Below are 140,468 nucleotides of genomic sequence, written 5' to 3'. Positions count from 1 at the left end.
CATGCCATCATTCACAAAGCCCCTGCATTCTTCCTGCTCCTCGCCCTCTCCCACCTTTCTCTCTCTCTCTCTCTCCTTTCTCTAAAATTCAATAAATAAAACTTTTTAAAAATTCACTCTCAAAGGGAGAACTAAGCACCATCTCTTCAATAGAGGAGTACCAAAGAATTCATGGACATATTTTTACTTAGAACACGAATATATTACAAGCTAACATTCTTTAATAATTTTCTGATGAAAGATGATATGAAACTTAGTATACCTTGTACTAAGCCACAGGCAGTGAAATTAAGACTCCTGCTCTGTGTCCTGGGCAGCAAGGGGCCCCAAGCTTTGACTCGTCTTCCTCACCATGGTCTAAAACCCCCTCTAGTGGCTGGAACTGGCTGGGGCCAGAAGTACCATTTGAGTGAGGTGCCCTGAGTCTGAACCTGGACCCAAGTAGGCCTTGATCCCCACTTTTCCTTTATAGAGATGTTTTATCTTACTTTCTACCCTATGGTACTTATACCTATGTGGCTGACCCAGGGCTGCGTGGCCAGCTTCAGGGGATGTGGCCTAGCAAATGGATCACTTTTGTTAGCTAGCGTGGCTTTCTTTCACAGAAGCTCATGAGGCTGGGCCATCAGTATGGTGGTGACGTGCTGATTTTTAGTGACTCCCATTCATGTCTTTTCCAGGCCATGTTCAAAGCCCTGGGTCCAAACAACCCACTGCCAACCCTTGGGCTTGAGCTGCATTCGTAGGCCCATGTATCAGTTCTCACATGGCAGTATTCCAACTGTAGGGCCACCTCCAGTCTAGAACCCCAAGTGGCAGCAAAGGCAAGTGCCTTGGTGGGTCCCGTTGTCACTGGCACCCAGGGCAAGTCATTCCCTCCACAGGCTCTTCACCAGGTCTCAGGGAGTCTCCAGGCCTTGCCTACTCTCCTCTAAGGATTTTTTTTTCAGAGACAGAGAGTCAGAGAGAGGGATAGATAGGGACAGACAGACAGGAATGGAGAGAGATGAGAAGCATCAATCATCAGTTTTTCGTTGCGACACCTTAGTTGTTCATTGATTGGTTTCTCATATGTGCCTTGACCGTGGGGCTACAGCAGACCGAGTGACCCCTTGCTCGAGCCAGCGACCTTGGGTCCAAGCTGGTGAGCTTTTGCTCAAACCAGATGAGCCTGCTGCACTCAAGTTGGCGAACTCGGGGTCTTGAACCTGGGTCCTTCCTCATCCCAGTCCGACACTCTATCCACTGCGCCACCACCTGGTCAGGCTGTACACATTTTCTTGCCTAATCTGCATGAAGTTTGCTTTTGTGGTCTTTTATCAACAAAGCACCATAACAATTTCTGAAGAAGTCACTGGAAGCCAGTATTTACGGGCAGTGTCACAAGTAAGACCTAATCAGCATTATATAAATGGAATTAGGGACCTAGCGGCAAGATCTATACCATATTTCCCTATGTATAAGATGCTCCCATATATGACACACCTTAATTTTTTTTAATTAATTAATTAATTTATTTATTTTAGAGAGGAGAGGAAGAGACAGAGAGAGAGAGAGGAGAGACAGAGAGAGAAGGGGGGGAGGAGAAGGAAGCATCAACTCCCATATGTGCCTTGACCAGGCAAGCCCAGGGTTTTGAACCAGCGACCTCAGCATTTCCAGGTTGACGCTTTATCCCACTGCGCCACCACAGGTCAGGCGACACACCTTAATTTTGAGGCCTAAAGTTTGAAAAAAAAATGTATTACATAAAGTTATTGGACTCAAGTTTTATTCATCGTAAAATGCATACAGCTCCTCATCACTGTCAAAACTCCCATTCATTAGCTTGTCCTCATCTGTGTCTGATGATGAATCACTGTCTTCAACAATGAGCGCAAAAACAAGCGCAAAAAAGCGGGAAATGCAAGTAAAAAGTCTACAACTAGTGTATAAGACACACCCAGTTTTTAGACCTAAAATTTTTCCAAAAAAGTGCTTCTTATACATGAGGAAATACGGTATTTTCCCAGTACAGATGGGTTCTAAAGAGGCATTGTAACAATGGTGTTGCTGCCTTCTTGTGGTGGGAGATGAAATTACCCAGGAATGTCACATTTGACAATAAAGAACATAACCTGACCTGTGGTGGCGCAGTGGATAAATCGTCAACCTGAAAAGCTGAGGTCGCTGGTTCAAAACCCTGGCTTGCCTGGTCAAAGCACATATGGGAGTTGATGCTTCCAGCTCCTCTCCCCTTCTCCCTCTCTCTCTCTCTCTCTGTCTCATTCTCTCTCCTCTCTAAAATAAATAAATAAAATCATATATATAAAGACCATAAGGAGATGGCCCTGGCCAGAAGTTCAGTTGGTTGGAGCATCAACCTGCCGTGCCAAGGCTGCGGGTTTGATCCCCGGTGAGGGAACATACAAGAGTCAACGAATGAAGGCATGAATGGGTGGAGCAACAAATTGATGTTTCTCTCTTCTTTCTCTCTCTAAAATCAATACATTAAAAAAGTAAAAAGAAAAAGAACATAAGGAGAATATTCCTGGACCTGAACAGGAAGAAATGGAGCCTGGACACTACAAGGAGGATTCTTCAGGTGCATTAATTGGACAATGCACGAATAAGGAGGTATTTCTTCTCTGCTCTTTGTTCTAAATCTGCATCAATAAATTACAATAGCTCACATGGACCCATGATTTTATTTATTTATTTATTTATTTTAATTTAATTTAATTTATTCATTTTAGAGAGGAGAGAGAAAGGGAGAGAGACAGAGAGAGAAGGTGGGGAGGAGCAGAAAGCATCAACTCCCATATGTGCCTTGACCAGGCAAGCTCAGGGTTTCGAACCGGCGACTTCAGCATTTCCAGGTCGACGCTTTATCCACTGCGCCACCACAGGTCAGGCAGACCCATGATTTTATAATACACTTCATTCATACTGTTTATATAGATACAGGTCCTGCAAAAAAAATAGTCTAGGGCTTCACACACCTTAGGGGCAGTGTGGTCCCCCATGATCCCCTGCCTGTAGTGTTCATGCCCTTGTGTAATCCTGTCCCCTTGAGTGTGACCTGGATTTACTGACTCACTTATAACAAATAGCCTATGGTAGAAATGATGGGATATCATCTTTGAGGTTAGTTCATAAAAAGACTGAAGCTTCCATCTCAGGTGCATGCACTCTCACGTGGTGGTTCTCTCTCTCTCTTATTCCCTCCCTCAATTGGAGCCCAGCCAATATGTAAAATTTGGGTTATCCTGTTGAAAAAGCCACATAGTGCCTGACCTGTGGTGGCACAGTGGATAAAACATCAACCTGGAATGCTGAGGTCGCCGGTTCAAAACCCTAGGCTTGCCTGGTCAGGGCACATATGGGAGTTGATGCTTCCTGCTCCTCCCCCTGTTCTAGCTCTTTCCTTTTTCTCTCTCTCTGTCTTTCCTCTCTCTTTCTAATAAAAATGAATAAGTAAATAAAAATCTAAAAAAAATTCTTTAAAAAAGAAAAGGCCTGCCCTGGCTGGTTGGCTCAGCGGTAGAGCGTCGGCCTGGCGTGCGGGGGACCCGGGTTCGATTCCCGGCCAGGGCACATAGGAGAAGCGCCCATTTGCTTCTCCACCCCCCCTCTCCTTCCTCTCTGTCTCTCTCTTCCCCTCCCGCAGCGAGGCTCCATTGGAGCAGAGATGGCCCGGGCGCTGGGGATGGCTCCTTAGCCTCTGCCCCAGGCTCTAGAGTGGCTCTGGTCGCGGCAGAGTGGCGCCCCAGAGGGGCAGAGCATCGCCCCCTGGTGGGCAGAGCGTCGCCCCCTGGTGGGCATGCCGGGTGGATCCCGGTCGGGCGCATGCGGGAGTCTGTCTGACTGTCTCTCCCCGTTTCCAGCTTCAGAAAAAAAAAAAAGAAAAAAAGAAAAGGCCACATGGGAGAGGCGCTGAAGAATGAGCAGGCACCTGGAGGAGAAATGAAGCGCTCCAGTCAGCACCAAGCACCAGCCACGTGAGTGGGCCTTCTTGGCAGTGGACACTGCAGCCCCAGATACAACCTCCTGACAAACCCTGGGCCACAGCTATCCATCTCAGCAGCACCCAGACTCCAGACCAACGGAAGCTGTGAGATAATAAAGGCTTGTGTTTTTAAGCTGTTCCAAAAAAATTTTTTTTATACAAAATGTCTGTAAAGCCAATATTTAAGCCTATTTTTAAAGAAGTCAGTGAATACTACATCTGTTCTATAAAAGTGGGGAGCCTGACCAGGCGGTGGCGCAATGGATAGAGCGTCGGACTGGGATGTGGAGGACCGAGGTTCCAGACCCTGAGGTCGCCAGCTTGAGCGCGGGCTCATCTGGTTTGAGCAAAGCTCACCAGCTTGTACCCAGGGTTGCTGGCTTGAGCAAGGGGTTACTCAGTCTGCTGTAGCCCCACGGTCAAGGCACACATGAGAAAGCAATCAATGAACAACTAAGGTGTCCCAAAGAAAAACTAATGATTGATGCTTCTCATTTCTCTCTGTTTCTGTCTGTCCCTACTGTCCCTATCTATCCTTCTCTCTGACTCTCTTTGTCTGTAAAAAAAAACAAAAAAACAAAAAAGATCATGCCTTAAAAAAAAAAGTGGGTGAATAATTTTTTTTTTTTAGTGAGAGTGGGGAGGGGACAAACAGGCAGAAAGGGAGAGAGATGAGAATCATCAGCTCTTCGTTGTGGCTCCTTAGTTGTTCATAGATTGCTTTCTCATATGTGTCTTGACCTAGGGGCTCCAACTGAGTGATCCCTTGCTCAAGCCAGTAATGTTGGGCTCAAGCCAGGGACCTTGGGCTTCAAGCCAGTCACCTTTGGGCTCAAGTTAGCGACCATGAGATCATATTTATGATCCCACGCTCAAGCCAGCAACCCCATGCTCAAGCTGGTGAGCCCGTGCTCAAGCCAGTGACCTCAGGGCTTCGAACCTGTGTCCTCAGTATCCCATGTTGACACTCTATCCACTGTGCCACTGCCTGGTCAGGTGAATAATTTTTTTTTTTACAGAGACAGAGAGAGTCAGAGAGGGATAGACAGGGACAGACAGACAGGAACGAAGAGATGAGAAGCATCAATCATCAGTTTTTTGTTGCGCGTTGCAACACCTTAATTGTTCATTGATTGCTTTCTCATACATGCCTTGACCGTGAGCCTTCAGCAGACCAAGTAACCCCTTGCTCGAGCCAGCGACCTTGGGCTCAAGCTGGTGAGCTTTTGCTCAAACCAGATGAGCCCTCGCTCAAGCTTGCGACCTTGGGGTTTCAAACCTGGGTCTTCTGCATCCCAGTCTGACGCTCTATCCACTGTGCCACTGCCCGGTCAAGCTGAATAAATTTTTTGTGAAGGCCCTAGCCAGTAGGTTAAGTGGTAAAGTGTCGCCCCAGCATGTGGATGTCCCAGTTTTGATTCTTGGTCAGGACACACAGGAGAAGTGCCTATCTGCTTCTCCACCCCTCCCCCTCTCACTTCTCTCTCTCTCTCTCTCTCTTTCTCTTGCAGCCATGGCTCAATTGAATCAAGTTGGTCCTGGGCGCTAAGGATGGCTCCATGGCCTCCTTCTCAGGCATTAAGAAAGACCTCGGTTGCTGAGCAACAGAACAGCAACTGAGATGGGTAGAGCATCGCCCCTTAGTGGGCTTGCCAGGTGGATCCTGGTTGAGGCATATGTGGGAGTCTGTCTCTGCCTCATCTCCTCTCACTGAATAAATATAAATTAAAAACTAACTAAATAAAATTATTTTGAGGGGTGGGGGGTAGGCAGGAAGAATCAACTCATAGTAATTGCTTCCTGTATATGCCTTGACCAGGTAAACCCAGCATTTTGAACTGGCAACCTCAGTGTTTCAGGTCATGCTTTATCCACTGTGCCACCACAGGTCAGGCAAATATTTTATGAAGAAAAAATCTTGAAATATAATATATAATAATCTGAAGACATAGTATACATAATATTCCAGAATATTAAGTAAGGGGTTCAGTAAATCTGGAGTAGGTTCTAAACATCTGTATTTTGTCTTTATTCTTTTTTTTTTATTTTAGCAAGAGAGACAGATAGAAGGACAGGTAGACAGAAAGGGAGAGAGATGAGAAGCATCAGTTCATCATTGTGGCACCTTAGTTGTTCATTGATTGCTTTCTCATATAAGCCTTGACTGGGGGGGGGACTCCAGCCGACCCAGTGACCCCTTGCTCAAGCCAGAGACCTTGGGTTTTGAGCCAGCAACCTTTGGGCTCAAACCAGAGACCATGGGGTCATGTTCATGATTCCATGCTCAAGCCGGCAACTCCACCCTCAAGCTGGTGACCCTGTGCTCAAGCTGGTGAGCCCACACTCAAGCTGGATGAGCCTGCAATCAAGCCAGTGACCTTGGGGTTTTGAACCTGGGTCCTATGCATTCTAGGCTGACACTCTATCCACTGTGTTACTGCCTGGTCAGACTGTTTTTATTATTATTTTTCCACCAAATGGTCAGGTCATAAACCAAAACCCCAATCATTGCCTCCATCAATGGACAATAACTTGACTATAAAAAACATTGAACACACAGTTGGACAGGCAGTGTGGCCTGGCCATCTATTTTTCCTTTATTTGATCCATGTCAGGGGCAGGGTGATATGCAGTAAAAAAATTTTTCCTGCACTCTGGTTATTGACTGCTGCTGGAATAACCATTCTGAAACTCCACACTAATCTCTTTGCACTTCTCAAGAACCCACTGTGGCTCCCTCACTCTTGTTACCATGTGAATACCGCTAATTATTTCCTCAGCTTCCACTCCAGCCCAGCATGTCTGAATATGCATTACCAGTGGTCCTCAACCTTTTCTGGGCCACGGACCAGTTTAATGTCAGAAAATATTTTCACGGACCAGCCTTTAGGGTGGGACGGATAAATGTATCACATGACCGAGACAAGCATCAAGAGTGAGTCTTGGGCCCTGGCCGATTGGCTCAGTGGTAGAGCGTCGGCCTGGCGTGCAGGAGTCCCGGGTTCGATTCCCGGCCAGGGCACACAGGAGAAGCACCCATCTGCTTCTCCACCTCTCCCCCTCTCCTTCCTCTCTGTCTCTCTCTTCCACTCCCGCAGCCAAGGCTCCATTGGAGCAAAGTTGGCCCGGGTGCTGGGGATGGCTCTATGGCCTCTGCCTCAGGCACTAGAATGGCTCTGGTTGCAACAGAGCAACGCCCTGGATGGGCAGAGCATCGCCCCCTGGTGGGCATGCCAGGTGGATCCCGGTTGGGTGATGCAGGAGTCTGTCTGACTGCCTCCCTGTTTCCAACTTCAGAAAAAAAAAAAAAAAAAGAGTGAGTCTTAGCCTGACCAGGCGGTGGCGCAGTAGATAGAGCATTGGACTGGGATATGGAAGGACCCAGGTTCGAGACCCCGAGGTTGCCAGCTTGAGCGCAGGCTCATCTGGCTTCAACAACAACAATAACAAAAAAGCTCACCAGCTTGGACCTAAGGTCGCTGGCTCGAGCAAGGGGTTACTCAGTCTGCTGAAGGCCCACGGTCAAGGCACCTATGAAAAAGCAATCAATGAACAACTAAGGTGTTGCAATGAAAAACTGATGATTGATGCTTCTTATCTCTCTCCGTTCCTGTCTGTCCCTATCTATTCCTCTCTCTGACTCTCTCTCTGTCCCTGTAAAAGTAAATAAATAAATAAATAAATAAACTTACCAGGAAAAAAAAAAAAGAGTGAGTCTTAGACGGATGTAACAGAGGGAATCTGGTCATTTTTTAAAAATAAAACATCGGGCCTGACCTGTGGTGGCACAGTGGATAAAGCGTCGACCTGGAAATGCTGAGGTCGCCGGTTCGAAACCTTGGGCTTGCCTGGTCAAGGCACATATGGGAGTTGATGCTTTCAGCTCCTCTCCCCTTCTCTCTTTGTCTCTCTCCTCTCTCTCTCTCTCTCTCTCTCCTCTCTAAAAATGAATAAATAAAATAAAATAAAAAATAAAACATTGTTCAGGCCCTGGCTGGATGGCTCAGTGGTAGAGCGTTGGCCTGGCGTGCGGAAGTCCCGGGTTCATTCCCGGCCAGGACACACAGGAGAAGCGCCCATTTGCTTATCCATCCCTCCCCCTATCTTCCTCTCTGTCTCTCTCTTCCCCTCCCGCAGCTGAGGCTCCATTGGAGCAAAAGATGGCCCGGGCTCTGGGGATGGTTCCTTGGCCTCTGCCTCAGGTGCTAGAGTGGCTCTAGTACAGAGCGACGCCCCGGGTGGGCAGAACATCGCCCCCTGGTGGGCGTGCTGGGTGGATCCCAGTCGGGCGCATGCGGGAGTCTGTCTGCCTCCCCGTTTCCAGCTTCAGAAAAATACAAAAAACAAAACAAAAAAAATAAAAAAAATAAACATCATTCAGACTTAAATATAAATAAAACAAAAATAATGTAAGTTTTTTATTCTTTCTCTGCAGACCGGTACCAAATGGCCCACGGACCGGTACCGGTCTGCGGCCTGGGGGTTGGGGACCACTGCATTAGGCCATGGCGCTTCCTGTGTGTCAATCAATCATCACAAGCAAGGCCAGGAGACTTCTGTTCTGAGTACGTGTCACTGGATGGATTTTAGGGATCACTAGGAAGATCAGTTTCCTGAGGGCAGAAGTTTTGTCTTTTTTGTTCACTGTTATATCCTGACACAGCGCCTGGCACACTGTAAAAACTCAGTCAATATCTGTCAGAAGAATAAATGAAATGACTCCTGAATCCTCAACTGAGTCTGGAGGAAACTGAGGCACAGTGTGGTGAGGTGACTGGCTCAGGACCATGGGTGGAGTAATGGAGGAACCAAGATTTTACCTGGATCCTCAGTTACTTACCAAGCGGTATATCCATTTCCTTTCACAGCCCTTTTCTCATGCCTTTCCTGGCACCAACCACACCCCTGTCCAGGAAGCACTTGCTGGGCAGATGTCAACTTCACATGAGGGGCTTCAGCTTTGGAGAGCCACCTCCCCTGAGGTTACGCCTTGCCTGGGCTAGCCCACATGCTGACTGAGCTGTACAAAGCTGGACATTTCTCCCCAACAGGGCCGTGCTCTGACTGGCAGTGCTTGCTCCACAGCTGACTGCTGCATTGCCAAGACCTTGTGGGGCCTTCATCCTAGTTCAACTGTCCCACACTTGGGGTAACACAGACTGCGGTGTGAGCCCCCATGAGGAATTGACACAATAGGAGCATTAATTGTGAAATAAGTAATAGAGGCTCAGATTCAAGGTCAGGACTGAGGGTCCTCAAGGTTGGAATGGAGCAAAAGGGCACTGATCGCAAGGAACAGAATCCTAAAATTCAAGGTCAGATCAGAAAACCATAGCTGATAGAATATCACACAGAGGCCTTGGTTTGAGAATTGACACTGGTGGGGTAATAATTAACAAAGGCCCAGCTTCAAGCTCAGACCAGAAAGCCTCTTTATTTTTACATTGATGAGAGAGAATGAGAGAGAGAAGAGAGAGAGAGAGAGAGAGAGAGAGAGAAAGGGGAAGGGAGAGAGAAGCATCAACTCGTCCCACTTAGTTGTTCCATTTAGTTGTGCACTCATTGGTTGCTTCTTGTATGTGCCCTGACCAGGGGTTAAACCCATGACCTTGGCTCACAGGGAAGATGCTCAAACCAACTTAGCTACACAGCCAGGGCAGAAAGGTTCTTGAAGTAAACACACAAATTCAAAGTTATATAAAGGACATAGAACAGTCAGTGGAGACCTGAATTTGAAATTTGAGGCAAGACTAGAGTGGCATTCATGGTGGAATGGTCAAGAGTTTCAGATCTGAGGATAAACCAGAGACACAGTGATGATCAACAAATTAAAAGTGGCCCAAATTTGACCAGGAAGATTGCCGTATTTCCCCACGTATAAGACGCACCTTAATTTGGGGGCATGAAATTTGAAAAATGATGTATTACATAAAGTTATTGAACTCGTTTTTTTTTTTTAACTCAAGTTATTCATCATAAAATTCATACAACTTATCACTGTCAAAACTTCCATCCGGCCCTGGCCGGTTGGCTCAGTGGTAGAGCGTTGGCCTGGCATGCGGAAGTCCCGGGTTCGATTCCCGGCCAGGGCACACAGGAGAAGCACCCATCTGCTTCTCCACCCCTCCCACTCTCTTTCCTCTCGGTCTCTCTCTTCCCCTCCCGCAGCCAAGGCTCCATTGGAGCAAAGATGGCCTGGGCGCTGGGGATGGCTCTATGGCCTCTGCCTCAGGCACTAGAATGGCTCTGGTCTCAACAGAGTGACGCCCCAGATAGGCAGAGCATCGCCCCCTGGTGGGCGTGCCGGGTGGATCTCGGTTGGGTGCATGCGGGAGTCTGTCTGACTGACTCCCCGTTTCCAGCTTCAGAAAAATACAAAAAAACAAAACAAAACAAAAAAAACTTCCATCCATTAGCTTGTCCTCAGCTGTGTATGATGACAAATCATTGTCTTCATATATTGCCTCGTCCTCACTTCCATCTATGGCATTTGAAATGACACAACCACTGTATAAGACACACTGAGTTTTTAGACCCCAAATCTTTCGAGAAAGGGTGCATCTTATACATTGGGGAACACAGTATTTTTTATTATATGCTCATTATTTATTTCCCTTTAGGTTGTAAATCAAGAAAAGGTATCATGGCCCTGGCCAGTTTGCTCAGTGGTAGAGCTTCAGCCCTGCGTGTAGATGTCCCAGATTCAATTCTCGGTCAGGGCACACAGGAGAAGTGCCCATCTGTTTCTACACCTATCTCTCTCTCTTTTCACCTCCCGCAGCCATGGCTCAATTGACTCGTGCTATTTAGCCTCAGGCACTGAGGATGGCTCCATGGCCTCTGCCTCAGGCGCTAAAAAAATGGCTCCGGGCCTGACCTATGGTGGCGCAGTGGATAAAGCGTCGATCTGGAAATGCTGAGGTCGCCAGTTCGAAACCCTGGGCTTGCCTGGTCAAGGCACATATGGGAGTTGATGCTTCCAGCTCCTCCCCCCGTCTCTCTCTCCTCTCTCTCCCTCTCTCTCTTTCTCCTCTCTAAAATGAATAAATAAATAAAAAAAAATGGCTCCGGTTGCAATGAGTAACAGCCCCAGGTGGGCAGAGCAGCGCCCCCTGGGGGCTTGCTGCGTAAATCCTGGTCAGGCACATGCAGGAGTCTGTCTTTTTTGTCTCCCCTCCTCTCGCTGAAAAATATAAATAAATAAATAAATACATAGATAGATAAATGAAAGGTATCATGATGATTTTAAAGCAGAATGTCAACTCTGCCACTTCAGAATTCCACAATGAGGAAAACCCCAAAGTTGTGCGTAACAACATACGTAATCAGCCACCTTGAATCCAGATTTAATCAAGAACATGAAGAGTGTGAAGAGTGAGAGAAAGATAAGGCTCTCCCAAATAACCTTGCCCATCCACTGACCTTTCTTAAACTCCAGCATCTTTTTGGTATTGCATAATGTGCCAAGTTAACAGAGCAGGCCCGGACTGCTGTCCTTGGAAAGGTCTTCTTCAAGGCTGGCCCCTGGCTGGCATCTGGAAAGATTTCAGAAAGGTTCTCACCACTCTCTGTTCATACAAACACTGTGGTTTATGCTGAATATGTGCTTCCCTCCTGGGGGTCTGGAAGCTGTGTATGTGCCAGGAAGGGGATGCCTAGGTGACCAACCACCAATGGAAACCCTGCATGCTGAGGTTCTAATGAGCTTCCCTGGTTGGCAATGTTTTGCACGTGTTGCCACAACCCAGGACTGAATGAATTAAGTGTGTCTTGTGCAACTCCACTGGGAGAGGACCCCTGGAAGCTTGTGCTTGATCTCCCCTGAACTTTACACGATGGACCTTTTCCCCTCGCTGATTCTATTTTGTTTTTAAATTTATTCATTTAGAGAGCAGATAGAGAGAAGGGGGAGGAGCAGGAAGCATCAACTCCCCCATGTGCCTTGACCAGGCAAACCCAGGGTTTCAAACCCACAACCTCAGCATTCCAGGTCCATGCTTTATCCACTCCGCCACCACAGGTCAGGCCCCCTTGCTGATTTTTAAAATTGATTTTATTTAGTGACTTTAGAGGAGAGAAAGAGAGAAGGGGGGAGGAGTGAGAAGCAGTTGCTTTTCATATGTGCCTTGATCCAGCAAGCCCAGGGTTTCAAACTGGTGACCTCAGTGTTCCAGGTCAATGCTTTATCCACTGCGCCACCACAGGTGAGGCTCCTCTTGCTGATTGATCTCAGTGTCATTTTTGCTGGAAAAAATTATCACCGTGTATATGCTGAGACTGGAGTCCTTTAGTAAATCACTGAGTCTGGGTGATCTTGAGGACCTTCAACACACATACATACATGACCTTGATCATGAACAGTCCAGCTCTCTGATGCCCCCATCTCATCACCATTTACCTTAAGGTCTCTCAGATGGAAGTATATTAAGTTCTCACTTAAAGTTGTTGATTGGTTTTATACTTCAAGCGAAATGACATATAACAAAACCAATACCAGAGGCTAATTGATATAAACAAGAGTAAGTTCCTAGGGCATCTCATCGACATTATAACAAAATGACATTGAACAACATTATTCAAGGACCTGCTGTACCAGGTAGAAATGTTTGTGGCTGCAAGTAACCATACAAGTAACAGTGGCTTGAACAAACAGGAAGTTATTTCCCTCCCTTAACATGACTGCTGGTGTTAGTTCAGCAGCTCAACTACGCTGGGCCAGACTGGAGTATCTGTGATTCTGTGGACTGACCCCGAGGTCTCAAGATGGTAGTTGTAAGGTATTTCTCCCCGCCAAGGAATAAGGAAGGGGCCGGAGCCATGAAGTGTGGAATGATAAAAGGCTTTATTGAGTACAGAGCGCATCCTGCCTGACAAAGTTCCCTGGTCTCAGGGACGTGGAGGCCAGGGAAGTTACATGGGGTGACCCGTGTGGGAGATATTTAAAGGGTCCCGTCTAGGGTGGTCGAGCTAATATAACATGGTGAAATGTCACTGGTTGGCAGACGGTCGCTTTTTTCCAAAGGGCTCCTGGGAAGTTTCTTTTGGAGTGCCTGGATGTGGGCAGGCAGTTCTAGCCAAAGTTCCTGGGTCTCACGTGACCGTCCCCCATTGCTGACCACCCCACATTCCGATCTTTTGTGTTAATTAGGGGCACCACTTATTCGTCTGGCTACTTCCTGCTGATTAGGGGTGTCACGGGGAGAGGGAGATTGGAAGGTGGTGGCTTTGAGGGGTGTCAGGAGGAACATCTGTTTGGCCATGACTGGAGAAACTTCGCAGATGTGGTCCTGTAAGGATTTTTTTGTTTGTTTGTTTGTTTGTTTTTTAATTGTATTTTTCTGAAGCTGGAAACGGGGAGAGACAGTCAGACAGACTCCCGCATGCGCCCGACCGGGATCCACCTGGCACGCCCACCAGGGGCGACGCTCTGCCCACCAGGGGGCGTCACTCTGCCGCGACCAGAGCCACTCTAGCGCCTGGGGCAGAGGCCAAGGAGCCATCCCCAGCGCCCGGGCCATCTCTGCTCCAATGGAGCCTTGGCTGCGGGAGGGGAAGAGAGAGACAGAGAGGAAGGAGGGGGGGTGGAGAAGCAAATGGGCGCTTCTCCTATGTGCCCTGGCCGGGAATCAAACCCGGGTCCCCCGCAACCAGGCCGACGCTCTACCACTGAGCCAACTGGCCAGGGCCAGGATTTTTTTTTTTAAAAAGGAGTAATAGAGGGATCTGCAGGGTCCAGTCTTTTGGTGAGCTGGAAATGGGTGTGCCCAGTGGTTCCAAACTGCCAGCGATCCTGCATGAGGGTAAGCTTGAGGTGAGAGACATGGTTAGAAAGGAGGATAGCATTGATTATGGGGGAGTCCTTGGTATTGAGGAATGGTAGGAGTAAGTGTGAAGATGCTGTCAGCTGGATAGTGGCTCCGAGACTGTGTAGAATGTCTCGACCCAGAAGGGGTACAGGGCACGATGGCATAAGTAAGAACGAGTGCGGAAAGGGGATTCCGTCCAAACTGTATGTCAGGGGTGGCGTGCGAAGGGGAAAAGAAGGGGTTCCATCCATTCCATAACTAAGACCTGTGAGGGAATTAGAGTCTAGAGTGTGGTGGCAAAACAGAGAAGGCAGCTCCCATGTCCACAAGAAATGAGATGGACTTACTCATTTCTGCAGTATTACCCTGAGGTTTGGTGAGGATGATGAGGGTCTCCGAGTCCAGGGCGTCAGTCCCAGGAGTTCAAGCTATGGGCCCAATGGGCTGGCTTGTCCTCCACGTAGAGACATTGAAAATGAGTCTGCTGCCCAAAAGAGCAATCACTCCGCCAGTGACCAGGCTGCTTGCAATTAGGGTAGGGCTCAGTGGGCAGCCCCGGGCAGGGGCCCTGCCGGGACCAGTGACCCTGCTTGCCACACTTAAAGCAAGCTGCTGGTGGGGATCTTTTTTGTGGCTTGGACTTGAGTCGAGCACTTCCTGTGCCTTGCCCCTGTTGTTCTGCCGGCCTCAGGGTTGCCACAAGAGCCTGGGTTTGGAGTGTTACCTTCTGCTGCATGTGGGCCCAGTGATCAGCCTTGGTCTGTTCCTACTAGCCATGACCATTAAAAACTTTAAATGCCATGTTCACAGGCCCTGGATAGGGGTTTGGGGGTTAGAATAAGAGGAGGTGGGTTCCTGGGGAGCCTGGCACCCAGATCCAGCCAGAAACACTGGAGCCAGAGGCAGGACAAGGCCAGAACTTCCTGTAAGAAAATTGGGGTTGGGCATTCTGCAAACCCATGTAAGAGCCAATAGCAGGCTGAGAATGGCCTGATGGAAGAGGGGCTTAAGAACTCAGTGGAGAATGGAGGGGCCCCTAGCCAGCAGGGGAGGGAGAAAGAGAGAATGGTATTTGAAGGTGAATTAGAAACAGGATCCAGCAAAGGGAGGGGAGGGGGCTCTTGGAGGGAAGAGACCCTAGCAAAAGAGGTCCGCAGAGGGACCAGAGAAGGGTCTCGATAGAGGGGTGCCCCCAGGGGTCAGGCAGGACGGGGAGAGAGTTGGGGGTCGGGCAAAGGAGGAAAGATTTGGAGTTGAGGGTTTAGGTGAAGTTTCTCTGGCTGGAAAAAGGGCCTGCACTGTGTAGCAGGCAGCATAGAGATTAGGACAGGAGCATGAATAACTAGAAGCCCTGAATGTAAGGGATCTCTAACCAGTTCCCAGCTTTTTTGGCGATAGTTTATTTTATTTTATTTTATTTTATTTTTTTCTTTACAGGGACAGAGAGAGAGTCAGAGAGAGGGATAGATAGGGACAGACAGACAGGAACATAGAGAAATGAAAAGCATCAATCATCAGTTTTTTGTTGCAGTACTTTAATTGTTCATTGATTGCTTTCTCATATGTGCCTTGACTGGGGGCATTCAGCAGACCGAGTAACCCCTTGCTTGAGCCAGCAACCTTGGGTCTAAGCTGGTGAGCATTTTTTATTTTGCTCAAGCCAGATGAGTCCACGCTCAAGCTGGCGACCTCGGGGTCTCGAATCTGGGTCCTCGGCATCCCAGTCCAACGCTCTATCCACTGCGCAACCGCCTGGTCAGGCGACGATAGTTAAATTGGTGAGGGTGTTAAAACTGAAAGTTCCAGGCCCTGGCCGGTTGGCTCAGTGATAGAGTGTCAGCCTGGCGTGCGGAAGTCCCGGGTTTGATTTCCGGCCAGGGCACATAGGAGAAGCGCCCATCTGCTTCTCCACCCCTCCCCCTCTCCTTCCTCTCTGTCTCTCTCTTCCCCTCCCGCAGCCAAGGCTCCATTGGAGCAAGGTTGGCCCGGGCGCTGAGGATGGCTCCGTGGCCTCTGTCTCAGGCACTAAAATGGCCCTGGTTGCAACAAAGCAACACCCCTGGTGGGCAGAGCTTCGCCCCTGGTGGGCGTGTCGGGTGGATCCCGGTCAGGCGCATGCAGGAGTCTGTCTGACTGCCTCTCCGTTTCCAACTTCAGAAAATTACAAAAACAAAAAAACCCAAAAACAAAAGTCCCTTCAGGAGGTTACCTGGGCCGATTATCCAGTGGGTTCTGTGGCCTGGCCACACAGGAGAAGAACAGATTCTTCTTCTTTAGGGAGGGAGAGATTTCAGATAAGGCAACTCCAGAAGTGTTTTTGGATTAGGTTTAGATTCCTGTGCCCCCACGGCCATGCTCAGTTTTTGGAGTGGTCAGAGTTGAGTATTGGTGTCCCGCAACTCAATCTCTGGCCACCGGACGGTTAAGTAAAGTGGGTGTGCTCGGGATGTCTCCACGGGCACACGGGCACACACGCACTCGGGACGGAAAGAGGTCCTTAACGCAGCTACGGTTTCGGACAGGGAGTCTCGGTGGAAAGAACTGAGGGGAGGTTGGAGGCAGGGGACTTACCACACTATGTGCCAAAGTGGGTGGAAGGTCGGAGGTCCTGGTTCTCTCTCGGAGGGGAAGGGAAGAGGAGCGGTTGAAGGGAAGACTTCAACTCCTCAGGGGTTTCGGCACGAAATGTATTTTTCCCCGCCGAGGAAGAAGGAAAGCACCGGAGCCACAAAGTGTGGAATAATAAAAGGCTTTATTGAGTACAGAGCACATCTCACTCAACGAGGATCCCTGGTCTCAGGGACATGGAGGCCAGGGAAGTCGCATGGGGTGACCCGCGTGGGAGATATTTAAAGGGTCTCATCTAGGGTGGTCGAGCTAATATGACATGATGAAATCTCACTGGCTGGCAGACAGTAGCTTTTCTCCAAAGGGATCCTGGAAAGTTTCTTTTGGAGCGCCTAGATGTGGGCAGGCGGTTCCAGCCAAAGTTCCTGGGTCTGGTGTCTCATGTGACCGTCCCCCATTGCTGACCACTGCACAGTAGTCACACTTCCCACTGATGCAGCTGGACATGGCAGCCTAGGGAGGGAGAGGGAAGGGAGCAGCTGGACTGAGAGCTTCTTTGCATTTCTGGCAACTTTGACATTTCTTGGTGACTCAGGTCACTGACCAGGGATTTTGGTTATCTATCCCCCCATCTTTACCCCAAGCTTTCTATCCTCACTCAGGGTCCCCCTCAAACATTGAACATCACATGGTGGGCTCTGGGCAGTTCCAGGTCCTGACTTTGGGCCCTGGGTGGGCACAGCAGGAACTATGGGAGGTTTGGGTTTCCTCTGGGGGTGGAGAGAAGCCACTAGCTCGGCCTTAGGGTACATAGTTGCTCCTGCACTGATGCGTACTCCAAGTCTTCAACACTTCTGCCTGCTGGTGAGCAACCACCCAATGCACAGACAGGGGTGGGGCCCAGGCAGCGGCTGCCCTGGGGTTTAGGGGAGCCTGGGCCTCCTGAGGCAGCAGAGCCCTGCAGACTCGGGGTGAAACCCCATGGCAGAAACCAACATTTGCCACCTCATCTCCTCCATTGCCCCCACCCTCGTGCAGGTCCCCAAGGTGGTTGCTTCAACTACTACAGGGTCTCCCGACTGGCCCTCCTGCTTCCACCCTTGTCCCCAAGTCTGTTCTCTTCAGAGCACCCAGAGGGATCCTCTTACATACAAGTTGGATCACGCTCCTCCTCTGCTCAAAACAGTCCAGCCCATCACTCAGAAAAAAAGCCCAAGTTCTCACTGTGGCCCACAGGGCCTTCTAGGATCAGGCCTGGCCAACCTCACCACCTCCCACACCAGCCCCTACAACCACGCTCTGGCATGCTCCAGCCTCGGCGCCTTCACACTGCCTTTTCTCTGTCTGGAACGCTGTTCTCCCCCCTCCCACCCCCAGACACGAAGGCTCCCTCTCTCACTCCATTCAGGTCTTTGTTGAAATTTGTCAGGGAGGTCTTCCCTGATCACAGCCCCCATAAAAGCCCCACTTCCCACTCCTGCAAGTCTTATTTCCTGTCCTTGCTTTATTTTCCCTCACAAAACTCATTTTTTAGCTGACCTATTATGTTATCCACCTGCTTCCACGAGAAACTGAGCCCCAGGGCAGGGACTTCTGTCATTGCAGGTCACAGCTATAGCCCCAGGGCCTAGAACAGTTTCTGGCACACAGAAGATACTCAGTAATGTCTGTGCAATGCATGACTGTGAAACACGTACAGTGGTGTCTATGACAGAGCAGACGGTCAATAAATGGTTGTTGAGTGAAGGAATAAATCAACACACACATACATGAATGAATAAGCGCACCCTATCCCATCTTGGGTCCTAGAACTGCCCTCTTCCCTATCCCACCCCCACAGCCCTGGGAGCCAGCCATCGGCACAAGCACAGGAACTTTATTTACAAACACAAGGCTGGAGCGTGGGCCAGGTGGAAGGGTGGACACGCAGGGCTGGGAGGCTCCTACTTCTGTTCCCGCCTCCAGACGATGACCATGCCGCTAGCGTCACTGGAAGCCAGCAGGCTCTCATCGCAGTTGAAGCTGACGTCCAGCACAGGGGCGCTGTGGCCCTGCAGCTTGTTGACTGCAGCCTTGGCTGCCCGCTCCACATCAAAGAAGTGGACGCACATGTCCTCGCTGCCTGTCACTGCCCAGGTGAGAAGGAGAGGCCATCAGGAGGTGTTGCAGGAGGTGGTGGGTGACCCAGATGTTAAGGGAGTCCTGTCTAAGGTGTGAGGTCCCAGTGTGCCTGGAGGGGAGAGTCTGGGGGGGCCAATCCCTAGATGGGAGGGTAACTAGCTGTCTTGGTTCTGTGTCTAGAGAATGAGGTCTCAGAGCTCTTTTGGAGGTCTGTGTCTCATGTTGGGAGGTTTGTTGGCTGGACGGGGCTCTGTGTTCAAAGTGGAATGCTGTTGGGGTGTGAGAAGCCTCAAGGCCCAGGAAGTCAGGGCATCAAGATGTCATGATGTCTGAGCCAGATCAACGCAGCCCCGGTGCCTGCCTTTCCCGGCCAGCAGATGCCGTGACCTATGGGACTCACCCACACAGGCCCCCTGGCGGAAGGACATAAGGGGGCAGAAGATGCTGCGCACAGGGTGTGAGCTCTGCTCAATAGGAAAGCTTCTCTTCAGCTGCAGGGTCCCCTCATTGTCCACCACCCTGAGGGAAGAATGACAGCCAGTCAGGGCGCAGCCTCAGCTCCAAGGGAATGAAATGCATGGTGTCCTAGTCTGTGTCCCCACCCTTGCGCCCAAGTTCTTGTCAAGGTCCATGAAATGCAGTTTTAAGACTTCATAAACCTGTAGTCCAGTGACAGTTTGGACACTATCTGGTGACATAAATGAGGAGCCTCTGCTGTGTAAGTCCCTCGTTTCTCTCCCTAGGGCCCTCTAAGAGCTCTGGCGTTCACACGGGCCCACAGAGAAGAAACGGCTGACCAAACTACGGCACCCTGAACAACACGGCCATCCACAGGAATAAACCGAACATGGCCGTCCGCAGGAATAAACCGGAGCTCTGCAGCTGACCTGCGGCGTGTCCACAGGCACTGTCTGCTGAGAAAAGCGAGATGTGGAAGAGGATGTAGAAGAAACCCACTGCTATAAAACGGTGACCCGCCCTCAAAAATGTGTGGCAGTGTGCACGCCAAGGACTATGGGAGACGGACAAAGTGTGGGACAGCACATACGAAGTTGTTAACATGCTTGACAGTGGCAGGGGTGGCCAACCGAGGGGGCAGGAAGGAGGAAGAGAGAAGGCGGAGGATGGGGGACAGGGGCACAAAACTGAGGAGTATGCTTAAATTAAAAGTTATAAGTGTGCTCTCCACTCTTATTCAACGTGGTGCTAGAAGTTCTAGCCAGAGCAATCAGACAAGACAAAGAAATAAAAGGCATCCATATCGGAAAAGAAGAAGTAAAGCTATCACTTTTTGCTGATGATATGATCTTATACATCGAAAATCCGAAGGACTCCACAAAAAGATTATTAGAAACAATAAACCAATACAGTAAGGTCGCAGGATACAAAATTAACATACAAAAGTCCATAGCCTTTCTATATGCCAACAATGAAATATTAGAAAACGAACTCAAAAAAATAATCCCCTTCACGATTGCAACAAAAAAAATAAAATACCTAGGAATAAACATAACAAAGAACGTAAAGGACCTATATAATGAAAATTACAAAGCATTGTTAAGGGAAATCGAAAAAGATACAATGAGATGGAAAAATATTCCTTGTTCTTGGATAGGAAGAATAAATATAATCAAAATGGCCATATTACCCAAAGCAATATACAAATTTAATGCAATTCCCATCAAAATCCCTATGAGATTTTTTAAAGAAATGGAACAAAAAATCATCAGATTTATATGGAACTATAAAAAAACCCGAATAGCCAAAACAATCCTAAGGAAAAAGAATGAAGCTGGGGGCATTACAATACCTGACTTTAAACTATATTATAGGGCCACGATAATCAAAACAGCATGGTATTGGCAGAAAAATAGACACTCAGACCAATGGAACAGAATAGAAAGCCCAGAAATAAAACCACATATATATGGTCAAATAATCTTTGATAAAGGGGCCAACAACACACAATGGAGAAAAGAAAGCCTCTTCAACAAATGGTGTTGGGAAAACTGGAAAGCCACATGCAAAAGAATGAAACTCGACTACAGCCTGTCCCCCTGTACTAAAATTAATTCAAAATGGATCAAAGACCTAAATATAAGACCTGAAACAATAAAGTACATAGAAGAAGACATAGGTACTAAAATCATGGACCTGGGTTTTAAAGAACATTTTATGAACTTGACTCCAATGGCAAGAGAAGTGAAGGCAAAGATAAATGAATGGGACTACATCAGAATTAAAAGTTTTTGCTCAGCAAGAGAAACTGATATCAAAATAAACAGACAGCCAACTATATGGGAACTGATATTTTCAAACGACAGCTCAGATAAGGGCCTAATATCCAAAATTTACAAAGAACTCATAAAACTCAACAACAAACAAACAAACAATCCAATAAAAAATGGGAAGAGGACATGAACAGACACTTCTCCCAGGAAGAGATACAAATGGCCAACAGATATATGAAAAGATGCTCAGCTTCATTAGTTATTAGAGAAATGCAAATCAAAACTACAATGAGATACCACCTCACTCCTGTTAGATTAGCTATTATCAACAAGACGGGTAATAGCAAATGTTGGAGAGGCTGTGGAGAAAAAGGAACCCTCATTCACTGTTGGTGGGACTGTAAAGTAGTACAACCATTATGGAGGAAAGTATGGTGGTTCCTCAAAAAACTGCAAATAGAACTACCTTATGACCCAGCAATCCCTCTACTGGGTATATACCCCAAAACCTCAGAAACATTGATACGTGAAGACACATGTAGCCCCATGTTCATTGCAGCACTGTTCACAGTGGCCAAGACATGGAAACAACCAAAAAGCCCTTCAATAGAAGACTGGATAAAGAAGATGTGGTACATATACACTATGGAATACTACTCAGCCATAAGAAATGATGACATCAGATCATTTACAGCAAAATGGTGGGATCTTGATAACATTATAAGGAGTGAAATAAGTAAATCAGAAAAAAACAAGAACTACATGATTCCATACATTGGTGGAACATAAAAATGAGACTAAGAGACATGGACAAGAGTGTGGTGGTTACCAAGGGTGGGGGGGGAGGGAGGACATGGGAGGGAGGGAGGGAGAGAGTTAGGGGGAGGGGGAGGGGCACAGAGAACTAGATAGAGGGTGACGGAGGACAATCTGACTTTGGGCGAGGGGTTTGCAACATAATTTGATGACAAAATAACCTAGACATGTTTTCTTTGAATATATGTACCCTGATTTATTAATGTCATCCCATTACCATTAATAAAAATTTATAAAAAAAAAAAAAAAAAAAAAAAGTTATAAGTGTGGCCCTGGCCGGTTGGCTCAGCGGTAGAGCGTCGGCCTGGCGTGCGGGGGACCCGGGTTCGATTCCCGGCCAGGGCACACAGGAGAAGCGCCCATTTGCTTCTCCACCCCTCCCCCTCTCCTTCCTCTCTGTCTCTCTCTTCCCCTCCCGCAGCCAAGGCTCCATTGGAGCAAGGATGGCCCGGGTGCTGGGGATGGCTCCTTGGCCTCTGCCCCAGGCGCTAGAGTGGCTCTGGTCGCGGCAGAGCGACCTCCCCCCCCCCAGGGGCAGAGCATCGCCCCCTGGTGGGCAGAGCGTCACCCCTGGTGGGCGTGCCGGGTGGATCCCGGTCGGGCGCATGCAGGAGTCTGTCTGACTGTCTCTCCCCGTTTCCAGCTTCAGAAAAATACAAAAAAAAAAAAAAAAGTTATAAGTGTGCGTGTGTAATTTCCTTTTAAAAGGAGAAGAAAAAGAAAAGAGTAAAATGGCAAGCATCCTGTCAGGCAGTGGTTTTCAGACCTGGCTGGATAGCATTTGGGGAACTTTCAGACATATCAAAGCCCAGTCTGCACCTGAGTTTCTGAAATGCCCAGCCTGGAGAGGGGCCTGGCCATGACTTTGGGATTCCTTCTGGGTATTTGTGTTCAGCCCAGGCTGAGAACTGCATTTGGGTACATGACATATGTGAGCAGGGAGAGTCAAGTCGCTGGCTCAAAAAAAAAAAAAAGAAAAAGAAAAAGAAAAAGCAAGCCTGACTGGTGATGGCACAGTGGATAGAGCCTTGACCGGGATGCTGAATTCCTCAGTTGGAAACCCCGAGGTTGCCTGACCTGTGGTGGCACAGTGGATAAAGTGTGGACCTGGAAATGCTGAGGTCGCCGGTTCGAAACCCTGGGCTTGCCTGGTCAAGGCACATATGGGAGTTGATGCTTCCAGCTCCTCCCCCCTTCTCTCTCCCTCTCTCTCTCTCTTTGTCTCTCCCTCTCCTCTCTAAAATGAATAAATTTAAAAAAAATTAAAAAAAAAAAGAAATCCCGAGGTCGCCAGCTAGAGCATGGGCTTGCCAGCTTGAGTGCAGGGTCACTGGCTTGAACATGGGATCGCTGACAGGATCCCAAGGTCACTGGGTTGAGCCCAAAAGTCACTGGCTTGAGCAAGGGGTCACTAACTTGGCTTGAGCCCCCTGGTCAAGGCACATATGAGAAGCAATCAATGAACAACTAAAGTGAAGCAACTATGAGTTGATGCTTCTTGTCTCTTACTCCCTCTCTTTCTCTAAAAATGAAATAAAACTTTCAAAAAAAAAAAGGAAACAGGTCACTGCTCTAAGCCCCCTAGCCCATTTAAAATATTTTTAGCCTGACCATGCGGTAGTGGCACAGTGAAGAGAGCGTTGGACTGGGATGCGGAGGACCCAGGATCGAACCCCCGGGGTCACCGGGTTGGGCACGGGTTCCCCTGGTTTGAGCAAGGCTCACCAGCTTGAGCCCAAGGTCGCTGGCTTGAGCAAGGAGTCACTCCATCTGCTGTAGCCCCCCAGTCAAGGCACATATGAGAAAGCAATCAGTGAACAACTAAGGAGCCACAACGAAGAACTTCTCATCTCTCTCCCTTCCTGTCTGTCCCTCTCTTTGTCTCTGTCTGTCACAAAAACAAAAAACCCAAACAAGCTGATTTTAGAGAGAGGAAGGGAGAGAGAGACAGAAACATCGATCTGTTTCTCTATAGGGATCAAACCAGCAAGCTCTGTTTGGGATAACTCTAACCACCTGACCTATCCAGCCAGGATGTGATTCTAGTCCATTTATGCCTCAGTTTGCTCATCTTTTATTTTTCTAACATTAAAAAAAATTTTTTTCCATTGATTTGAAAGACAGAGAAAGAGGTGTGTGTGTGTGTGAGAGAGAGAGAGAGAGAGAGAGAGAGAGAAAGAAGAATCAACTCATTGTTCCTAAGTGGATCTCATTGTTCCTGAGTGCATTCATGGTTGCTTCACATATGTGCCCTGTTGGGATCAACTACCTCAGCGCACAGGGACAATGCTCTATCCACTTAGCCACCTGGCCAGGGCTCAATTTGCTCATCTTTTTTTTTTGTATTTTTCTGAAGTGAGAAGTGGGGAGGCAGAGCCTCCCACATGCATCTGACAAGGATCCACCCAGCATGCCCACCAGGGGGCGATGCTCTGCCCATCTGAGGCACTGCTCTGTTGCAACGGGAACCATTCTAGCACCTGAGGAAGAAGCCATGGCACCATCCTCAGCGCCCGGGCCAACTTTGCTCCAATGGAGCCTTGGCTGCGGGAGGGGAAGAGAGAGACAGAGAGGAAGGAGAGGGGGAGGGGTGGAGAAGCCGATGGGCGCTTCTGCTGTGTGCCCTGGCCGGGAATCAAACCCGGGACTTCCGCACGCCAGGCCAATGCTCTACCACTGAGCCAACCGGCCAGGGCCTGCTCATCTTTAAAATAGACATGAGGGGGGTGAACACACAATACAGTGTACAGCGATGTGTTATAGAATTGAGCATCTGAAACGTGTATAATTGTTAACCAGTGTCACCCCAATAAATTCAATTAAGAATTTTTTTTTTTACAGAGAGAGAGAGAGAGTCAGAGAGAGGGATAGACAGGAACAGAGAGAGATGAAAAGCATCAATCATCAGTTTTTTGTTGTGACACCTTAGTTGTTCATTGATTGCTTTCTCATATGTGCCTTGACCGTGGGCCTTCAGCAGACCGAGTAACCCTTTGCTCAAGCCAGCGACCTTGGGTCCAAGCTGGTGAGCTTTTGCTCAAACCAGATGAGCCCGCGCTCAAGCTGGCAACCTCAGGATCTCAAACCTGGTTCCCCAGGCCGACGCTCCATCCACTGCGCCACCGCCTGGTCAGGCTCAATTAAGAATTTAAATAAATAAAACAGAGATGATAACAGCACCTACCTCACAGTGTTGTTATAAAAATTCAATGAGGTGATATGTATGAGGGGTTTTGAACGGGACCTGCCCCAGCAACTAGTACCTAAGTGCTAGCTACTATTACTAGTGCTATTATATTGAGGTTATCATTATATTATGACGATGAGGAAGAGGAGGAGGAGAAAGGGGAGGAGACTAGGCTTCTCTAGGCAGTGAAATTAACTAGACGAAGGAGACAGACCTCCCTTCCCAGTCTGATGGAAGCGGCAGGCCCTACATCTCCAGGAGGCTGAATAGCAGGTCCCACCTGTAGAGCAGCAGCTTGTTGAGGCAAGCGTTTATGAGCAGTGAGGGGTCCCGGGCCTCACGGCTGACCCAGGAGCGGGCAGAGATGCTAGTCACAGGGCTACCCTCATGCACCACCAGACGTTTAGCTTTGGTCAGCTTCCCTGCAACAATGGAAGGGAGAAGAGGCAACAATACAGGTGAGGGTGGTGTACCAGGAGGGCAGGAATAAGAGCTCTCCGATGCAGGCCTGGGGCCTGCCTACCTGTGGCCATGTCGAAGAGGAAGGAGAAAACACTGCCTCGGTCATCACCCGCCCAGAGCAGCCGGCCAGGGGCATCAAAGGACAGAGCGAGGACGCGGCCTGTCAGCTTGCTGGAGCCACCCTTCACTTTCTTGCCCGTGGAGATGTTCACAACATGCACATTGTGCTTGGCATTCCCCACCTGTGGGTGAGACCCGCACACCATCATCCTGCTCCCAGCCCAGCCAGTCCCTTCTTCAGTCTGACCACAGTGGGGCTGCTATTAATGGGACCTGCTTCTCTCTACTGGAATCTAATCACAGTGGGCCCATGACAGATAGACTAGAGGTGACCCAGGCCTGTAGCCCTCCTGAGCTAGACCTTCTTGCAATCTGCCAGAGTAGACAGCTGCTGCAGGGACTATAGGGGTTGCAGACCCACAGTGTTGCCCCTTGGCCAGTGCCCCCGTGCTCAGCCAAGCACTGGGCCATCCTAGGCCCATGAGAATAGCTCATCTGTTCCCTGGCTGGTCCTTCTTGGAGCCTCTCTTACAGTGGGGCTGCTGCTGCTGCTACAAAAGGATTCCAGAGCCCAGCCTCACTTGACCAGTCCCCCGTGTGCTCCCTGCTCAGGGCTAGGTCAGACTTTTCTTTTCCTTCCCCCACCGCCTGTCCTCTCTGACTTTCTATCCTGGGGATGGACCACAGAGGAGCTTCCACTGAGATGAGATGAAGTTTCTGACTGGTAATCCTGCCCCCCAGCCAATGGCCCCTGCAGTTGGAAAACGGTAGGACTACTGCTGATGGGACCAAAGGGGTGGCAGACCCATGATCCTATGCCCTGACTAGTCACTCCTGAGGTCTACCCCAGTGAGGCTATCCCAAACCAAGAACTGCACGTCCCCGTTCTGACTTGTTTTCCTCTGAGTCTGACCACCAGGGGGCTGTGCCAATGGGCTAGAGGACTCCCCTTCCCATACTGATGCCCTAGAACAGCCCTCCTGGCCTTCCCCGCCATTGGTGAGTGCGCGCCCTGGAGCCTGACCACAGTGAGGTTGTTGTTGACTGGCTGGAAGGTGCAGCAGAGCAATTCAGCACCATCAGGGTCAGGGATCTCCCGGATGCAGCGGCCGTCCTCGGAGGCCCAGATGCGCATGGTAGCATCGAGTGAGGTGGACACGAGGATGTCATTGGAGAGGGACCAGGCGAAATCAGAGACCCCGCGGGTGTGGCCCCGGAGCACACGGAGCACGGTGGGTGGTGCAGGTACCAGCTGGCACAGTGAGATGCTGCCATCGAGTGAGCAGCAGGCCAGGCGGTGCCGATCATCATTGGCGAAGCGCACTCTTGGGACTGCAATGCCAAGGAGCCATGGTGGAAGTCGGCACACTCACCAGGTACTTTTGTTTACAAAAGGTTCTGACATGTGAGTCAAGGGGAGGAACCCACTGTACCAGGCACAGTGGCATCAGCAAAGGGCTTTCCTTGACTGAGAAAGGGAGTTAGAACCCCAGAAAGCCTTATACCAAAAGCTCCCTACATCTTAGTAGGCGCTTTATGGACTGCAAGGCTTCTGCAATGTGAAAAGGCCTTCACATCTAAGAAAGCACTTTACAATTACTAAGATCTTAGCAGTTTGCAAGACACTCTGCCCTTTTCAAGGGGCTTGCTCTGTTGTAAAAGTGTTAAATTTCTTCAAGTGACTCACAACCTCAGAAGCCTTCTGCAAAGGGCTCTTTTAAGCTGCTGAGTCCCTTTACAGTAGACAAAATACCCAAGGCTTTGCAGACCACTTTGTGGAGGGCTTTTAGGTTTATGAAAGATTTTACAGATGGCAAATCCTCCTTTGGAGATGGGCTAGAGACCATATTCCAGGAAAGGATACACACTGGGTGGCTGTCACAATTTGGGCAGATTTGTGGTGATGGGATCTGTCACCTACTGGCTCACCTGCCTCATCCACGTGCTGGTCAAAAACATGGTACATGCCCGCAAAGGCGTAGTTCTCACTCAGCGATGTGTCTCCAGCCATGGCTCGACTTGCTTCTGCTACTGATGTGGGCACCACACTGCCTGGGGGCCTGGGTCCCAAAAGGAATAGGAGGTGAGAAGAGGTAGGTACTGGCATTCAGCCTGCCATTGCCCCATGGCTCCTGTCCTTCTCACAAACCCTCAGCCCTGAGCTGCCCCTGATACATACCTGTCCTCATAGACGGCACGGTTCATCTGTGCCTGCAACTGGTAGGAGCCTCTGCTGACAGAACGGCGGTGTCCTCGGGCCCCCAGGGCCCGAGAATCATCCTCAAAGTCCTATAAACAGAGGGTCAGGGTGGGTGCATCTTGAAAACAGCCCTTAAGAACCTATGAGGTATGGCCTACTTGTGGTGGTGCAGTGGATAAAGTGTTGACCTGGAATGTTGAGGTCGCCAGTTTGAAACCTTGGGCTTTCCCGGTCAAGGCACATACAACAAGTAATCAATGAACAACTAAAGTGAAGCAACTGTGAATTGCTATTTCTCACTCACCCCACCCCATAAAATCAATAAATGAAATCTGAAAAAAAAAAAAAAAAAAAAGAGGCCCTAGCTGGTTGGCTCAACGAATAGAGCATCAGCCGGGTGTGCAGATGTCCCAAGTTCAATCCCTGGTCAGGGCACACATGAGAAGTGACCATCTGCTTCTCTTTCCCTCCCTTTCCTCCTTCTTTCTCTCTTCTCCTCTTGCAGCCAGTGGCTTGATTGGTTCAAGCGTTGGCCCCAAGTGCTGAGGATAGCTTAGCTGATTTGAGTATCAGCCCCAGACAGGGGTTGCAGGATGGATCCTGATTGGGACACATGTGGGTGTCTGTCTCTTTATCTCCCTTCCTCTCACATAGAAAAAAACCTATGAAGTTTGAAGCCTTCAAAATATACCTAGAACCAGATCCCTTCTCACCCCATTCAGTGCCCCGAGCATCACTAGAACTGTGGTGGCCTATGTAATAGCTACCCTGCTCCCACCCTTACTCCGCTCAGAGATACTCAATAAATGTTCTTCGAACAAAGAATGAACACCTCCCAGAAAACCACTCAGCTCAATTCTCACCTCAGAGAGGCCTTCCCTCATCATCCCCATCAGAAATAGCTTCCCCTCGCCCCCCCACAGCAGTCCTGCTTTATCCCTCGTTTGCTTTATTTTTGCATCTTAGCACAACTCACTATAAGCCACGGTAATTACTGACATGCTTATCTGGTTTGCTATGTTTATTTACCTATTTATCCTGTTTACTGCCTACTTATCAACCTGTTTATCTTGTTCATTGACTGTTTATTGACTTATCTTATATATTATCTCTTTTTGCTCTCTACTCATCCTAAGAGCCTGGAACAGTGCCTTGCACATAGCAGGCGCTTGACAAGTCAAGCCTGTTGAGCATATATATATATATATATATATATATTTATTTATTTATTTATTTTTTTTATATTTTTCTGAAGCTGGAAACGGGGAGAGACAGTCAGACAGACTCCCGCATGCGCCCGACCGGGATCCACCCAGCACGCCCACCAGGGGGCGATGCTCTGCCCCTCCGGGGCGTTGCTCTGTTGTGACCAGAGGCACTCTAGCGCCTGGGGCAGAGGCCAAGGAGCCATCCCCAGCGCCCGGGCCATCTTTGCTCCAATGGAGCCTTGGCTGCGGGAGGGGAAGAGAGAGACAGAGAGGAAGGAGAGGGGGAGGGGTGGAGAAGCAGATGGGCGCTTCTCCTGTGTGCCCTGGCCGGGAATCGAACCTGGGTCCCCTGCACGCCAGGCCGATGCTCTACCACTGAGCCAACCGGCCAGGGCCTATATGGAGGCAGGTGGTATGCATGGCAAGCGGGGTGAGGGAGCTCACCTCCATGCGGTCAAGGGTAGTGCGGCTGCTGCGGACAATGCTGTTGCTATAGGCACGGGCACTACCTGGCTCGGAGAGAGGCCCGTAGCGCTGACCCAACAGCTGCCCACGCAGCCTCAAGTACTGTCGACGCAGTGCTGGGGGGTGCCCAGCCTTGGCATTCTCTCGCAGTAGCTGGCTGCGCCTTCGAATATACTGTGTCCGAAACTGTGGGAACGTTGGTGTGCGGTACGCGTTGTACCTGCGATGGAAGGAGGCAGGCGAACAACAGGCACAGGATAGAAGGAATCAATCAATTCAGGGGATAGGGAAGGAGAATGAAGTGAGTGGCAGGGATATGCACTAAGATGGAGTCAGTGTGGGGACTATGGAGGCAATCTGCAGCTTTGCTGAAGTTGGTATGGGGTGACTGAGTCAGTGTAGTAGGGATCAGTCTGATAATGGTGTGGGGGTTAGTGTGAAGTAATGGCAGGGGTCCGTATGGGATAGTGATGGTGTAAGAGTGGGTAAATGGTGGTAAGAGAAGTCTGGCAGGCAATGGTGGGAGACAGGATATCACCAGCTTGAGCTCCCTCACCTCCACACAACCCACATGTTCTAATAACACAATCTCTGTGCATGCCCACATTTAACTGCATTTTTCCCAGCATACTCTTTATGACCCTCTCGGGTCAGCCCTTCCCACTGAGGGCAAACCCCCACACCCTGATACTACGCAAGCTCACTTCCGGTATGCCCACACAGCCACATAAAGCAAGTTCTACGTCCAGCCTCACTTATCACCATTGCGCATGCACCAGAGTAGCTTCCACTCCCACGGGGCCCGACCCCATTCCTCACCTCGCGTCTACTGCTAAGACCTGCTGCCACACCGCGGCCATTACCCGGCCTCCTCTTCCGCCTTGTCCGCCTGCGGGCGCCTGCAGAACAAGGGCCTGGAATGTCAACGTCTCAAGTGAAGGGGTCTAATTCCGCCCCTTCTGGCAGGCGATCGTTGCCATAGATACTGAGTCCCTCTACGTGTATATGTTGTGAAATCCCACCCAGCTGTTAGCATGGTCAACACCCCAGCCCTGCCCTGGCAGCTCCGAGAAGAATCAAAGCAGCGATTCGGGCCTCACCCTGCCCGTCCCCGGTCGCCATAGCAACGCTCCTCCCCAGCCTAGCAATCCTTCTTGGCCTTCCCCACCCATCTTGCCCCCACTACCCCCGCCTTCCCTTTCCGGATCCAAGAACAGGGCCCGGGATCAGGGACCACCTCCGGGGCTGCCTCCGGCTCTTGAGGCCCCCGGGGCGGCCCTGAGACCAATGTCGCCCTTTTCTTCTGTGTCTGTTCTCGGAATCTCAGGCCCCCAAGCAAGATGGCCGCCTGCTGCCAGGAAGAGCAGCCAAGTATAGAGCGAATGGATAGGAATCTTCCCCCACAGCGTGGGAGAATCACGCAGGCGCACTAAGGGACAGTAACTTCCGGCACAGGAGCGGAGGCTCCGCCCCTTTAGTTCAATCCGCGTTCAGTCCGTAATGACACTTTTTGTATGCGCAAGAATAATGTCCAATGGCCACAGGGGCAGGGTCAAGTATGCGAATCACTCACTAAAAGTCAAGAGATACGACTTTCAGAAAAAGAAACACGATTTTCTTTTAAACGGCTTTTTTGCAGCACAATGTTGGTCATGCAAGATTTGAAGCATAGTATAAAACAGTCACACATACAGAGGCCCCTACAAATTCTGACCGATGAGCCTCGGGACAACTCCGGGATGGGAAGAATCCATTCTGTGGGGAGGGAGGGGTGGCTTTGGGTTTGCTGCTCCCAGGAAACGGTTTGGGCTTGCGTCTTTAAATAATTAGGCACTACAATCCCAGTAGCCTATCTGGATCACCTTGATTTCAACTTCAACAGGAAGCTCCATCTCTACTTATCTTAACACGGTAGCTTCCTATTGGATCTCAACATCAACTGATACAATTATCAAAACTTATTTTTTACGTTATTTTTATCACAGATACTAAAATCTGAAAAATATTCTAAAGCCACATGAAACGAGGAGACACATCCAAAAACGTATTGTCCTTTTTGTGTGTGCCCTAACAAAAATAGATTATACTGTATTGCATTGACTTGGCAACTCCCTTGCCTTGTAACTAAGCTATCGGTGTCTTTCCAGGATATGAAATGCCGTTTTATTTCTTCAATGATGAAGAATAAACGATTTCACTGCACGAATGTGTAACTTCTAACATTCATTTGACAGTGTGCTGAGCACTGTTCAAAGTGGTTTATATGTATTAATTCATTTAACCCTAATAACTGAATGTTGTGGGTCCTATTACTATCTCTATTTTACAGATGATGAAATCTGAAGCCCAGGGAGTTTAAGGGTGACATTTTTATTGAAATGATCCTCTATTTGTGACCAGCACTAGGCTTTTTCCATGTTCATTTTGCCATAAAGGGTGCTGTGATCAATGCCTTTCCCATTCACCTTGACCCTCCCTGGACAGAGAGCCTGCCCCTTTATCCCACTGCTCACCAGAAATATGGTGGGGAGAAATCATAGGAAAGTCAGAGATGCCAGGGAGATTTACTGTCTCACTGACAGAAATAATTCTTTTTTTTTTTTTTTGTATTTTTTCTGAAGCTGGAAACGGGGAGAGACAGTCAGACAGACTCCCACATGTGCCCGACTGGGATCCACCTGGCACGCCCACCAGGGGGCGATGCTCTGCCCATCCGGGGCGTAGCTCTGTTGTGACCAGAGCCATTCTAGCGCCTGAGTCAGAGGCCATGGAGCCATCCCCAGCGCCCGGACCATCTTTGCTCCAATGGAGCCTTGGTTGCAGGAGGGGAAGAGAGAGACAGAGAGGAAGGAGGGGGGGGTGGAGAAGCAGATGGGCGCTTCTCCTGTATGCCCTGGCCGGGAATTGAACCCGGGACTTCTGCACACCAGGCCGACGCTCTACCACTGAGCCAACTGGCCAGGCCCCAGAAATGATTCTTTTGTTGTTATTTTTACAATATTCATGTTAAAATTTCAAAAATTATTTTTTTCAAATTATAAGCGAATGTTTACTTAGGAAGATACAGAGGTAATAGAAGTGAGCCAGCTGGGCTTCTGAAACAAGCAAAAGAAGGGCCCTTGGAGCTTAGGAGAGAGAAAGGCAAAGGTGATGCACCTGGGGGGAAGAAGAGAGAGAGGGGAAAGCACCAGGGTGCTCTGGAGAGGGAAAGCGCCCTCAAAACTTTCTTTAAAAAGATGTTATTTAGTGATTTTAGAGAGAGGAGAGAGAACCAAAGAACGAGAGAGAGAGAGAGAGAGAAACAGGGTGGGGGGGAGTGGGAAGCATCAACTCATAGTTGCTTCTTGTGTGTGAATTGACTGGGCAAGCCTAGGGTTTCAAACTGGAGACCCCAGCTATCCAGGTCAAATCCTTATCCACTGCACCACAACAGGTCAGGCTCAAAAGTTAGTTTTAAAACCTCATTCCTAAGGTCACATTGTTCATTAAATTTCTCATATGAGTGAACTGAGGAACGGAATAGAGGAAGAGGAGGGATCAAAGGGACCAGAGGGAAAGCGGTCAGAGGGAAAGGGGAGGAGAGGATGGGATCAGAGAAGGGAAAGAGATTAGTGTAATTATATATACGTAATACAGAGTTATAGAGAGCAGTACAGCAAATCCTGAAGGGAAGGAGGGAGGGCGTTGGAGGGAGGGGTCAAAGGGGGTATCAAGGGGAACATGGGGGTGGGGGGAAGGGAGATATATTCGGTGGGACACTTGAATCTATGTAGGCATAATAAATTAAAATCAATAAAAAATTTTAAAAAACCCCTCATTCCTATAAGGCTATAAGATACTAGATAAAACAACCTAATTAAAGTAACTGATGCATAGCCTGACCAGGCAGTGGCGCAGTGGATAGAGCATCAGACTGAGATGTGGAGGACTCAGGTTCGAGACCCCAAGGTCGCCAGCTTGAGCGCAAGCTCATCTGGTTTAAGGAAAAGCTCACCAGCTTGGACCCAAGGTCGCTGGCTCGAGCAAAGGGTCACTCGGTCTGCTGTAGCCCCCTGGTCAAGGCACATATGAGAAAGCAATCAATGAACAACTAAGGAACCACAACGAAGAATTGATGATTCTCATCTCTCTCCCTTCCTGTCTGTCCCTATCTGTCCCTCTCTCTGACTCTCTCTGTCTCTTCCACAAGAAAAAAAAAAAGTAACTGATGCATAAAAAGTGTTCATAACACCTGTTATGTGAACATTTGCTATTATTCTGAGAAGAAGTAGAGTATTTTTCACAAGGCAGAATAACCTGGCCACTGCCTCAGGCTCTGCCAACTAGGAGCTACATACTTGGTGAATAGACCTATGCTTTTGTTGTTGTTGTTTTTAGGAGTTATATATTTGGGAAAGTCACTTAAGGCTTTTGTGATTGGTGTCAGGACTAAATCAGTTAATATTTGTAAAGCTTAGACCAGCATCTGGAAAAGAAAATATCCATTAAATGTTGACTACTGTTAGTTATTTTAAAAACTTTTCCCAATAATAGATCCATCTGTCAGAGATAGATCTGGTTCAGAAATAATGTGAATTAGAATTTCACAGTTGTCTCTTGCATCTGTTATGTGCTCTGCTTTTTTCTTATTTATTTTTTATTTTTTATTTTTGCCAGAATAGAGAGAGAGACAGACAGACAGACAGGGAGAGATGAGAAGTAGCAACTCATAGTTGCGTCACCTTAGTTGTTCATTGATTGCATTCCAACATGTACCTTGCCTGGGGGGCTCCAGCCGATCCAGTGACCCCTTACTCAAGCCAGCAATCTTGGGCTCAAGCCAGTGACCTTTGGGCTCAAGCCAGCGACTCTGTACTCAAGTGGCGATCTCAGGGTTTCTAACCTGGGTACTCCGTGTCCCAGTTTGATGTTCTATCCACTGCACCACCACCAGCAAGGTTCATTGGTTGATTGTTATCTGTTCCCTGCCTGACTGGGAATCAAACCTGCAACCTCAGCATATCAGGACGACACTCTAACCAACTGAACCACCTGGCCAGGCAGGATCCTTGTTCTTAATCACTACACTTTTAAATTTTTGTAATGTTTATTTTATTAATTTTAGAGAGAGAGAGAGAGGAAGGGAGAGACACAGAGACAGGAGCATTGATCTGTTCCTGTATGTGTCCTGACTGGGGATTGAACCGGCAACCTCTGCACTTCAGGAGGATGCTCTAACCAACTGAGCTGTCTGGCCATGGCACGCGACGCTATTTAACACCAACTGCCAAATCACTCTGTGTGAGTTTCTCCTGTAGTGTGGATTCATAAAAAGTAATTTCTCTGTCCTCACTTGATCTATCAGCAAATCTTGTCAGTTCCACCTTCAGAATTTATCCAGAATCCTACCTCCTCTCTCCATGGCCACTGCCTCCACCACCTGGACTACTGCAGTGGCTCCTCACTGCTTCTGCCCTTGACCCCCCATCTGTCCTCACAGCAGCCAGAGGGTTGCATTACAACTAGAGTCACCGCAGGGCCCTCTTCTGCTCAGACCCACGTTGTGGCTCCAGGTCTCTCAGAAGAAAGCCAAAGTCCTCTCCATGGCCAGCGAAGCTCCATAGGACCAGGCCCGTCACCTCTGTCACCTCACCTCCTGCCACCTGCCCCTTGGCTCTAGTTCTCTTATTTATTTATTTATTTATTTATTTATTCATTTATTTTTTAGAGAGGAGAGGGAGAGACAAAGAGAGAGAGAGAGAGAGAGAGAGAGAGAGAGAGAGAGAGAGAGAGAGAGGAGAGACAGAGAGAGAAGGGAGGAGGAGCTGGAAGCATCAACTCCCATATGTGCCTTGACCAGGCAAGCCCAGGGTTTCAAACCGGTGACCTCAGCATTTCCAGGTCAACGCTTTATCCACTGCGCCACGACAGGTCAGGCATGGCTCTAATTCTCCTTTCCCACAGGCAAGGCTGACAGATTTGGCCAGTAAAGAAACGAGGTCTTGTTCGATTCAGGTGTTTGTTACTTACATAGACACCGAAAGCAAGACTAGTCATAGATACCAGCTCGTGTTCCTCGTGTAGGTAACACTGAAACAAAAGGGCCCAGGTAACTGCAGCATGAGTGTTAGGACACCCTGCTGCAGAGGAACTAATTTCGCCCAAAGCAGTTCTATAGACATAAGTCGGGGAAAGAGAGGGACAGAACACCTCCTACCTAATCAGAACCTCAGGTAACGAGAAGCTATCTCATGATAGCCTCTTTGGTAGGTAAAGAGGTTAATGAGAGCTGGCCTCAAAGCATTTCCTCACAAGTCTCCCGTGCTCTGTGTTCCAAAGATCACAGAGTATTCCGCCAATACTTAGATCAGCCTGCCTGCCTGGCCTACAGAGCGCCATGGTGGAACCATTGCCCTATAGCAGATATCCTCCTCCTCGCTTGCTCTCCTATCTGCAGGTCTCTGTTGTAAAGTCCCCTTCTCTGAGTTGCCTTCCTTGACCTGACCACCTTGTGTAAAATAGTACATTCCATCACTCTCCATCCCCTGCTTTATTTTCTTCAATGCTTGCTCCTTTTTTTTTTTTTTCAGAGACAGAGAGAGAGTCAGAGAGAAGGATAGACAGGGACAGACAGACAGGAATGGAAAGAGATGAGAAGCATTAATCATCAGTTTTTCGTTGTGACACCTTAGTTGTTCATTGATTGCTTTCTCATATGTTCCTTGACTGCAAGCCTTCAGCAGACCGAGTAACCCCTTGCTCGAGCCAGCAACCTTGTGTCCAAGCTGGCGAGCTTTGCTCAAACCAGATGAGCCCACACTCAAGCTGGCGACCTCGGGGTCTCGAACCTGGGTCTTCCGCATCCCAGTCCAACGTTCTATCCACTGTGCCACAGCCTGGTCAGGCAATGCTTGCTTCTTTCTAAAGTTACATTATGCACCAATTTACTATTTTATTGTCTGTAGACCCCACCAATACATGCATGATTCCTGAGGGAAAGAAATTTGTCAGATTCTTTGCTGTGTCCCTACTATTTTCTGGCACACATAACATTTACTGACTACATCTAATTACCAGACGCTATTCTAGATGTTTCTATGTCTTGACATATTTATTTATTTATTATTTTTTAAATTCATTTTAGAGAGGAGAGGGAGAGACAGAGAGAGAGAGAGGAGAGACAGAGAGAGAGAAGGGGGGTAGGAGCAGGAAGCATCAACTCCCATATGTGCCTTGACCAGGCAAGCCCAGGGTTTTGAACCAGCGACCTCAGTGTTTCCAGGTCGACGCTTTATCCACTGCGCCACCACAGGTCAGGCATGTCTTGACTTATTTAATGGGTCTTATTCCCACATCACAGGTGAAAGGACAGGTTTTAGAGGCCTTGAGTTTTGGAGGAGGGAAGGCAGGACCTCTGGTGCTGGGCAAAGGGATGGGCCTTCTGTCTGGAGAAGCCAGACGGGTTCTAAGAGGAGGGGTTATAGGGTCATTATATGGAAAATATTAACTTAAGGAATGTTAGATGTCAAGAAATGGAAGCCAGTCTGACCTGTGGTGGTGCAGTGGATAAAGCGTTGACCTGGAACGCTGAGGTCGCCAGTTTGAAACTCTGGGCTTGCTGAATGAAGGCACATATGACAAGGAACTACTACGATTTGGTGCTTCGTGCTTCTCCACCCTCCAGCTCTATCTAAAATTCAATAAATAAAATTTTTTTAAACCCCAAAGTATATAGAAACTAGCATTTATAGAGCAGGGTGTCTTGAGTCTCTTGGAGTAGAAATGCCTGCAACTATGGAGAGGAAAGGCCTGCAGAAAACAGATGACAGCTACCCACCTCCCATACCAATGTGGAAGTCCAACAAATCACACCTCTCACAGTTTATTTTTTATAGACTTTATATTTTTAATTTTTAAACACTTTATTCATTTTAGAGAGGAGAAACAGAGAGAGAGAGAGAGAGAGGAGTAGGAGCAGGAAACATCAGCTCCTATAAGTGCCTTAACCAGGCAAGCCCAGGGTTTCAAACTGGCCACCTCAGCATTCCAGGTTGATGCTTTATTCACTGTGCCACCATAGGTCAGGCCTTTTAATTAAAAAAAAAAGTGTATTGCCTGACCTGTGGTGATACAGTGGATAAAGCATTCAACCTGGAATACTGAGGTCACCGGTTTGAAACCCCGGGCTTGCCCAGTCAAGGCACATACAAGAAGCAACTACTATGAGTTGATGCTTCCTGCTCCTCTCACCCCTCTTTCTCTTTCTCTTGTCTCTCTAAAAAGAGATTTTATTCTTACTGATTTTTAGAAAGGAGAGAGCAAGAGAAAGGAAAGGGTCAGGGAGAGGAGCAGGAAGCATCAACTCATAGTTGCTCCTTGTATGGCTTGATCAGGAAAGCCTGGGGTTTCAAATCGGCAACCTCGGCATTCCAGGTTGACTCCCTAACCACTGTGCCACCACAGGTCAGGCTCCAACAGTTTAATGTTTAAATATTTATTAGGGAAAATCTCAAACTTACCAATATCTAGTATTGACAAAATGAACTTTCATGAACCTGTCACGCAGATTCAACCATTATACACAGCATTTTTCAAACTGCAGGCTCCATAAGCATTTGAGTGGTTTTGGGCCAGGTGACTTTGTTAAAATACAATAAACTAGGAAACATCAGGAAACTTTGCATACGTCATTCATTAAACTTTTCTTCCACCAGACCTGTGGTGGTGCAGTTGATAAAGTATTGACCTAGAAAGCTGAGGTCACCGGATTAAAACCCCGGGCTTGCCCAGTCAAGGCACATAAGAGAAGCAACTACTATGAGTTGATGCTTCCTGCTCCTCTTTCATCCTCCCTCTCTCCTCTCTCTAAAATCAATAAATAAAAATCTTTTTTTTTCCTTTTTGCAACAGAGACAGAGAGAGTCAGAGAGAGGGACAGATAGGGACAGACAGACAGGAACGGAGAGAGATGGGAAGCATCAATTCTTTGTTGCGGCACTTTTAGTTGTTGAATAATTGCTTTCTCATATGTGCCTTAACTGGGGGGCTACAGCAGAGCAAATGACCCCTTGCTCAAGCCAGCGACCTTGGGCTCAGGCCAGCGACCATGGGGTCATGTCTATTATCCCATGCTCAAGCCAGCGACCTTGGGCTCAGGCCAGCGACCATGGGGTCATGTCTACTATACCATGCTGAAGCCAGTGACTCCGTGCTCAAGCCAGCAACCCTACACTCAAGCCAGATGGGCCTGTGCTCAAGCCGGCGACCTTGGGGTTTTAAACTTGGGTCCTCTGCCTCTCAGTCTGATGCTCCATCCACTGCACCACCACCTGGTCAGTCATAAATAAAAATCTTAAAAAACAAACAAAAAAATTCTACTTACACAAATGGGTGGACTGGACCCCAATGAAGAAAAGTGTACTCCCTGCCTGACATATGGCACAGTGGATAAAGTGTTGAGCCGGAATGCTGAGGTCACCAGTTGGAAACCCTGGTCCCCACCCCACCTATCTTTCTCTTGTAAAATCAATCAATAAAGAAAAACAGCATTTCTCTTTTTTTTGCACGTGTGCAAAAGACAGACTGGAAAGAAGGAGAGAGATGAGAAGCATCAACTTGTAGTTGCATCACTTTAGTTTTTCACTGATTGCTTCTCATATGTGCCTTGACAGGGCAGAGGGGTGGTGGTGGCATGGCTTAGGCTGAGCCAGTGACCCCTTGTTCAAGGCAGTGACCATGTGATCACTTCAAGGATCCCACACTCAAGCCAGCAACCTCGGGATTTCAAATATGAAACCTAGTATCCCAGGTCATTCACTGCACCACCACCGCTCAGGTAATAAAAATAAAATCTCAAAATAAAAAGTGGAAGGACACATATGCGGATAGAAAATCACTTGACTTTGGGTGATGGACACACAATGCAATCAACAGTTCAAATGCTGTACAAATGTTCACCTGAAACCTATGTACTCTTACTGATCAATGTCATCTCATTAAATTTAATTTCTTTTTTTTTAAAATGAGACAAGAGAGACAGAGAGGGACAGATAGGAACAGACAGAGATGAGAAGTATCAATTTTTTTTTTGTTTGTTTTTTTGGAGAAGTATCAATTCTTTTTTTTTTTTTTTTTTCATTTTCCTGAAACTGGAAATGGGGAGAGACAGTCAGACAGACTCCCGCACGCGCCCGACCGGGATCCACCCGGCACGCCCACCAGGGGCGATGCTCTGCCCACCAGGGGCCGATGCTCTGCCCCTCCGGGGCATCACTCTGTTGCGACCAGAGCCACTCTAGCACCTGGGGCAGAGGCCAAGGAGCCATCCCCAGCGTCTGGGCCATCTTTGCTCCAATGGAGCCTCAGCTGCGGGAGGGGAAGAGAGAGACAGAGAGGAAGGAGAGGGGGAGAGGTGGAGAAGCAGATGGGCGCCTCTCCTGTGTGCCCTGGCCGGGAATCGAACCCGGGACCTCCGGACGCCAGGTCGACGCTCCACCACTGAGCCAACCAGCCAGGGCCTGTATCAATTATCAATTCTTTATTGCAGCTCCTTAGTTGTTCAGTAATTGCTTTCTCATATGTGCCTTGACCCAGGGGCTACAGCAGAGGGAGTGACCTCTCGCTTGAGCCAGCGACCTTGGGCTTCCAGCCAGTAAGCTTTGGGCTCAAGCCAGCGACCATGGTGTCATGTCTATGATCCTGCGCGCAAGCCAGCAACCATGCTCAACCTGCTAAACCTGCACTCAAGCTGGCAACCTTGGGGTTTCGAACCTGGGTCCTCTGCATACCAGTCCAATGCTCTATTCATTGCACCACCGCCTGGTCAGGCTAAATTTAATTTCTTTTTTTTTTTTTTTAACAGAGACTGAGAGAGAGTCAGAGAGAGGGATAGATAGGGACAGACAGACAGGAACGAAGAGAGATAAGAAGCATCAATCATCAGTTTTTCATTGTGACACCTTAGTTGTTCATTGATTGCTTTCTCATATGTGCCTTGACCATGGGCCTTCAGCAGACTGAGTAACCCCTTGCTCGAGCCAGTGACCTTGGGTCCAAGCTGGTGAGCTTTTGCTCAAACCAGATGAGCCTGTGCTCAAGCTGGCGACCTTGGGGTCTTGAACCTGGGTCTTTCACATCCCAGTCCAACGCTCTATCCACTGCATAACCGCCTGGTCAGGCTAAATTTAATTTCTAAAAAAATAATAACAGGTGTACTTCTTACTATGGATTTAAGTCTTAAAGTTTAAAATAGACTACAGCCAGGCCCTGGCCGGTTGGCTCAGTGGTAGAGCGTCGGCCTGGCGTGCAGGAGTCCCGGGTTCGATTCCCGGCCAGGGCACACAGGAGAAGCACCCATCTGCTTCTCCACCCCTCCCCCTCTCCTTCCTTTCTGTCTCTCTCTTCCCCTCCCGCAGCCAAGCCTCCAATGGAGCAAAGTTGGCCCGGGCCCTGAGGATGGCTCTGTGGCCTCTGCCTCAGGCGCTAGAATGGCTCTGGTTGCAACAGAATGATGCCCCAGATGGGCAGAGCGTCACCCCCTGAGGTGGGCGTGCCGGGTGGATCCTGGTCGGGTGCATGCGGGAGTCTGTCTGACTGCCTCCCCGTTTCCAACTTCAGAAAAATACAAAAAAAAAAAAAAGTAAAATAGACTATAAATTCTGTGCTTGGGAAACTACGTATTAAGAACTAGACAGAGTTGCCTGACCAGGCAGTGGTGCAGTGGATAGAGCATTGGACTGGGATGTAGAAGGACCCAGGTTCGAGACCCTGAGGTTGCCAGCTTGAGCGTGGGCTCATCTGGCTTGAGCAAAAGCTCACCAGCTTGGACCCAGGGTCGCTGGCTCCAGCAAAGGGTTACTCAGTCTGCTGAAGGCCCGCAGTCAAGGCACATATGAGAAAGCAATCAATGAACAACTAAGGTGTCGCAACGAAAAACTGATGACTGATGCGTCTCATATCTCTCCGTTCCTGTCTGTCTATCCCTCTCTCTGACTCTGACTCTTTAAAAGAAAAAAAGAACTAGACAGAGTAAAGAAAACTTTCAGAGATGAGTTTTACTCAAAGAAAATTTAAAATTGGCCTGACCAGTGGTGGTGCAGTGCATAAAATGTTGACCTGGAATGCTGAAGTCGCCAGTTTGAAACCCTCAGGTCTATGGCTTTGATTGTGGGCTCAGTAACACGGGACAGTGGCTTAAGCAGGGGAATCATCCACACAATTCCAAAGCTTGCCAATTTGATCACAAAGGTCGCTGACAAGAAAAGCCCAAGGTCGCCTGACTTGAGGTGGCACAGTGGATGGAATGTTCACCTGGAGTGCTGACGTCACTGGTTTGAAGCCCCAGGCTTGCCTGGTCAAGGCACATGAGAAGCAACTGCTATAAGTTGATGCTTCCTGCTCCTATCTCCACTTTTCTCTCTTTCTCTAAAATCCATGGGTAAAATCTTAAAAAAATAAAAAAGGTCCAAAGTCGTTGCTTTGAGCAAGGGGACACTGGCAGGGCCCCAGTCAAGGTACTCACAAGCTCAATGTACACTCCTAAAGTGAAAGCAACTACAAGTTGATGCTTCTCACTCTGTCTATCCCTTCCTGTCTTGCTAAAAAAAAATGAGTTTGAAATTGAGTTTAAAGTTTTGCCTGACCAGGCGGTGGCGCAGTGGATAGAGCGTCGTACTGGGATGCAGAAGATCCAGGTTTAAAATCCGAGGTCACCGGTTTGAGCGCGGGCTCATCTGGTTTGAGCAAGGCTCATCAGCTTGAGCCCAAGGTCAGTGGCTTGAGCTAGGGGTCACTTGATATGCTGTAGCCCTCCAGTCAAGGCACATATGAGAAAGCAATTAATGTACAACTAAGGTGCTGCAACAAAGAATTGATGCTTCTCATCTCTCTCCCTTCCTGTCTATCTGTCCCTATCTGTCCCTCTCTCTGTCTCTGTCACACACACAAAAAAATTTGGCTGATCTGGTGGTGACGCAGTGGATAAAGTGTCGACCTGGAATACTGAAGTCGCCAGTTTGAAACCCTAGGCTTGCCTGGTCAAGGTACATATGGAAGTTGATGCTTCCTGCTCCTCCCCACCTTCTTTCTCTCTCTCCCACTTCTCTAAAATGAACAAAATCTTTTTTAAAAAGTTTGAAATTGAGTGTAAAATTTGCCTGACCAGGAAGTGGCACAGTGAATATAGTATCGGCCTAGAACACTGTGGACCCAGGTTCAAACCCTTGAGCTCGCTGATTTGAGCGTGGGTTCATCCGGCTTGAGCGCAGGGTTGCCAGCTTGAGCGTGGGATCATAGACATGACCCCATGGTCGCTGGCTTGAGCAAGGGGTCACTGGCTCAGCTGGAGCCCCTCCCCATCAAGGCACGTATGAGAAGCAATCAATGAACAGCTAAATTGTCACAGCTATGAGTGGATGCTTCTCATCTCTCTCCCTTCCTGTCTCTTTCTTAAAAAGATAAATTTTAAAAAATTGACTTGATGGCATATTAGAAATTATGCAGGACAATGCTATGAAATGTTTTTTTTTCTTTCTTTTTTTTACAGAGACAGAGAGAGAGTCAGAGAGAGGGATAGACAGGAACGGAGTGAGATGAGAAGCATCAATCATCAGTTTTTTCGTTGCGACACCTTAGTTGTTCATTGATTGCTTTCTCATATGTGCCTTGTCCGCGGGCCTTCAGCAGAGCAAGTAACCCCTTGCTTGAGCCAGCGACTTTGGGCTCAAGCTGGTGAGCTTTTGCTCAAACCAGATGAGCCCGCGCTCAACTGGCGACCTCGGGGTCTCGAACCTGGGTCTTCCGCATCCAAGTCCGACACTCTATCCACTGTGCCACCACTATGAAATGTTTTTTATTTTATTAATTTTTTTAAAAAGAAATGTCTCTTCCTTTTACTTTTTTTTTATTTATTCATTTTAGAGAGGAGAGAGAGAGAAAGGGGAGAGGAGCAGGAAGCATCAACTCCCATATGTGCCTTGACCAGGCAAGCCCAGGGTTTCGAATTGGCGACCTCAGCATTCCAGGTCGACGCTTTATCCACTGCGCCACCACAGGTCAGGCGAAATGTTTTTTTTTTTTTTTTTTTTTTTTTTTTTTAAATACTTTATTGATTTTACAGAGACAGGAGAGAAAGGGGAACATGGAATGGGAAGTAACAACTCATAGTTGTTTCAGGCTAGTTGTTCATTGCTGGCTTGCGGTATGTGCCTTGACCAGGGAAGCCCGGGGTTTCTTTCTTTTTTTTTTTTTTTTTTTTTTTTTTAGATTTTATTTATTCATTATAGAGAGGAGAGAGAGAGAGAGAGAGAAGGGGGAGGAGCAGGAAGCATCAACTCCCATATGTGCCTTGACCAGGCAAGCCCAGGGTTTCGAACCGGCAACCTCAGTGTTCCAGGTTGACGCTTTATCCACTGCGCCACCACAGGTCAGGCGAAGCCCGGGGTTTCGAACCGGCAACCTTGGCATTCGAGGCTGAAGGTTTATCCACTGCGCCACCACAGGCCAGGCAGGCGAAATGTTTTTTAAAACAATTTAGAAACCTTAATTTTCTAAAAGAGAAAAAGAAAAAAATTTTCTTAGTGTGGTCCCTGTATTGAAGACCCCGCCCCCTGCCATAGGACCCAAGGATGCTCTCCATAACCTCTGATATTGCTCCAGTTTCTTGTATGTATATTCACACTGACTGGGAAAAATAAAGATTATGGACCCTGGTTGGGTAGCTCAGTTGGTTAGTGTTGTCCTGATATGCCGAAGCTGCAGGTTTGATTCCCAGTCAGGGCACATATAAGAAGCAACCAATGAATGCACAACTAAGGGGAACAACAAATTGATGTTTCTCTTTCTCTCTCCCTGCCTCTCTCTCAAATCAATAACAAACAAACAAACAAACCCTCTATGTAAAAAATAAAGATTATGAAAAGCTTCAGTTAAGGCCTGTGACCAAATTTGAAAAAAAATCCCTTTTGGTGTTTCAGATCTTGGGGCACTCTGAATTCCAAGGGACCAGGGTCCTTCCGCCAGCCTCGGGAAGGGTGGGAGATGGAAGATGTATGCAGCTGGGCGGGCATGTGGCATGTTTTGTCTTGATAAGCACAGGAGTGGTAGGAACACTGGCTACTGATCCTTATCCAAAATTATTTTTGCATACCTAAAGTATTCACAGCATCTTATTTTAAAAAGCTATTTGAAAGTTTTCTACACCCCTACATCTAGAATGGGGTCAAGAGTGTAGAGGTAGTATCAAAGGTGGGGAGACCTACCCTGTTCTACACATGTTGCATTTAACACCCTGAACCCCACCATTAGGTGGGCACTGTTAGGCACTGTTACCATTTTACACACATTGAACCTGAGGCAAAGAAATTAAGCTAGGAAGCAGGGTCTGAAAACAGTGCTTCAGTTCACATGGGGTGGGAGGGGCAAGGCTTGGGGGCTTTTTTTGACCTTGAAGTGGGGGGATGGTCTGTGGGATGTTTGTGATAGCTTTTGATATAAGATTCAGATCTTGAAAAGTATTTTCAAACCCTGACCAGGTAACTCAGTTGGTTAGAGCATCATCCCAACATGTCAAGGTTGAGTATTCAATCCCTGGTAAGTACACATATGAGAATCAAACAATGGCCTGCCTTGTGGTGGCGCAGTGGGATAAAGCGTCGACCTGGAACACTGAGGTCACCAGTTTGAAACCCCGGGTTTGCCTGGTCAAGGCATGTATGGGAGTTGATGCTTCCTGCTCCTCCCCCCTTCTCTCTCTCTACTCTGAATTTTTAAAAAATCAACCAATGGAGCCTGACCTGTGGTGGCGCAGTGGATAAAGCGTCGACCTGGAAATGCTGAGGTCGCCGGTTCGAAACCCTGGGCTTGCCTGGTCAAGGCACATATGGGAGTTGATGCTTCCAGCTCCTCCCCCCTTCTCTCTCTGTGTCTCTCCTCTCTCTCTCTCTCCCCCTCTCCTCTCTAAAATGAATAAATAAATAAAAATTAAAAAAACAAGCTATAAATAAATTCTTCTTAAAAAATCAACCAATGGATACATGAATGAGTGGAACAACAATCCATGTTTCTCAGTCCCTTCCTCTCTTTCTCAGTTAAGTAAAAAAATTTCAGGTGTATGGGGGGGGGTCTGTCTTCACAGGCCTTGGGACACAGGTTTTCAAGATACCTTTGAGTGTTTGGGAGTTTCTGATTTCAGTGGGTTCTTGGGAAACATGCACATTAATGAGATCCTGGGTAACCAAAGCAGAGAATAGGCACTTTTGTCTGGGAAAAATGTATTGATTTTAGAGAGGAAGGGAGACACAGAAACATTGATGTTGCCTGACCTGTGCTGCCACAGTAGGTCAAGTGACAGTAGATCAGGTGTTGACCTGGAACAAAGTTGCCAGTTAGAAACCCTGGGCTTGCCTGGTCAAGGAATATATGGGAGTTACTGTATTTTGCTTCTAGTCTTTCTCTCTCCTAAAATGAAGTCTTAAAAAAAAAAAAACAAGGCCCTGGCCGGTTGGCTCAGTGGTAGAGCGTCGGCCTGGCGTGCAGAAGTCCCAGGTTCGATTCCCAGCCAGGGCACACAGGAGAAGCGCCCATTGGCTTCTCCACCCCTCCCCCTCTCCTTCCTCTCTCTCTCTTCTCCTCCCGCAGTGAGGCTCCATTGGAGCAAAGATGGCCTGGGCACTGGGGATGGCTCCTTGGCCTCTGCCCCAGGTGCTAGAGTGTCTCTGGTCGCAACAGAGGACGCCCCGGAGGGGCAGAGCATTGCCCCCTGGTGGGCAGATGTCGCCCCCTGGTGGGCGTGCCGGGTCGATCCCGGTTGGGCACATGCGGGAGTCTGTCTCTCTCGCTTCCAGCTTCAGAAAAATACAAAAACAAAAAAAACACAACAAAAGCCTGACCAGGCGGTGGTGCAGTGGATAGAGCGTTGGACTGGGATGCCAAGGATCCAGGTTCGAGACCCCCGAGGTTGCCAGCTTGAGCGCAGGATCATCTGGCTTGAACAAAAAAAAAAAAAAAAAATGCTCACCAGCTAGCCCTGGCCGGTTGGCTCAGTGGTAGAGCGTCGGCCTGGCGTGTGGAAGTCCCAGGTTCGATTCCCGGCCAGGGCACACAGGAGAAGCGCCCATCGGCTTCTCCACCCCTCTCCCTCTCCTTCCTCTCTGTCTCTCTTCCCCTTCCACAGCCAAGGCTCCATTGGAGCAAAGTTGGCCCGGGCACAGGGGATGGCTCTGTGGCCTCTGCCTCAGGCGCTAGAAAGGCTCTGCTCTCAGCAGAGGGAAGCCCTGGATGGGCAGAGCATCGTCCCCTGGTGGGCGTGCTGGGTGGATCCTGGTCGGGCGCATGCGGATCTGTCTCCCAGTTTCCAGCTTCAGAAAAATACAAAAAAAAATAAAAAATAAAAAAAAATGCTCACCAGCTTAGACCCAAGGTCGCTGGCTTGAGCAAGGGGTTACTCGGTCTGCTGAAGGCCCGCAGTCAAGGCATATATGAGAGCAATCGATGAACAACTAGGGCGTTGCAACGAAAAACTGATTGATGCTTCTCATCTCTCTCTCCATTCCTGTCTGTCCCTGTCTATTCCTCTCTCTGTCCCTGTAAATAAAACAACAAAAAACAAAAACATTGGTCTATTCCTGTATGTACCCTGACAGGGATCGAACTTGTAGTTTTTGTGTATCAGGACCCTTTAACCAACCTAGCTATCCCAGCAGGGTCTTGTGTGGGAATTATACTGATCAGCAATTCTGGTGCCAGAGAAAACCAACTGTGATTTTTCTAGGCCCCATTTCCTAGAACAAATAAGCAGTGAGAAGTTGGGCCTCCCTGGGATGCATTACAAGGAACCTTTCCAAACCAGGAGCAGAGCAAGTTGATCAAACTGTCGAGGTCTATGTTACTTAGGGTCTTGACTGATGTCATTCATGGGACCATTTTGTTGCAGGAACTTAGTAGTTGATTGTGAGATTGTCTCAGGCCACACTGGGGTTGAGGACACTTTACACCAATTGCAGGGAGCAGGAGCCCCTCCTCACAAGGTAGCCACAATGCCTTTACCTGAGCCTTACACAGTGGGTTAGGCAGGACCACCGGCTAGAAGGGCCCTTGGGGCCTGTCCCAAAATAACTAGTCGACCTGGGAAGCAGGCTGCCGATACTAGCACTCACAATAAAGGGACCCACACTGTCAGTTTTGGGCTAACAGTACCATAAACTGGGTGGCTTATAAACAAAACTTATTTTGTGACCAGTGGTGGCACAGTGAAGTGTTGACCTAGGACACTGAGGACCCAGGTTCTAAAACCTGAGGTTGCCAGCTTGACCACAAAAATAGCTGCTTGAGCTCCCGAGTCAGTGTATGAGAAACAATGAAAAGTGATGCAGCTACCATGTTGATGCTTCGGATTTCTCTCCAGCCTATCTCAAGGGAAGATTTTCTGAGCCGAGGGGGGAAACAAGCTGCCTCTAACGTTGTAAGGGTCCTGCCCTTATAACCTAATTTAACCTGTCACCACTCAAAGGCTCCCCTTCCCAAAACCATGACATTGGGGAGGGCTCCAATGTATATACTGAGAGGACTTAATCAGTACATAAATGTAATGTCCCATTTAGGTTGTCCTGGAACTTGTAATCTGTTGCTACTTGGTCAGGTGGAAGCCTCACAAACAGCTAGAGGTAAAATAAAAAAAACAAAACAAATCCAGGACCAGGCCACCTTACCACTGAATTCCTGTGCCTGAGGGCTTGGCCAACTGTCGTCAATGGTTGCATATGCCCATTACCGTCAACAGAAAAAATGTTCAATTCCCAAGAGGCTGAAGTACACAGGTTAAATGACTCACCTAAAGTCAAACAGCTCATTGGCCCTGGCCGGTTGCTCAGTGGTAGAACATTGCCCGGCATGTTGATATCCCAGATTTGAATTCTGGTCAGGGCACACATAAGTGATCATCTGCTTCTCCACCCACCCCTCTCTCTATTTTCCTCCTCCCCAGCAGCAGCCAGGGCTCCATTGGAGCAAAGTTGGCCCTGGGAACTGAGAATGGCACCATGGCCTTGCCTCAGGCACTAAAATGGCTCTGGCTACAAAGGAGCACTGCCCCAAATGGGCAATGTTGCACCCTAGTAGGCCTGCCGGGTAGATCCCAGTTGGGCACATCGCAGTCTGTCTCTCTGCCTCCCAGTTTTTCACTTAAAAATACAAACAAGTCCAACAGCTCAGAAGCAGCAAAATCTAATTTGGCTCACTTTCCAGTGAGATTTGCTCCACTACAGCTCTGTTGTGGAAATAAACCCATAGTATGCCTGAGGTGTCTGTATACCTAAACCAGACCCAACTTGAGGCCCTACCCTTCGGCAATCCCTGCTCCCCCAACTGAATTCTTTGCTCAAAGCCACCCTTCCCAATCTTCCTGTTTTTAAATTACACTGGATGAGTAAGGAAAAAGCAGTACCAATAGATTTATTTTCAGGTCTTATCTTTTTAATCAGCTCCATGAAGGACATACTAAATGCTACATGAAACACAACAGAATATTTTTTCTTCCAGTATTAAAAAAAATGACAATCACAAGTATTTTAAGAAAATTCTATATTATCAGGGCAGTGATCTTCAGTAAAAAAAAAACATAACAAAAAACCCCTCTAGTAATTGTTCTTCGTTTCTTAGTTGCATTTGGAAATTTCCTAACCATAATAAACACTGTATGAGTTTTTAGATGTCCCTAGATACACTATTTCTGGGGGGGAATATCAGTCTGGTCAAACATTTTTTTTAAGGGGGGTGTCCAGAACCAATCCTGTGAGATCAAACTCAAAACTTGGAAAAATACCAGACAACAAATGTCCCAGAATTGTCTTTAAATGGGAGGAAAAAAATTAAAAATACATGGAGCTTCCTAAAAGGTCTTTAACAAGCTACCTTGGGAGCTCAGTTCAAAAATAGAAGTTGGTGTATTAAAACAGATGTTTCAGTGCAGCTCCCAAACCCTATAAATACAGCCATTTGGAAGGACAATCCTGGATCAGAAGTTTTATTCCTTGTGTATCTGAGAACAGTAAGAAGAATTCTCATGTTAGGAACAGTTTGACACAACTCTTGGGGTTTAAGGATATATATATACTTAGATTGACAACAAAGAGAGCACATCTCCATGCACAGCAGATTACAGGGTAGACGTTTTTCAGATACCCCCCCTGCCCCTTGCCAAGCAGACGAGCCCTGACAGGCACCTGAGAGAAAGGGAGGCTTAAGAATAGTGTCAAGTGGGCCAAGTGAGGTATGTACAGGCAGAAAGAAAGGGCTAGGAACATGGGAAAGCTGGTTGGCAGAGGCCTGTTCAACGACAACATACACGTCTCACCTACATTAGGTGTGCATGCCTCTTCTCAGTTGTCATAATTGTCTCTGTAACTTCCTCCTGAGTAGCGGTCATAACCACCCTGGCTTCTGGGAAAAAATACAAGTGTTACAGGAATGTATTAAGACACCCACAGACAATACTGCAAACTGTATTTACACATCCCATCACATTTTACGTTTTACAAACTTTAATATGTATACTGAGTATCTTAAGCATACAAACATAGAAACCACATAATTATAATTTACACATAGCATGCTAAATCACACCAAATGCTAATACCAACAGAGTATAATAAAGAATAGTTATCACATACTGCAATTATCTTACAATTAATACATTACACATAACTCAAATTTTGCTCATATATTTTTCCAGTTTTGACACAACTTGTAAAACAAACACTAGCAACACCAGTGACTTATATACTTAAGGCAGTCCAGCTCTTAAGGAGATAAAAGCAGGACCACCAGAGTGTCCCAACCCCTCGAGAACCCACCTGCCACCATAGTCTCTGGACCTTCCATATCCGTATCCATATCCTCCAGGTCGACTGTCATACCGGCCACTCCCGTAGCCCTGGTCCCCACCACCTATGGCAGAAAGATTTAAACTGCAATTGTCCAGACATAGGCCAGTAACAGTTGGCTCTCCCCTGCACACCCTGATCAAACTTACCCTTATACTTACCTCTAGAGTAGCCGCGACCACGCCCATGGGTCCCAAAGGCACCCCCTCTGGTTCCCCGGGCCGACTTGCCTGCGTGATCTACACGGATCTGGCGACCATCCAGAGACTAGGTGAGGAGACACAAAGAGGATTGGTTGGTGGTCACACAGGGAAGCGGTGAGGAAAGAGTGGGCAGGGCAGGTGGGCCTAAGAGCCCAGAAACTCCTACTGGGCACCAGGTTCTGGGTGCCATGTTCCAGGACAAGCTCCTTCGACCAGAATGGCCTTATCAGGAGCTATAGAATCCCACAAAATGACCTGAATCCACCGTGTTCCCCTGCTACTACTTACATCTTGACTGAACTCAGGTGAGTCCTCCTCCCCACTCCTCTAAGCTGCCCGACTATTAGGGCTAGATAGACACCTCTCTTGGTTTGAGGCTTCAGAGTCCATCCCAGAAGACTCACGAGGTCCTCTCCGGGCCAGGCCCGCAGTCTGCAGACTCTACTACCTAAGCCCAGGGCAGGTCAACAATCCACGGGTGGCTTCTCGGCCTCATGCAGGACCAGTCGTCGCCTCCCAGGAAGCCCGGCTCTGTCTGCCGCTGCCCTCCACCCCCTAGAACAGAAGGCAGTCACGCTCCTGTGAGTGGGCACTGTGGGGCTTGGTGGCCACGCTGCCCCTAGCAGACACAGAGGGAAAAACAGAAAGAATGGTGGAAGTGGTAGAGATGGGGACAGGGCCCCTAATGCAGGTAGAAGGCCTCACCTCTCCATTCATGGCTCTCATGGCATCTGAGGCATGCTCTGGATTGGTGAAGGTAATGAAGCCAAAACCCCGGGATCGCTGCGTCTCCCGGTCCTTGACAACGACCACTGGAGGAATAAAAAGGTAAGAAAAAAATGACATATATCAGGTAGAGAACGGACCCCCACGCACTAATCCTCCATTAAGTTATCAGATCTACCCTGGCTGGATAGCTCAGATGGCTAATGTCCTCCCAATATGCCAAGGTTGAGGGTTCGATTCCTGGTCAGGGCACACACAGGAGTCAAGTAATAAATAAGTGAATCAACAAAGCATGTCTTTCTCTAAAAAATCATTTATAAAGAAAAGTATCCTTTTCCAAAACCTGAGCAAAACATGAAGACCTGGGGCCCTGACTTCACAACGTTTGTTGAAACGCAAGGGCAGCAGACTTCCTGTCACCATCCCTATCATGGATCTGGCCCACGTCTTACCCTCAGAAATTGGCCCGAAGCTACTGAAGTGATCTTCCAGAGCCTGCTCATCGGTGTTGAAGTTGAGCCCTCCAACGAAGAGCTTCCCTTCTTCAGAAGACATAGCAATGGATTTGAGTCCTGTGGGGAGGATATGGAAAAGGATGAAAGAACAGTGGAAGTGGGAGGGAGAAAGACTGAAGAAGGAAGAGGTTGAAGAGAGAAAGACAAAAGAGAGAACAGAAAATAGACACGAGAAACTAAATATAAAGCGTAACTAAGGAGAAACCAAGAAGGCAGGCCAGAAAGACGAAATTTATGGCGAAAGATCAGCGAGGTAGCCATTTGAGGGCTTCCTCGCGCATGCCCACATCTTTTGCCACCACGCCCGTCATTTTGTGCCGCCGCGCAGGCCCAGAACAGCCAGGCGTTCACTTTGCGCCCGCATAACAAGATGGCGGCAGTCACGTGGGGAAAAAAGCCGGCCCGCCTCTCCTCCCCCCACCCCGCCGCGGGTCTCGGCCGCCGCGTGGTCACTCCCGCCACCAACGCCGCCAACCGCTCCCGGAGCTCCTCGTACTTACTACAGCGCGTCAGTCTCCCACCAAACCAAAAGTTTGACCTCGGAGCACGGGACCCGCCCGCCCCGAAGAAGCCTAAGGCTACGTGTCCGAGGCCGCTACTCTTCCTACTTGTAGGCTTTGCTTGTAGGCCGACGCGGCGCACAGCAGTGAGACGAGCAGAGGCCACTCCTTAAATCAGAAACCGCTTACCTGTAAGTTAAGTAAAAGAGGCAGATGGAGAGTTACCACCGAAGAGCAGAACGACTGAGGAGGTTGTCGCGCGGGAAGACGCTTAATAAAGCGTACGTAGTGTACACGTCACTGAATATCCCCCCCCGCACGGGCTCATTGGCTGAGGCCAGCGAGGGGCGGGGTGGGAGGAATGGACGCCAGGGCAAAGGAAGTGAAGCGCCCCAGCATGCTTCCGGGAACCGAGGCGAGCTTTTTGTGGTCGGGGCACTATGACGTAAGCATCCTATGCTCACGAACCTTTTCGCTCTCATATTCCTTTGCAATCCTGCCCTTACTTCCTTGACGTCATTTCCCCATTGGTTCCAACAATTTTCTCACTATCTCAGTGGTCTTTTTCTAGGTCTCTGACGACATAATTACCGTCCTCTGATAACCTCCGATTCCTTCACCTTCTAGTCCTCTAGCCTCATATTTCTGGAGGGCCCTGTGTTTTCTACCCCAAGGGCCTGATGTTTAATCCCCTACTTAACCTGACATCATCACCCTTATAGATCCTACATTTTATCAGTGTCTAATCTTGACCTCTACATTTTCTTCTCTGTGCCCAACATCTAGCCGCGTGTCATGGTTCTTTATTTGACTTTAGCTATTTATTAATTATTATTATTTTTTTTTAGAGAGAGGGACAGACAATAAGGGAGAGAGATCAGAAACATCAACTTGTAATTATGGCACCTTAGTTGTTCATTGATTGCTTTCTCATATGTGCCTTGAGGGGGAGGCCCTCCAGCTGAGCTAGTGACCCTTTCCTCAAGACAGCAACTTTGGGCTCAAGCCAGTGACCTCGTGGCTTTGAGCCTGGGTTGTCTGTGTCCCAGGTGGATGCACTATTCACTGTGCTACTCCCTGGTCAGGCACAGACTTCAGTTCTTATTTTTATCTGACAGTCTCCTGAAGCCAGCCTTTGATTTCCCTGCCCGTAGACTACCTGAGGTGCCTTCTGCAAAATGCTCCAATCCGCAAGGAAAGTAAATCCCAGTCTACACAACAATTTTTTTTAAGTTGTGAGCAGTCATTTCATTTATAAAAAGATGCAACAAATTTAAAAATGACACAAAATATTATTTTCAACATAACATCAAAGAGTGAGTGTATTTAACCACACTCAGCTCATAACAGAGCAAATGGGTGAGGGGAGCAATAACTCAGGCCGGAGCATGTTTCATACACTGAGAAAAGAGAGCTGGCTGAAGGTAAGCAGAGGAACTTTGCCTTTTAAAAGTATGGATATTAGGGCCCTGGCCGGTTGGCTCAGTGGGAGAGCGTCGGCCTGGCGTGCGGGGGACCCGGGTTCGATTCCCGGCCAGGGCACATAGGAGAAGCGCCCATTTGCTTCTCCACCCCCACCCCCTCCTTCCTCTCTGTCTCTCTCTTCCCCTCCCGCAGCCAAGGCTCCATTGGAGCAAAGATGGTCCGGGCGCTGGGGATGGCTCCTTGGCCTCTGCCCCAGGCGCTAGAGTGGCTCTGGTCGCGGCTGAGCGACCCCCCGGAGGGGCAGAGCATCGCCCCTGGTGGGCAGAGCATTGCCCCTGGTGGGCGTGCCTGGTGGATCCCGGTCGGGCGCATGCGGGAGTCTGTCTGACTGTCTCTCCCCGTTTCCAGCTTCAGAAAAATACAAAAAAATAATAAATAAATAAATAAATAAATAAATAAAAGTATGGATATTAGAATCGAGGGGCTCCATAAATCATCTGGCATCCGCTCAATGTTGTACCTGTGGTTAGAAATGTACATGATGGGAACGCCAGGGATCTTCCTGATTCTTCCTTTAAGGTCAGGGACAACTGTGGCTACAATGTAGCACTTGTGCTGAGTTACTCTCTGTACTAAGCAGTCATCTGCATAGGTTCCTTTGTGTGTGCATGGTAATCGGTAATCGTTCAAATCTTGGATCCTTGGCGATCAGTCTCTGGTCTCTGAGACTAAGCATTCGCTTCATGGTCGCATACTTCCTTGTTTTCTTTTGCTTCTCCATGTTCACGCCGCACTCTTGTTTCTACACAACAATTTTTGCTGTTACTCAGGGTTGCTAAGCTCTTGATCCACAGCAAGGACTTTGACAAACACAGTGGACTTATTCAAAGAAAGGTGTGTCTTTGCTCACTACCCACAATTTTGTGTGGCCTTCAGAGTATCTGAGTTACCTTGCAATAAATAGATTTAACAGACTTCGTTTCTGAGCTACCCATCCAAGAGGAATGGGTTAGTTTGCCCTTAAAGTCTAAATTTCTCATCCATTGAATGGACTTGTCCAGCTTTCTAAGGGACAGCCCCCCAATACAGACTAGATTTGTTAACTTTTTTTTAGTACAGTATCATATCCATCCTCAAAACGAACTTCTCTGGCTTTTGTCATATTCAGACCTCTTATGCCCAGGATGGACTTGAACAGATTTCATACTGTCCACATACATACTGGTCTTAGATAATCCTCAGAGAATCTGAGCTTCATGCAATAAATAAATAAATAAAAGGTACTTGTTTGCCTTTCACAGTGCCTGACCTCTGGTCATATTCCACAGTTCATGATACATTGTTATTGTTGTTTCATGCAAAGCCCTTCATTTTATTTATTCTTTTTTATTCCTGCACCCAATTATCATTCTCCTCCTCCAACAGTTTGTATAAAGTCTTCATTTTTGTCTATCCTTTTATTTATTTTATTTTAAGATTTTATTTATTCAATTTTTTTCAGAGAGGAGAGAGAGAAGGGGAAAGAGGGAGGGAGGGGGGAGAGAGAGAGAGAGAGAGAGAGAGAGAGAGAGAGAGAAGGGGGAGGAGCAGGAAGCATCAACTCTCATATGTGCCTGGACAGGCAAGCCCAGGATTTCAAACCGGCAACCTCAGTGTTCCGGGTCGATGCTTTATCCACTGTGCCACCACAGGTCAGGCTTGTTTGTCCTTTTAAAGTAAATCGCCTGACCTGTGGTGGTGCAGTGGATAAGGTGTTGACCTGGAATGCTGAGGTCGCTGGTTCAAGACTCTAGGCTTCCCTGGTCAAGGCATATGTGAGAGGCATCTGCGAGTTGATGCTTCCCACTTGTTTTTCACCCCTGCCTTTCTCTCTATCTCTCTCTTCTCTCTAAAATCAATAAATAATAAAATATTAAAAAATAATAAAGTAAATGGTAGTGTCATTGTGTATCGCCCCCAATCAGCATTATGTTAAGATTCATCTGTGTTATTATGGGTGCATCTAATCTATATGTTGCTTCTAATGGTTGCAACAAACTCCAATGTGTATATACACTGTATCATTTTACCATCACCCTAGGTCAGGGGTCCCCAAACTTTTTACACAGGGGGCCAGTTCACTGTCCCTCAGACCGTTGGAGGGCCGGACTATAAAAAAAACTATGAACAAATCCCTACGTACATTGCACATATCTTATTTTAAAGTAAAAAAAAATGGGAACAAATACAATATTTAAAATAAAGAACAAGTAAATTTAAATCAAGAAACTGACCAGTATTTCAATGGAACTATGGGCCTGCTTTTGGCTAATGAGATGGTCAATGTCCGGTTCCATATTTGTCACTGCTAGCCATAACAAGTGATATGACGCGCTTCCGGAGCCGTGATGTGTGCATCCCACGTCACTGGAAGTAGTACTGTACGTGAGCCATGCTGCGCTTGTGGCTCCACCACATACAGTACTCCCAGAGCACAGGATGAGGATGGATCCTGTGCTCCTCTCACTGACCACCAATGAGAGAGGTGCCCCTATCGGAGGTGCAGCGGGGGCCGGATAAATGGCCTCAGGGGGCCGCAGTTTGGGGACCCCTGCCCTAGGTCAGTGGTGGGATTCAGTTAGTTTGCACCAGTTAGGCAGAACTGATATCTACTTTTTTGTTGAGTTTGACAAATCAATTGTGAAGATGGCACTTGTAATCAGGGTTCTCTCTTAGGTGGGTGCCTGGGCAGCCGCCCAAAGTGGAAATCACAAATTTACATTCCTTGTTCTTTTTTAACGTTCATCTGTGCAACAGCATATTCTAAGTGCTAGTAGTAATGTTAATTCTGTCCATAGGTGAATGTCCATAGGTGAAAAAAATGGAAAATGAGGATGCCAATCAAGAAGCAATATGGTCTGACCTGTGGTGGCACAGTGGATAAAGTGTTGACCTGCAACACTGAGGTCGCTGGTTTGAAACCCTGAGCTTGCCTGGTGAAGGCACGTATGGGAGTTGATACTTCCTGCTCCCCCACCCTCGTTCTCTCTCTCTCTCTAAAAATATATATATATATTTTATTATTATTATTTATTATTTTTTTTTTTACAGAGACAGAGAGAGAGAGTCAGAAAGAGGGATATACAGGGACAGACAGACAGGAACGGAGAGATGAGAAGTATCAATCATTAGTTTTTCGTTGCGCGTTGCCTTCAGCAGACCGAGTAACCTTTGGCTCGAGCCAGCGACCTTGGGTCCAAGCTGGTGAGCTTTTGCTCAAACCAGATGAGCCTGCGCTCAAGCTGGCTACCTCAGGGTCTCGAACCTGGGTCTTCCACATCCCAGTCCAATGCTCTTTCCACTGTGCCACCTCCTGGTCAGGCTATAGGCCATATGTATGTATGTGTGTGTGTGTGTGTGTGTGTGTGTGTATATATATATATATATATTTTTTTTTTTTTTTTAAGAAAAGAAGCAATATTGAAATATCTTAAATAACAGTTTTATTTTTTTGGTCAGGTATTATTTTATATCTTTTCATTAATATTTTAAAACTCTTATAATCTAGTTTTGTGTACCTCTTTTATTGTTCTTATTTAAGCATTAAATGCATGAAATACTAAACTACCTTTTTTTTTTTTACAGAGACAGAGAGAGAGATGAGAAGCATCAATCATTAGTTTTTCATTGCGACACCTTAGTTCATTGATTGCTTTCTCATATGTGCCTTGACTGTGGGCCTTCAGCAGACCAAGTAACCCCTTGCTTAATCCAGCGACCTTGGGTCCAAGCCGGTGAGCTTTGCTCAAACCAGATGATACCACGCTCAAGCTGGCGACCTCGGGGGTCTCGAACTTAGGTCCTCCACATCCCAGTCTGACGCTCTATCCACTGCACCACTGCCTGGTCAGGCACTAAACTACCTTTCGGTGTATCTTTTTTTTTTGTTTTTTTTTTGGTTTTTTTTTTACAGAGGCAGAGATAGACAGGGACAGACAGACAGGAATGGAGAGAGATGAGAAGCATCAATCATCAGTTTCTCGTTGCGCGTTGCGACCTCTTAGTTGTTCATTGATTGCTTTCTCACATGTGCCTTAACCGTGGGCCTTCAGCAGACCGAGCAACCCCCTGCTGGAGCCAGCGACCTTGGGTCCAAACTGGTGAGCTCTTTGCTCAAGCCAGATGAGTCTGCGCTCAAGCTGGCGACCTCGGGGTCCCGAACCCGGGTCCTTCCGCATCCCAGTCCGACGCTCTATTCACTGCGCCACCTCCTGGTCAGGCTCGGTGTATCTTTTTTTATAATTAACATGGTCATTAGTGCAGAGCACCAGTTGTTACATTATTTGAATCCCAGCACTGCCCTAGGTACTCCCAACAAGGGACACTGGGCTGTCTCCCACACCCCATTTCAATAAATCATGTCTTGTAAATGCTTTTTTATGGGCCAGTGTGAAAATTTCTTTAAAAGCTTTTTTAATTGATTTGAGAGAGAGAGGAAGGGAGAGAGAGAAAGGTCAACTTATTGTTCCACTTATTTATGCATTCATCGGTTGATTTTGGTATGTGCCCTGACCAGGGGTTGAACCTTGGTGTATCAGGACGATGCTCCAACCAACTGAGCTACCTGGCCAGGGCAAAAATTTCTTTAAGATGTATACTCAGAGAATAGCTGGGCTATAGGGGATGTACATACTTTTTTTTTTTTGGTATTTCTCTGAAGCTGGAAACGGGGAGAGACAGACCGACTCCCGCACGCGCCCGACCAGGATCCACCCGGCACGCCCACCAGGGCGACGGTCTGCCCACCAAGGGGCGATGCTCTGCCCCTCTGGGGCGCCGCCCCTGCAACCAGAGCCACTCCAGCGCCCGGGGCAGAGGCCAAGGAGCCATCCCCAGCGCCCGGGCCATCCCCGCTCCAATGGAGCCTCGGCTGCGGGAGGAGAAGAGAGAGACAGAGAGGAAGGAGGGGGGGTGGAGAAGCAAATGGGCACCCCTCCCACGCGCCCTGGCCGGGAACCGAACCCGGGTCCCCCGCACGCCAGGCCGACGCTCCACCGCTGAGCCAACCAGCCAGGGCCAGGGGATGTACATACTTAATTTCTTTTTTTCCTGAAGTTAGAAACGGGGAGGCAGTCAGACAGACTCCCGCATGCGCCTGACCGGGATCCATCTGGCATGCCCACCAGGTGGTGATGCTCTGCCCATATGGGGCGTTGCTCTGTTGCAACCAGGGCCATTCTAGTGCCTGAGGCAGAGGCCATAGAGCCATCCTCAGCGCTCGGGCCAGCTTTGCTCCAATGGAGCCTTGGCTGCGGGAGGGGAAGAGAGAGACAGAGAGGAAGGAGAGGGGGAAGGGTGGAGAAGCAGATGGGCGCTTCTCCTATGTGCCCTGGCCGGGAATCGAACCCGGGTCCCCCGCACGCCAGGCCGATACTCTACTGCTGAGCCAACCGGCCAGGGCTGGGTCTGATTCTCAAATGAACCAAGGTATCCTCAGTGTCCGGGGCCAATGCCCAAACCAAATGAGCCACTGGCTGCGAGGGGAGAAGAGAGAGAGAAGGGGGAGAGGGAGGGGAAGAGAAACAGATGGTTGCTTCTTCTGTGTGCCCTGACCAAGAATTGAATCCAGAATGTCCATAGCTAGGCTGATGCTCTACCCACTGAGCTAGCTGGCCAGGGCCTCTAGTTTTTTGGACTTATATTTAAGATGATAATGATTTTGAGTACTTTTCATGTGCTTGTTTGATTTTAGGCTTCCTCATGTAAATTGCTTGTTCATATCTCTATTCCTATTAGGCCAATTCCCATATTCCCATCTTTCTTTTCTTGTCGGGTTTCAGGGGCCCCTCACTTAGTTTAATTACAAATCCCTTGCTATATAGCCTTTCTTTATCTTTTCATTTTAAACATTTCTAAATCTTCGTATCTGTGTATACTGCTGGACCTTTAAAAAAAATCCAATAAAGAGTATCTGTGTTCTATTTTTGTAATTACTATTAGAACTTCTTTTTTCTTAGAGAGAGAGAGGGTGGGTGGACAGACAGGGACAGACAGGAAGGGAGAGAGATGAGAAGCATCAACTTGTTGTTGTGGCACTTTAGTTATTCATTGATTGCTTTCTCATATGTGCCTTGAGCAGGGGGCTTCAGCTCAGCTAGTGACCCCTTGCTTAAGCCAGCAACCTTTGGGCTCAAGCCAGCAGTGACTATGGGGTCATGTCTATGATCCCACGCTCAAGCCAGCAACCCTGTGCTCAAGCTGGTGACCTTGGGCTTTTGAACCTGAGTCCTCAGCATCCTAGGTTGACATTCTATCCACTGAGCCACTGCCCAATCAGGCTACTATTAAAAATTCTAATATCTTATGTCATATTCTCTATTTTCAGTATTTTTCCGTTTCTTTTTTTTCTACCATCATACTCATACCTTGGAATTTTTTTAGCTTTTTAAAAATATCTCTTGTTCTTGTTTTCTTTCTTATGTTATCTATTATACTTATTTAAAAGTATTCATCTGTCCCAACACTTCTGCTTTGATAGTATATGTCCCCCAGCATAGTAGGCAGCCTCCAATATAGGCCCCAATGATCCCTGCCTCCTGCTATTCACATCCTGCGTAGTCCCCTCCCATGTTGACTAGGGTTGGTCTGTGTGACCAAGAAAATACAGAAGAAGGGATGGAATGTCATTTCTTTCTTTTTTTTTTTTTTTTTTTTTTTCAAAAGAGACAGGAAGAGAGATGAGAAGCATCAGTTCCTCATTGTGGCACCTTAGTTGTTCATTGATTGCTTTCTCATATGTGCCTTCACCAGGGGGCTCAAGCCAGCATCTTTGAACTCAAGCCAGAGACCTTGGCTCAAGCCAGCGACCATGGGGTCGTGTCTATGACCCCACGCTCAAGCTGGCGACCCTGCACTCAAGCTGGTGAGCCCATGCTCAAGCCAGATGAGCCCGTGCTCAAGCTGGAGACCTTAGGATTTCGAACCTGGGTCCTCAGCATCCCAGGGCAATGCTCTATCCACTGTGCCACTGTCTTGTCAGGCAGAATGTAATTTCTGAAGTTAACTTAAAATAGACACTGTGGTTCTGTTTTGGTCACAGTCTCTCACCTGTTTGCTGGGACCACATGTTGTGCGGAGGCCCATGGAGAGGCTCAGGTGGTATAAAACCGAAGCCTCCTGCCAACAGCCCCATGAGTAGGCCATGTTCAAAGGGTCCTCCAGTCAAGTCCTACCCTCAGCTGACTGCAGTTCTGGCTGATAACATGACTGACACCTATGAATAAACCCTGAATTAAAACCACTGGACTAAACTGCCCCCACATGCCGATCCTCAGAAACTGAGAAAATGGATTTGTTGATTTAAGTTGTTAAGTCTGGAGGTAATTTGTTATATAGTAACAACTAATACATCTGGTTTGTTTTTCTCTGGAGGTAGTTATACTACCCCAGTGTCTAGTTACCCTTTCGTTTTCAACATTTCTAAATCTTCGTATGTATGTATACTGCTGGACTTTTTAAAAAATCCAATGGCTCAGTGGATCGAGCCCATATTCTCGACGTGAACAGCTGTTCTGTCTGGTAAAATGTATTGAGGGATGGCTGAGAGCTAGACTCAACACTGCTCAATCACCTGGACTTCAAGGGGGATGGGGATGTGTGGGGAGATAAGCCAGAGGGTGATAGCCCAGAGCCACAGGACAGAACTTTCACTCCCGTCTGTTGTCACACCACCTGACAATTCCTCTAGCAGGGCTTTCATCTTCAAACCGTCAGAGGAGGCCATCATCCTGGGTGTCACCACCAGCCCTGCGGTCTGGAGGGGAGAGGTAGAGGAGTGACTACCTCTGATCCTGTCCTCCCCTCAGCAGGGTGTTTGGTGCCCTGACATGAATCCCCTGGACACCTGTCCCAGTGCTTGGGATGATTTCTGCAGTGATCAGACAGACAAGGGCCTTCCCAAGGCAACATGGCAGAGAGGTAAGAGCCAGAACTTAAATCTCTAACCTATCCTATTTGTTGCCTCTTCATCTGCCACTCAAACTATTGGCCAGTTAAAGACAAGCCTTCCATTTTCCCAAAGGTCTTCATAGCTGTGCTAGTTTCTGGAACTCGTGTTTCCCTCTGTGGTTTCTCCAGGGTTCCTTTTCTGCAAGGGAACGGGTGGTTTGTGCTGTTTGCCATCTTGGTAGGAACCAGATGGCCCAGCCCGGTTTCCTCAGGGACCAAGTTTCCTGCCCCTCAGGGTTCTCTCAGCCTCCTATTCACAGAAAGGACTCCTTTGGCCCTCAGAGGTCCCAAGCCACCATACACAGAATTGATTTGTCTGGCCCTTCAAATATATCAGATCATTAATCATAGACTGCTCCAGGGGGTGTGAGCTGGTTACTGACAAAAGGGGGACAATTCAGGTCCTCAGAAGGCCAAGACCCTGGTATCTTGGCTGGTCCTCGGGGGGTGTGTGCGTGTGTGGGCTGCCTGCGCCTCTTGTGCGTACTTGTTAGACCTGCAGTCTTGGAGCACCCCAGACACGGGATGACCTTGTTCTGCTCTTCCATTGACTGAGTCTTTTACTGAGGAATGGTCAGCTTCCCCTCCAATATTGAGATGCGATGGGACCCTTTTAAGGGTTATCTCTAGCTTTATATGGCATTCTTGGGGAGTCAGACGAGAGGATGGCTGCCCTAATGTTCCTCATCTCTGTTAGCATTACCTTGTGCACCAATTTCTGGCCAGAAACTGGCACGGTGAGGCCGCACCTGTAGGACCCTAGTTAACACACCGATTGTCTGCCACATTCTTGTGGAGGCCAGCACCTGAACTGTGACACCATCTGCCTTCTGAGAACATAAGTGGGAAAAAGGACTTTCTTTTGGTCATTAACTTCTAAATAAGTAGGTGTCTTCTTTTAGGGCCAGAACTTTATCAGTGCTTGATTTGTTCGTCCATAGTAGTGGAATTGAGAAGGTAAATAAAAGGTGTCTGTTGGTGAAACAGGACGGGCACCCATGAGCTAGAATCCCATTTTAGGGCTTAGAGCCTCAAGGTTTCCCCAAGGCAAGTGACAAGAACAGAAGCCTGAGACTTAGTCCTGTGCCTAGGACTGCCAGAATTAGTGCAGAAGACACAGGGGAGGGTCTGGATCCCAGAACTGGTGACGTGTGGAAGGCTAGCAGGGCTGGCCCAATGTTTCTAAGTAGTCCATACTGGCCAGTCTTTGTGGTGAACCTTGCCCTTTTTAAGTCAGGATCTCTCTGTCCTCATTCAGGGGCCTGTCCTGAAAACATATGTTGACAGCTATAACTCAAATGCTTACAGGTACACAGATGTACCACACAGCAGCTGCACGGCTTCCTCAAGTAGTCCTCCACCTGGGCTCATCTTTTAGAACCAATTTTCAGTATCCAGTCTCCCACCAGTGGGGAAGAAGGCACTGTATGTCCCACCCTCCCAAGTGAAGTCAGCTCCATTAGGTAAAGAGCCCCTGGGGACCACATCTATATTGTACAACAACAACAAAAAAACCAGAAAGAAGGCTGAGGAATAAACAGACCACAGTGTGCAAAGTACAGTTGTTAAAAACAAAGCAAGAAAAACAGAAGAGGTTGTAGCCTCATGAGACAGTGCTGAAGCAGAGCCCCATACTCTTAGACCTGCAGAGAGAGGGTTCCATACTCCAGGTCTACGGCAAGCGGGGTGGTAGGGTCTCATGTGAAAACCCTCATGGCAAAGAATGGAGATCTGGTGGGGCTGATGGTGGGCTGGGAGCCTGATCAAGATGGGGCTGTGGCCTCAGCTCCCTCCTCTGAGTCCCACACCTCGGACTGCAGGTAATCGGCAAAGAGAGCCTTGGCCCGGCGTAGGACACGCCCCAGGTGGTGTTTCCGCACAAGGCGGTCAAAGTGCATGGCCAGCTCGTTGTAATCCAGCCCGTTGCGCATGATGTGGTCACGGTGCTCCAGCAGGATGGCGAGGCAGAGGAAGAGCATGAATGGGTTCCCCCGGCCAAACTCTTGGGGTGGGGGCAGGCCCAGTGGGTGTGGGTGTGGCAGGGAATTCTCAGGGTCTTGTAGGGGGCCCACCTCTGGCATCAAGGGGGATCCTGCAGCCACATCACCAGCAGGAGAGGCCTCCTGGGAGGATGGCAGAGATGAGGAGGATGGGGAATCAGGGCGGGAAGAGGAAGAGAGGAGTGGGTCTGAGTTCAGCAAAGGCTCAGAGAGGGACTTGGAGCTGATGAGGGCAGCTGGATGGGGAAGCTGGACCAGAGCGTCCCTCCTGGGGCTGGTGTTGTCCCTGAGTTGTTGGAGGTCATCCAGACTGGCTTGTCTCAGGAGACGCCCCCCGCCACTAGGCCCCTGGCTGCTCATGGTCAAGTGGTCAACTACATCTTCAAAAGCACTGCCTCCTCCACCAGCAGGCCTCAACATGTGCCTCTGTCGCATGGGCCGCCCCCTGTGGCTACCGAAGCCAGTGTCTGCCACTTGGCTGGGGGGTCCAACAAGCTCTACCTCATGTTCAGGAGGATCGGGAGGCAGCGAACTCCAGGTGACCTCAAGCATGCGGAGGGCATCATCGAACGCGAACTCGCGCTTGAGCTCGAGCAGCAGCCAGCGGTAACAGAAAAAGAGATCGTCGGCACCAGCTTCTTGAAGATACTGGTAGAAGTCAGGGTCAGCGTGTCGCAGCAGCAGCTTGAGGTGGGCGAACTTGGTGGCCATGGCACGGCCATCAGGATGGAAGTTTGCAGCTAGGCGCTTCATGATGCCACAAAAGCAGACAAAGGCATGGCCCTCGTGGTCCATGACAGCAAGGATGGGCGAGGCAAGGTCACTCATGCCCTGGCAGTAGGACACTTGTGGGTGGGTAACGGCATAGGTGGTGAGCAGGTCATGCAGTGCTCGCAGGTGCGGGCCGTCCTCGGGCCCCGCATAGTAGGGGTGGGCCCGGTCGGTACGCAGCACATCCTTGAGGACCGTGCTGCGGATGAACTCCAGGTCCTCGGGGCTTGCTCGCTGTGCCCATTCGCTCTTAAGCTGCTCGTATTCCCGACTCTTGCGTTTCATGTAGTCCATCCGTTCGCGGCCTGTCAGCCCGTCTGGATACACATTTAGCAGGTACCGCCACACCACCTGGCGGGGGACAAAAAGGATGAGGCTGAGGTTCTAGAGATGAGCCGCCACATCTCTGGGGATATCTGTCACCACCAACCCACCTGCCCTGGACCTTTGTCCTCCTTCAGAAATATCCACCTCCCCAGCTGTGACTCCTAGCCCCCCATGAAGAAGAGCTCACTGCTCTGGGACATCACCACACCATCCCATGACAGTGTGGTCCACCGCACGTGTCTCATGAGATACTCACGACTGCAGGAGTGGTGGATCCCATGAGTGGCTGAGGAGGCTCACCTTTCGCAGGGAGGGCTCAACACCACCATGGTAGATCCGCAGCCGCAGCTCCTCAGGGCGGGAGAGCTGGCCCTCATGGTCCAGGTAGGTGTGGAACTCAGCATCACTCAGTGGTGGCTTAAAGGGCTTGACATCCTCCCCGTATGACCAGCTCAACACCTGCTGGACCTTAGACAAGGTGCGGCCCACCTGTGAAGGAGGGAAGGAGCCACCGGTCAGCTGGGCAGGCTAGGGGCAGGTGCCAATCAGCATGCTCAGAATCAGAGGAGCCAGGTAGGCCCTGCCCTACAACCAGAGCTGGGCCCGGGGGTCCCTGAAACTACCTGAGAGAGGATGGACTGTGTGAAGGGCAGGGCGGCCGTTGTCAGTGATGACCGTTTCTCAGCCAGCAGCACGTCGGAGCCGATGACATCCTTGGGGCTGATTATGTCCCAGTCTTCCAGCAGTGGGCCTAGACAGACAGAGTGAAGCGACATGAGAATGGGGAGGGGAACCCCACAGCTCACGGCCAGGTTCCTCTCCTACCAAAGCTAGGCAACCACCAGGCCATGAGCGACTCCCACTCCCTCTTTCCATGTCATCTAAATCAGTGGTTTTCAACCTTTTCACACTTGGGGATCAGTAATAATAGGAGAATTATCTCAGGGACCGCTAAGGCAAAAATCTTCCTGAGCACAAGCGAATTCGACTAAGATTGCTAAGTCTATAATCTTCATAAAACATCAGGGTGGGCCCTGGCTGGTTGGCTCAGCGGTAGAGCGTCGGCCTAGCGTGCGGAGGACCCGGGTTCGATTCCCGGCCAGGGCACACAGGAGAAGCGCCCATTTGCTTCTCCACCCCTCCGCCGCGCCTTCCTCTCTGTCTCTCTCTTCCCCTCCCGCAGCCAAGGCTCCATTGGAGCAAAGATGGCCCGGGCGCTGGGGATGGCTCTGTGGCCTCTGCCTCAGGCGCTGGAGTGGCTCTGGTAGCAACATGGCGACGCCCAGGATGGGCAGAGCATCGCCCCTGGTGGGCGTGCCGGGTGGATCCCAGTCGGGCGCATGCGGGAGTCTGTCTGACTGTCTTTCCCTGTTTCCAGCTTCATAAAAAAAAAAAATGCAAAAAAAAAAACAAAACAAACATCAGGGTGGTTAACTCTTTCATGGATCGGCACAAAATTTCTAGCGGACGGGTCTGCAGACTGGCGGTTGCAAAACATTGATCTAAAATCATGTAAAAAACAGAGTCATAAATAATTCTTTTCTATTAGACTGACATTTTTTCTTTTTTAAGATTTTATTTATTGACTTTTGGAGGGAGGGGGAGAGAGAGAGAAAGAGAGGGAGAATGAGAAAGAGGGGGAGGAGCAGGAAGCAGCTACTCAGTAGTAGTTGTTTCCCCTATGTGCCCTGACCAGGCAAGCCCAGGGTTTTGAACCGGCGATCTCAGCATTCCAGGTCAACGCTTTACCCACTGCACCACCACACATCAGGCCAGATTAACTGCCTTTTTTGGTTGTGTGTGTGTGTGTGTGTGTGTGTGTGTGTGTGTGTGTGTGAGAAAGAGGAACAGATAGGGACAGACAGACAGGAAGGGAGAGAGATGAGAAACATCAATTCTTTGTTGCGGTTCCTTAGTTGTTCATTGATTGATTTTCTCATATGTGCCTTGACCGGGGGGTTACAGCAGACTGAGTAACCCCTTGCTCGAGCCAGCAACCTTGGGTCCAAGCTGGTGAGCTTTTTGCTCAAACCAGATGAACCCGCACTTAAGCTGGTGACCTCGGGGTCTTGAACCTGCGTCCTCCACATCCTAGTCAGACGCTCTATCCACTGCACCACTGCCTGGTCAGGCTAACTGCCTTTTATATTAAGTAACTGTCTTACAAAATGGCTAGGCATACTCTAATAGTAACATTTTAACCAGTGGAACCATGGTTAAAATGGTTCCTCTCTCTCTCTCTCTCTCTCTCTCTCTTTCTCTCTCCTGCCCTCCCACAGCCAAGGCTCCATTGGAGCAAAGTAGGCCTGGGCACTGAGGATGGCTCCATGGCCTCCAGAGCACACAGGAGAACCTGGAGCATACAGCATTCCAGGTCAAATGCTTTATCCACTGCTCCACCACAGATCAGGCCCTTCTCTCTTCTTTATTTTATTTTATTTTTTTACTTTTATTTATTCACTTTAGAGAGGAGAGAGAGAGAGAGAGGAGAGAGAGACAGGGGGGAGGAGCTGGAAGCATCAACTCCCATATGTGCCTTGACCAGGCAAGCCCAGGGTTTCGAACCGGCGACCTCAGCATTTCCAGGTCGACGCTTTATCCACTGCGCCACCACAGGTCAGGCCCTTCTCTCTTCTTTAAACCCCCTCACATCCTTTCTTCCCACCTCAAATGTGATGTGGTGGCTAAGGCAGCAGTGGCCACCTAAAGGTAAGGTTGAGAGATTTAGGAGATGTCAGCCCTGGCACCACAGAGCTGCTAAGCCAACAACAGCAACATCTAGTGGCTTTCAAACTCTATTATATGAAACAAATCAACTTGGATTTGTTTAATCCATTGTCATTTGCAGGTAAGTGGCATCTCTAAGCAGCATTTTCATGGAGTTCACTTTTTTTCTTCAGAGCTGTGGGGGAAGCAAATCCTAGGCTGCATTTTTTTTTTGTTTTTTTTTTTTTGTTTGTTTGTTTGTTTTTTTCTGAAGCTGGAAACGGGGAGAGACAGTCAGACAGACTCCTGCATGCGCCCAACCGGGATCCACCCGGCACGACGCTCTGCCCACCAGGGGGCGATGCTCTGCCCCTCCGGGGTGTTGCTCTGCCAGGACCAGAGCCACTCTAGCGCCTGGGGCAGAGGCCAAGGAGCCATCCCCAGCGCCCGGGCCATCTTTGCTCCAATGGAGCCTCGGCTGCGGGAGGGGAAGAGAGAGACAGAGAGGAAGGAGAGGGGGTGGGGTTGGAGAAGCAAATGGGCGCTTCTCCTATGTGCCCTGGCCGGGAATAGAACCCTGGTCCCCTGCACGCCAGGCCGACACTCTACCGCTGAGCCAACTGGCCAGGGCCCTAGGCTGCATTTGGATGTCGCTGCCCCTCCTTAAATGTCTCCCATTGCACTGCAAACCAAAGGGGTCCAAGAGGAGAGAGCCACTCTGGACACGACCTCCTTCTCTGTTCCTCATGTGAGGAACAGGTCTCTATCTGTTCAGTTGCTTAAGGTACTGAGAGATATCCTTGCTGCTTCCCATTCTCTCAACTCCCAGGGCCAAACCGTTTTTAAGGCCTGTGGCTACTGTGTGCAGAACATACTTCAGTATCACCTCTTCGCTCATTTCCACCTTGTCATCACATCTGAGCCATACCACATCTCTCATCTGAAACGGCCACCTAGCCAGTCCCTGTTTCCCCTCTGCCCCTCTCTAGTCTCTCCCAACAGCTTCCAGATTGATCTTTCTAAAACATTAATCAGAGCATGAAAGCACAACAGCTAAGTCCTGGGCAAGTAGCTCAGTTGGTTAGAGCATTGTCCAGAAACATAAAGGTTGCAGGTTCAATCCCAGGTCAGGGCAAACACAAGAATCAACAAATGAATCATAAATAAGTAAACAACAAACTGATGTCTGTCTGTCTCTCTCCCTTCCTCTCTGTCTAAAATCAATTTAAAAAACCCAGAATAGGTATAATGAGGAAGGTCAAACCAATGGTCTGAAAGACCAAGAAGAACCCCTTCAAGGCACAAACCTAAAGCTTGATGATTAAGTGAAAAAGCAGAGACCTGGAGGGCAGGTCCAGGAGGCCTAATATATGATATAAATACTAGGACAAGCAGGGGGAGCGAAGGGATCAGATGGAGACAGTTATCACACAGGCATGAAGGAGAATGTCCCTGAGATGAAGAAATGGCTCATCGAGTCTTAGGATTATTTAATAAACAACACATACAACAGGCCTCCCCCAACTCTATCCAGATGCCGGTGAAATGTGCAAATTCCAAGAAGGAAGAAAAACTCTCGTCAGCTTCCAAAGATAAGGAACAGGCTGCTTACAACAGAAAGAAGGCCAGAATGAGGATGGACTTCTGTTCCACAACTCTAGAAGCAAGAAGACAGTGGCTCCGAGCACCTGTGGAGCACTGAGAAGAGAGACCTGAGTTCCAGGGGCCCCATGCCCAGCAAACGGTACATCTCTACGGTGGCCAAAGAAAGACATTATTGGTCACTAGAGTACATCTAATCCACGTACCTTATTGGAAGAGAACAAAGAAGTTCTCGAAGGAAACAACTGCTGAATGACTATAAGGGCTCAAAGTAGGGAAGGCAGAGAATGGGTAAATGGTGACAGGCCACAAGTTTGTAACATATATAGTTATACATAAAATGACAGAGACACTGTGATTGGGAGTTTGTAATCTTTTTTTTTTTAATTTTTTTTATTTATTTATTCATTTTAGAGAGGAGGGGGGAGATAGATAGAGAGAGAGATTGAGAGAGAGAGAGAGAGAGAGAGAGAGAAGGGGGAGGAGCAGGAAGCATCAACTCCCATATGTGCCTTGACCAGGCAAGCCCAGGGTTTTGAACCGGCAACCTCAGTGTTTCTAGGTTGACGCTTTATCCACTGCGCCACCACAGGTCAGGCGGGAGTTTGTAATCTTAAGTGTTACTTTAGCATTCCTGAAACATAAGCAACCTACTATAAAGAAAAGATAATGATAGCTTGGAATTTAAAAAGAAACAAAAACCACCATCTAAGCAAAACCCAGGAGTTAAGGGTTAGGGACCAGAAGAAGAATTAAAATTAGAAGTGTTCCGAAGCTTCCATTTCAAGGGCCAGGGACGGTGGGAAACACTGGAGGGGAAAAGCAGTTTAAAGATTGTACTGTCAATTGTGTGAAAAAGCATAAATTCAGCTATGGGATTTTTTATTTATTGATTGATTTCAGTGAGAGAGAGGAAGGGAGAGGGAGAGAGGGGGGGGAGGGAGAGAGAGCGAGCGAGAGAGAACACAGATCTGCTCCAGCATGTGCCCTGACCGAGGATCGAACTGGCAACCTCTGCACCTTGGCACGGTGCTCCAATCAACTGAGCTACCTGGCCAGGGCCAGCTGTGGGATTTTTATGAGAGATCTACTTAAAATTCAGTGACAAAGAAAGGATGAAAACTGAAGAAACCTGAAGGTATACCTGGCAAACACAAACAGAAAGCAAGACCAGCAATGTGAATTACAGAAAAAACATTCAAGGCCAGCCTGACCTGTGGTGGCACAGTGGATAAAGTGTCGACCTGGAACACTGAGGTTGCCGGTTCGAAACCCTGTACTTGCCTGATCAAGGCACATATGGGAATTGATGCTTCTTGCTCCTTCCCCTTCTCTCTCTCACTCTCTGTTCCTCTTTCCCTCTCTCTCTCTCCTCTCTGAAAAATTAATAAAGTCCTTAAAAAAAAAAAAACATTCAAGGCCAAAAACATTACAGGAAAAGAGACATTCTATATTGATTTCAAAAAGAAAAACCCATTAATAAAATGAGTAAAGGATTTCTACAAGCACAAACTCATCTAGTGGCAAAACCTGATCTAAACTGACATGAGACTATATATAGTTTTTATGTAACCCACTAAGTGTGAATATGTACACATTTCCCTGAAGAAACACCCAAATGTTGCAATATGGGGTGTTGCCCCAGGCTCTGCTTGTGGTATTACACAATATATGCTATCCGTACTACATTTCCTTATCATAAGATTATCAAGCTTCCCAAACCCTAAATTAATATATAAAGGCTGTGTACTTGGTTGGTGAACGCACAGTCTAGTGTACAGATGATGGATTTGGAATAGTAGTGTTCCCTTGTCTATTGCGCGGTTAGGTTCCAGAACCTCCTGCAATAGGAGAAAATCCGAGAAGTAGCGACCTTATATTTAATTATTTATATATATTTTAAGGCTTTATAAACCCTCCCCACACTCTTATAAACCCTCCCCACACTGATATTAACCTTTCCCACACTCTTATTAACACTTGATATGTATTTTACATACGTGTGAGTCTCTGTCTACTCATCTGCTGTATGCTATGGATTTTATTTCAATTTAATATTCTTTTAATGTTTTAATTAATATTTTTTGTTTTATATATTATTTTCAATTTTTTAGGCTAGAAAATGCTTATTTTACTGCAAAAATAATTAAAATAATAAATATATAAAAATACCTATATACTGCAAAATCCCACAATATAGCGAAAAATCTGCGATACAAAATTAGATATATACAATTTAAAATCCGCGATACAAGGCCCTGGCTGGTTGGCTCAGTGGTAGAGCGTTGGCCTGGCGTGCAGAAGTCCCAGGTTCGATTCCCGGCCAGAGCACACAGGAGAAGTGCCCAATTGCTTCTCCACCCCTCCCCCTCTCCTTCCTCTCTGTCTCTCTCTTCCCCTCCCGCAGCGGAGGCTCCATTGGAGCAAAGATGGCCCGGGCACTGGGGATGGCTCCTTGGCCTCTGCCCCAGGCGCTAGAGTGGCTCTGGTCACGGCAGAGCGACGCCCCGGAGGGGCAGAGCATCGCCCCCTGGTGGGCAGAGCGTAGCCCCTGGTGGGCGTGCCGGGTGGATCCTGGTCAGACGTATGTTTGAGTCTGTCTGACTGTCTCTCCCCGTTTCTAGCTTCAGAAAAATACAAAAAAACAAAACAAACAAAAAAATAAAATCCACGATACAGTGAGACCATGAAAGGTGAACTGCTATATTGCCAGGGATGACTGTACACCTGAAACCTGTGTAATTTTGTTAACCAATGTCACCCCAATAAACTCAATTTTAAAAAATGCTGTGTAGGCCCTGGCAGATTGGCTCAGTGGTAGAGTGTCAGCCCAGTGTATGGAAGTCCCAGGTTCGATTCCCGGTCAGGGTACACAGAAGAAGCAACCATCTACTTCTCTACCTCTTCTCTTTCCCTTTTCTCTCTTTCTATTCTCCTCCTACAGCCATGGCTCGATTGGTTTGATCAAGTTGGCCTTGGGTGCTAAGAATGACTCCATGGCCTTGCTTCAGGCACTAAAACAGCTCAGTTGCTGAGCAATGGCCCCAGACAGGCAGAGCATTGCACAGTAGGGGGCTTGCCAAGTGGATCCCAGTTGGGCTGCATGCAGGAGTCTGTCACTCTGCCTCCCCACCTCTCTCACTTAATAAACAAAAAAATGCTGTGTAATGCCAATCAGAAATCTAATGATTTTTTTCCCTGGAACTGGATAAAATTATTTTAAGGTTCATATGAAAGAATTCACATTTAAGAATAGTTAAGAGTCTGACCAGGCGGTGGTGCAGTGGATAGAGTGTCGGACTGGGATGCGGAAGACTCAGGTTCGAGACCCCGAGGTCACCAGCTTGAGCGCAGGCTCATCTGGTTCGAGCAAGGCTCACCAGCTTGAGCCCAAGGTCGCTGGCTTGAGCAAGGGGTCACTCGGTCTGCTGAAGGCCCACGGTCAAGGCACATATGAGTAAACAATGAACAAGTAGGGTGCTGCAACAAAGAACTGAAGCTTCTCATCTCTCTCCCTTCCTGTCTGTCTGTCCCTATCTGTCCCTCTGTCTGTCACACACACACACACATACACAAAAAGTATAGTTAAGAAAAAGAATAGTAGGAGTATGGCAATGCTTGCCTTATTAAAATTTACCACAAAAGCACTGTGATAAAAATACGATGTTAGCAAAGCAATAAACAAACAGAGCCAATTGGTGGAATGCAATAGAATGCTCAGAAATAATTCCAGCCTGACCAGGCGGTGGCGCAGCGGATAGAGTGTCGGACTGAGATGCGGAAGACTCAGGTTCGAGACCTTGAGGTCGCCAGCTTGAGCGTGGGCTCATCTGGTTTGAGCAAAGCTCACCAGTTTGGACCCAAGGTCGCTGGCTTGAGCAAGGGGTTACTCGGTCTGCTGAAGGCCCGCGGTCAAGGCACATATGAGAAAGTAATCAATGAACAACTAAGGAGTTGCAACGAAAAACTGATGATTAATGCTTCTCATTTCTCTCTGTTCCTGTCTGTCCTTATCTCTCTCTCTCTCTTACTCTCTCCCTGTCTCTGTAAAAAATAAATAAAAATAAAATGAGGTCATTATCATAAAAAAAAAGAAAAGAAAAAATTCCAAGTATACATGGGAACTCAGTATTGACAAAAGTGGCATTTCAAATCAGTGGTTATTTAAAAAATGATTCTGGTATAACCTGAAATTTTTTAGAAAAGCTCTGTCTACTTATCACAATGTCTTCTGTGTGTGTGTGTGTGTGTGTGTGTGTGTGTGTGTGTGTTTCCTGGAGTGAGAAGCAGGGAGGCAGAGAGACTCCTGCATGCGCCCGACAGGGATCCTCCCGGCATGCCCACTAGGGGGCAATTCTCTACCCATCTGGGGCATTGCTCTGTTGCAACTGGAGCCATTCTAGCGCCTGAGGCAGAAGCCATGGAGCCATCCTCAGTGCTTTGGCCAACTTTGCTCCAATGGAGCCTTGGCTGCGGGAAGGTTAAAGAGAGATAGAAAAGAGAGGGGGAAGGGTGGAGAAGCAGATGAGTGCTTCTCCAGTGTGCCTTGACAGGAAATTGAACCCGGGACATCCACACACAGGGCTGATGCTCTACCACTGACCTAACCGGCCAGGGCCATCACAATATTTTTTTAAATTTGATTTTAGAGAAAGAGAGAGAGAAACATCAGTTTGTTGCTTTACTTATTTATGCATTCACTGGTTGATTCTTGTATGTGCCTTGACCAGGAATTGAACTGGCAACCTTGGCATACTGGGACAATGCTCTAACCAACTAAGCTACCCAGCCAGGGCCTACTTATAACAATGTTGACAGAGTAGAGATTTATATATAAAAAAGAAAATAATCAGCATAGTCGTTGATATAGGAGAATACTTATATAAACTTGTGGATGGGGAAGATGTTCCAAAGTAAGAGGAGAAACTCATAAATCATAAAAAGATAGCTGTATGTACAGAATGCATATAAATCAGCCTGAGCTGTGGTGGCGCAGTGGATAAAGCGTCGAACCGGAAGTGCTGAGGTCGCCGTTCGAAACCCTGGGCTTGCCTGGTCAAGGCACTTATGGGAGTTGATGCTTCTAGCTCCTCCCCCCTTCTCTCTCCCTGTCTCTCTCTCCTCTCTCTCCCTCTATCTCTCCTCTCTAAAATGAATTTTAAAAAAAACAACAAAAAACAGGGCAGAAAGAGAAAGAGAGACAGGAAGGGAGAGAGATGAGGAGCATCAACTTATAATTGTGTCACATTAGTTATTCATTGATTGCTTCTCATATGTGCCTTGACTGGGGGGCTCCAGCCAAGCCAGAGACCCCTTGCTCAAGCTAGTGACCTTGGGCTTAATCCAGTGACTTTTGGGCTCACAGGCACAGGTCGTGTGTATGATCCCATGCTGAAGCCCGCGGTCCCACGCTCACAGTGGTGAGCCCGCACTCCATTGGGTGATCTTTGGGTTTGAAACTGGGTCCTCAGTGTCCCAGACCAATGCTCTATCCACTACACCACCACCTAGTCAGGCATTATTTATAATTAAACCTCCATCTATTGGATACTTTTTTTTTTTTTTTTTACAGAGACAGAGTGAGTCAGAGAGAGGGATAGACAGGGACAGACAGACAGGAACGGAGAGATGAGAAGCATCAATTACTAGTTTTTCATTGCGCATTGCAATACCTTAGCTGTTCACTGATTGCTTTCTCATATGTGCCTTGATTGCGGGCCTTCAGCAGACCGAGTAACCCCTTACTGGAGCCAGCGACCTTGGGTTCAAGCTGGTGGGCTTTTTGCTCAAGCCAGATGAGCCCATGCTCAAGCTGGCGACCTCGGAGTCTCGAACCTGGGTCCTCTGCATCCCAGTCCGACGCCCTATCCACTGTGCCACCACCTGGTCAGGCTGATACTTATTAATGTATAGTACGATACCATTTATGTTACATTCACACTACTTGCGTATATATACAAATATGAATACACTTAAGTATCTGTATATGGGGACAAATTTCTGTGTGTGTATGGGCAGGTGTGAATAAGTAAAGGGCCTGTAAGGTTACATTCAAGCCAATCACAGTGGCTCCTGCAGGGCAAAGGAGTCAGGGATTCAGATTAGGCATAGTGGTTCCAGGAGACTTCAGCGTTATTTGAAATGCTTTTCATTTATAATAAGAAGAATGTATTCACTAGGTAATTAAAATTTAGTTTCTTTTATGCAACTCCAATCAAATGTTAATGGAATAATAAGCTAATTCTATTAAATAAAAAGAACAGTGAGTATACAGAATATTTAAGAAATTTTTTATTTTTATTAGGGTTTTTTTGTTTTATTTATTAATTTTTAGAGAGAGGAGAGAGAGAAAGGGAGAGGAAGTGGGGGGAGAAGCAGGAAGCATCAAGTCATAGTAGTTGCTTCCTGTATGTGCCTTAACCGGGCGAGCCCGGGGTTTCAAACCGGCAACCTCAGTGTTCCAGGTCAATGCATGATCCACTGTACCATCACAGGTCAGACTATTTTTCTATTTTAAAATTTTTTATTTATTTATTTTAGAGAAAAGGGGGGGAGAGAGAGAGAGAGAAGGAGAGAGAAGGAGAGAGAGGGAGAGAGACAGACAGAAACATGGATCTCTTTCTGTATGTGCTGTGACCAGAATCAAACCAGGAACCCCTGTGTTTTGGGATGATGCTCTTATCAACTGAGCCATTAGGCCTGGCTCAACAAAATTTTTTTTTAAATTATTTATTTATTTATTCATTTTAGAAAGGAGAGAGAGAGGGGAAGAGAGAGAGAGGAGAGAGAGAAGGGGGGAGGAGCAGGAAGCATCAACTCCCATATGTGCCTTGACCAGGCAAGCCCAGGGTTTCGAACCGGCGACCTCAGCATTTCCAGGTCGACGCTTTATCCACTGCGCCACCACAGGTCAGGCACAAAAATTTTTAAAAAGGAAATCGAAATCATTAAATATATCATTAAGCTATGTGTTTAAAATAACATGGAATTGGCGTATGATTTACAGAGATCAATGTTAGAGAATCAGGAATTTAGAAACAAACCTATGCAGATGCGGGGACTTGTAAATAAGACAACAGAAGGAAAAGAACATTCTATTTTAAAAAATGACTTATAAATGTCTCCCTGCTTTATTTGCATTCCTTTCAGTTCTTACGCAGTTGGGGTTTCCTCATGTATGTGTTAGCGCTACCGTGTCTATTTTACAGGTGAGGAGAGCGAGGCTTGGGGAATTAGTAAAGTGACGGACCTAAGCACAGAGGGCTACTCAGTGGCAGAGGTTCCTGTATCTCTGGCTACCTGTCTTTGTGTGTGTGTGGGGGTGTGTGACAGAGATAGAGAAAGGGGCAGATAGGGACAGAGATGAGAAGCATCAATCCTTTGTTGTGTCTCCTTAGTTGTTCATTGATTGCTTTGTCATATGTGCCTTGACCTGGGGCTCCAGCAGAGCAAGTGACCCCTTGCTCAAGTCAGCAACCTTGGGCTTCAATCCTGCAACCTTTGGGCTCAAGTCAGTGACCATGGAGTCATGTCTGCGATCCCACGCTCAAGCCAGCGACCCTGTGCTCAAGTTGGTAAGCCCGCGCTCAAGCCAGTTACTTGGGGTTTCGAACCTGGGTCCTCTGTGTCCCAGTCTGACGCCCTATCCACTGTGCTATCACCTGGTCAGGCATCTGGCTACCTGTCTTTGTCACCATCTTTCTCTCTTTCTGTGTCACCATTTGTCTCTTTGCCCACCTTTGTCAACATCTTTCTCTGACTCTTGTTTTGCTCTCTCTCTGTCTTGTCTCTTTTCCTCAATGCTGCCAATTGAAAGCACAAAATTATTTTTTAAATTTTTATTGATTTTAGAGAGAGAAAGGAAGGGGGAGAGACAGAGAAAAAAAACATTGATCTGTTTTTCCACTTATTTATGCATTCATTGGTTGATTCTTGTATGTGCCCTAATTGGGGATCGAAGCTGCAACCTTGATGTATTAGGACCATGTCCTAACTGAGTCACCTGGCCAGGTGCCAAGACCAAAATTTTGCAGAGTCAAATGGTTAAGAGCAAAGATTGGGGAGTCATTTCAGCCCCCACCTGGGTTCAAATCCTGATCCCCTACTTACTGTCTGTGTGACATGGACAAGTTCTGCCCCCTTTCTGAGCCTCAGTTTCCTTATCTATAATATGGGGATAAAACCGGCCCTACCTGATAGGACTGCTTTGATAGTCCAATGAATAAATATTACGTGTGTAAAATGGCCCCAAGTGTTTAACACGTTAACTACTTATATGTTATTATGATGTCAATTAAATGCCTCATTAATCCTAAATGGCCACAGGAGTTCCCTGAGGCTGGGAACCATGCCTTCCATTCCATAGTTTTGTTTAAAAAAATTTCAAACCTACAGTAAAGTTAAAAAGATGAATACACTGAACATCCATACATCCTTCACCTATAGGCAGTTCCCCTAACTATTCACAATTTTGCTACATTTTGCTCTCTCTGTGTATATATATATATTAGTTTGGGGTGAATCTGTGTGCTCTGAGGGACCAACATAGTCAAGAGTAGGGGAATAGCCTGACCAGGTGGTGGTGCAGTGGATGGAGCGTCAACCTGGGACACTGGAGACCCAGGTTTGAAACCCTGGGGTTACTGGCCTGAGTGCCGGCTTATCCGGCTTGAGTACAGGCGCACCAGCTTGAGCATGGGGTCGCCAGGATGAACATGGGATCATAAACATGACCCCATGGTCGCTGGCTTGAGCCAAAAGGTCACTGGCTTGAAGCCCAAGGTCACTGGCTTGAGTAAGGGGTCTCTGGTTTGGCTGGAGCCCCTGGTCAAGGCACATATGAGAAAGCTATCAATGAACAACTATAGTGATGCAACTACAATGTTTGTCCTCTTTCCCTTCCTGTCTGTCTGTCTGGCTTGCTCTGTAAAAAAAATAAAGAGTGAGAGATTAAATATAAAGAGGCCCTGGCCGGTTGGCTCAATGGTAGAGCGTTGGCCTGGCATGCGGGAGTCCTGGGTTCGATTCCCAGCCAGGGCACACAGAAGAGGTGTCCATCTGCTTCTCCACCCCTCCCCCTCTCCTTCCTCTCTGTCTCTTCTCTTCCCCTCCTGCAGCCAGGGCTCCATTGGAGCAAGGTTGGCCCGGGCGCTGGGGATGGCTCTGTGGCCTCTGCCTCAGGCGTTAGAATGGCTCTGGTTGCAACAGAGTGACGCCCCGGAGGGGCAGAGCATCGCCCCCTGGTGGGCGTGCCGGGTGGATCCCGGTAGGGCGTATGCGGGAGTCTGTCTGACTGCCTCCCCGTTTCCAACTTCAGAAAAATACAAAAAAAATAAAATAATAAATAAAAATAAATATGAAAAGAGAATAAAAAGCTGAGAAATCAAGGGAACAAATGAATGAGTGAGCAAGAGTACAAACAAATGAATATGAGTGCAGGATGAATTATGAATAAATATGACTACCATTATTATAAATAGCACTGTTATATTTACATATTATAATTGAAACATACAATACTAGAGCTCTATTATTGCATTGTGTAATTGTATATTATTAGATTATATACTACAATAGTAAACATGATAATTATTATTATTAGAGCTAATTTGAGCATTACAGGTATTTTACATAAATTTTCCTGTTTAATACTCCCAATAGCTCTAAGACACCATCATCTCTACAGGTAAAGAAACTGAGGCCCAGTGGCCAAGCCAGGATTTGGAACTAGGCCACCTTGTTCCCTACCCCACTGTGAGGGAGTGTTTTGCAAGGTATGGAGTCATCCTATGGGGACAGTGTAAGTCCCAGAGCAGTGTCCACCAGGACACTGGGTACTCACTGTCCTCAGTGGGCCGAATGTCTACACGCAGCTGCAGGTAAGGTTTGGAGGCAGTAGCGAAGGCTGTGCTGAGGTCCCAGTCAGACAGGAGTGAGAGGTAAGCTTCTTGCCCCAGCCGATCCCGGCCCAGGTAGCTGATAGCAAAGTTCTTCTTCCTGGACATGGAAGGTGCAGCAGCTCTCAGTGCCCCAGTGCCCTGGAGGTCTCAGGGATGGTTTCCAAAAGAATCGGGGGGGGGGGGGGGCCCTGGCCGGTTGGCTCAGCGGTAGAGCGTCGGCCTAGCGTGCGGAGGACCCGGGTTCGATTCCCGGCCAGGGCACATAGGAGAAGCGCCCATTTGCTTCTCCACCCCTCCGCCGCGCTTTCCTCACTGTCTCTCTCTTCCCCTCCCGCAGCCAAGGCTCCATTGGAGCAAAGATGGCCCGGGCGCTGGGCATGGCTCTGTGGCCTCTGCCTCAGGCGCTAGAGTGGCTCTGGTCGCAACATGGCGACGCCCAGGATGGGCAGAGCATCGCCCCGGGCAGAGCACCGCCCCTGGTGGGCGTGCCGGGTGGATCCCGGTCGGGCGCATGCGGGAGTCTGTCTGACTGTCTCTCCCTGTTTCCAGCTTCAGAAAAATGAAAAAAAAAAAAAAAAAAAAGAATCGGGGAAAGGTAGGTGGTATTGACAATTTTTTACTATGTGTTAGGTATTGTGCTAAGAACTGTGGGAAGACTGTTCATCTCTACTTCATTACACAAATACAGAAACAGACACACACCTGTTTGTATCCACATTGGAAACTGGTAAAATCTTGGTACCCTCTACGGAGGGTAACAAGGTAGTTGAAGGATAGAAGTGGAAAGAAAGCAGCCTTCTTACTGCATAAAAAAAGCAATATGTATGACTGTCATTTTTTACAACAAAAGATGTTTATGCAAAAAAGATCAAATAACAAGTAGGAATTTGTTCATCAGATACACTTGTGTAACTATGCAAAGAAGTATGATGTGTGATGACAATTATAACCATGGACACATCCTAAATACCCATCACTTTTGTACTCTTTGTTACCATGTGCATGTATTCCTACAAAACTAAACAAAACTAAATAACCATCATACCTGCCCTCAAGAAACATCAATTTTCATCTATCAGGTTGGCAAGTTTTCCTGTGTATTCTAGTAACCCGTGTTTGTGAGGGAAACAGAAATTTTATATGCTGCTGAGACTGTAACTTAGTAAAACCTATCTGGAGAACATGTTGGAACCATCCATTGAAATAAAAAACATATACCCTTTAATCCAGCAGTATCATTCCTAGGAATTTATCCTATGTCTAGATACTCCAAGATACGCATACTTGGCTATTCACTGTGGGATTTTTTATAATAATAAAACCAGAAAATAAAAAACCTACCAAACAGCAATGAAAAAAACCAAAACCCCTAAAACCCACTGTTAAGGTGGGCAACTCACTAGTTGGTCACCAGCATCTCGTTACTCACCCATTCAAGTCAAACGCTCGGATGAGGATGTGCTGCAACACATCGAGTGAGGTGATCTGGGGGTCAACAGCAAAAGAGCGGAACTCAGGTGACATGAAGCTCTCACATTTCTAGGGAGAGAAGACACAGGGTAGGCCATCAGGGGCCATATCACCCCGCTGAAGTGGAGTGAGCAGTAGGAAGCAAGGTCAGGGAAGTGGTGAGGGTCAGATCAAGGTTGGCGTTCAGGATGATGGTGAGGACTTTGGTTTTTATTCTGAGTGAGTCAAGAACATTGAGAGAGTTCTGAGCAGAGGAAAGATGTGGTCTGACTTGAGATTTACAGGATCCTCTGGCAGCTCTGCTTAGAACAGACTGTGGGGCAAGGGAGAAAGCAGTGGTCTAGTGAGGAGGAGTCTACTGCAATAGTCCAGGTACCAATCCTCCTTTTATATCCTTTCAACCATGGTTGCCAGGGTCATCATGTCCAGGCTGGCCTCTACTAAATCAGTGCTCCATGCTGCAACCAATCTAACACATCGAGCTACAGCACCCCTCTGCTTAAATATCTTCAAAGGGTCCCCAACAGGTGGGCCTATAGGACCCTAGCCAGCCTCTCTCCCGTCAGCTTTTTTGTACTTCACACTCTCGACACTACCAAACTTCTGTAAGTTACTTTGAACACATCCTGGCTTCAGGCCTTTGATTGTGCTGATCCTCCTGTCTGGAAGGCCCTTCCCACCTTCTTCAAATGATGATAGCTCAAGTATCATCTCTTTTCTGAACCACCAAACATCTACCTTAGAGCTTCCTCTAGGACACTGAAGTGATCTGTTTACTTCTCTCCAGAATCTACTCTTTTCTCAGCACCACCAGTGCTACCACCCTATTCCGAGCCACCATCACTGCTTGCTGGAAATAGTGCAACAGCTTTCTTACCCAGACTACACACCAAAGACCCTTCACCATCTGCCCCTCTCTCCCCCTGACTCACCTTCATTCACTCTTCCTGTCACCCTCTCAGCTCCAGCAATACAGGGACCTAAAGGCATGTACAAAGTTCATCCACACTTCCCAGCCTTTGCCTTTGCTGTTCCCTCTGCCTAGAACACTCAACATCCCTGACAGGTACCTGGTGACTTCTTATAATTCAGGTTGCTGCATCTTCAATACCTCTCTGGGGATTTCCTTGTACAACCTTAGCAAAAGTAACAGAAACTTTTTCATTATTTTCTCATGACATTCACCAGTGTCCGAAGCATCTCATTTACTTAGCTGTTTGTCTCCCCCACGAATACACGAATATGTCAGCTTATCCAGGTGGGGACACTAAAGTGCATTCTCAACACATGTTAACCGACTTCAGCGCTTCCTTTTCAGACAGCAACTCCCCATTCTTCAGGGTCCCACTCCTCAATTAATTAAGACCCTTTCTCCATCCCTATAGTCCCTCTTCTCTACCCATTATCTCCACCCATCCATTCCATAGGCTCCTACCCCTCCACTTGCAGTCTCCACGCCTTCCAGCTCTGCTCCCGCATTCCCAGGTCCTGTCTACTCCACGCCCTGCCACCATCACTAGGCCCTCAAGCCTAGCCCTTCAGGTAACACCCTAATTCTCAGGTCCCGCCCTCCATCCTAGGACAGTCACTGCCTTCTCCACTGGGAGCTCAGGCAGAATGGTTGAGCGCAGCCAACCTCACCTTGACTCGGACCCGTACCACCTCTCGCTCCTCCTCCTCAGCCGCCGCCCCTTGGGTTCCCCCGCCAGGCGGGGGCGCTCCAGAGCCAACCAAGTCCGAGGACCCAGAGGTTGTCGCCATCCCGCCGCCACCCGCCTTAGGGTGACGGGTGACAGCTGTCCCCCTACTCCTGCGCGCACTCCAAAGTGCGAGCTCCCGCAGCCCCACCTCGCGCCCTGGCGCAGGCGCAGAGGGCACTGCGCGACCATAGCACACACACCCCCTCCCCCGCCTCCCCCGCCCCTCCCACCTGGCAGAGTAAAAGAGGTGTTTGCGCGTGCGCATAGAGTATGGTTGCCAGGAGTCCCGCCCCCCAACGCTAGACATTGTGCCTCAATTCAGCCAGTGCGCAGGCGCTTACTGAGGTCCCACTTGCCCTTGTCAGAGGTTTGATTGTTTGGGCAGTTTACTTCCGGATTCATCTAGTTAGTTAGAGGATGACCTATCAGAGCGAAAGAACTGGGCGGGGAAAGACAGCTGATGCGCGATGATTTCAAGGACCGCCTACAGTCATTTCAAGTTACCTCTTGTCTTTGCTTACAAACGATGTCACCTATTTCAAATACTTTGGTCCTTTTTTCAAATGAACCCACTGAACGAAAAAATAACCCTTTTCCCAGAATATTTTATTTTTATTATTTTTTTTACAGAGACAGAGTCAGAGAGAGGGATAGATAGGGACAGACAGAAAGGAACGGAGAGAGATTAGAAGCATCAATCATCAGTTCTTCGTTAGGACACCTTAGTTGTTTATTAATTGCTTTCTCATATGTGCCTTGACTGTGGGCCTTCAGCAGACCGAGTAACCCCTTGTTCAGGCCAGCGACCTTGGGTCCAAGCTGGTGAACTTTGCTCAAACCAGATGAACCCGTGCTCAAGCTGGCGACGTCGGGGTCTCGAACCTGGGTCCCCCGCATCCCAGTCCGATGCTCTATCCACTGTGCCACCGCCTGGTCAGCCTCCCCAGAATATTTTTAAAAATAGTTTACACACTGTGAAAATTCTTGGATCTGTACATTGAAAAGTTTTGTAATTTGTTCGCATGTTATACTTCAATAGATAATTTGCAAAAAAGCCTCAGGATGTCCTAGCTTTTTAAAGTTTGCCTTCGTTTTATTTAATCCTCAAGGATAGCATGTTGAGGTCGGTACTGTTATTAAATGGTGTGTGTCCACTTAAGTATCAGCCGAACAACTGAACATTTATTTCTTAAACTCCTCTGAGAAATTTTATATATGGAAAAATGCAAAAACGCATTCTCCTTACTTCATTGCACAACATTCTTATAGTTTGGACAAAATACAGACTGCCCTTGCAAATGTAATTTCTTTTTTTTGTTGTTTTTTTGTAGGTTTTTAATTTTTTTCTTTTTCTTTAAACGTAATTTTTTTCTAAACTATAAGAGAAAGTTGCTTGGCCTGTCGTGGCACAGTGGATAGATTATCGACCTGGAACGCTGAGGTCACCAGTTTGAAAACCCAGGTTGTGCGGTCAAGGCACAAAGGAGAAGCAATCAATGACCAACTAAGGTGAAGCAACTAAGAGTTGATGCTTCTTGCTCCTTCTTCCCCCACCCTGTCTCTAAAATCAGTAAATAAAATCTTAGAAAAATATTAACTGTAAGAGAAAGTCTTACAGTTAGAAAGTCACAGAAGTAGAAGTGAGCGGTAGGAGACATGGGTTCAGGAAACAAGTTACAGAGGCAAAACAAGGGGCCTTTGGAGATTAGGAGAAGGGTAAAGGTAACATGCCTGGAAGGAAGAAGAGGGGGTTGGGAAAGGATCTGGGCATGCTCCATAGAAGGAGAGAGTCTCTCTCTCTCTCTCTTTTTTTTTCTTTTTCATTTTTCCGAAGCTGGAAACAGGGAGGCAGACAGACTCCCGCATGCGCCCGACCGGGATCCACCCGGCATGCCCACCAGGGGGCGATGTTCTGACCCTCTGGGGCGTCGCTCTGTTGCATCCAGAGCCATTCTAGCGCCTGAGGCAGAGGCCACAGAGCCATCCCCAGCGCCAGGGCCATCTTTGCTCCAATGGAGCCTCGGCTGCGGGAGGGGAAGAGAGAGACAGAGAGGAAGGAGAAGGGGAGGAGTGGAGAAGCAGATGGGCGCCTCTCCTGTGTGCCCTGGCCGGGAATCGAACCCGGGACTCCTGCACGCCAGGCCGACGCTCTACCGCTGAGCCAACCGGCAAGGGCGAAGGAGAGAGTCTCTTAAAATGAAATTTCTAAGAAAGGAGTCCTGTAAGGTGCCTGGACTTCAGCTACTGTTGCAGTGTTGTATGGTTGCTACGGTTAACATTAGCTTTTTAAAGAAGACTACAATTCTATTTTGGTCTCTTTTAAAGTAATCTGTTGCCTTCGTAGTAATATTAAATTGACATCTTACATTTTCTGGAATGTATAAATAATGGGGAACTTTTTTGAAAGACAGAAGAGGTTTATTGGCAGATTTTTCTTGCCCCATATGCTAGAGTAAAAAAATGCTTCTTTTTTTGTGACAGAGACAGACACAGAGAGAGAGACAGAGAGAAGTACAGATAGGGACAGACAGAAATAGAGATAGATGAGAACCATCAATTCTTCCTTGTGGCTGCTTAGTTGTTCATTGATCGCTTTCTCATATGTGTCTTGACTGGGGAGCTACAGCAGATGGAGTGACCCCTTCTCAAGTCAGTGACTTTGGGCTCAAGCCAGCAACTTGGGCTTCAAGCCAGTGACCCTTGGGCTCAAGCCAGCGACCATGGGGTCACGTCTATGATCCCACACTCAACCCAGTGACCCCATGCTCAAGCTGGTGAGCCTACACTCAAGCTGGATGAGCCCATGCTCAAGCCGGCGACCTTGGCGTTTCGAACCTGGGTCCTCTGTGTCCCAGTCCAATGCTCTATCCACTGCATTACTGCCTGGTCAGGCCAAAAATGCTTCTAATGGCACTGCTGGATTTTTTTTTGAAATTGGATTTACTGGGGTGACATTGGTTAATAAAATTATATAGGTTTCAGGTATATAATTCTATAATCCATCATCTATTCATCACACTGTGTTCACCAACCCAAGTCAAGTCTTCTTTTGTCACCATTTATCCCCCCATTACTCTCTTTTACCTCCCCTAGCCCCTTTCCCTTTTGTAATCACCTTTTTCACCCAACCTCCAACCCCCTTCCCCTCTGACAGCTGTCAATCTGTTCTCTGTAACTATGAGTCTGTTTCTGTTTTATTTGTTGGTTTATTTTGTTCCTTGGATTCCACATATAAGTGAAATCATATGGTACTTGTCTTCTTCTGATTGTCTTACTTCACTTAGGTAGAAACAAACAGTTTGAGCCTGCTTTTCATTACAATTATCATAGCATTGGCCTGACCTGTGGTGGCGCAGTGGATCAAGCATCAACCTGGAATGCTGAGGTCACCGGTTCAAAACTCTGGGCTTGCCCAATCAAGGCACATATGGGAGTTGATGCTTCCTGCTCCTCCCTCCTTCTCTCTCTCTCTCTCTCTCTCTCTCTTTCTCTCCCTCTTCTCTAAAATGAATAAATAAAAATAATTTTTAAAAAATTATCATAGCATGGGATGAGTAAAACATTAGCCTGGAGCTTGGAGTTTATCCTGAGGACACAAATGCACAGGTTTTAGATGTGTGTGTGTGTATTGCTTGTGGAGAGAGCATTGGATGGAAAGATAATGGCAACAAAGAGATAAAAAAGGAGGTCCTTACCATGGTCCTGGGGAAAACTTTTTCTTTCATTTATTTATTCTTTCACTCAACAAATGCAAGTTGTCTGCCAGACAGTCTACATATATTAATTCATATAATATGCATAAAACTCCATGAGGTAGGTACTATTATTACTTGTATTTTACAGATGAGAGCACTGATGTCCAGGAAGAAACATGCTCAAGGTCAAAGGGATAGTAAGTGGCACAGAGAGTAGACAGTGCAATGCACGGATGGCGGGGCTGTGCTGGCGTGTCTGAGGAAGAACAAAAAGGCCAGCATGCCTTAAATAGTGATGAGGTAAGTGATGCATATGAGGTGAGGAAGTAACTCAGGGCTTCAGCCTCAATAGTGAGGCATTTCTCAAAAGCTATATTGGAGGCTCAAGCAGAACTAAAATTGGAACTGGAGTCTTACTCTGCAAAAGTCATCTGGAGCCAGTCTACAGGTACCTGTAGTTTTATTATTCATTCTTTGTCATCTCTTCAAAATTCCTCAAGGAGGCCTGACCTGTGGTGGCGCAGTGGATAAAGCGTCGACCTGGAAATGCTGAGGTCGCCGGTTCGAAACCCGGGGCTTGCCTGGTCAAGGCACATATGGGAGTTGATGCTTCCTGCTCCTCCCTCCTTCTCTCTCTCTCCCTCTCTCTCTCCTTTCTAAAATGAATAAAAAAAAAAACAAACAAACAAACAAAATTCCTCAAGGACCCATTCGGTTTTTTTTTGTTTTTTTGGGGGGTATTTTTTCTGAAGCTGGAAACGGGGAGGCAGTCAGACTCCTGCATGCGCCCGACCGGGATCCACCCAGCATGCCCACCAGGGGCCGATGTTCTGCCCCTCTGGGGCGTTGCTCTGTCGCAACCAGAGCCATTCTAGTGCCTGAGGCAGAGGCCACAGAGCCATCCTCAGTGCCCAGGCAAACTTTGCTCCAATGGAGCCTTGGCTGTGGGAGGGGAAGGGAGAGACAGAGAGGAAGGAGAGGGGGAGGGGTGGAGAAGCAGATGGGTGCCTCTCCTGTGTGCCCTGGCCGGGAATCGAACCTGGGACTCCTACACACCAGGCCAATGCTCTACCACTGAACCAACCAGCCAGAGCCTCATTTTTTGTTTTTAATTTTATTTATTGTCTGACCTGTCATGGTGCAGTGGATAAAGTGTCGACCTGGAGTGCTGAAGTCGCCGGTTCAAAACCCTGGGCTTGCCTGGTCAAGGCACATATGGGAGTTGATGATTCCTGATCCTTCCCCCACTTCTGTCTCTTTCACTCTTCTCTCTAGAATGAATAAATAAAAAAAAACTTAAGATTTTACTTACTCAATTTAGAGAGATGGTGGTGGGGGGCGGGAGAAGGGCAGGGAGCACTAACTCTCATATGTGCCTTGACCAGGCAAGCCTGGGGCTTTGAACCGGCAACCTCAGTGTTCCAGGCCAACACTTTATCCACTGTGCCACCACAGGTCAGGCCCCATTTGTGTTATGACTGAAAGTCTATGAGATTAGTGACAGAGACTGTGAGATGAATGATGGGGTATCTGTAGGATGAGGGGTATCTATGGGGTGAATGATGGGAATCTGTGGAGTTAAGAGCTATGATGTGGGGTGTGATGGAAATCTTCAGGGTAATGGGGATCTGTGGAATGTGATAGGGATATGTGAGGTGATGAGTTATGGGGAGTTTAAAGGGTGAGTGACTGGGGTCCTGTGGGGTGAGGGATGAGAGGCCAAAGGGATCAATGATAGGTGTCTGATACATGATGGGGAAGTCTATGGGGTGAGTCATGGGTTGTTTGGTACACAATGGGAGGTTTGTTGAGGAAAGTGATGGGGTCTCTGGTGTGACTGACAGAGGTAAGGTGAACGATGGGCGGCCTATGGGGCAAATGAAAGGCTGCTGTGGGAAGTGGTAGGTGTCTTAAGGGTTAATGATAGGGTATATAGGGTAATGGGAGGGTCTGTGGGCGTGTTCCATGGGGTCTCTGGGGTAATGTTTGGGATATATAGGGTAGTGATGGGTGTCTGTGGGGCCAGTGATGGGGGTCTTTAGAGTAATTGGGGGCCTGTGAGGTGAGTGATGGGGTATTTGGGGGGCCTAATCAGGAGACAAGAGGCTGAGTAAATTGAAGAACCTGATGATTTTCAGGAAAATGCTCAGTCGTCCCTATTGAAAAAAAATGAGAAAGTGTGTTCTGGAGAGAACATCAAGGGTGTGGGTAGACGAACGCTCATTAAGAGATTGTAAGTGCCTGACCAAGCAGTGGAACAGTGGATAGAGCATCGACATGGGACACTGAGCACCCAGGTTCAAAGCCCCGAGGCCATCAGTTTGAGTGTGGGATCATGGATATGACCATAGCTGGCTTGAGCCCAAGGTTGCTCGCTCAGCTAGAGCACCCCACCCCCCACCCCACCCGGCTGTCAAGGCAAGTATGAGAAACAATCAATGAATAGCTAAAGTGCTGTAACAATGAGTTGATGCTTCTCATCTCTCTCTCCCTTCCTGTCTGCCCCCCACTTAAAAAAAAAGATTGTAGGTGTGTGACTCATGAATCTAATCAATTATCATGGGAATCTCAGGTTAGTGGTGGAAGTTTGTGAGGTCTGATGAGGATGGGGATCTATGGCTGATAGAAGGGTGGTTTGTGGAGTAAGTGAGTGATGGAGGGGTCTGTGGGGTCAGTTAAGGGGCATATTTGGGGTTAGTAATTAGAGATCTCTCAGTGTGAGGGTCAAGACTTTTATTTCCTGGTTTTAAAAACTGCTACCACTGCAGATCTCCTAGGCTCTCTTGGACTTTTGTCCCAACAGCTCCTGCCAGTAGCTCCACACAGCTCCTTTCTTCCCTGTTTCTGGCCCTTTTGGTGCCTTCCCATCAGCCTGCATTTGATAGATCAATTTCCTTGGTCCTTTCAACCTGTGGGAGCAAGGGTTGGACTCTTCTGGCAGGTGTCGAATTCGGCATCAACCCGTGTTCAAGCCCAGTTCACTGCTCATTAGTTCTGCTTGCTCTTGGCTTTTGTGGCTTTGGCATCCAGCTGGCTCTGGGCATGGGTGAGCTGCTTCACAGAATCAAACACGAGGATTCCAGGAATTACCAGCCACAGGGCATTCAAGAAGACAAAGTAAAACCAGAAGTAGAGCGGGTGGCCCAGCTCCCCATGCTGGAATCCATCACGGTATTCTGTCAGGAAATAGAGCAAATCCCCGTACATCTGACCTGTGGGAGGTGGAAGGGAAAGGGAGAAATTCTTTTGAGGAGAAGTAGTTATTCCAAGGCATTTTCCAAGTCATGAGTCATCAATTAGAGCTCTCAGTGCTTAGGACTCCCAAATTCAGAGAGCTAAGAATTCTGAAATAATATAGCTTGAAATGTTGAAAAATCAGAAAGTGAGAATTCCAGAAATCGAAGCTGAGAATTTCAGAACCCAGGAGAGTTCATATCTCCAGAATTTAAGGAAGCTCAAGATCCTTTAATTCAAGAAAGTGCAGGATTCCAGGACTAAAGAGAACTCACATTTCGGAACTAAAGAAAGCTCACAATGGGCCCTGGCCGGTTGGCTCAGCGGTAGAGCGTCAGCCTGGCGTGCGGGGGACCCGGGTTCGATTCCCGGCCAGGGCACATAGAAGAAGCGCCCATTTGCTTCTCCACCCCCCCCTCCTTCCTCTCTGTCTCTCTCTTCCCCTCCCGCTGCCAAGGCTCCATTGGAGCAAAGATGGCCCGGGCGCTGGGGATGGCTCCTTGGCCTCTGCCCCAGGTGCTAGAGTGGCTCTGGTCGTGGCAGAGCGACCCCCCGGAGGGGCAGAGCATCGCCCCGTGGTGGGCAGAGTGTCGCCCCTGGTGGGCGTGCCGGGTGGATCCCGGTCGGGCGCATGCGGGAGTCTGTCTGACTGTCTCTCCCTGTTTCCAGCTTCAGAAAAATACACACACACACAAAAAAGAAAGCTCACAATGTAAGAACAAAAGAGGACTGAATCTCAGATGAAAGAGGCTCAAAACCCTGATCCCAGAAGACCCAAAGGGCTTCATGCTAGCCTGGGCTACCTCATGTAACCTTCACAGGAGACTGTGATAGAGGAGGAGGAGAATTGAACACTTCCCACTTGAGAACACAGCCTGAGAGGGGTACGGCTCTTCTAGAACCTCAGGGAGTTTGTCATTCAGTCTGACTCAGCCCTGGATGGGCACAATTGAGAGATTCCATCCACACAGTTGCCCTCGTGTCTGTGCATCCGATAATCCCTCCTCCAGCACCACGTGTGGGCCCTTTCCTCACCTACAGAGATCACAAGCTGCAGGATAAAGCGGAAAGGCTGCTGGCGAAGAAAGGTGACCACCGCCCAAATGCTGAGTGGTCCCCACATAAAAGCTGTGAGAGACTCCATGCATATCATGAAGGTGTCATTCCTGTGGGAAAAAGGGTGGAGCCACACTAGCATCACTGTGCTGTAATCACAGGGTACCCTACTAGTGCTCCCTGACTTACCACCACCCCAAACCAACTCAGATCTCCCTTGACAGAGGTAATACTTACAGGATGTATCGGCTGTCTCCCTTGGCATACTCTTTCCCTGAAAAAGACAAGAAGAGACACACATAAAAAATAAAGGCAGGAAAAGGACTCAGACTTGTGTGAGTTGAGAGCCCAAATAATAAGACAGGCTTTATAACCTCTCCATGTCTCTATTTCCATGTCTGAAATGGGGTAGCTGTTTGGATTTTATATTTTATTTATTTATTTATTTTATTTTAGCAAGAGAGACAGACAGGGACAGAGAGGAAGCGAGAGAGATGAGAAGCATCAACTCATAGTTGCGGTGCCTAAGATGCTCATTGAGTGCTTTCTCATATGTGCTTTGATGGAGGGGCTCCAGCCAAGCCAATGACCCTTTGCTCAAGCCAGTGACCTTGGGCTCAAACCAGCGACCTTTGGGTTCAAGCCAGCGACCATGGGGTCATGTCTATGACCCCACGCTCAAGTCAGTGACCCTGAGCTCAAGCTGGCAACCTCAGGGTTTCAAACGTGGGTCGCCAGTGTCCCAGGCTAATGGACACTGTGCCACCACCTGGTCAGGTGCTGTTTGGATATTAGAATTAATGTATGTATACAAGATAATGTGCAAATCTGACATAGAACAGTACATTTTGTTGTGATTGCCTGGTATTCAATAAATATTTCAGAATAAAAGGAGGCAGGAAAAGAATGAAGGGGAACAAATGAATGAATAAAAGAGCAAGCAGAGAATCAATAAGAAAAAGCTAGATCACACAATATAAAAATAGGGAGAACATTGTAGTAGGTTCTTCACTAAAGAAAATTTCCAGCCTGACCAGGCTGTGGTACAGTGGATAGAGCACTGGACTGGGACGTGGAGGACCCAGGTTCAAAACCCCAAGGTTGCTGGCTTGAACGCGGGCTTATCCAGCTTGAGCGTGGGGTCACTGGCTTGAGCCCAAAGGTCACTGGCTTGAGCCCAAGGTCGCTGGCCTGAGCAAGGGTCACTCGCTCTGCTGTAGCACCCAGTTCAAGGCACATATGAGAAAGCAATCAATGAACAACTAAGGAGATTAATGAGCTGCAATGAGGAATTGATGCTTTTCATCTTTCTCCCTTCCAGTCTGTCTGTCCCTATCTGTCCCTCTCTCTGTCTCTGTAAAAAAAAAAAATCCAGCCCTGGCTGGTTGGCTCAGTGGTAGAGCGTCGGCCTAGCGTGCGGAGGACCCGGGTTCGATTCCCGGCCAGGGCACACAGGAGAAGCACCCATTTGCTTCTCCACCCCTCCGCCGCGCTTTCCTCTCTGTCTCTCTCTTCCCCTCCCACAGCCAAGGCTCCATTGGAGCAAAGATGGCCCGGGCGCTGGGGATGGCTCTGTGGCCTCTGCCTCAGGCGCTAGAGTGGCTCTGGTCGCAACATGGCGACGCCCAGGATGGGCAGAGCATCGCCCCCTGGTGGGCAGAGCGTCGCCCCTGGTGGGCGTGCCGGGTGGATCCCGGTTGGGCGCGGGAGTCTGTCTGACTGTCTCTCCCTGTTTCCAGCTTCAGAAAAATGAAAAAAAAAAAATCCAAATGATTAATACACAGATGAAAGGTGCTCAGATTATCATTAATCATTAAGTAAAAGCAAATTAAAACTCCATAATGAGATATCACTTACATCTACTAGAACGACTACAACTTAAGAAACACCTGACCATACTAAGTGTCAGCGAGGATGTAGAGCTCTCATATACTGCTGGTGGAAATATAAAATGGCCCTTTTTTGAAAACAGTTTGGCAGTTTTTCATAAAGTTAAAGACATACCTACCATACAACCCAGCCACTCCTCTATATTTACCCAAGAGAAACTAAAGCAGACCACACAAAGACTTATGTAACAATGTTCATAGCAGCTGTATTCATGAGGCCAAAAAGGAATATTACTTACAACAGCAAAAGACGGGGAAATACCCATTATACTGGACAAGTCAAATAATTATGTAACATCTAAGCTTTGAAAGTTCTTTATAAATTGGGAGGAGGGACCTGGTTAAAAAAAACCAAAGTTCTAGTACAAGGGGACAAACTGTAGTTGAGTTTCATTCTTTTGCATGTGGCTTTCCAGTTTTCCTAGCATCATTTGTTGAAGAGGCTTTCTTTTCTCCATTGTGTGTTGTTGGCCCCTTTATCAAAAATTATTTGACCATATATATGTGTTTTATTTCTAGGCTTTCTATTCTGTTCCATTGGTCTGAGTGTCTATTCTTCTGCCAATACCATGCTGTTTTGATTATCATGGCTCTATAATTTGAAGTCAGGTATTGTAATGCCCCCAGCTTTGTTCTTTTTCCTTAGGATTGCTTTGGCTATTCGGGGTTTTTTTGTTTTGTTTTGTTTTTTGTATTTTTCTGAAGTTGGAAACAGGGAGGTAGTCAGGCAGACTCCTGCATGCACCCGACCGGGATCCACCCGGCACGCCTACCAGGGGGTGATGCTCTGCCCATCTGGGGCGTCACTCTGTTGCAACCAGAGCCATTCTAGTGCCTGAGGCAGAGGCCACAGGGCCGTCCTCAGAGCTCGGGCCAACTTTGCTCCAATGGAGCCTTGGCTGCGGGAGGGGAAGAGAGAGACAGAGAGGAAGGAGAGGGGGAGGGGTGGAGAAGCAAATGGGCGCTTCTCCTGTGTGCCCTGGCCGGGAATCGAACCCGGGACTCCTGCACGCCAGGCCAACGCTCTACCACTGAGCCAACCGGCCAGGGCTATTCGGGGTTTTTTATAGTTCCATATAAACCTGATGATTTTTTGTTCCATTTCTTTAAAAAAAGACATTGGAATTTTGATGAGAATTGCATTAAATTTGTATATTGCTTTGGGTAATATAGTCATTTTGACTATATTTATTCTTCCTATTCAAGAACATTGCAGCACTGTTCACAGTGGCCAAGACATGGAAACAACCAAAAAGCCCTTCAATAGATGATTGGATAAAGAAGATGTGGTACATATATACTATGGAATACTACTCAGCCATAAGAAATGATGACATCGGATCATTTACAACAACATGAATGGACCTTGATAACATTATTCTGAGTGAAATAAGTAAATCAGAAAAAACTAAGATCTATATGATTCCATACATAGGTGGGACATAAAAATGGGACATGGACAAGAGTGTGGTGGTTATGGGGGGAGAGAAAGAGAGGGAGGGGGTTGGCGGGAGAGGGGCACAAAGTAAACTAGATAGAAGGTGACGGAAGACAATTTGACTTTGGGTGATGGGTATGCAACATAATCAAATGTCAAAATAACCTGGAGATGTTTTCTCTGAACCTATGTACCCTGATTAATCTATGTCACCCCATTAAAATTAATAAAAAAATTAAAAAAAAACCCAAAGCCCCCCAATACCCAAAGTTCAGAAGTATACACAGCATGTTACCATTTGTTTACACAAGAGTGAAAAAGTAAAACCAATGATGTTGATAAAGTTATATAGCATATATTGTCTGCCAAAACCCAGTAATAATAATGCTAAAAATAATCAAATATCATCCTGTAAGCTATGTGGTATCTACTGTTTCTACTGTTTGCTAGTTGTTATTTTTGTTTGTTTGTTTTTAGTGAGAGAGAGAGGGACATACAGGAAGGGAGGGAGAGAGATGAGAAGCATAAACTCGTTGTGTCACTTTAGTTGTTCATTGATTGCTTTCTCATACGTGCCTTGACCAGGAGGCTCCACTGAGCCAATGACCCCTTGCTCAAGTCAGTGACCCTGGGTTTATGTCTATCATTCCATGCTCAAACCGGTGAGCCCATGCTCAAGCCAGCAATCACAGGGTTTCACACCTGGGACCTCAGTGTCCCAGGCCGGCGTTCTATCCACTGCACCACTACCTGGTTAGGCTTGCCAAACATTGTTCTAAGTGTCTTACATATATTTGAGTATTACTATTATCCTTCTTTTACAAATGAGCAAACTGAGGTTTCTGTGTGTAACTTATATGTAAATAAACCCTGGAACAAGAAATTATTAACAGTGACTAATTGGGGAAACTTGGTGGACAGAAGGTAGATTTTCATTGCATACCTCTTTAAATAGTTTGTTTTATGACCCATGTGAATATATATGTGACAAAAATGTTAAATAAAAATTTTATATAAATAGAAGTTGGTAGGTGGGTAAACACTGAATACAATCCCTGCTGAAAATATTCCCTCCCGCACATGAAAGAACTCAGGACTCACAGAGTTGGGACAATATGGCTTGGTCTCCAAGAAGGTCTTTGTGGTAGAGGCTGAACCATCCCTCAATCACCATGTGAATGAACCCACACACAGCAAACCAGCACAGGGACAGTCTTCGCCAGGTCCCCAGTGGGATGATGGCAGCATGTCCTGACAACAGCCAGGTGGTCCCAACTAAGACCCCAGAGATGGAGAAGAGCCCAGCCAGTAGATGCCAGGTAGGGCAGTCATTAGGCACAAAGTTGTCCAGTTTCAGGTGCCGAGGCCAGTATGGGTGCAAGGGGCTAGCGTTGGTGGCCATGTCTTTGTAGGCTGACGGCTGTGTGTGGACAAGTAGAAAGAAGAAAAAAGAAAAACCTGAATAGAAAGCAAGAAAGATATAAAATCAAATCCAAATGGTTTATTATCACAAGAAATGCAAATGGACTAAACTTATCAGTTAACAGACTTGTAAAAATGGACTGAAAACAAGATTTAATTATATACTGTTTTAAAAAACATGATTATAAGGCCATAGAAAGGTTGAAAGCTAGTTCCGGCCCTGTGGGAGCTAAATGATGTGGTAGACACTGTAACCAGACCCAAACCAGCTCGCAAGGGTCAGTATTTTGCATCGTTCAACGGAGAGCTATTCCCTCTCTGTAGTCCTGGAAAATGCAGGACAGCAGAGAGAAGACTAATAAAAACTATAACCCTCAGGTTCAGTGTGTTGAAAGCCAGACACTTCCCACAATAACGCACAAGAAAAACGAAAGTGGCAGGCACTGGTCTCGCGCGCGTGGAGCTTAAACAGGAAAAGGGGGTCAAATAAAGAGACCACCAATCAGAACTAGAACCCTCTAGTACAGCTGCCCAATGAGAAGGAGGTTCTTATGTAGTCTTGTTGACTACGCGGTAGCCGGGGATCTCGCGCAGGCGCCTGGAGGGTGGGTGGGAGGATGGTGGGGTGGCGAGGTGGCGGGGAAGTGTCTCGTGTGGCCATCTAGCATTAGAGAGCTAGGGGATGGAGTGGCAGGCTCGCGAGACGGGGTTACTCACCCAGCGGCGCTCTCGCAGCGGCCGCTCTTACAGGGTTCTGGCTTTCTTGAGGCTGGTCTGCGGTTCTGTAACAGTCTTAGTTCAGACCCATTCCCGGGTTTGGCCAATGCAGGGGCTGGGAAGGCGGCCCGTGCTGCTCCCAACCAATAGGAGTTCGCTGTGTGGCGTTGGCCCCGCCCTCACGCGTGGTGCCATTTTCGCTGTTGGCTGAGCCAGAATCAGGAGGTGGCTGAAGGCAGGGACTGCGGAGGTTGGTAGGCGTTTTCGGTAAAAAGCCGACGCAGATGGAATCTTGGCTTCAATTTCCGTATCACCTTTATCAGTCAGTTATCTCGGAAAACAGGTAGTTGACCTTATCATCTGTTCAATCACCATTGCGTTGCATCCTCTCATCTTTGCCCTCGTTTTCTAAACAGACCAATTAATCAGTGTCCAGACAAACCTTCAACCTTAATGCCTGAATGCGCAAGGAAACAATACTATCACACCCTGCATGCCTCCACCCTCTTCCTTGGCGCTCAGGATTCCTTAGCAGGCATTCTCACCTCTCTTGACTTCAAGTCAGAAAAACCAGACAAAACTCCTTGAAAGCCAATTGTCACAGAGACCCTCAATTTCCCTGTGCCAGCTCTAAACTAATCAGAACTCCACAACTGAAGCCAGTAGGCACCTAGACGGGCACAGTCAGAATTCAGACTCATCTCAGACCTTCTATCCAAGTACAACTCAGGCTTAAGGACCAGTAAGCATCAACTCTCTTGCTTTCCCTTCTCTGTGCCAGTCAGAGCAACCAACTAGAATGGGGATCCCTCAATTTTCCAGCCAATTGGTATCAGGCCTCCCCAACATGCAACTATCCAGTTTGTCCCCAGCCCCACTCAAATCAAACAGTACCATTTTCGGGCTCATCATCCAATCATGAACATTAGTAAATTAACCATGAGCTAATCACAATCTGCTCCCTCTTCAAGGCTTCCAGTTTTCAAACCTTGATCCTTGCTGTGCCCTCTTCCTCACTCACTTGTTCCCCACTGAGCAGTGAAGAAAGAGTCTTTTGTATATTTCTTTCCTACTTTTATTTGACAATAACAAACTGTATATAAAAAGGGAGTAGGAAGGCAGGGAGGCTATGGATCTCCTGTCTGCTTCTCCAAGCATCCCCCATCCCAAGGCCCCAGCAGGGACCACCCCCTTCCCGTCTTGTGGTGGGGTGGGGATCAACAGGCATGGAAATAGTGTATGTGTGTGTGTGTGTGTGTGTGTGTGTAGGGGTGTTGGGCGTTCTATGATGGAGAGGGGTCAGGAATTAGAGGGCCTTCCCTCATCCTCCATCAGAGCTGGCACCCTGAGGAGGGGTCTTGAGGGAGATGAGAGGGTCCACAGATATGCCCTCAGCCTATGAGACGGTAGAAGATCCAGCATCCAAAAGTGACCCAGTGACTGGCCCAGCTGAGTTCTGACCACTTGTGGACAGTGTATGCCATGCCATAACCCTGTAGGAGAGAAAGAGGTGATGGTCCCACTCAGCAAGAACAAAGGATCCTAGGTGAGGTCCCAGAAAAGAAACTGAGTACATAGAAAAGGTAAGTAGATTTAGTTTTTCTTTCTTTTGTGTTTTCTTCTTTAAAAATCATTTTGAAAACAAGATAACTCCACTGTCTGACCTGTACTCACTCCTATATGTAAAGAGCGCCTAGAAATTGATTTTTTTAAAAAGACAAAAATTGGCAAAGGAGGTGAATAGGTCATTCTCAGTAAAGGAAAAAAACCAAATGGCTCTTAAACATGATGGCCTCACTCATAATACTCCTCTCAAACTAACAAAAAGATCCAGGAAGTCTGAGAGGTACTTTGTTGGTGGGGTGCCAGACCCGGTAACACACTGCTGGTGAGGGGTGGGGTGGTGAAAAGGTAACTTCTCAATTTTGTTTACCAAGAATAGATTCTACATTTCTATCTTCATCGTGTAAATCCACATGGGCATGAGGATATTACATGCTGCTGTGTCATTGCAATAGGAAAGGGCTGGAAATTGCCTGGGTGTCCACTGATAAGTGAATAAAGTACACTATGTCATACCTTTACAATGGAAAAACTGAGTGAGGACACTATATTATTATTATTATTTTTTAGCAAAAGAGAGGGGTGTGGGAGAGAGAAGGACAGACAGACAGGAAGGGCGAGAGATGAGAAGCATCAACTCATAGTTGCCGCACCTTAGTTGTTCATTAATTGCTTTCTCATGTGCCTTGAGCGGGGGTGGGGCTCCAGCCAAGCTCTTGCTCAAGCCAAGCGACCTTGGGCTCAAGCCAGCAACCGTGGGGTCACATCTATGATCAAAAGCTCAAGCTGCCCTGGCCGGTTGGCTCAGTGCTAGAGCGTCGGCCTGGCGTGTGGAAGTCCCGGGTTTGATTCCCGGCCAGGGCACACAGGAGAAGCACCCATCTGCTTCTCTACCCCTCCTTCTCTCCTTCCTCTCTGTCTCTCTCTTCCCCTCCCGCAGCCAAGGTTACATTGGAGCAAAGATGGCCCGGGCGCTGGGGATGGCTCCATGGCCTCTGCCTCAGGCGCTAGAATGGCTCTGATTGCGGCAGAGCAACGCCCCAGATGGGCAGAGCATCGCCCCCTGGTGGGCGTGCAGGGTGGATCCCGTCGGACGTATGTGGGAGTCTGTCTGTCTGCCTCCCCGTTTCCAGCTTCAGAAAAATACAAAAAAAAAAAAATCTCAAGCTGGTGACCTCACACTCAATCAAGCCGGATGAACCCGCGCTCAAGCTGGCTACCTTGAAGTTTCAAACCTGGGCCCTAAGTATCATAGGCCAACGCTCTATCCACTGAGCCATTACCTGGCCAGGCTTCAAGGATTATTATATAAAAAAAAGCAACATGTAGCCCATGTGTCCTTCATGAGTTACTTTTAGGGTAAAAACCAGGGGTAAGGAATTAAAAAAATTTTATATTGCTTATTATGCTTAATTAAAATTTTTTTCCATTGGCTTGAGAGAGACAGGAAGTGGGGGAAAGAGAAAGAGAGAGAGAGAAGTATCAACTCATTGTTCCAGTTAGCTGTTCCATTTAGTTGTGCACTTACTGGTTGCTTCTTATAAGTGCCCTGACTGGGATTGAATCCACAACCTTGGCACACCACGATGACACTCTCTCTACCGAGCCGCCCAGGCAGGGCCTATGCTTTAATTTTTGAAGGATATTTTAATAAAATGAATGAAAGGAGTTACCTGTAAGAGGGCAGTGAGTAGATGGTAGGAACAAGACTTTCCCTTAAATATCTTGAATACTGTTTGGTTTTTGAACCTTGTGATATACATTAACTATTTTTAAATGTTTTAAGTAAAATAAGATAAAAACTTTATTTAAAAAGAAACAAAACCCAGATTTTACACACTCACCCTGAATAAAAACTAAAAAATTGTTTTTAATGATGAAAATAATATAAAGTTTTATTTTTAATTAAAAGTAAAAATTTAAAAGAGAAGCAAAACCTGGATCTTACAAGAGTCATATGAATAAACATTATTTTTAAATTGTTTTTCATTTAAAAAGGAGTAAAATCTGGGCCTGACCAGGTGGTGGTGCAGTGGATAGAATGTTGGCCTGGGACGCTGAGGATGCAGGTTCAAAGCCCCGAGGTCGCCAGGTTGAGTGCAGGCTCACCAACTTGAGCATGGGGTCACTGGCTTGAGCCCAACGGTTGCTGGCTTGAGCCCAAGGTCCCTGGCTTGAGGAAGGGGTCACTGGCACGGCTGGAGCCCCCCAGTCAAGGCACATGTGAGAAAGCGGTCAATGAACAACTAAGGTGCCGCAACTATGAGTTGATGCTTCTCATCTCTCTCCCTTCCTGTTTGTTTGTCCTTGTCTCTCTCTCTCTCCTGCTAAAAAATAAAACATAAAAGTTTAAAAGGAGTAAAAGCTGGAATGTGCATACTCCAGATAAATAAAAATAACATCTACATTTTAATATATATTTTAAAGTAGAACCTAGAATTTTGCCACTCAACTCGAGTAAAGATTATTTTTAAAAAATTAAGAGAACCTGCAAATTCTACCTAAACAAAAATATGATGAAATGACTAATTGAAAAATAAAACCTAGATTTTGTACTCCATCTCTATAAAATAAAATTTGTAAGGAAGATAAACATATTTTGCACACTTTACCCAAATAAAGGACGCAGCAGTGTGAATCGACCAGAGGGACAAGGGGCTAGAAGGAACGTGGAGCACTGGCAGCACAAGCTAGAGACACACCTCACAAGGTCCTCATGCCTCAGCCTTCCTGCCCCCCTTTGTCCTCATGGTTCCCCTGAGCAGGTGGCACGTCCCTGGGTACCCCCATCCCGGGACCCCACCTCACCTGCTCCTCTGTGGTATCATCCACATCAACATCGAACAGGGAGCCCAGGTAGGCCAGGTGGAAGATTGCCAGGGCCCCAAAGAGCAGGTTTAAGGCTCGTACCCCCAGGCCCTGTGGGGGACAGATGGGTTTGCTTGGCAGCTGGACCTACTCACTGTCTCTCAGTTCCACCTGGGCAGGGGAGCCCAGGAAGAAGCACAAAAGGGTAGTGGGTTCCAGGAATGAGGATGTCCATGGCACTGCCGGGGTAGGAAAGACATGGTTCAGATCCTCCTATGGGAGCTCAAGAGGTAAACAGGGATGAGGGTTCTGTTAGCACTGAGGGTGTCCACGTCGGGGGAGATATGAGTATTCAGACAAAGGAGGCAGAATGGTGGAACTCTGAGTTGGGGGTTTATGGTAATAAACGTCAGTTGTTGGGTGGAGGCAAATCTGAGGTTGTCCATTCTTCTTATTGCAAACAGAATGGAAAAAAAAAAAAAAGCAAATCCTCACCATGTCCTATAGGGCTCACCACTCTCCCCCGGCTTCCTTTGCTCAAGCCACTCTGGCCTCCTCGCTGTTCCTCAAATATTCCAGGCCCTCTCCCACCTCAGGACCTATACACTGGTTCTTCCCTTTTCCTGAAATGCTTCTGTCCCAAAGAACTCAAAAGGCACCTCCCTATTTAAAATGGAATCTACTCTCTCCCTGACACTTCCCTTCTCCTTTCCCTTATATATTTCCTCCTTGGCACTAATCACTAAACTATTAAACTTTACTGACTTATTTTTTAAATTTACTGTCTCCCCTATTAAAATGCTTGTCCCAGAGGGCTGAACTTTATAGCCTCTTTCATTCCCCACTGTGTCTCCAGCATCTAAAACAGTGCTTTGTGCCAGCAGATACTCAGTAGATGTTCACTGGGGACATGAATATATAGCAGGTATTTGATAAACATTAGAGAGACAGATGGCAGTGAAGAAAGGCGAGATTCTGGGCATGGCTCAGGCACCAGAAGAGGAAGTTGGGCACCCTGAGAGAAATAGAAGGTGGAGATATAAGTGACATATTTGAGGGGGTAGGTTTGGCTTAAGGTTGCTCAGGCTGAACCCTCACCAAGCGATGCTGGTGCGAACAATCTGGTGGGCACCGTTTCGACAAGACACAGGCACTGAGGGTCCGAGCCAGGCGCTTCCGGAGGACTGCGGTGGAGGAGGGGGGGAGAGGGGGTCAGGTTAACCTCAGGGACAGCGGTTCCAACCCCCTACCCAACCTTCCATCCCATCTGCTAGGCTGGGAACTGTACTCACCGTGCTCCACATAAGTGATAAATGCCAGGGACAGCAGCACCGCAGCCAGGTGGAAGCTGAAGCCCTGGTGGGGCCCCAGGGGGCAATGAGGTGAGTGAAGAGGAGGCCCTGCCACCCCACCCAGCCTCCGCCCTCATCCCACTTCACCCTGCTCACATGCAGGAGGGCGCTGGCTGCATAGGTGACCAGCACGGCTGAGAAGGTTCCCAGGCGGAGAGCATTCTTGAAAACATCTGGAAGGAGATGTGGGTCAAGAGCAGTGGCGGGATTCAGCTGGTTTGCACCGGTTCAGCAGAACCGATATCAAATTTTTTGTTGAATTCGGCAAACAAGTTGTAAAATAGCACTTGTAATCAGGGTTCTCTCTAAGGTGGGCGCCTGGGCAGCCGCCCAATGTGGAAATCACAAATTTACATTCCGTACTCTTTTTTAATGTTCATCTGCACAACAGTGTATTCTAAGCATGCGCAGTAATGTTTATTCCATCCTTAGGTGAAAAAAATTGCAAGTAAGGATGCCAATCAAGAAGCAATATGGAAATATCTTAAATAACAGTTTTATTGTTCTTTGTCAGGTATTATTTAATATTTTTTCATTAATATTTTAAAACTCTTATCTAGTTTTGTGTACTTCTTTTATTGTTCTTATTTAAGTATTAAATGCATGAAATAATAAACTATCTTTTTTTTAATACTTAAAACAGTCATTAGGGCAGAGAACCGGTTGTTAAATTATTTGAGTCCCGCCACTGGTTTTATCTCCCAAAATTCCCTCCTGCCCTTTCTGGGGGAGCCGTAGGGTAGGGTGAGGATACAGTTAACGTGTTGGAAACCCCAGGATAAAGTCTTTACAATGGTCTCGTACTTCCTTTGTCCAAAACTTAGCTCTTAAACTTCCCTCCCAACCAGCTTCTCCCACAGTCTCCCCAAGTCCAGCCAATGTCAACTCTACCCTTCCATTTCCTCAGAGCATAAACCTGAGAATCACCCTTGATCTGTTCTCTCCCTACTCCCACAACCAAACTCAGCAAGTCCTATCAGTTTCACCATCCGAATTTAACCAGAATCTGACCTCTGCTTTCCATATCCACTGCTGTTACCACCATCACCAGCCTGGACTACTGCAGTGGCCCCCTCACTGTTTGCCCCCTCACTCCCTCACCTGTCCTTACAGCAGCCAGAGGGTCCTGTTACAACACAAGTCAGCCCAAGGCCCTCCTCTGCTCAGACCGGTGTTGTAGCTGCAGCTCTCTTAGAGAAAAAGCAGAAGTCCTCCCTGTGGCCAGTGGGGCCTTACAGGACCAGGCCCCTGTCACGTCTCGGACCCCACCTCCTACCACTGGCCCCCTTGCTCTATTTCCTCCTGCTGAACTCTTACCTCAGGGCCTTTGCACTGGCAGTTCCCACCATCTGTTACACTCTTACCCCACATATTCACATTGCATGCTCTCTCACCTTCTTCAGGTCCTTGCTCAAATGTCACAGCCTCCATGGAACTTGGTCTGGCTAATTTATTTAAAATTGCCACCTCCCACTCCCATTGCCAACCTTCCCAGATCATCCTTTCCTGCATTATTATTATTATTATTATTATTTACCAGAGCATTTATCACCATCTGAACTGTTGTGTATTTTTTTCTTATGATCTGCTCCCCTCACAAAAATGCCAGCTTTACAAGGGCTGGGATTTGGGGTTTTTTATTTGTTTGTTTGTTTTTTGTATTTTTCTGAAGCCAGAAACGGGGAGAGACAGTCAGACAGACTCCCGCATGCGCCCGACCGGGATCCACCCAGCACGCCCACCAGGGGCGACACTCTGCCCACCAGGGGGCGATGCAATCGCTTTGCTGCGACCAGAGCCACTCTAGCGCCTGGGGCAGAGGTCAAGGAACCATCCCCAGCGCCCGGGCCATCTTTGCTCCAATGGAGCCTTGGCTGCGAGAGGGGAAGAGAGAGACAGAGAGGAAGGAGGGGGGGTGGAGAAGCAAATGGGCGCTTCTCCTATGTGCCCTGGCCGGGAATCGAACCCGGGTCCCCCGCACGCCAGGCCTACGCTCTGCCGCTGAGCCAACCGGCCAGGGCGGGGTTTGTTTTTTTTTGTGTCTGCAGTACCTTCAGGGCCTAGCAGATAAGAAGTAAACGTTTGTTGTATGGCTATGTGAAAGGGCCTGGGGTGAGGACTCGCCTCTCTTGGAGTGGCAACTTGGTGACTCACAGTTATTTAGCCAATAAGACATGGGCAGGTTCCAGCTTGTGACAACCTCTACCATGGACCGAGGCAGCTCCACGTTCAGTGGCTTGGACACTGTCAAGTCCCTGTGGGCACAAGAAATACAAATTCACCTGGGATCTCAACCCTTTTGACTGCTACACTTTTGTCTTGGCTGTTTCCTCCCAAGAAACACCCCCCACCTCCCCGCAGCTCCTCTAGGCAGCACCCTGTGGGACAGGATGGCCCCCCAGCCCTCCTCACCATTGCAGGTGATCCTTCTCCTCGGTGAAGCCAGCTCCCGCCAACGTGGCCGTGGCCTCGGATAGGAAGCCCACAAAATAGTTGCTGAAGTGGAAGGAGACAGCACTCTCGTAGGCTCGCAGCCACCTGGGGAGAAAGGAGCAGGGAGGGAGAGGCATCGTGCCCAGGGGCTGGCAGGACACCCCACAATGTGTCATCATCCCCAGCCCCACTCTGTAGACTTACCTTACCATGGTGCCCCTAAGGCCCCAAGGGGTCAGGAAGGCAGCAGAGAAGAAAGGAAAGAGAGTCAGAGGCCCAGGAGGCTGGCCTGAGTTGTTTGTAGACAAGACAGAAACAGTGGCAAAAAAGAGGTGCAGTGTGATAGTCGCACACATACATACACTGTCAGTTTTATGGGGCTCAAATGGATGTGTGAACTGCTCCATAATATGACATAGTCTTGCAGTCTCACATGGCCAGAGATCCAGACCCAGCCACTGTCAGAGGCTGGACCTAACAGCCCCAGACCGTGACACAGCCACATGGCCAGACAAATACTATCGGACTTCCAGCCTCACAGCTCTCTAACCTGACTCAGTGACCACAAGACACACAAAAGTCTTGCAGTTAGGCACAGAGATTGTCAAGCACCCTGCTATACACACACACACACACACAAATTGACACTCAAGATAGTCATCCTGTCACTCATACAATGGACAGTGAAAAACAGGCAGAGTCCCACATTGGAAAAAGGGTCAGTTTTTAAATCAGGCCTAGCTGCTTAACTGGGTGACACTGGGCAAGTCACTCCACCTTCTAGAGCCTCATTCAGCATCGGACACAATTAGTGGCCAGTGAGTGGCAGGGGGGAATGGAGGTCATACAATCAAAACAGCTGGATGAAATGCTACAGTCATACCAGAGGACGATGGTCAGTCCTGCAGACAGGCACAGGCATATAGGCTGTTACAACCCCTCAGCTAAACACCACCACACAGCCAGAGAAAGCAGACCAACAGGAAGAATCCAACACAGGCATGCACAGAACATGCTACAGTCAGACCCATTCCCAGCCAGAGTTAAAGATAAGTCAGACTTACCCAATGACAGCCACACACACTATCATTGACAATGGCACAGCCAGAACTCCAGTCCAACACAGGAAGTCACTGGCTGAGAGACAAACAACCCATACACACGCCTAGCCAGAGTCACGTACAGATCAGCATCACCACCCAACTCGTTCTTGTCACTCCCTGTTACAGTCAGGTAGTTTGCTTCTAATGATGAAACAGCAGAACAGATTCATACCATGTATGTAGGAAATACTCAGTTGTACACGGAGTCACAGAGCCTATCTTGGCCAAACAGCCACAGACAGACACTCAGTCTCTGTCCAGTCATGGGGTAGATGGCCAGATGGTCTCACACTTGACCAAGAGATTACAGACTGTGCCCCCACCCCCTCCCAGTTAGCCCACCTGCCCTCAGCACTTGCCCTCATTTACCTGGCTTTGCGTTTCTTGCTGTAGTAACAGAAGACAGACAGAAGCATTAAGAGACAGGTTCAGAGCTGGAGAGACCCCAGGTCCGTACCCAACCCCCTCACTGCAGGGCAGAGGCCTCGAAGGCCATGCTCACTTTCGAAGGAGGCGGTCACCGTCAAGGGGGATGAAGTACGGGAAGAGGTAAGGGCCCACACAAGTGGACAGCACAAGGCACAGCAGGGCCAGCGCCAGGCTCCGGGCCACCTTCTGCAGCCATCGGCGGCTCTGTGGGGATCAAGGCTCTATGAAGACTGCCCCGTGGCGGGGCTCCCACAGTCCCTGCCCACCTATCCACCCAGGACCTCACCAGTGGGTGACCTTGGACAGCCTGTAGGTAGCTGTGGAAGGATATCCAGGGCCCAAAGACGATGGTGCCCACGAAGTAGAGGTAGCCCATGAACTCCACGGGTGAGGGCACTGCACCCACCTCGCCCCGGTCCAGGTCGAAGCCCAGAGACACCGCCTTCATGGCCACGATCATCTGGGCCCCTATGTGTGGTGCCCGTGGTCAAGTGAATGGGGAGAGAGCAGGTCAGCATGGGGGAATGGGGAACACCAGGTGAGAGGTGGTAGGAAAAGAGGAGTTCAAGGGCAGGCAGGTGGGCAGGGAGTCAAACAGGCAGATGAGCAGGTGGGCCAGGACCGGCAGACGCCCTTTTCCAAGAGTCAGGCATGTACATGGGAAGGACAGACAGGGTGAAAAGGCATGGTAGAGACACAGATGTAAAGGGAACCCGAGGCCTACACGTCCAGTGGGGTGCACAGATGAGGGACAAAGGTGGGGAAGGAAAGACAGAGTTGGAGGTTCGGAGATGTAGAGCGGGGCAGGGAGCTGGAGCAGGTGAGAGAGCCAGGGCTTCCTACCTCGCATCTTGTGCCATGTCACAGTGTCCACCATGTGCATCTCACTGAGAAAAAAAGTGGCAGTCTTGGGCCTATGACTCCCATGGCCTCAGATTCCATAAAGGGGGAACCATAAAGGTTTGGAGAGGGTACCTTCCCTTGTTCTGTACAACCTCATAGAGGAATAATTCTTCAGGACTTCTTCCTCCAGGGGGAGCCCAAGTCCAGCCTGTCCTGTACAGTCTTTAGAAGGAACCTAGTCTCCCACATTCCCTCCTCCAGGAACACCTCATGCCCTTCCTATCCTGGACAACCTCTGAGGAGCAGCCGGGGCCCACCTGCCCTCTGCCATCAGTGTGGGGACGAGGGCTCACATCCATACCCCATGAGCAGGTAGATGAGGATGGTGACGGAGAGGAAGACGCCGCGATGGGAGGAATGTCTGCAGAGGAATAGCACGAGGTAGCACAGGAGGCTGAGCAGCACAACCCAAACCATGTGCAGTTGGAAGAAGTGGTAGAGGCTGAAGAACCCGCCTGCTACGGTGCTTGCGTGCTTCAGGTAGGATGGCAACCCTTCAGGTGAGAGAGAGAGAGAACAGGAAAGGGAAGTTGGGCGGGCTGGCAGGAAGGGAGGGCAACCTGAGCGGAGGGCACACCCTGGGCAAAGGCCTAGAGGTAGGAATGTGGTGGGATTGCAGGGGGCCCAAAAGAGGTGTTGGGGAGCTGGAGCGGTACAAGGCCTGGGTTTAAAGAAAAGGAACACCTATAAAGGACATTCCAGAACCCTGGGAGAAATGTATCAATTTGTATTGGGTAATATTATTGCATACAGATGAAATTTCCTCTTCTTTTTTATTATTTAATGAGAGGATGGGGAGGCAGAGGCAGACTACTACTTGTGCCCTGACTGAGATCCACCCGGCATGCCCACTAGGGGGCGATGCTCTTCCCATCTGGGGCCCTTGCTCTGTTGCAACGGGAGCCATTTTTTAGCACTTAAGGCGGAGGCCACAGAGCCATCCTCAGCTCCTGGGGCCAACTTGCTCCAATCGAGCCATGGTTCCACAAAAGGAGCAGAAGAGAAAGAGAGATGCGAGAGGGGGAGGGGTGGAGAAGCAGGTGGGCACTGCTCCTGTGTGTCCTGACCAGGAATTGAACCTGGGACTTCCACATGCCAGGCAGACGCTCTACCACTGAGCCAACCAGCCAGAGCACAGATTAAATTTCTTGAGGGATGATGGTTGAGGCTGTGGTTTTGGGGGAAGATGTCCTTGTTCTTAGGCGGACACACACTGATGGATTTGGGGTGAATTGCCATCAGGTTATTCAAATGATTTAGGGAGAGATAGATAGATAGATAGATAGATAGATAGATGATAGATAGATGACAGATAGAACAGGCTAATGTGGGAAGATATTGACAGCTGGAGAATCTGGTAATCCATATATGAATGCTCATTGTATTATTCTTTCAACTTAATTCTAGTAAATGAAATATTTCAAAATGATAAACCTAAGGAAAAGTAAAACATCCATTTAAAATAAAAGAGAAAAAAAAGAAAGTGCAGAACCTTTGAATTCAGATATCTAAAATTCTCAGCATTCTATAGAGACCTTGGGAACTTGAAATCTTATCATTTGGATATGGACTTGCTGTGATTGTGGAATCACTCCAGAATTGTAGCATCCAGAAATCTTATCATGCCCTGATTCTAGAAATATAGAATGCCAGCATTTTAGAAGCCTAGAATGGGAGAATTTTAACTTGTCAGATCGTCAAACCCTGTAATATGGTACTTTGGGATTCCATAACCCTTAGAAACCAGTATTCCACAATCTTATATCCTTGAGATGTAGACATTTCAAGATCCCCAAATCCAAGAACCTCAGCTTTCCAGAATCCTAGAACCCAGTAATGACGAAAGGCATGGCTTAGCATCGTTGGACGTGGCTTGGCGTGGTGTGGCATGGGGTGGCTGGGCAGAATAGGATGTGGTGTGGTAGAATGGTGCTTGGCCTGGCGGGATGTGGGGAGCTGGACATGTTGGTGTCTGGCTCAGCATGGTAAGATGTGGCGGGATAAGGTGTGGCTTGGTATGGATGAATGTGGCAGGTGTGATATGGCCTGGTGTGGTGGCACATAGTATGGCAGGCACTTACCGAGCCTCCAGAAGAGGCGGCAGGAGAGGCAGATGGCAAGGAGCAGCCAGATCTGGTCAAGGCCCTGCTGGGCAGTAGGCAGGAGACAGCCCTGCAGCAGCTGCTGGAAAAATTCCTGCCGGCTGAAGGTGGCCATTGCAGCCTCCCACGGATGGATGGACAGATGGATAGACCTGTCAAAGTGGGGACACAGAACTGGGATGTCCATAGGGCAGACCATGCTCAAGGAAGACTTGAATACTCAGATTTCAGTTTGGGGCTGTTCAACGTATGGAAATGCATGGTACTGGGGGCTGGGGGAGGGTGTGAGTGTCAGGTACATCGGACTGAGCCGCCAACTGTGTGTGTGGGGGCGTCCTGGGTGCACACACACAGATCTTGACCTGTGGTGAATGAAAGACCTGTGTTTCTCCTATGCTGTGCGGAGTCGGGTCTGATGGGGGAATGAATGGTGTGCATTCCAGAACAGCAAATGAAATGGGGAACGTCTCTGATTTCCAAGGTAGAGTCACTCTGTGTGGAGGGCAGAGAGGGAGATACTGTGACATTTGGGGGCCATGTGCATCTCTCCTTGTACGGATGTGAGGGGTGTCCTGTATCCCCCGCGTGCCTCATCTCACCCCCACCCAGCCACTCCTGACCACCAACAAAGCCCTGCTCAGGCCCCAGGGCTTCAGGGAGAAGGTGGTGGTGGTTCGGGGCAGAGAAGAAGCGGGTGTCTGAAAGGTGATGGAGAGGGGACCCCAGAACACGCGCTGCAGATCAGTGCGGGGAGGCCGGCTCAGTATGGGAACGAATGTGCCGTGCGCGCACTCCTGTGACTTACCTGGCAGGAAGGAAGCTGCGGTCCCGGGGGCCGGGGACGCACCGCCGCCGCCACCGTCGCCGCCTCCTCCCGGCAGCCTCCCCCGCAGGCCGCAAGGCCGGGACCAGCTGCGGCTCCCAAGGCAGCGCCGCGAGCGGGCCCTTTAAATCCCGGGGAGGCCCGGCTGCCCAACTCGGCCAATGAGAAAGCAGGAGCGGGGCGGGGCCGGCGGAGGAGGAGGGAAGCGGGAGGGTCGAGGGAAATGAGGAGTGGGAGGTTGAGAGGAGAAGGGTGCTCGGGGTTGTTTGCGCGTACCAGGTTTGCGCTCGCACCTTTCCAGCTGTGAGTGGTGCAGCCCCTGAACATTCCTGTCCGAAGATCTTCTCGCGGACCAAGAACAAACTTTCCTAATCGTCGGATTCCTAATCCTTGGAAACTGAGATGGGAAAGATGGGGGAGGGAGGAGGGAAAGCCCGCTCACCTTGACTGCTTACCCGCGCGCGTCTTCTTGACACTGTTGTGTCTCCGTTTCACAGATGAGAAAATAAACCGAGGTCTCTTTTTTTCCCCCTCCTTTGAGGGAACGAAAGAAATTTCCAATCTTCCCCACTCCCAGGGATTGGCCAGAAACATTTGTATTGATTGTGTAATCGCGGAGCGCCGATTAGGCGCCTGTGCTTCTCCTAAGGGACTCCTTGTGAGCACTTGGCTGGTGGTTGAGAACTTGGTTTGCTTGCTTAATTCCCCGTCCCTTAATTTTCGTCCTGCATTGAGGGTGACCCCAGCAACTAGTGAGTTGTAGTACGGAACACCGATCGATCCGGAGCATTTATGAAGCTTTGACAGCGTCCCCAACAATATTGGACTCGATCTACACGAACACAGAGGATTTATGCTATACCTGCTGCCTGCCTCCACTCTGTCCCTAGGCTGATGAAGGGCCTATTTTTTTTTCCCAAAGGAACATTTGTGCACGTACTGAATACTTAGCTGCGATGTGGAAAAGAGAAGGAAGCGTAGGTGAAGCTGGGATCCCACTGTGAACTGAGGAGCTAAGGAAAACAGGTTCTAATCAGATTAGTACCTGCCTGTATGGAGCTGGGCAAGTCATGCCCACTCACTGGGCTTTAGTGCCCCTTTCTGTTAAACAAAAGAATGGGATTAGCAGTTCTTTGCTTGGAAATACATGTGGCTATTGAAGAGAAATGTATAAGTCTCCTCTCTTTAAAAAGTTAACATGAAGTTAAATGGAGCTTTAATTCATAGGTTAATGTTCAAGTATTATGAACAAAAATATTTAATCCAGCAAGAATACATATAATGAATAAATTACATAGACCAGATGTACAAATGCTAATTCTTTTTCTTAACAGCAGAATACAGGCTATAAATTTTATGAATTAGACTTCGTTCTCATTTTTTTTTCCAAACATATTCAAGTAGAGTCAATAGTAACCCACGGCACATGCCAGAAATATTTCCCTTAATTGCAAGACCTGGCATTTATAACTGAAAGATCCTTACTATGTGTCACACTGAGCTTCACAGACTTGATTCATTTCATTTAGTCTTTTGATGTGTGTAATAAAGAACTAGTATCTAGATTCTAGGACATATAAAGGACATCTACAAATCAATAAGAAAAGGACAAACAATACACTAGAAAATGGACAGTGGACACGAATAGGTAATTCAGAGCACAAGTCTCTTGAAATGGCCAATATGTATAACCTATGAAAAGATAACCCAGTCTCTCTTGTTATCAGGAAAATGCAAAACTAAAACGACAGTTAGAGCCTGACCCGTGGTGGCACAGTGGATAAAGCATGATCTGGAACGCTGAGGTTGCCGATTCAAAACCCTGGGCTTGCCCAGTCAAGGCACATATGGGAGTTGATGTTTCCTGCTCCTCCTTCTCTCTCTTCTAAAATGAGTAAATGAAGTCTTAAGAAAACCCAACAATTAGATAAATTTCACATCTACTATATGTGGTGTTTCATATTTTTATCACTGGAGCTTAGTAGAGAGTGGGCACTAAATAAATATCTGTCAAATTTGATAGCCTTTTATGGTCATTCTGTATTATGATTTCTAGGGCATTTTATTTTATTAAAAAAATTTTTTTTAGATTTTATTTATTGATTTTAAAGAGAAAGGGGGAGAAAAGGAGGGGCTAAGAGTGGGAAGCATCAACTTGTAGTTGCTTCTAATATGGGCCTTGACCAGGCAAGCCCAGGGTTTCAAACCGGCAACCTCAGCGTTCCAGGTTGATGCTTTATCCACTGCGCCACCACAGGTCAGGCATGGGGCATTTTCAATGGTCTCTCCATAATTAAAGAGATGCAAATTGATATAATGAGATCATATTTTTCTTTTATTAGATTGGTAAAAATTGCCACACCTCATAATAACATTTTATCTATCTATATCTATATATATATATTTTAGATTTTATTTATTCATTATAGAGAGGAGAGAGAGAGAGAGAGAAGGGGGGAGGAGCAGGAAGCATCAACTCCCATATGCGCCTTGACCAGGCAAGCCCAGGGTTTCGAACCGGCAACCTCAGTGTTTCCAGGTTGACGCTTTATCCACTGCACCACCACAGGTCAGGCTTATATCTATATTTCTATATCTATATTTTTCTAAACTATTTGATAGTAGTTGCAGACATGATACCATGGTCGCTGGCTTGAGCCCAAAGGTCACTGGCTTGAAGCCCAAGGTCGCTGGCTTGAACAAGGGATCACTCGCTCTGCTATAGCTCCCTGGTCAAGGCACATATGAGAAAGCAATCAATGAACAACTAAGGTACTGCAATGAAAAATTGATGCTTCTCATCTCCCTTCCTGTCTGTCTGTCCCTCTCTCTGTCTCTCTGTCTCTCTCTGTCTCTGTCACACACAAAAATAGTTACTTGGATTAGTTCTTACTACTCACTTTGAGTGAGGCTGTGTTTGAAATACAATTAAGGTTCATCTGCTTCTAAAAATTTTTTTTAAACTGGCCCTGGCTGAATAGCTCCATTGGTTGGAGCATCATCCAGAAGTGCAGAGGTTGCCAGTTCCTTCCCCAGTCAGGGCACGTACAGGAATAGATCAATGTTCCTGTCTCTCTCTCTCTTGAAAGAGGCATCAATTTGCTGCTCTACCATTCCATACATTCATTGGTTTACTCCTGTATGTGCCCCAGTGGGAGGTCGAACCCGCAACCTTGGCACATTGGGATGACACTCCAACCAATTGAGCTACCCAGCCAAGGCCATCTGTTTCTGATTGTATTCTCTTTTAGGACTTTCCTCCATCCTTGTTAATTTTATTTATCTTTTTAAAATTTATTTTATTATTATTATTATTAGTTTTAGAGAGAAAGAGATAGACAGGAAGGGAGAGAGATGAGAAACATCAACTTGTACTGGCATCACTTTAGTTGTTCATTGATTGCTTCTCATATGTGCCTTGACCGGGGGCTTAAGCTGAGCCAGTGACATTTAGGCTCCAGCCAGCGACAATGGGATCATTTTGATGACCCCACGCTCAAGCCAGCGACCCTGTGCTCAAGCTGGCAAGTCTGCACTCAAGCTGGTGACCTCGGGGTTTAGAACCTGGGACCTCAGCATTCCAACTTGATGCTCTACCCACTGTGCCACCATTGGTCAGGCGAAATGTATTTATTGATTTTAGAGAGAGAGGAAGGGAAAGAGAGAGAGGAACATCGATCTGTTTTTATATGTGCCCTGACCAGGCATCGAACTGGCAACCTTAGTGAGGATGATGCTCTAACAGAACCAACCGAGCTATCCAACCAGGACAATATTATTTACTGTATTTTTTAAGCAGGTGAAACATTTACATGGTTTCAAAAGTCAGAACTATTCCAACAAGTAAGCTCAGAGAACTATCATTTCTCTGTCCATTTCTTCTAGCCATCTCCCACCCAGGGACTCTAGGCAACCAGTCTCAGTAGTTGTTGGTTTATCCTTCCTATCTCTCTTTTTGTAAAGATAAGCAAATACACCCCTGGTCAGGGAGCTTGGCTGGTTATGGGATCTTCCCGATATGCTAAGGTTGTGGATTCGATCCCTAGTCAGGGCACCTACAGGACTCAATCAGTGATTGCATAAATATGTGGAACAATAAGTTAATGTTTCTCTCTCTCTCTCTTTCCCACTCTCTCTGAAGTCAATAAATATTTTAAAATGATAAACAAATATACATGTTTTCTTATATCATCTTGTTTCTTACATGAAGGCTTGTATATTATAGATACTTTTGTACACTTTGCTTTTTTCACTTAACTGTATGTCCTGGAAACCACTCCTCTTCAGTTCATAGCTTTCTGCTTTGGTCTTTTTACAGGTGTGTAGGATTCCATTTTGTGAATGACCGCAGTTTATTCAACCACTGCCTATGTATAGGAATTGCCACTGTTGCCATTTAAAAAAATATTTTAATTTATTCATTTTAGAGAGGAGAGAGAGACAGGCAGAGGAAGGAAAGAGAAGGGGGAGGAGCAGGAAGCATCAACTCCCATATGTGCCTCGACCAGGCAAGCCCAGGGTTTCTAACTGGGGACCTCAGTGTTCCAGGTCCACGTTTTATCCACCGCACCACCACAGGCCAGGCCAGCTATTATTTTTTTCAATTATCAGCCATGCTGCAATGAATAACCTTGTGCATATGTATTTTCACAGTGTTGGAGGTGTATCTTTTGGGCAAATTGCTGGAAGTGGGATGGCTGGGGTAAAAAAGAAACACATGTTCATTTTTGTTAGATGCCAAATTTCCCTTCATTGGGGTTGTAAAAAGGACATTTTAATAAAGCACAAAGAGCCTGACTTGTGGTGGCGCAGTGGATAAAGCTTCAACTCGGAATGGTGAGGTTGCCAGTTTGAAACCCTGGGCTTGCCTGGTAAAGGTACATACAAGAAGCAACTGCTATTAGTTGATTCTTCTCCTTTTCTCTCTTTCCCCTTTTTCTAAAATCAATTAATCAAATCTTTTTAAAAAGCATAAAGAAGCCTGGCTTTTGGTGGTGCAGTGGATAAATCATCGAGCCGTAATGCTGAGGTCACCAGTTCGAAACCCCGGGCTTGCCCAGTCAAGGCACATATGGGAAGCAACTAATGAACAACTAAAGTGAAACAACTATGAGTTGATCTTTCTTGCTCCACCCCTCTCCTCTCTTTGGAAAATCAAGAAATAAAATATTTTTTTTAAAAAAGCACAAATTAGAAAAGCTGCTCTTCACAAGAGAAACCAAACAGCCTTTCTTGCTGCCATTCCATAGTCCATGTTGGTTTTAAGATTGAGGAATTTAACTTCACAAAGAATAGTTCTTACAGAGTGATTGAATTTCACCAACATTGTTGGTGCCTCTGCTGGTGGTAACATACCGTCCCCCGCCCCCAACCTGAGCTGCAATCAGAGTTGCCCATTTCACAGAGGCAGCAACTGAGGTCACACGTAATAAGCCACATGAGGGGCCACCTGTGGACAGGTATCTGTGATTCAAGCCCTGTCTATCTCGGATACAGGTGATTTCAGAGAGTAAGCATTTGTTTCTTTGTGGGATCCCAGGTTTTCCAGAAAATCTGATCAAAACCCCCTCCTTGGGAACACACTAAGAAAGAGAAAAGCAGCCCCCACATCCAGGAGCTGGCCTTGCACTCATAGCCAGACCTTTCTGTCCCCCATTGAATGCGAACAATTTCACAGACCATCAGCTTCAGAAAAGGCCACTCTGCACCTGGGATAGATTGAGACAAAAACAAGAGCAATCCGTAATCACCTCTGAACATAGATGGAACATGAGCATTGTCCAAGCCACACAAATGAGTCTCTGACCCTCCTGCACAGAATTTACCTGTAATTGTCCAGAAGAATAGACCTCCGTCTTTGGAAAGATGCTTCCTCAGTGTTAGAAACTGATGTTTGATGAATACACACCCACACAACAGCTTTGGAGCAGGGCTGCAGTGACAGCTGGACAGACAGAGCCCTCAGAGGAAGGGAGCAGAACAATCTAGAGCTCTGACATGTCTGGGAGGCACATTTGCCTTGAATGGAGACCTAAGATGGGAAGAAGCTTTTTCTCTCTTCCCAGGCTGCCTTTGTGCCTTTAGGACCACTGCATACTTGGTAGTCTCTCTAGAGCAGGGGTCCCCAAACTTTTTACACAGGGGGCCAGTTCACTGTCCCTCAGACCATTGGAGGGCCAGACTATAAAAAAAACTATGAACAAATCCCTATGCACACTGCACATATCTTATTTTAAAGTAAAAAAACAAAACGGGAACAAATACAATATTTAAAATAAAGAACAAGTAAATTTAAATCAACAAACTGACCAGTATTTCCATGGGAACTATGCTCCTCTCACTGACCACCAATGAAAGAGGTGCCTCTTCTGGAAGTGCGGTGGGGCCGGATTAATGGCCTCAGGGGCCCGCATGCGGCCTGCGGGCCGTAGTTTGGGGACCCCTGCTCGAGAGACCTCCCTGGTCCTTTCGTCACACTGCCCTAAATTCTACCATTAGATTAATTCCACCATTTCCATTGAGGTTTTGCTTTTTTCCATGTTTAACTGCTTCTGGGAGACACTGACATTTTACTATAAACTACCTTTTAATCTGTCACAGGAGACATAATTTCTGGTAGCCGAGAGAGGGGAGGTAACTTGACTGCATAAATACGAGGACCTCCAGATGGTGGGCAGAGAGAGACCAAGCTGCCAGTGATTTCATTTAAGGACACGGTGGTGGCCTGCTGTAGTAAGCAGGCATTCCTTCTGTCAACTCAGCACTCCTTTCCCTTTCTGTTAGACACCACCCTCCATTTTCTTTTGGTGACACACAACACCACACCGCAGTGCATGCAGCTCCTATGGGGCTAACTCCCCCCAGCCCCTCCCAAAGCTCTACGAGTGGACCCATATGACTGGCACAGTCCATCAGCACAATCTGTCATCCTGGCCACAGAGTCAGGAGTGGATAATGTAACCCAAGACTGCCCACCCGACCCAAAGCTGGGATTATAAGGAAAGAGCCCTGGGGCTCCTAGCTGTTCAGGTAGAGGTAAGGTTGCCCCACATAAGGGGTTTCCATCACATGAGGAGAGCTCACTGAGGGAAAATCTGTAAAAAATGTAGAGTCCATTTCTAGTCAGAAGTAGGGTCCTTAGGAGCGGGGTACATGCCCCGTGCTCTCTCTGCCTTGGTCTCTTCAGTTACATAAGTCTTTTGCTTCAGCTGGTTTGATTTGTGCTTTTGTCACTTACAACCTCCAGACCCCCGAATAAGACATTCACCTTCCCACCTTCTCATGCCCTGGTGGACTTATTTGCTCATTTTTAAGGTTGGTCCTCTGAGATCGGAGCAATGCCACAGCCAGGAGTCAGGTCCAAGGGCTGGAAGGGACCCCTGGCGCCTTGAGTCCACCCCTCTGGCCTATACAAGTTTCTCAGGCAGGCCTGGACCCAAAACTCTTCCTCACTAGCCAAGAAATTTGGGCACCTGGGCTCTTGGAGAACTCTACCTTTCAATGTGCTAGGTGCCTTTCTGTGATATGGAGGGAAATACCTTTCCCCTTGTTGTCTTCTGTGCTTTGTCTCCAGAAGCCGGGCCTGACCCAGAACTTTAGCTCCCAGCCGTTAGACTCTTGGAGACCATCTGTTCTTCCCTAAATTAAGGCTGCAAAGGTCCTCAGCAATTCCCAGCTCCAAAGTGCCCGTTTTGCAGATGGAGAAACCACGGCCCTTAGAAAGGACTTCCTCCCAGGGCACCACACAGTTACCTATATGGAATTCACCTTTCCTTATGCTCCTCCCCCTCTGTCCTCTAGGTCCCAGGATCTCCTGGGCGGGAGCATGGGAGTGCCAAAAAGAGCAGACCAGGCATATTCTTACTTGCCAGGGATCTGACTCACTGATCCGTCATTCGGGAAGCACTTGCTGAGTGTCTTAGCCAAGGATGGAGCAGTTGGGTCCTTGTAGGCCAGCATGTGGAAGAAATCCCAAGCATCTGTTCCCAAATGTCTGCCACTGCAAGTTCTTCAAAGAACAAACCTAATGACTGACAGCTAGTACTTATAGAGTGTTTACTCTATACCAAGCTACTTAAAGATATTCACATCCACTATGTAATTTAATTTTCTCCACAGCACTGTAAGGCAAGAACCATAATTATCTTCATTTTATTGATAAGGAAAGTGAGGAGGCCCAGCAGTTGAAACAACTCACCAAGAATAAAGCCCTTCCCACAGATGTCAGCAGTATAGTGTCCAGGGTGCCAGCGGGGCATGCCAGCACCTGCATATCCTGAATAAACCCACCCAAGTTACCACTGGAGTGGGGAGCTGACTGTGTCTTGTTTATTTTTTTAAGATTTTATTTATTCATTATAGAGAGGGGAGAGAGAGAGAGAAGGGGGAAGAGCAAGAAGCATCAACTCCCATATGTGCCTTGACCAGGCAAGCCCAGGGTTTTGAACCGGCAACCTCAGCGTTTCCAGGTTGACGCTTTATCCACTGCGCCACCACAGGTCAGGCTGACTGTGTCTTGCATCTGAATAAAAGCACAGAACAAATAGTGGGAACTAACAAAGGGGGCTCCTCACCCCAAAGAGTCATTCCACATCCTCAGAGTAGGGGTGTGTCACAGCCCCTCATTCCATATCCTGTGAAAGCACAGCCCCCTCCCTCCAGGAGCAGGGCAGAGCCCAGAATGGCCTGAATTTAGCTCTGCCTCCCAGCCCTAGTCCCTAAGAATCACTTGAAGCAAGTCCCCTTACCCCCTCGATGACCTCAGCTGTACTGTGAGCTGGTAGATCCAGTCAGAGGCTAATTTCCAAAAAGGTAATGTCACTACTCATACAAATATAAAACAAACAGCAAGGAGCCCCAAGGTATAGAAACACCTCTCTTTCCTTGTAGTCCCAGTTTAGGTCATGTGGTTGGGCTTGGGTCACATACCCACTCCTGACTCTGTACTCAGGATGGCAGATTGCTCTAATACCAACCTTTTCCTTCTTTCACTGGAAAGAAGGTAGCAGGCACTGCCCTCACACATGGCCAAGATGAATCTCCTAGAGTCAGATCTGAAACCGAGAGGCAATGTGTTAGTCTTCTCAGGCTGCCATGACAAAGTACCACAGACTGAATGGTTTAAACAACAGCCATTTATTTCCTCATAGGCCTGGAGGCTGAAGGTCCGAGATCAAGGTGCCGTGAGCATTGCTTTCCAGTGAAGACTCTCTTTCAGGCTTGGAGATGACCACTTTCTCACTATGTCCTCACGTGTATTTATTGGGTATTTAAAATTTAGTTTCTTTTAAAATGCAATTCTAATCAAACTGCCATCAGGATTTTTTTTTTAATTTTTATTTATTTATTCATTTTTAGAGAGGAGAGAGAGACAGAGAGAGAGAAAGGGAGAGGAGCTGGAAGCATCAACTCCCATATGTGCCTTGACCAGGCAAGCCCAGGGCTTTGAACCGGCAACCTCAGCGTTTCCAGGTTGACGCTTTATCCACTGCGCCACCACAGGTCAGGCTGCCATCAGGATTTTAGTGAAATTTTAAGCTAACTCTATTAAATGAAAAGATCAGTAAGTACACAAAATACTAAAAAAAAACATTTAGACTTTATTTATTCATTTTAGAGGAGAAAGAGAGGCAGAGAGAGAGAAGGGAGGAAGGAGCAGGAACCATCAGATCCCACATGTGCCTTGACCAGGTAAGCCCAGGGTTTCAAACCAGTGACCTCAGCACTCCAGGTCGACACTATCCACTGTGGCACCACAGGCCAGACTCAAAAAAATTTAAAAGGAAATCATTAAATATTCACAGAGCTATGTAACTAAAATAACATGGAACTGCCTTAAGATTTACAGAGATCAATGTTAGAGAATCAGGAATTTAGAAACAAACCTATGCAGATGCGGGGACTTGTAAATAAGACAACAGAAGAAAAATAACAGACTCATCAATAACTGGAAAGTTGGCCCTGGCCAGTTGGCTCAGCGGTAGAGCGTCGGCCTGGCGTGCAGGAGTCCCGGGTTCGATTCCCGACCAGGGCACACAGGAGAGGCGCCCATCTGCTTCTCCACTCCTCCCCTTCTCCTTCCTCTCTGTCTCTCTCTTCCCCTCCCACAGCCGAGGCTCCATTGGAGCAAAGATGGCCCGGGCACTGGGGATGGCTCTGTGGCCTCTGCCTCAGGCGCTAGAATGGCTCTGGATGCAACAGAGTGACGCCCCAGAGGGGCAGAACATCGCCCCCTGGTGGGCATACCGGGTGGATCCCGGTCGGGCGCATGCAGGAGTCTGTCTGACTGCCTCCCCATTTCCAGCTTTGGAAAAATGAAAAACAAACAACAACAAAAAAAAAACTGGAAAGTTGATTCTATAAAAAAAACATTTTTTTTTTTGGCCCCAGTTTGCTCAGTGGATAGAGCCTTTGCCGGTCTGGATGTTCCAGATTCAATTTAGGGCACACAAGAGACGTGATCGATCACAGCTTCCCTCCCCACCCCTCTCCCCTTCTCTCCCATTCTCCTCTCACAGTCAGTGGTTCGATTGGTTCCAGGGTTGGCCCCGGGAGCTGAGGATAGCTTGGTTGGTCCGAGCATTGGCCACAGATCAGGGTCGCTGGGTGGATCCTGGTTAGGGCACATGTGGAAGTCTGTCTCACTATCTCCTCTTCTCAAAAAAAACATACAAAAAATGACTTTTAAATGTCTTTCTGCCAAACTGATGGGTGTCTGTCTCCCTGCTTTATTTGCATTCCTCTCAGTTCTTATGCAGTTGGGGTTTCCTCATGTATGTGTTAGCGCTACCGTGTCTATTTTACAGGTGAGGAGAGCGAGGCTTGGGGAATTAGTAAATTGACGGACCTAAGCACAGAGGGCTACTCAGTGGCAGAGGTTCCTGTATCTCTGGCTACCTGTCTTTTTTTTTTTATTCATTTTAGAAAGGAGAGAGAGAGAGGAGAGAGAGAGAGAGAAGGGGGGAGGAGCAGGAAGCATCAACTCCCATATGTGCCTTGACCAGGCAAACCCAGGGTTTCGAACCGGCAACCTCAGCATTTCCAGGTCGACGCTTTATCCACTGCGCCACCACAGGTCAGGCATACCTGTCTTTTTTTTTTTAATTTATTCATTTTAGAGAGGAGAGAGAGAGGAGAGAGAGATGGGGGGGGGGAGCTGGAAGCATCAACTCCCATATGTGCCTTGACCAGGCAAGCCCAGGGTTTCGAACCGGCAACCTCAGCATTTCCAGGTCGACGCTTTATCCACTGCGCCACCACAGGTCAGGCATACCTGTCTTTTTTATTTTTTTTTATTTTTAATTTATTCATTTTAGAGAGGAGAGAGAGAGGAGAGAGAGATGGGGGGGTAGCTGGAAGCATCAACTCCCATATGTGCCTTGACCAGGCAAGCCCAGGGTTTTGAACTGGTGACCTCCTCAGCATTCCTGGTCAATCTTTTATCCACTGCACCACCACAGCCAGGCAGAAGCTCAGAAATTTAAAAAAATAATTTATTTGTTGATTTGAGAGAGAGAGAGAATGTGGTCAGACTCCAGACTCCAGGAAAGATGAGTAATGCTTATAAGCCACCATGATATGAAGCAGAAATGCCAGGAAACTGCTCAGAGCGGGGAGAAGAGCCTCAGGTAAGGCTTCCTTGGGGGAGGGGAGGGGAGTAGAAAGGTACAGGGAAGGTGGTGAGCCTGAACACGCAGGCTGGTATCTCTTCCTCTTCTTATAATGTAACCAGTCTTATGGGATTAGGGTGTACCTTTATGATGTCGTTTAACTTTTACTACCTCTTAAAGGCCTATCTCCAAATGCAGTCACATTGAGGGTTAGGGGCCTAACATACTAGTTTTGAGAGGACACAGTTCAGGACCTAACAGTCAACAAACCATGTATTACTTTGAACAGTTTCAGGATGCTCACAGCGCCTCCTTTTCCTCAGGTGCATTCCTGAGACATGTCTGTGCAGACAGCACATGGAGAGGAGGAGTAACAACAGGCACTATTACAGCCCTCGTACACATAGAATTCTTTAGTGCTGGCAAAGTACTGCACTTAACAAAAAAAAAAGTCACATTTACTGAGGTATAATTGACATATAGCAAAATTTCCCCTTTGTAGCATGCAGTTCTCTGAAGCTTGACAAACAAAAATATTTGGTTAACTGCCACCACAAGTAGGACACAGCAGTTCTCTCAATTCAAAATAGTTCTTTGTGTGGCCACTTTGAAGCCAGCCGTTCCATCTACCCCAAACCCCGAGAACCACTGATTTGTGTGCTATTCCCGTAGTTCGGCCTTTCCTGGAACACGATGCAATGGAATCGTACAGTGTGTAGCCTTGTTATTCTGGCTTTCACTTAGCACGGAGGATTGGAGAGTCATCTATGTGGTATGCATCAGTCGTTTGTTTTTCATTGCTGGATAATAAGTAAGGATGTATCAGTTTGTTTACTTGTCAGTGGAAGGACATTTGAGTTGTTTCCAGTTTGGGGCAATTACGAATAAAGCTGTTATGAATATTTGTGTACAGGATTCTATGAGTTTTCATTTCTTTAAGATAAATACCAAGAATTGTTGCCAAACATTTTTCCACAGTGACTGTATCATTTAACATTTCCACCAGCACCAGGAGAGTCTCATCCTTGCCAACACTTAGCGTGGCCAGTCTTTTTAAGTTTTGCCGTTCCAATGAGCATACAATGTTATCTATCCCACTGTGTTGGGAATTTGCATTTCCTTAATGACTAAGGATGTTGAACATCTTTTCACATGTTTATTTGCCATCTGTATTTCCTCTTTGATGCAGTGACTGTTCAAATCTTTTGTCCATTTTTTAATTCGGTTGTTGGTTTTCTTGTTATTGAACTGTGGGAATTCTCTATATATTCCGAATACGGGTTCTTTGTCACATAATGCATTGTGAAAATATTTTCTCCATTTGTGGATTAGCTTTTCACTTCTGCATTATGTTTATTTTTATTTTTTTAAGCAAGAGAGAGAGAGACAGACAGATAGGAAGGGAGAGAGATGTGAAGCATCAATTCTTTGTTGGGCACCTTAGTGGTTCATTGATTGCTGTCTCATATGTGCCTTGACCAGGGGGCCCCAGTCAAGCCAGTGACCCCTTGCTCAAAACAGAGACCTCGGGGTTTCAAACCTGGGTCTTCAGTGTCCTACGCTGATCCACTGAGCTACTGCATGGTCAGGCTGCATTATACATTTTTTTTTTTTAGCTAGAAAGAGAGAGACAGACAGACAGACAAAGAAAGGAGAAAGATGAGGAGCATCAATTCTCCATTGAGGCACTTTAGTTGTGCACTGATCACTATCTCATATGTGCTTGGACCAGGGTGTGGGGGGACTCCAGCAGAAGGGGTGACCCCTTTCTCAAGCCAGCAATGCCGTACTCAAGCTGGACGAGCCCACACTCAAGCCAGCAATGTTGGGGTTCCAAACCGGGGTCCTCTGCATTCTAGTCCGTGCTCTATTCATGGCACAACCACCTGGTCAGGCCCTTCCCTGTGCTCTTTTCTTTTTTTAATTTTTAAAAGACTTTATTTATTCTTTTTTTGGGGGGGAGAGAAAGAGAGAGGAGAGGGGGGAGCAGGAAACATCAACTCCCAGATGTGCCTTGATCAGGCAAGCCCAGGGTTTTGAACTGGCGACCTCAGTGTTCCAGGTTGACGCTTTATCCACTGCATCACCACAGGTCAGGCCTTTCTCTGCACTCTTTGAAAAATATTCCAGTTTCCTTGGAAAGCTGATTTTATATTTAATTGAACCAGTGGTTCTCAAAGTGTGGGCCAGGGCCCACTGGTGTGCCCTAGAAGATTTCCAGGTATGCCCTCTGGTATTCCAGAGAAATATGTGCCTGTTGGGGACCAAAAAACCAAGAAGGTTTTTGGAGTTTAGATTTTTGGGAGACAGAGGTGTGGGGAATTGGCTGTAAGCTGACAGTCTGCCCGATCCTCCACCTCACTTGCCTGATTAGGTTTCAAAAGGCTGTTAAACTGTGGTGCTGGATTGTTTACATACCCCCCATGTTCCCCAGAAAGACGGGAGGCAAGTTTCTTCTATCCTTTGTTTGGTATCAAGTTAAGATTTGCTAATGGCCTCACTTTGCTCTATAAATAAAGCAAGATTCGATTTTTGGATGTGCTTTGTTCTTGCCAGCAGCAATTACAGGGCCCTCCCAACCCGTATTTTTTAAATTTCACATATTTTCTCAATTCCACACCATTTCCACTTGGGACCTGGATTTACTAGCTGTGCTGATTCACAGCATGTGCCCAGATATAAAAATAAATATAGTTACTCTATTATACCATTTCATTATGGAAATACCGCTCTTTTTGTTAACACATCATTATATTTATTATTAACACATCATTATATTATTTTTAGATAAATACACCCAAATAAAATGGGTAGATTTCTCAAAAAGAAGCATGATATTGAAGAATCTGATTCTGGAAGTGAGCAAAAGTTAAAATAGGACTTGAAGGCTGACAGGCAAATTTTAATTTATAGCATTTTTCATCACTTAACACTGAACAATACGATTAGATTAGAAACCCATTCATGGAAGCTTCAAGTGATTTTGGTTTAACATTAACAGAAGAAGAAGAACAGGGAGATATATCCACTGATTGTGGATTGATGATTAAACATAAGGAATTGTCTCTTGAAGCGTTTTGGGTTTCTATAAAAGAAAAATATGTGGCAATATCTAAAAAAGCTTTGAACATTTCACTACAATTTTCAACATCCTATTTATGTGAATTAGGATTTTCTACCCTCCACACAATTAAGAGTAAAAAGAGGAATCCTTCAATGTATTGATGAAGAAATGAAAGTTTGCCTTTCAAATATATGCCCAAACATCGAAGAAATCGCTAGGACACATCAGGCTCATGTTTCTCATAAACACAAGAATGAAAACTCTTAACACATTTGTGCTGGGACCTGCCAAATTTACTAAATCTTACTAAAAAAGTATCTATATATATAAAAAGATAACTTTTTTGTTGTTTTTCTATTTTTTTTTTTTTTTTTTTTACAGAGACAACGAGTCCGAGAGAGGGATAGACAGGGACAGACAGACAGGAACGGAGAGAGTTGAGAAGCATCAATCATTAGTTTTTCATTGCGCGTTGCAACACCTTAGTTGTTCATTGATTGCTTTCTCATATGTGCCTTGACCATGGGCCTTCAGCAAACGGAGCAACCCCTTGCTGGAGCCAGTAACCTTGGGTTCAAGCTGGTGGGCTTTTGCTCAAACCAGATGAGCCGCGCTCAAGCTGGAGACCTCGGGGTCTCGAACCTGGGTCCTCTGCATCCCAGTCCAAGGCTCTATCCACTGCGCCACCGCCTGGTCAGGCTGTTTTTCTATTTTTAACCCCTCTTTTTTATGAATTCTAAAAAGCATAACTCAAAAAATGTAACATAAAAATGTTTTTAATGTCAGAATAAATGTAATTTTGTCATATTTATTTCATGTAATTACCATAAAAGCACGCTTAGACTTTATATTTTTTCTTTAATATTTGACTTAATTATTATAACATATTTCTCAGAAATTTGTATATAGTGAGCCTACAATTATTTGTAGGATTTTATTTTTTTATTTATTCATTTTTTTTTTTAGAGAGGAGAGAGAGAGAGAGACAGAGGAGAGAGAGAGAGAAGGGGGGAGGAGCTGGAAGCATCAACTCCCATATGTGCCTTGACCAGGCAAGCCCAGGGTTTCGAACCGGCAACCTCAGCATTTCCAGGTTAACACTTTATCCACTGCGCCACCACAGGTCAGGCCTATTTGTAGGATTTTAAATGCACCCCGACTTCAAAAAGTTTGAGAACCACTGACTTAAACTGTGGGATCATTTTATCATGCTGCTAGGAGAAAGATCTGAAAGTGCGGCTGCATGTTTAAATCCCTATTCATTGTGCTGCACACATTATCACCAAGCAAATCGATCGGGTTGGAGGGAAATGCTAGCCTTTCTTTGAGTCAAGGTGGTGAAACACAGCAAAAAACAAACAAAAACAAACAAACAAAACACAACCTTTCAGAATCTCTACTGAGTGACTCCCTTCACCCCTGCTTTTTATTTTTTCCTATTAAAGATTGTCAGTTATGGCCCTGGCCGGTTGGCTCAGCGGTAGAGCGTCGGCCTGGCGTGCGGGGGACCCAGGTTCAATTCCCGGCCAGGGCACATAGGAGAAGCGCCCATTTGCTTCTCCACCCCCCCTCCTTCCTCTCTGTCTCTCTCTTCCCCTCCCACAGCCGAGGCTCCATTGGAGCAAAGATGGCCCGGGCGCTGGGGATGGCTCCTTGGCCTCTGCCCCAGGCGCTAGAGTGGCTCTGGTCGCGGCAGAGCGACGCCCCGGAGGGGCAGAGCATCGCCCCCTGGTGGGCAGAACGCCGCCCCCTGGTGGGCAGAGCATCGCCCCCTGGTGGGCAGAGCGTCGCCCCCTGGTGGGCGTGCCGGGTGGATCCCGGTTGGGCGCATGCGGGAGTCTGTCTCTCCCCGTTTTCAGCTTCAGAAAAATAAAAAAAAAAATTGTCAGTTACTAAAGATGAAATATTTGGGAGGTATGTGCTAGCCTATGTGAGAAAACAGTCTATTTGGGGGATCTGTGGTCTCCACTGGACCATTCTTGGTCTTAACATTTATACACAGATCAATGGGAAAATCAATCTGTGTATTGGTTATACACCGGTGTTATGTCACGGATCACCTGTGCATGGTTAGAATCAGGACTCCTGGCCTGATAGAAGAGGCGTGCTACTGTAGTTGGACTATCTGGGAGATAGAGTTTGAATGTTGAGATGTTCTTAGAGACAAGGGACGGAATACAGAAAAACTGGAAAATTTAAGCCATATGGTCATTGTTTATGGAGCCACTATTTTTGTTCACGAAGGGAGTGGGTCCCTGGCTGTAATACTGTTTCTGATGTAGCAGCGTCTCAAGCGTCTCAGCTCAGAGTTGCTGGTCTAACCTCAATATGCATTCAGAACACATAGGGAGACTGAAAGAAGATATAGGCCTTTGGCCTTGTAAGCAGAAATTCTGACTCTTTTGGTCTGAAATGAAGCTAGCTATGCACATGGCATGGTCCACACTGAGGAACTTTTTTAAAAAATTTTTTAATTTTAATTTTTTTATTTTTTTACAGAGACAGAGAGAGAGTCAGAGTGAGGGATAGACAGGGAAAGACAGACAGGAACGGAGAGATGAGAAGCATCAATCATTAGTTTTTCGTTGTGCATTGCGACACCTTAGTTGTTCATTGATTGCTTTTTCATATGTGCCTTGACCGTGGGCCTTCAGTAGACCGAGTAACCCCTTGCTTGAGCCAGCGACCTTGGGTCTAAGCTGGTAAATTTTTGCTCAAACCAGATGAGCCCGCGCTCAAGCTGGTGACCTCGGGGTCTTGAACCTGGGTCCTTCCACATCCTAGTCTGATGCTCTATCCACTGCTCCACCGCCTGGTCAGGCCTGAGGAACTTTATAGCCCAGCAATTTTCAACCTTTTTCACCTCATGGCAATATAAACTAATTACTAAAATTCTGTGGCACACCAAAAAATATATTTTTTGCTGATCTGACAAAAAAATAGGTATAATTTTGATTCATTCACACTGAATAGCTACTGTTGTGTTGGCTGTTTTCATTTTTTTTTTATTTGACAATCTAAGAGAAATTAGGTCGGTGCCCCTGACTAAGTAGTCAGGTATGGCATGTTTTAAAAATTCTTGCGCTGAGGTTGCCAGTTCAAAACCCTGGGCTTGCCTGGTCAAGGCACATATAGGAGTTGATGCTTCCTGCTCCTCCCTCCCCTTTGTCTCTCTCTCTCTCTCCTTTCTAAAAATTAATAAAAAAATAAAAATAAAAGTTCTTGCGGCACACCAGTGTGCCTCTTGTGGCACATGGGTTGAAAATCACTGGTCTGCCTGGCCTGTTTTGGCGCAGTGGATAGAGCGTTGACCTGGAATTCTGGGGTTGTCAGTTTGAAGCCCGGGCTTGCCCAGTCAAGGCACATATGAGCAGCAACTACTATGAGTTGATGCTTCTTGCTCCTAACCCCCTTCTCTCTCTCCTCTCTAAAATGAATAAAGACATTCTTTTAAAAAAAGAAAATGCTGGTCTAGCCTATCACACTTTTTTTGGTCCTTCCTGCACTCTAAATGGTCTCTTCAAAATTCCACCTGTGGTGACGCAGTGGATAAAGTGTTGACCTGGAACGCTGAGGTCGTCAGTTCGAAACCCCAGGCTTGCCCGATCAAGGCACTTATGGGATTTGATGCTTCCTGCTTCTTCCCATCTTCTCTCTCTCTCTCTCTCTCTCTCTCTCTCTCTATCTCTCTCCTTTCTCTGAAAATGAATAAATAAAATCCAAAAAAAAATCCACCTGTGTGCCTTGTGCTGCCCCTACCCCGGGCCCTGGCTGACTCAACAAGTCATTACACAATACAGTAGTCCCCCTTATCTGTGGGGAATGTGTTCTACGACCCACAGTGGATGCCTGACACCGTGGGTAGTACTGAACCCTATATATACTGCTTTTTCCTATACATACATACCTGTGATAAAGTTTAATTTATAAATTAGGCACAGTAAGAGATTAACAATAACTAGTAATAAAATATACTACTATTATAACAATATGTTATAATAAAATTCATGTGAATACGGCCTCTCTCTTTTTCTCAGCAAAATTATAACAAATTTCTTTCTCCTGCTTCACAATTTCACGCACAGAAGAATCATTCTCACTGTTGATCTTAGCAACCTCAGTATGCACTTTTTTCTTTTCTTATTAAGTCAAGAACTTTCACCTTTTCACTTAAATGAAGCACTTTACAACTTCTCTCTGGTATATCTGAATTGCCAACATCATCTCTTGCACTTTGGGGCCATTAGTAAAGCAAAATAAGGGTTACTTGACCACAAACGCTGCAATACTGTGGCGGTGGATCTGGTAACTGAGATGACTCTTAAGTAACTAATGGGCGGGGAGGGCATACAGCGTGGGTGCGATGGACAAAGAAATGAGTCACATCCGGGCGGGACAGAGCTTAGAATGGCAGGAAATTTAGAACTTATGAATTGTTTATTTCTGCAATTTTTCATTTAATATTTTCAGACCATAGTTGACTGTGGTTAACTGAAACCGTGGAGAGTGAAACTGCAGATGGAGGGAGGACTGTTATATGCTATCAGGAAGTGCTGAGTGTTATGAGGAAAAAGCAGGATGCAGGGGTAGAGAGGGATGTGGTGTTATTTTAAAGATTTCAGTTATTGATTTTACAGAGAAAGGAGAGAGAGAAAGGAATGGGGGAGTGAGAAGTATCAACTTGTACTTCGCTTCAGTTGTTCATTGATTGCTTGTCATATGTGCCTTGACTGGGCAAGCCTGGGCTTCAAACTGACAGCCCCAGCATGCCAGGTCAACGCTCTATCCACTGCACCACCACAGGCCAGGCATGGTGGGGTGCTATATTAGAAAGGGAAGGATTCCTGAGGAGATGATCTTTAAGCAGAAAAAAAATGAAAGGGGCAGTCATGTAACTGTGAACTATGCACATATCTTGGGAAGAGTATCCAAGCATAGGGGAGCCGTAAGTGCTAAAGTCCTGAGGTGGGATAATAATTGATGTTTTAGAGCAGGGGTCCCCAAACTTCGGCCTGCGGGCCGCATGCGGCCCCCTGAGGCCATTTATCCGGCCCCCGCCGCACACCCGGAAGGGGCACCTCTTTCATTGGTGGTCAGTGAGAGGAGCATAGTTCCCATTGAAATACTGGTCAGTTTGTTGATTGAAATTTACTTGTTCTCTATTTTAAATATTGTATTCGTTCCCATTTTGTTTTTTTACTTTAAAATAAGATATGTGCAGTGTGCATAGGGATTTGTTCATAGTTTTTTTTATAGTCCGGCCCTCCAACGGTCTGAGGGACAGTGAACTGGCCCCCTGTGTAAAAAGTTTGGGGACCCCTGTTGTAGAGGAACATGAAGGAGGCTGTTGTGGTTGGAAAGAATAGACAAGTAAAGATGCTGGAGGGACCTGACCAGGTGGTGGCGCAGTGGATAGAGCGTCGGACTGGGATGCGGAAGGACCCAGGTTCGAGACCCCAAGGTGGCCAGCTTGAGCGCGGGCTCATATGGCTTGAGCAAAGAGCTCACCAGCTTGGACCCAAGGTCGCTGGCTCCAGCAGGGGGTTACTCGGTCTGCTGAAGGCCCGCGGTCAAGGCACATGTGAGAAAGCAATCAATGAACAACTAAGAAGTCGCAACGCGCAACGAGAAACTGATGATTGATGCTTCTCATCTCTCTCTGTTCCTGTCTGTCTGTCCCTGTCTATCTCTGCCTCTGTAAAAATAAATAAATAAATAAATAAATAAAAAACCCAAACAAACAAACAAAAAAAAAAGATGCTGGAGGGATTGGCAGGGCAGGAATGATCATACTCATCAGCCAAAGGGGAACTCTGGGCCCAGGGAAAGGCAGGGCTGGATTGAGGTCCCACAGTGAGGTCATCTTTACTCATCCCCCATGGCTTCTCCTCACATATGCCGTGTTTCTGGGAGATAGAAGAAGGGCTGCCGTATGTCCCAGAGAAAATGCACAGCCCCTTGCGGAGGCCTGTCAAGTGGTTATGGTGCTGGCCCCTGGAGCCCCTTCCCTCCATGGCTCATTCTGATCTCTGATCTGATTCAAAGACTTCATTCAGCCTGTTCTCATAGTAGCCAGAGGGTCCTGTTACAATCCAACTCACAGCCCTCCTCAGCTCTGATCCTTGCTATGGTTTCATCTGCTGCAGAAAAAAGCCCAAGTTTTCTCCCCATGGTCCACGAAGCCCCACGGGACTGAGACCCTGCCATCTCTTTAACCGGACCTCCTGCCACTGACACCCTCACCCATTCTGCTCCCACCACACAGGTCTCTTTACTGTTCCTCAAATATGCCAGGAAGACCACTCCTGCCTTAGGGCCTTTGCACAGAGAACAGGTAAAATGGAGAGTAGACACAGTGGTGGTCAAACGACTGTGGTGTGAATGCTCCTGGATTATCATAGGCTTGACCAGGGGTCCCCAAACTACGGCCCGCGGGCCACATGCGGCCCCCTGAGGCCATTTATCCGGCCCCCGCCGCACTTCCGGAAGGGGCACCTCTTTCACTGGTGCTCAGTGAGAGGATCATAGTTCCCATTGAAATACTGGTCAGTTTGTTGATTTAAATTTACTTGTTCTTTATTTTAAATATTGTATTTGTTCCTGTTTTGTTTTTTTACTTTAAAATAAGATATGTGCAGTGTGCATAGGGATTTGTTCATAGTTTTTTTTTATAGTCTGGCCCTCCAACAGTCTGAAGGACAATGAACTGGCCCCTTGTGTAAAAAGTTTGGGGACCCCTGGGCTTGACTATGGACAATCCTATAGTCACACTGCTTGTGGTGTGAACTCTGTTGGAGTCACACCAGCTGGAGCAGAGACACCTGTTAGGACACTCATACCAGGGGTGGACACTCCTCTGTTCACATACGATTTGGTGAGGAGACTCCTCCAGTCAAACTGAATCAGAGATCGACACCCCTGTGGTCACAGACAGTGGGGTGTGGAGACTCCTTTAGTTACACAGATGCGGGGTGTCCCTTCCCTGGGCCACCTGGACTGGAATGTGAACCTACCAGTAGTCACAAGCTTGGGAGTTTCACAGTGACAGGGCACACTCTCCTTCGGCCACAGAGACTGGGAAGTAGACACACTGTACCAGAGACTGTGGGGTTTGGACACCACTGAGGTCACATACATTTGGGACTAGACATTGCTTCTACCACAAAACTTAAGTGTGGAGCCTGACCAGCCAGTGGCGCAGTGGATTGAGTGTTGGACAGGGATGCAGAGGACCCAAGTTCGAAACCCTGAGGTTGCTGGCTTGAGTGTGGGCTCATCAGCTTGAACACGGGGTCGCTGGCTTGAGCGTGGGATCATAGATATGACCCCATGGTCGCTGGCTTCACCCCAAATGTTGCTGGCTTGAGCAAGGGGTCACTAGCTCTGCTGTAGCCCCCAGTGAAGGCACATACTAGAAAGCAATCAATGAATAACTAGGGTGGTGCAACGAAGAATTGATGCTTCTTATCTCTCTCCTTTCTTCTCTGTCTGTCCCTGTCTGTCCCTCTCTCTGTCCCTCTCTCTGTCTCTGTCACACACACACACACACAAACTTAGGTGTGGACACTCCTGGGGCCACAGAGACTGGGGCGTGGATACCCTTGAGGTGGCTAGACTGGGGCAAAACCACTCTTGGAATGTCACAGACTGAGCTGTGGACACCTGCAGGGTCAGCTAGACTGCCGTGTGAATACCTCTATGATCACACGGTTTGATATGCACAAAACCTGTGGCACCACTGAGACTACGGTGGGAAAATTCCTGCAGTCACACACACACTAAGCTGTTGCCACTTCTGGGCTCTCTCTGAACATGGGGCAGACACTCCTGGGGTGACATGGGCTGGACTGTGGATGTGTCTGTGGTCAAACTTTGGGATGATGAAACTTTTTGGACCCATCTGTGGCCATAGGACAAAGGGGAGAACACATTTGTGGTCACAAGTGCTAGAGTGGAGATACTGCTTTGCTCACATTGCGTGGAATGTGGATACGCCTGGCATCACACAGAACAGTTTGGCTACTCCGAGGGTCACTCAGACTGAAAAATAGACATTCCTGTGGTTACACAGACAATGTAGTGAATGAGCCTGGGGCCATTGAGACGGAGTGTAGCCACTCCTTGGTCCCACACCTGGTGGAAAATTCTGGAGTTGCAGACTGGGGAATGACACTGTGGTGGCCACAAAGCCTGGTCGCATAGAGACATCATTGATCACACAGCCTGTGGTGTAAAATCCCTGAAGGTGACACAGCCAAGGGTGTACAACTCAGGGGACACACAGACTGGGTGGTGGCCACTCTTGCGGTAACACAGAAAGTTGATCATCCTCAGGTTATGCAGACTGTTGTGTGGACACTTCCGGAAACAAAGGTTCGCTGTGGGCCCTCTTGGGGTTACATAGGCTGGGGAGTGGTCACACCTGTGTTTCACGGTCTGAGGAATGCACACTCCTAATGGACACTGACTGGGAGGTGGAAAGCCCACAGTGACGGGGCTGTGAACAATTCTGTAGTAACACAGACTGTGGTTGTGCTTCCCTGAGGACATGTACTGGGGTCTGGTGGCTCTTGACTTCATACACAAGGGGTGGGCACTCCTGTGGTGACAAAGGCTGACATATAGCCATTGGTGAGGTCATCTAGATTGAGTTGTGGGTACTACAACGGACTGACGTACTTAGTAGTAGGCATCCCTGGGGTCAAACAGATTGGTGTTTTCACAACTCTGTGATCACAAACTTTGGGATATGGATAGTATGGGATCACCAGACTGTGTTTTGAATACTTCAGGTGTCGCACAGACACCACAGCTCCTGTGGTGACACATTGTGTTGTAGACACACCTGGGGTGGTAATGACTGCTGTGGTAACCCCTCAGGTCACAAAGACACCATTTATTGTTATATAGCTTAGAGAATTGACAAACCTGTGATTAAACTAACTGGGGAAGGTACACTTTTGGGGTGACACAGACTGGGTTATGAAAAGACTGGGGTTGCACACACTGGAGAACAAACATTCCTGTCATCACAGACTGGGGTGGAAACACTCCAGGAGTCTCTCAGACTATAGTGAGTACTCCACTGAGGACACAATGTCTGAGGTACGGGATATGTTCCTCTGTGGATAAACTGGATTTTGTGTGGAAAGTTCTGGAGTCACACAGAGGAGTGTGGACACTCCTGGAGTCACTAGGGCATCCACAATGAGGGCCAGACAGATGGAGGGGGCACTCCTGAGGTCAGAGATGGCTTGGGCCAGGCTGGTCCCTCCTGGGCCACATATTTGGGGATGTAGACACCACTGGGCCACAGAGACCGGGGATTAGACACTGCTCCTGTCACAGCGACTTGCATGTGTATATACTTCTGATGTCATATAGAGAGGGCATAACTAGGGACACACAGCCTGTAATGAGTACACTTGTGGGGTCCCAAAGGTTGTGTTTATGTTCCTGGATATTTAGATGTGGACACTCCTGGCGTGACAGAGGCGGGAGTGTGTACACTCCTGGGGCCCACAGCCTGTAGTGTTGACACTGATGAATTCATATGGCAATGGGCATGGATACTCCCATGGTCACAGAGCCTTTTGTGTGTACACTTTTGTCATACATTCCTGTGGTCACAATGACCTAGGTGGGAAGAACCCTGCGTTAACATGCTGTGGTGTGCCCCCCCCCCAACCCCAGGCTTATAGAGATTTGGTATGGACACTCCTAGGGTCAGTCAGGTGCAGAAACACCTAGGGTCACAGACTGGGATGTAGGGAGTCCTGAGGTCATTGGACTGGGGTGTGGACAGAGAATGTGAGTCTCTAAAGTAATGGGAGTTGCAGAAACCGGTTCTGCCTGGGTAGCTATTGAGTTTGTCAGCTCCTGTTTACTAAACTGTCAAAATTCAAGATTGCAGTCAAGACAGACATTTTTTTTCTTAGCGTGCATAAGAGAGATTCAGGGACAGACAGGAAGGGAGAGAGATGAGAAGCAACAACTTGTTGTAGCACTTCAGTTGTTCATTGATTGCTTTCTCATTATGTGCCTTGACTGGGGGCTCCAGCTAAGCCAGTAACCCCTTGCTCAAGCCAGCAACCTTGGGCTCAAGCCAGTCACCATAGGGTCATGTCTACAATTCCATGCTTAAGCCAGCAACTCCATGCTCAAGCTGGTGAGCCCGCACTCAACAGCCCACACTCAAGCCAGTGACTTTGGGGTTTCGAACCTGGGTCCTCAGCATCAACTCATTCCACTTAGTTGTTCCATTTAGTGCACTCATCGGTTGCTTCTTGTATGTGCCCTAACAGGGGATTGAACAGCCACCTTGGTGTGCTGGAATGACACTCTATCTGCTGATCCACCTGACTGGGCTTTCTGACATTTAAGAGAAGAGGTTTTAACATAAAAAATTGTTCTGTGGAGCCCTTTGGCATCTGGTTAAATCTGTGGAGCTTTCTACAGAATATTAAAAAAACAAACATTCCAGTGGTAGAGCATCAGCCCGGGTTCGATTCCCGGCCAGGGCACACAGGAGAAGCGCCCATTTGCTTCTCCACCCCTCCACCTCTCCTTCCTCTCTGTCTCTCTCTTCCCCTCCCGCAGCTGAGGCTCCATTGGAGCAAAGATGGTCCGGGCGCTAGAGTGGCTCTGGTCCAGCAGAGCGAAGCCCCGGAGGAGCAGAGCGTCGCCCCCTGGTGGGCGTGCCAGGTGGACCCCAGTCGGGCGCATGCGGGAGTCTGTCTGTCTCTCCCGGTTTCTAGCTTCAGAAAAATACAAAACAAAACAAAACAACAAACAAAAAACATTCCCAGTCAAAAACAAATACACAGGATTACCATGTAAACCAGTTGAATAGTAGAGGTTCCTCAAAAAGCTAAATAAAACTGTCATTATGATCCAGCAAACCCACTTCTGGGTATTTATCCAAAGATAAAATCACTATCTCAAAGGTGATATCTGCACCCCTAGATTCACTGCAGCATTATTCAAAACAGACAAGATATGGAAACAACTTAAGTGCCTGCCGATGGATGGATGGATACAGAAAATGTGCTGTATACATACAACGGAATAGTAAAGCTGCATGTAGCCAATTCCACTTCTAAAGACTGCTAGAACATAGAGCAGCGGTTCTCAACCTGTGGGTTGCGACCCTGGTGGGGGTCGCGACCCACAGGTTGAGAACTGCTGACATAGAGCCATAAAAAATGAAATACTGCCAATTGTGACAATATGGATGGGCCATGAGGGTTAGGGAGGTAAGTCAGACAAAGACAAATACCGTCACTTCACTTATATGTGGAATCTAAAAAAACCCAAAAAACTCAGAGACACAGACCAGAAGTTAGGAGTGGGGTAGGGGAAATGGGTGAATGGTTTTCAGGTATAAACTTTCAGCTATAAGTAAGTCATGGGGATGCCATGTACAGCATGGTGACTATAGTTAATAATACTGTGTTGTACATTTGGAAGTTGCCAAGAGAGTAGATGTTAAAATGTTAACTATGTGCGGTTATGGATGTTAACTACTTACTGTGGTGATCATGTCAGAATATACACACATATCAAATTATCAAATTATGTTGTATACTTTAAACTCATATATATATATATATATATATATAAAATATATCTCAATGAAATTGGAAAAAGTATGACCATCTATATTAAAATAAAAATTGGGATGCAATATATGGATTTTTTATTAGATCAAATTATAAGATTTTCCATGTCCAAGTAGTAATGAGTGTGAACAGGATTTCAAGATGTCTGTAACAACCATCCTATAAAAATGAACTGATTTGTATTTGTGAGAAAGTTGCAGGCACTGCTTTTCTGATCATGATTTACTGCTAGAATCCGTATTTTGGAAGAAAGCTAAATTTCAGTTACATCAGTGAAAATAAAGATGTAACATTTTCTTCCATCAAGTTCACGGATACTCTAGACTTCTGTCCAAGTTAAAAACCTCTGCCTTTCGGGTAAGTTCTGGACATAATTAGAACACCCCCGGAAAGCTTTAGAGAAGAGGCAAGATCTCATTGAAGAACGCTTTCTGCAATGCAAATGAATATTCTGCGATGTTTCATTCCTGGTTGTGTTCAGGGTGGTTGATGCAGGTTTCCACTCAGGGCTTGGATGTTCAGGACCCATGGACGAGATTATATTTGTAAAACAAATTCATCAGCGCAAGCTCTGGTTCTTCTAACAGCAAACAGTTTCCGGGCTGTCTCAGACTGTCAGCTATTTATAAAGGTCAAACAAAACATTATAAACAAAAATGTATTTTCCCACCGTCTTGGACTTAATCATTGTTCACTTAGCTACAAACATTATGTGAAGTTTCTTTCCCTACTTTTTTTTTTCTTTTTTTGGTGGAGATGCCGGGGAGTGAATCTTTCCCTACTTTTATTGTAAACAGTGATATACATAAAAAATGCGTGGAATATATATATATATTCTGTTTAATGAGTAATAATAGAGTGTTATTTCATATAATTGTAGGATGCTCATTCTCATGGATGATAATTCTCCATAATGACTATACCATGATTGAATTATCCATTCTACAGTTGATGGATCTTTGGGCTGTTTCTAGTCTGGGAGTACTACAAATAGTGTCAACTAAGAAATTCTATACTAATTTATAAGCCATTGTCAGAAGGGGTGTCCTCTAAAATGAGGTACTGAGGACGAGAAGCCCTCCAGCACTGGTGGGTCCACTGTGCTACAGGTAAACTGGCCCCTCACTGCTCCCTCACATAACAGGCACCATTCTACCTCAGGGCCTTTGCATTTGCTACTTCCTCTTCCTGGAACACTCTCCCCTGGATAAATACATGGATTCTCTCTCTCATCTCCTTTAGGTCTCTGCTCAAACAGTACCTCAGTGAGGCCTTCCATGGCAACACTTCAAAAAGAGTTTACACCGCCACCCCTAGAATTCCTGCTTCTCTTTACCCAGCTTTACTTAATTTTTTTTCATATTCAATATTACTTTAACATATTATTTATAAGGCCTGGTCGGTTGGCTCAGTGGTAGAACGTTGGCTTGGTGTGCAGGAGTTCTGGGTTCAATTTCCGGCCAGGGCACACAGGAGAAGCGCCCATCTGCTTCTCTACCCCTCCCCCTCTCCTTCCTCTCTGTCTCTCTCTTCCCCTCCCCTAGCCAGGTCTCCATTGGAGCAAAGTTGGCCCGGGTGCTGGGGATGGCTCTGTGGCCTCTGCCTCAGGCGCTAGAATGGCTCTGGATGCAACAGAGCGACGCCCCAGATGGGCAGAGCATCGCCCCCTGGTGGATATGCCGGGTGGATCCTGGTCAGGCGCATGCAGGAGTCTGTCTGACTGCCTCCCCATTTCCAACTTCAGAAAAATACAAAAAAAAAAAAAAAATATATATATATATATACACACGGCCTGCTGGTGGTATTGCAGTGGAAATAACATTGACCTAGAACACTGAGGACCCAGATTCGAAACCCCGAGGTCACTGGTTTGAGCACGGGGTTACTGGCTTGAGCATGGGATCATAGACATGGCCCCATGATCACTGACTTGAGCAAGGGGGTCACAGGCTCAGCTGTAGACCCCTGGTCAAGGCACATATGAGAAATAATCAATGAACAACTAAAGTGCCACAACTATGAGTTGATGCTTCTTATCTCTCTTCCTTCCTGTCTCTCTTTTGCAAAAAAATAAAATATATAAATAATAAAGTATTACATATTTGATTAAAATATATATGTATATACATACACATATACATGATAATGCAAGCTATATAAATACATAGTGAAACACAAGCTTTAAGTGTGTGTATACACGTGTGTGGGGGAACTTCTGCATTCAGACTGTGTTATTGTTTATTACCTTCCCCAGTCTAGAAGCTCTATGAGGGCAGTGATATCTGACTGTTTTCCCCAGTCTACCACTATGAACAATGCCCAGCACACAGTATAGGCTTAATAAATGTTTACTGAATGCCTCAATATATGAAATGCTTAAAGCAGTTCCTGACATACAATGTCAGATGCTTAGTAAAGGTGTGCTGATTGAAATCTTATCAGATAATATAAAAATGTTAAAGGTGAAATTTTACTGATTTTTTTTTTTTGAGAGGGGAGGCAGAGAGACAGACTCCCACCTGCACCCTGGCTGGCATTCACCTGGTAAGCCCACTAGGGGGCGATGCACTGCCCATCTGGGGCATTGCTCCGTTGCTCAGAAACTGAGCCATTTTTGGTTTTTTGCTTTTAGTACCTGAGGTGGAGGACACAGGACACAGAGCCATCCTCTGTGTCCGCGGCCAACTCGCTTGAACCAATTGAGCCATGGCTGTGGGAAGGGAAGAGAGAGAGAGAGAGAGAGAGAGAGAGAGAGAGAAGAGGGGTGAAGCAGATGGTCACCTCTTTTGTGTGTGCTGACTGGGAATCGAACCTGGGACATCTGCATGCAGGGCCAACACTAACACTAAGCAAACTGACCAGGACAGATCTTTTTCTTTCTTTCTTTTTTTTTTTTTTTGAGAGAGAGAGAGACAGAGACAGAGAGAGGGACAGACAGACAGGAGGGGAGAGAGATGAGGAACATCAATTCTTCATTGCGGCACCTTAGCTGTTCACTGATTGTTTTCACCTATGTGCCTTGACCAGGGGGCTACAGCAGAGCGAGTGACCCCTTGCTCAAGCCAGCGACCTTGGGCCTCAAGCCACTGACCTCTGGGCTCAAGCCAGGGATCATGAGGTCATGTCTATAATTCCATGCTCAAGCCTGTGACCCTGCGCTCAAGCTGGTGAGGCTGCACTCAAGCCGGCGACCTCGGGGTTTCAAACCTGGGTCCTATGCGTTCCAGCCTGATGCTCTATCCACTGTGCTTCTACCTGGTCAGGCCTGATCTTTTTCTTAAAGGTGTCCTTTACTCAAACTCTTGGATAAAAAGGCAGATTTACCTTAACATGTTGAGGTGAACAATTCATTTCACTGTCTTCAGCCTACTCAAGGAAAAGAAAAGGGACTCAGGTACTTGGCCAAGCTTTTCTATGCATTATAGTTAGTTTTACCCATTGGTTTTTATAGTTATTGGGAGGCAGGGAAGAGAATTTTGACCCCAAAAAGCATGTGATTTGGGGGTAGAAAGAGCAGTGGGAGGGTCACTGTGGGTGTGGAGAAAGGCACAGACCTTAGAGGTGAGCAGGGTGTGGCGCTGTGAAGCGGCCAGGCGTGGGGGCAATGTGTCCATGATGCTGATGGGGCAATCCTGGGGGCGGGTCTCCTTGGCCAGCCGCCCCTTCTTCTTTAATGTGCAGGCCTCCTGGTACGGTGGCGAGATGGGGGGCTGCGTGGGTGGCGTGTACTTGTACTGTGAGCCGTCCTCCAGCTACAGGGACACATGGCAGGAAGATAGTGGGAACTCGGGAACCTAGGACAGTGATCCCCCAACCCCGTCTGCCTACTGTCGGCTGGGCACTCACCTCCAGTGGGTAGCTGCGGTCCGAATCATAGGCGCTCAGGTCCCCACAGGTCACAAATGGCACAATGATGCGAGTGGGTCCATCTAATTGGTTGAAATCTGAATCTGACAAGCAGGGAGCAATAAGAGGACTGGGAGGCCTGGGACCAGTCATGACTGCAGCACCTTAGTTGTTCACTGACTGCTTTCTCATATGTGCCTTGACCGGGGGCTACAGCAGACTGAGTGACCCCTTGCTCAAGCCAGCGAGTATCGAGGCCTCCCCATGTATCCACGGGCTCTTCACAGGCTCCTCCAGCAGAAATCCTTCATTTGGTGCAGATCATCTTCTCGGGGAGGGATTCTATGATCACTGCTTCTAAAACACTGGTCCCCTGCATTTTTTTCCCTGCACCCTTATGTCTACCTGCCTTTCTGTCATACACTGCCTGGACTTTGTCTCACTCAATCATGCTTGCTAGAAGAGCAGGCTCTGTGCCTTTTCTTACTAAGAGCCAGGTGAAAGCACCTCATGCGGCATAACCCACATGGACGGGTTTCCACCTCGGGCCATGACTGGATCTTCCTCAGCTATAATCTCCTTTGGTGGGTGTTTCTGCTGGGGCAGAACTCAGAGCCTTCCTGGGACTGAGTTTCACCAGGTTCAAGAGTTACCACTAGGGGACTAGATTGAAGATCATCCTAGGACAGGGGTCGGGAACCTTTTTGGCTGAGAGCCATGAACGCCACATATTTTAAAATGTAATTCTGTGAGAGCCGTACAACAACCTGTGCACGTTATGCATTATCCAATAAAAATTTGGTGTTGTCCCGGAGGACAGCTGTGATTGGCTCTAGCCACCAGCAACCATGAACATGAGCGGTAGGAAATGAATGGATGGATTGTAATACATGAGAATGTTTTATTTATATATATATTTTTTGGTATTTTTCTGAAGTTGGAAATGGGGAGGCAGTCAGACTCCTGCATGTGCCTGACCGGGATCCACCCAGCATGCCCACCAGGGGGCGATGCTCTGCCCATCTGGGGCGTCGCTCTGTTGCAGCCAGAGCCATTCTAGCACCTGAGGCAGAGGCCATGGAGCCATCCTCAGCACCCGGGCCAACTTTTTATTCCAATGGAGCCTTGGCTACGGGAGGGGAAGAGAGAGACAGAGAGGAAGGAGAGGGGGAGGGGCGGAGAAGCAGATGGGCGCTTCTCCTGTGTGCCCTGGCTGGGAATCGAACCCAGGACTTCTGCATGCCAGGCTGACGCTCTACCACTGAGCCAACCGGCCAGGGCCTGTTTTATATTTTTAACTTTTTTTTTTTTTAAAGATTTGTCTGCAAGCCAGATGCAGCCATCAAAAGAGCCACATCTGGCTCATGAGCCATAGGTTCCTGACCCCTGTCCTAGGATATAATATCCATATAGGATGGTGGTCCACCAGAGGGTTGGGCTGAGGATCCTCAAGGGACAGAATTCCCATAAGAAACAATCTCTCTACAAGGGGGTGGGGCTGAGAACCCTTATGAGACATAAATGCCACAAGAGGGCAGAGTTTCCCCAGGGACAGGGCTTGGGG

General features: G+C 47.5%; 6 protein-coding genes across 25 annotated transcripts in view; all 6 read right to left on the bottom strand.

The window, feature by feature from the left end:
* Positions 1-16,533: 16,533 nt before the first annotated feature.
* Positions 16,534-30,502, bottom strand: WDR13 (WD repeat domain 13). 6 transcript variants are annotated; one of them, XM_066249241.1, is made up of 11 exons: positions 30,350-30,502; positions 29,932-30,011; positions 29,092-29,332; positions 27,419-27,528; positions 27,169-27,299; positions 26,264-26,571; positions 25,241-25,421; positions 24,998-25,139; positions 18,884-19,002; positions 18,310-18,490; positions 16,534-16,875 (listed from the first exon to the last, which is right to left on the bottom strand). In XM_066249241.1, exons 2-11 carry the CDS (start codon positions 29,970-29,972, stop codon positions 16,755-16,757), a joined length of 1,575 nt encoding a protein of 524 aa, XP_066105338.1. In that variant the 5' UTR covers positions 29,973-30,011; positions 30,350-30,502; the 3' UTR covers positions 16,534-16,754. The 6 variants fall into 6 exon arrangements, 5 of the variants coding, with proteins under 5 accessions (XP_066105338.1, XP_066105339.1, XP_066105341.1 ...); XM_066249242.1 differs by having other exon boundaries at positions 29,932-30,001; positions 30,299-30,481; XR_010727817.1 differs by lacking the exon at positions 30,350-30,502 and having other exon boundaries at positions 16,742-16,875; positions 18,247-18,490; positions 29,932-30,276.
* Positions 30,503-43,533: 13,031 nt separating this feature from the next.
* Positions 43,534-52,242, bottom strand: RBM3 (RNA binding motif protein 3). 8 transcript variants are annotated; one of them, XM_066249678.1, is made up of 7 exons: positions 52,101-52,242; positions 51,349-51,468; positions 50,876-50,982; positions 50,129-50,234; positions 49,938-50,031; positions 49,439-49,521; positions 43,534-43,637 (listed from the first exon to the last, which is right to left on the bottom strand). In XM_066249678.1, the coding sequence occupies exons 2-6, from the start codon at positions 51,449-51,451 to the stop codon at positions 49,464-49,466; spliced, it is 468 nt and encodes a 155-aa protein (XP_066105775.1). In that variant the 5' UTR covers positions 51,452-51,468; positions 52,101-52,242; the 3' UTR covers positions 43,534-43,637; positions 49,439-49,463. The 8 variants fall into 8 exon arrangements, with proteins under 8 accessions (XP_066105775.1, XP_066105771.1, XP_066105776.1 ...); XM_066249674.1 differs by having other exon boundaries at positions 43,536-43,637; positions 49,439-49,524; XM_066249679.1 differs by having other exon boundaries at positions 43,544-43,637; positions 49,443-49,521.
* Positions 52,243-62,781: 10,539 nt separating this feature from the next.
* Positions 62,782-81,976, bottom strand: TBC1D25 (TBC1 domain family member 25). Of its 2 annotated transcripts, none has more exons than XM_066249531.1 (6): positions 81,739-81,976; positions 80,057-80,166; positions 78,570-78,724; positions 65,044-65,171; positions 64,721-64,909; positions 62,782-64,444 (listed from the first exon to the last, which is right to left on the bottom strand). In XM_066249531.1, the coding sequence occupies exons 1-6, from the start codon at positions 81,856-81,858 to the stop codon at positions 63,086-63,088; spliced, it is 2,061 nt and encodes a 686-aa protein (XP_066105628.1). In that variant the 5' UTR covers positions 81,859-81,976; the 3' UTR covers positions 62,782-63,085. The 2 variants fall into 2 exon arrangements, with proteins under 2 accessions (XP_066105628.1, XP_066105629.1); XM_066249532.1 differs by lacking the exon at positions 81,739-81,976 and adding an exon at positions 81,168-81,229.
* A 6,232-nt stretch (positions 81,977-88,208) lies between these two features.
* On the bottom strand, positions 88,209-95,395 carry EBP (EBP cholestenol delta-isomerase). The gene is made up of 5 exons (XM_066250062.1): positions 95,249-95,395; positions 94,211-94,529; positions 90,020-90,056; positions 89,762-89,892; positions 88,209-88,704 (listed from the first exon to the last, which is right to left on the bottom strand). Exons 2-5 carry the CDS (start codon positions 94,509-94,511, stop codon positions 88,481-88,483), a joined length of 693 nt encoding a protein of 230 aa, XP_066106159.1. The 5' UTR covers positions 94,512-94,529; positions 95,249-95,395; the 3' UTR covers positions 88,209-88,480.
* A 971-nt stretch (positions 95,396-96,366) lies between these two features.
* PORCN (porcupine O-acyltransferase) lies at positions 96,367-109,143 on the bottom strand. Of its 6 annotated transcripts, none has more exons than XM_066250055.1 (15): positions 108,747-109,141; positions 107,921-108,093; positions 106,141-106,333; positions 105,780-105,823; positions 105,223-105,404; positions 105,010-105,140; positions 104,877-104,894; positions 103,609-103,623; positions 103,384-103,509; positions 103,126-103,226; positions 101,068-101,144; positions 100,912-100,975; positions 100,718-100,803; positions 99,620-99,730; positions 96,367-96,741 (listed from the first exon to the last, which is right to left on the bottom strand). In XM_066250055.1, exons 2-15 carry the CDS (start codon positions 108,054-108,056, stop codon positions 96,640-96,642), a joined length of 1,386 nt encoding a protein of 461 aa, XP_066106152.1. In that variant the 5' UTR covers positions 108,057-108,093; positions 108,747-109,141; the 3' UTR covers positions 96,367-96,639. The 6 variants fall into 6 exon arrangements, with proteins under 6 accessions (XP_066106152.1, XP_066106157.1, XP_066106153.1 ...); XM_066250057.1 differs by lacking the exon at positions 96,367-96,741 and adding an exon at positions 98,755-99,138 and having other exon boundaries at positions 108,747-109,142; XM_066250058.1 differs by lacking the exon at positions 96,367-96,741 and adding an exon at positions 98,755-99,135 and having other exon boundaries at positions 108,747-109,142.
* A 25,976-nt stretch (positions 109,144-135,119) lies between these two features.
* The window catches only part of FTSJ1 (FtsJ RNA 2'-O-methyltransferase 1), a 10,789-nt gene continuing 5,440 nt past the window's right edge, over positions 135,120-140,468 (bottom strand). Inside the window, exons 10-13 of one of the 2 annotated variants that reach the window (XM_066249980.1) lie at positions 138,905-139,008; positions 138,613-138,810; positions 138,383-138,424; positions 135,120-135,677 (exon numbers count right to left, since the gene is read on the bottom strand). In XM_066249980.1, the coding sequence (XP_066106077.1) occupies positions 135,666-135,677; positions 138,383-138,424; positions 138,613-138,810; positions 138,905-139,008 (356 nt within the window). In that variant the 3' untranslated portion in view covers positions 135,120-135,665. The remainder of the gene's footprint in view (positions 135,678-138,382; positions 138,425-138,612; positions 138,811-138,904; positions 139,009-140,468) is intronic. The other variant, XM_066249982.1, reaches the window with a different exon arrangement.

This window comes from Saccopteryx bilineata, chromosome X (assembly GCF_036850765.1).
Source record: "Saccopteryx bilineata isolate mSacBil1 chromosome X, mSacBil1_pri_phased_curated, whole genome shotgun sequence".
Lineage (NCBI taxonomy): Eukaryota > Metazoa > Chordata > Mammalia > Chiroptera > Emballonuridae > Saccopteryx > Saccopteryx bilineata.
Note: the sequence above shows the minus strand (reverse complement) of the source record. Positions and strands in the feature narration are given on the sequence as shown.

Excerpts from the sequence above, each read along its gene's own strand:
- RBM3 (XM_066249674.1), bottom strand. The coding sequence starts at position 51,451 with ATGTCTTCTGAAGAAGGGAAGCTCTTCGTTGGAGGGCTCAACTTCAAC. Across the intron at positions 50,032-50,128 it reads TGGTCGCGGCTACTCTAGAG|GTGGTGGGGACCAGGGCTAC; the intron begins GTAAGTATAAGG and ends TTTCTGCCATAG. Across the intron at positions 49,525-49,937 it reads TCCAGAGACTATGGTGGCAG|AAGCCAGGGTGGTTATGACC; the intron begins GTGGGTTCTCGA and ends ATTTTTTCCCAG.
- TBC1D25 (XM_066249531.1), bottom strand. The coding sequence starts at position 81,858 with ATGGCGACAACCTCTGGGTCCTCGGACTTGGTTGGCTCTGGAGCGCCC. Across the intron at positions 65,172-78,569 it reads CATTCGGCCCACTGAGGACA|GCCCACTGCTGGAAGACTGG; the intron begins GTGAGTACCCAG and ends CTGTCTGTCTAG. Across the intron at positions 64,445-64,720 it reads TTGAGCCCTCCCTGCGAAAG|GTGGTGTGGCGGTACCTGCT; the intron begins GTGAGCCTCCTC and ends GTCCCCCGCCAG.
- PORCN (XM_066250055.1), bottom strand. The coding sequence starts at position 108,056 with ATGGCCACCTTCAGCCGGCAGGAATTTTTCCAGCAGCTGCTGCAGGGC. Across the intron at positions 105,824-106,140 it reads CTCATCTACCTGCTCATGGG|TGAGATGCACATGGTGGACA; the intron begins GTATGGATGTGA and ends TTTTTTTCTCAG. Across the intron at positions 103,227-103,383 it reads GAGAAGGATCACCTGCAATG|GGACTTGACAGTGTCCAAGC; the intron begins GTGAGGAGGGCT and ends TTGTGCCCACAG.
- EBP (XM_066250062.1), bottom strand. The coding sequence starts at position 94,511 with ATGGCCACCAACGCTAGCCCCTTGCACCCATACTGGCCTCGGCACCTG. Across the intron at positions 90,057-94,210 it reads AGCCATATTGTCCCAACTCT|GGAAAGAGTATGCCAAGGGA; the intron begins GTGAGTCCTGAG and ends TGTCTTTTTCAG. Across the intron at positions 89,893-90,019 it reads GGAGACAGCCGATACATCCT|GAATGACACCTTCATGATAT; the intron begins GTAAGTATTACC and ends TTTTTCCCACAG.
- WDR13 (XM_066249241.1), bottom strand. The coding sequence starts at position 29,972 with ATGGCCGCGGTGTGGCAGCAGGTCTTAGCAGTAGACGCGAG. Across the intron at positions 27,529-29,091 it reads CTACCCTTGACCGCATGGAG|GACTTTGAGGATGATTCTCG; the intron begins GTGAGCTCCCTC and ends CTCTGTTTATAG. Across the intron at positions 16,876-18,309 it reads GTCTGGAGGCGGGAACAGAA|GCTGCCATGTCCAGCTGCAT; the intron begins GTAGGAGCCTCC and ends CTCCCTCCCTAG.